This window comes from Atractosteus spatula, chromosome 11 (assembly GCF_055471065.1).
Source record: "Atractosteus spatula isolate fAtrSpa1 chromosome 11, fAtrSpa1.hap1, whole genome shotgun sequence".
Taxonomy (NCBI): Eukaryota; Metazoa; Chordata; class Actinopteri; order Semionotiformes; family Lepisosteidae; genus Atractosteus; species Atractosteus spatula.
In genome coordinates, this window is record NC_142716.1 from 44787402 (window position 1) to 44913159 (window position 125758).

The following is a 125758-nucleotide window of genomic DNA, read 5'->3' on the forward strand; positions in this document are numbered from 1 at the left end:
ATATACAGCAAATATCAGTCCAGAGGTGGACAATCCTGATGCTGGAGGGCTGGTGAGTCTGCACGTTTTCTAGGACTCCTCCTAGAAGCAGCACCTGAAGAGCTGGGAGAAGCTGTTCAGTTGGTCTCTTTAAGCCAGTGTTGGTTTATGTCATTAAGAGCGGAGCTGGAGTGAAAACACACTGGCCCTCCAGGACCAGGACTGCCTGCCCCTGTCCCAGCTCATGGTCTCTTTAATCACAAGCCCTCCACTCACAGGACAGGCTGCGCTCTTGAAAAATGAAAGCGTCGGTCTCGTGAGCTGTCTTCACCGCCCCGTTTGTTAGGTTTGTGTTCCCTGGGCTGTGACTTTCCCTGACCTGTTTAATTTTCTTAATTGTGCAATTACAGCTTTTTCATCTGGAGCTGCAGTGCAGAAAACTGCCCGTACATAGATGTTTGATCTGCTGAAAAGCAACAAATTACAGCTGGAACAGATCATCGATTGATCCAAAGGGCAAAAAATCTAAATTTGCTCAGCTTTTAGTTAAAAGGCTTGTAGAAATCTTAACCAAATATATCTAATTCTAATACGGTCGTTATGTCAGATTTATTTTTGCCCACGTGAAACATTATGCCAGTTTGGTTGTGTTTGGATGAAAAATTCCTTATACAATTTACTCAAAGTGTCTTAATACATTTTGAAATGCTCCTTTAACATCAGTGTTAAAATTTCTTCTGTCCTGGTTTATCACTTCCACATGTAATTTTCACTGTAGGGTTTTACCTTGTTTCTCAAACACAGAAGGACTGCCTGTATTCTGGGTGTGGAATTATCCTCTTTCAGTTTCATCTGATGAGATCCTGGCTTGAATATCTCTTCCTCACTGGTCACCTCACACACTTGGGGTCACTCTGTCACCTTTCTGTGGGGATGCAGACAATATTCCATTACATCAAATGCTTGGCCACCCAGTCTGTACCAGACTTTTTTTAACTTGTTCTGTGACCTGAAACTTTCAGCTCTAATAAGCTGTGATGTCTCTCTGTGAGGGTAATGAAAATTGAATTCTTTTTCTTTAATATTCCCACGGTTGCTAAAGATAATTATGCTCTCCCATTCTCTGTGCATTGACTTCTCCTACCTACCAGTTTCCCACTGTCCCACCAATACTACTGTAGTCAAAACTAAACTGTTCTTCCTCATATACAGCAGCTCATGCCCTTGTGATACAGCAGAACAGCACCGCTGTGCTGAAGATTTCCGGACAGTATGACTCTGGCATTAGCTGTATGTCTCTCTCACTGTCTCTCCAGCTGTGTGCCAGGCACTCACTGCTCACCTCTGTTGCAGAGATGATGTCCTTGACTGTTCACTCTGCTAGACCTCTAGCGATGCAGTTCTCTCTGTCTCACTCACAGAAACGCACAGAGGCACACAAGCCCATACATGCATGCACACACTTGTACCCGCACATGAAGGCACAAATGCATGCACATGCTTGCACCCACACAAAGGTCCAAATCTGTGTGCATGCTTACAGCCACGCATGAACGCTCACATGTATGCACATGCTTGCACCCACACATGAAGGCACAAATCCTTGTACACGCTTGCACCCATGTGTGAACACTCTGATGTATGTGCATGCTTACAGCCACGCATGAGCGCTCGCATGTATGCACACGCTTGCGTTCATGCAGAAGCTTGCACTCACACATGAACGCTCACATGCATGCACATGCTTGCACCAATGCATGAATGCGCACACACGTGCAAGTATGTATGCACACACTCCGGCAGTAACAGAGAGAGAAACCTGCTCTAACTGCAGTGGAGAGCCAGGAGAGCTTGGTATCACACCTACTGGTACAGAAGAACGAGAGAGAAAGGAAGGGAAGGGAGGGCAGCTGGATGGACGACAGCTCCCTGCTGGGCTGCAGTGGGAGGAGAGAAACAGTGGACCCCCCCAGCCTGCTGAGGGCGCCATATCAGCTAGCCATAAGGGCAGAGGCTAATATCAAACTAGTGTTTGGAACCTGTAGTGTGGTGGAGAGCCAGACAAGGAAGAATCCAGCTGTATGTTGTATCAGAGCAGAGACTAAGGCAGAAAACGTGCGAGGCAGGGGGACAGAGGCCATATAGTTGCTGGAGATGGAGTGAGACCGAGAGAACAGCCTTATTTACACCTGAGTCTGAACAGGAGGTTCAGGCTGATGAGGGGGAGTGAGAGAGGAGAGCTTTGGGATTTTTATGTCCAACAGTGTGTCCGTGCAGAGATGCTGAGAGAACGTGAGGGGGAGATGATATAACAGGTTGTGAGACGCAATGTTGATGATACACGACTGGGCCTGAGAATGAGCACTGTCTTAACTCATAGACAGTATTGTCCAGTTGCGTTGTCCCCACTGCAGTTGGGATCGATTGAACTCCTGTTGAAAAATAATATCTAGCCTCATCTTAATGCACAAAATAACCTTTTATATCATTGCAAAGAGATACTTTTTTGCTAGGCATTGGTGTGTGTGCTTAATTTCTACAAGTCTTATAAATGACCTGTCAACTGTATATTGAAATTCACTGAATAAAGGCTGTGGAATGGCCTGCTATAATCTATTATTATTATTGCTGAATGAAAATTTGGAGGCTGTAAGTTTCAATTATCCTTGCTCCAAAGTAAGGAAAGCTCAGAGCAAGGCAAGAGGGCTGGGGAGATGTTACAAAGAACCATGCTTTACATCTGGGTGCAGGCACTGTGCTGCACAGTGGCAAATTAAACTTCATGAAAGGGGAAAAACACATAACACCAGCCCCCCCAACACACAACTACAGTACATGCCCTTTCCTTCTGAAAAAAAATATTAAAAAGCGACTTATTTCAGCGAGATTGTTTGCAGTTCCCAAAGTCTGATTTCATCTGTATACGGTGCTCAGTTTTAATTTAGTTGAAAAAGACAATGTGCCCCACCAAGGCACCTGGTCCCCATACTTCCTAATATGCCTTTGCTGAAGGATGTGAGCAATGAAATACAGTTAAATCAGAGCACAGAAAGCCATTAATCAGCTTTTTTATTTCTCTTTTTTTTTCCAAAGGCTGCTGAAGCCCAGAAGGAATAGTTTTATAAATTTCTAATTTATTCTGAACTGCATCCCACAGTGGCTGTGTTTAATCCCACTACAAATGTTTTGACAGCAATAAAATCATTTAAAAAAGATCAGCGCCCAGGAATCCGGGGAGACTCTGAGCCTCTTAGCTCCCTGCTTTCTTATCCCGTTTAGTCACAGAAATACTATTAAAGTCCCAACGTTCGCTTTTGTCAGGAGGCACCGGTCGCCTTTTAAAAGGCGAGAAGCACAGAAGAAGAAACTGACATTCCTGTGACGCTTTCAACAACAGAATCTCTCGTCTATTCTGAACAAGGTGCGCTGTATGCTTATTTATGGTTTTTGCTTTTGTTTTTTTCATGGGGGGGGGGGGCAGTTTCTTCCTCTTTCCAGACCCCCTGTCTCCTTTCTGACCACATGTTTATTTTCTATCGGTTTATTCAACAGGGGGAGGAGGGGGAGCTGTTGAGTTGCAGTGAGTGAAAGGGGAATTATTTAACAGCCGTTGAAGATTGCAGCAACGTTTTCAAGACAGTGACCCCTGGAAATGCGCAGAGCCTTTGTAGCCTGGTAGAGAAAGCAAGGTTTCTTCATGGAGGGAGGTGGAGGACTGCTCTTTTTTAAACAGGGAAGCTGCGTTTTTGTTGTAGCCTGAGAGAAGTGTGATATCCTGTCCTGCTCACTCCTTCTTGGGAAAAGGATCCTCTTCACAGACAGGCCCTTCTGCTCACTGCTAGTAGGGCTATCTGGATTTTGTACTGCTTACTTACAGCAGTAGTGCTGCAGTGGCCTCCTACAGAATATTGCACCCCCTGGCCACTGACTGTCTGCTGCATTTGCCCGACCTCCCTGTCCAGGTAGATGGGGTTGCCTCTGGCTTTCCACTTGGTGCGTGTCGCAGTTGCGCAAGGCGCTCCACAAACACCCGCTCTAATCCTCCAGACCACGTGCGCGCTGCTGCCGCAAGCCCAGCTTCTCTGCCCTTTGAAAATCCAGACAAGCCACACCTGACGGCGCCCGCCGAGCTCCTCTGTGCTCCTGCGGAAATAAAGAAGGGATTTTCCTGAAGGAGGGGGGAGGAGACGTACGAGGAGGAGGAGGGGGCAGTGGCGGGGGTGGTGTTGGGGGTGGTGGCGGTTTAATCAGCCCGTATTTAATTGCCTCCCGGCCTCCTGGAGTTTGAGCATTTCCATGAAATAGGCTGAGACCCTCTAACACCACCTTTTCTAATTAAAATCATTATAAATTCCCAGCGTTGCATTGCACCGCATTAAGTGAGCCTCTTTAAGAAACAAATCCCGCAAACCTAGAATTTAACCCCTGCGGGCCTGGCCTTGGCGCATCTGTACGTTTGATCCCTTTTCTCAGTTAAATTCCTTGAACTACATGGGCCTGTGTGACAGTGAGGGTGTGTGTGTGTGTTGGAAAGGGGGGGGGGGGAGAGACCTTAAAGAACTGAAGACAAAGAACCCAGTCAAACAATAACCGGGTGCTCAATTAATACACCATTAAAGCTTGACCCACTGGGTTTGGAAACTGTGGTCTTCAAAGTGCGGCCCAGTGAGAAGGAGCAGAGTACAGCCTGGGGAGCAGATCTGTTGTGCTGCTGTATTCAGAGCGCTTGTCGTGGGGGTGGAGAGGTGTGTGTGTGAGGGGGTGGGTAAGGGCTCAGTCACCCTTTCACCCATTTAGATTGCTTTGCAAAATTATATTTTTGTAATGTTACTGGTGTTAAAAGACAAAATAAAACAGTCCACTGAAGTTGGAAATACTTTTTTTTTCAGTTTTTAGCTTTTATTTGACCTGCGATCATTATTAGGGGGTTTCACAGGCTTTGTATGGTCTTCAAAGAAATACCAACGGGGACTCAGTTTGGCATGTGGACCACCTTATGAATTGAGTTTTTCTTGACCCTTTAAACTGCTGTCTGGACATCTCTTCCAACACTGAAGCCTATATGTCAAATACCCAATTAAATACCCCCATTAGATCCAGAGATATGTTAAATATTCATTTAATAACCATTTAACAACATCATCACTGACTCAGAGAACAAACATTGATCTTCCCACCTGTACAGTTGTAACATTTTTGGCAACTCTCAGTAATTAAGAGTTCTCCATTAGGGAAGATAGAGAGGATTATAAATGAGAGACTGTCTAGTTTTCTCGCACGGCTTCAGGCCCTCTTGGAGAAAAGAGCTCACTAAAGACCCACCACATGAGCACCAGCAATCACAGAACCCGGAATCCCTGGCTGAGGGCTGCTGGGACAGAGGGGAAGTGAGAGGATGAGGGAGGTGGGCTATGGTTTAGAGAGAGAGGAAGGGCGAGGACAAAGGGACCCCTAGCTGTTGTTTCTGGCTTGGAATCCCACATGCATCACTCTCACGCCTGGGGTGTGCAGTGCTGCCACTAATGGAGATAGTAGAGAGGGTGACAAAGAGGATTAATGAGCTGGAGATTGGGGGGTGGGCATGGGCGGGGGCCAAGGTGGTCAAACCAGATGTTGAGAGGGGGTCTTGAGAAGGTCAGGGCGATGTCTAACCACAGCTGCTGGCCTCCTGCCCTCTTTGCTCTTTCAATGTTTAACTGCCCCCCCTCAGCAGGGTGTGAGTGTGAGTGTAAGGATCAGCCTCTGATGCTGCTGGATCAGTACAGACAGAGATATATAAATAGACCGGGTTGGGCTAGCAGGGGTGGGCTTGGAAAGATGCTTAACGGAAAAGCAAACATAGGGGTTGTCAAAAACAACAATGTGGTTTGGGGCTGGAATGTGAGATTGGGGTATTCTGCTGTTTTTTTTCCCCCCTTCTAATTCTGCGTGTGTTGAAGCGGCTCTGGATCAGCTCATCTCCTTGTGCTTTGACCACTTGGCAGTACCGTTGCCTTCCGCTGCGGCCTTCTGGGAAATGAGCCGGGATCAAAACAGCCGAAATCAAAACTGCTGCAGGCCTGCCCAGGGCACCGGATACCTCTGCGGAAGAGCCTGCCGGCCCATGCATCTCTCCTGACTCCTGTCGCGGTGTCATCTCTCTGGCTCAAGATTCTCATTCCAGCAGAACAAATGGTCTTTATGGGCAGTGTGGAGTCGCTGCCAGGGTTGGCCGTGCTGGAACTACACTTCCCAGTGCCCTCACCTCCTGCCACCACTCTTTGTGTCTGCTCTCACATCCAGGAGCCAGAGAGCTGCCAGCATCTCAAATCCGAAATGCCAGTGCTCAGGAATGATCCAGAATGCAGGCCATGCCTACACAGAACTGCCGACACTCAGTGTAAGATATGATAATCAAGAGTGCTGGAGTAGCCCCATAAATCCATTCAATAATTTGAGAACATCGGAAAGTTATCACTGTGGGCTGTTTTTTTATTCCAGTTTGCAGCCTGTGCAGATTTACCTAAGGTTTCTACTGGACTGGAGAACTTTTATTTAAGATCAGATATCAACCAGTCATCCAACAACACAAATGTGTTTCAACTTGCTTTAATGTGCAAAAATTACATAACTAAATGTAACATTGAAAATATTTTAAAAACAGTAATGGCAATGGATGTTCTACATACCTAATATTTCAGACCTACTTTCATTTGGAATATTTTAAATGCATGACTTTCCTTCTGCTATACTGAACAATAATGATTAGGTCACTTGTGATCATAGAGTGCTGTTTAGGAAAACAACAGAATTCTGTTTTCTATTGTTTTCCTTACCCAGTCTAAAACTGTAAAAATATCGGAAAATATTCAAATCTGAATCTAATTAATCCTCAAAGAAAAGTCTTAAAACTTGTAAATGTTTGAGGCAAAGGGAAACTGTTTTCCTTTCCAATAAATTCTTTTGAAAAGCAATGCTGGTCCTTGTTATCTAATCTTTTTTGGGGTGGGTAAACACGAACATACAGTAACACAAATTAAATACCGACAGCTTAATTAAACCGCAATTATGTTTTTCAATAGTGTCGACCAGATCGGAAACAATGCGCACACCTCCCCCTACCGGCGTTCCGAGGAATAACGAGCAGTACATCTGACAGGAAGAGCCTTGGAAGTCGGATAAGCCTTGCAAAAAATTCCTAGTTCCTCTGGTAAAATATTATTCAATATTACAATATCTTTATCTTCACGAGGAAAACAGAATATCATTTTCCCTCCTTTTTTCATTATAGTTGACACATCCCTGACTGTTTTGCAGCCTTTCATTGCTGCGTGATTTAAAATGACAACCAACAATTATTTAAAACGATTGACAGTGAATAATGGAAGAGGGAAAAGTAAGAGATATGACACTGTCGCTTCACAGTTATGTGGAGTTGTTTTACTTTGGATGCTGGGATGGCTTTGTCAACGACTTTGAAGACCTACAATAAAGTCTCACCAAACAAGCATGCTTAAAATGTCTAGAAATACAATTTTGCTTAAATGAAAAGTTCTTCAGAAGAATGGAAATGTGCAAAGGGCTGTGGTACTCGGCTTCACCCGCCTGGTTTACATGAAGGTTTGGCAATGTCCTCGATGGCGAGAGTGCTACCCTGCTGCCCAGTGGACTGAGGAGGAAGTGTGCTTATTGTAAGCTGTAGCCTAAATACTGAGCCAATCTGTTCTATTGTTGAGAGAAGGGGTCTGGACACGTAGTTGCTTTAAAAACATCAAACTGTGTTTGGCTATATTTAGCATAGCTCTGCCCTTGGTAAATAAACACCATTTGAGCTGCAGTACAGGGGCCAGGCCTAATTAATCATACAAGGCGCTAGGAGGTATAATTGTGTAGTGGGCGACCCTCAGGGGCCTTTGGGTTCTCGTTTGGTCTGGGTTCGTAAGCAGTTGCTGACTCTGCAGAAACCTCAGAGGAAAGGCTGTGTGTGTGTGTATGTGTTCACCCAGAAGGCTGAGCCGATCCTTCCTCTTTCTTCTGCTCCCTCTGCCCCTCGCACCCTCCTCAGAGCACAGCACTGCCAGTAACACGAGGAAAAGAAAAGCAGCAGCATGAGCCTCTTCCATAGTGCTCACAGGGTGGGGTTCTGCTGAGTGCTTGCAGACCAGAAGAGTGTGGGCCCAGGGTTACTGACGCAGAACATTGCTTTAACTCTCTGGTCTCGGGAGAGCTCTCTCTCTCTCTCATAGATGAGCACAACAAACTGCAGTTGGGAAAAGGATTGCCTGGTGGCTGGTACCACTTCTGTTTTGCAACCCTTTAGTGAAAAACAGACAGGTTTTTAGTTAGGCACTTCTTTACACAAAGGGTGGTGAGTGTATGGAACAAGCTACCCAATCATGTTGTTGAAGCCTATACCTTGGCTTCTATTAAGGCACAGCTGGGTGAGATCCTCAGATAACTGTCAAACGGGCTGGATCTGCTGAATAGCCGTCTCTCATTTATAACCTTTCTGATGTTATTATAACAGATTTCACCACTATACATACAGACAGAGTGCAAACTGGGCTTCCTTGCCTTGCCTTCTGCATTGTCACTAATACTCGGTCATCAGCACTTATACCAGTTATACCAACGCACTCCTGCATGTGGCATAATTCCTGGTGCACTTGCAGTGAACTTGCTAGCTTAGTAACTGACCCCTTCAGCACTGGCAGGGATGTTGGGAAGGATACTGCATCACAAAGTATCTCTCAGCAGCATTTCCTGTGCATTTCTTTGTGTTGTATTGTTTGTGCCAGTACCCTGTGTTAGGACTGTGCTCTAGAATCAGTTGCCTCTTCCCTCACACTTAGAACCAGCTTGGAGCTCCATGTCCCTCAGATCATTGTTAGTAATTATTTCAAGAATTACAGACACTTCATCTCGAAATACCATGGCAGGTACATCTGTGTGTTTTTGTTATTTTTGCTTAGAAAGTCATTTTAGTTTAGCTTGGTTTGCCAGATTTAAATATTTTGACAGTACGCATATTAAGTTGAATCAACTTGTTTACGTTCGCACCCTTGCCAACAAAAACACACAGAAGAGACTTTTCAAGGGGGCTGCATGTGTTTCCTATCAGGACGTCTCAGACAGGCCTGCCAACAGCTCCCAGACGCTACCAATTACGGGCTGGAGTGTCCTGGCCTGCCGGCGCCCTCTCTGAGCCACGCTGGGAACTGCAGCACGCGAGATCAAAACCGACAGCCCAGCGAGCTTCACTGGAGAAGCTACCTCTTGTCTTGACAGCAGCGCAAAGGTCTGCTACTGAGGTGTAGTAGGAACTATGGAGCAGAGGATGTCACATTTGATGGGCAGGTTAGTGCAGAAAGGCAGGAAGTCTCTATGCTGTATATAATATCTACAAGGAAGTTTGTAGTTGGGTGGAGTAGTGGTTAGGGGCTTTGGAGACGTAATGGGAAGAGTGTGGGTTAAACTCCCAGGTGTATCAATGGCACTGTACCCTTGATCAAGGTGCTTCACTCAGATTGTGCCAGTTAAATGCCCCACCGTAATCAGTAATCATTGGGTACAAATGGAAGCTGCTTGAGATGCAAGCGGCAGTCAAATACATTGCTTTTATTTTACCATTCTGCTTTACTCTGGTTAGTGTGTCTTTCCTAAGCCCTGTTACCCTTTACCACCCTGTGTAATTACTGTATGTCGTTGTGGTTTACAGCACCATTTCTCCTTCTACGGCGGAGGTGTGCACTGCAGGGCTCCAGCCTGCTGTTTGACTCACAGAATATCATCATCCCAGAAAAGCATTAACAAGTCAAAAGTGACATCTTCATTGGATTACTTCGTTATTAAGCACAGCCGACATTAGTATCCAAACTATAATGAAGTAAGCCTTTAGAAAAGAGCTTTCCAAACAAGTATTGCCTACATCCAGAATATTATCAATGTACCGTACAGCAGTGCTGCCCACTGCAGGGTTTGCCAGACCAGCTACACAGGGCAGCAGCTGCAAACCGCACTCATGCTGATGATTGGTGTTACATCACTGCACTGGATTCAAGTCACTGAACTGAGGGAAGACATGGTTAGGCATCGGTGCTGTTCGGCACTGTAACAATACGCACCCAACTTTTCTAGGCAGCTCCTGATAAAGAAAATGTGTTACTTTCACAAAGGTGCTGTAATGACTGTGCACAGTCACGCCCTTTGAAGGTCAGACATAAAAAACAAGTACTCATCCACGTACCAGAAGGAGAGGTTCAGAGGTCAGAGGTTAAGGAAGGCCAATGTCGCGATCGTAATTCCTCCTCTTAAGGGCGCTCTGGCTCTTTCACATTTTAGTTGATTATGTGCACCTGCCCTCAATCCTGCCCCTCCTTATTTAAGCCCGGCGCTCTCGCTACTCCTGGCTCTGCATTGGAAGATGGACGCCCGGAGGCCTGCCTACCACCAAGTAGCCCTACACCCGCGGCTTGAGGGCATAGGTCTCCTATCGGCGTCCTGACCATCTGAGTCCGGGGCTTGGAGCACCTGGCCTCGTCATCCTGTTTTTATTCCCTGTCCCTGGACCAGATCCCGTTCCGGTTTTTAACTGTGTCTTGTTTTCGTCACGGATGGATCTACCGGATTTGGACCTTGGACTTCGCCCCTGATTTCTCCCCTGGACTCCCTTGTTAGCCATGGTCACGCCCCCCGACCCCCAGTTCACTGTCGTCACGCCCCCCTGTTCATCAACCTGCCCCGATCCCCTCGCCGTTGTCCTTTTCCACTTACTTCCACATTATACCGTCTGCATAGGGTCCTGAACTACGCACCATAACAGCCAAGGAGTTCCCGCAGGGCACACAGGATGGAGATACACTCAAAGATCCCAATTCCATGCTGGGTTTTATAGAGTCTGCTTTTATCTCATTCATTCTGAAGCCCTATAGAAACACTATGGACGAGACCAATCAGTGCACAAGATGAAAACTGCACAAAGGAGATTCTAAATGAGCTGCAATCACAGACATTTCTTTCTAATCCAATCTATGTTTTTACTTCCCAATATGTTGAGAATCCCAGAGCACAATGTTTGAGTCAGCACCGCTCTTCTATCAGTAACCCATTGTTACCACCTTTATGCCAACCAAATATCCCCAGCCCTGGCCAGCCAGCTAGTGGTTTTGTTGGAGAATGATGGCAGTACATCACTTTGAAAATCCCTTGATTAGAAAGAGCAGGTGGCTCAGCGAGGTGGGTCTCTCCGAGTCAAGAAACAGAAACATTCCCTTGAGCCCCGTGCAAAGCGCACCGTATTCCTGTCGTAAGCGCTTCTCCGCGATTTTGGAAGTGCTTTCCAAGTGTGGAAACATGCTTTGGAGAAAGCAAGCGCGGATCATATTTGTTTAAACTAATTTAGGGCTGGAAACGATACGTTCTTTTTATAATGAGAACAAAATCCCACACAAGCGCTCCAGGTTCCACGTGTGCGCGTCTCTGTCCTGCGCGGGGGTGTAAGGCTAATTTGACGCCGGTTTCCTAGCGCACAGGTGCGCAAGACGGTCGCTGCTTGAAAAGACGCCTGCTTCTTCCTCTCTTTCTGCCTCCCTCGTTCCTCTCCAGACCGCGTGGCTCTCGTTACTCAGTAGCATATTAGTTGCAGGTGGAGGGGGGCGCCATGTGCTTTCGATTTGAGCAGGACTTAAACGGCTGCAATTAAAACCAAATGCGCAAGCTGCGGCCAGCTAAGCCATTTGGCCTGCCGAAGCAGCAGTTCCTATTTCAAAAAAACATTTCAGATTTATTGGTTGGAAACGAAATAATTGCCTGGGCGGCAAATTGCTCGAATAGGCGGCTGAGTTCTTCCAAGGACAGATGAAAGAAGACGTTGATTTTTTTTTTCCTCCTTAAAAATAGGGTAGACAAACACGAGGATGAGTACTGTGCTGGTAAATAGAGTGATAGATGAAGAGAGGTGGGGGGAAAAGGCTACCGTGTAAACAAAGTCAATAAGTAGGGACACGTACTCTTTTATTAGAACAGGAGGCGCGCAAATTTCAGAGCGAGCGGAAGGATGTAAAAACGCGATTTTGACGTTTTCTGTTTTCTACCGCACCTCAGCAACAGAAGGTTTTCAGGGACACACACAGCGCTGCCTTGTTACCCTGCACGCCTCTCGGAGCCGACCCCCGAAAACCAAAGCACAAGAAACTCGAGAAAAAGCGGGTTCGCGAGTCAGCCGGCAGGCGCGACGCGGGGTGAGAACGCAGGCGGCACGGGGCCCTTCAGACGGGCGGCGTGCTCGGCAAAGGCGCCAACTCCAACTAGCTACGAGGAAATGAGTCAAAGGACGAGATATAAGAATGACGTTTTATTTTATTCTTTTTGAGCGAGCGAGCCCTGCGTCTGTCCCTATGCGAGTGAAAGACGATTTTGGAAATCCATTTGGACATCTCGGAGTCCAGAGGGGAGTATGAAGTAAAATGGAAACCACACTTCGTGTGTCACCTGAAACTGTTCTGCACGTGTGGCGTGAAGATTGAGCACCCCGTGTTTAGGGCAGGGAGCGGCCAGGCGATTTGGCTCAACTAACCGGAAGGCGGCGGGTTCAAATTCGGATTGTTTCATTAAAGTTCCCAAAAGTGTAAGTGGATCCGAATGCAAGCTGCTTGGACAAAAGCAGCAGCCAAATAAAAGTGTAATAATCGCAATCGTTCTGCAGTTTCTCTACAGAGCGTGTTACTCCAGGCCCTGCGCTACTGTAAGGGTTAAGCCCTCCTGTGTGAAAACCCTGTCCTCCAGGCCTCAGTGAAGAGGCTATTTGAGCTGACTAGCTCGTCAAAGGACACGACTTAAAATAATAGATTTTCTAGCCACTAACCCGAGGGGCAATGGCTCCCCTGTTTTGATAGGCCAGGGCAATCCCCGAGGTCTATAATTAATTTCTGAATGCCTAATTACCTAGTAATAGGTTGTAGATTTAGGAAACGGTGGCGATGGGGTGGGGCTGTGCAGCACTGGGTCTTCTGGGCCCTGTTGGCGATACTCTTTTGTAGGCATTAGCTCACAGTTGACTGCAAACTGCAGCTCCTAAATGTTAGCAAATGCTCTGGATTTCCCTGCTGTGAGTCCGAGCACAACAGGCAACACGCTCGACAAGACTTTGGCAAAACCTGCAGTGTCGGACGCGTCACCCGTTATAAATATAGCAGATTTCATTTCTTTGTCACTTCGAAAGAGGGGAAAGATCATCACAAAAGGATGTCCCCCCCCCCTTCCAGGATTTTGCCCCGCGATGATGTTTTCGGAATGTGAGGAAATGGAGAAATCGAGCCCCCTTTATTTTGTCCTCGGAGAAAAAAAAAAACGAGTCATAAATTGGGGAGGAAAAAAAGAAAAATAACCTTTTGAAACCACATCCAGGCATGATAGAAAAACCCACAAAGAGTCTCCTTGATCAGCCCCGGAGAGGAACAAAGAGTAGACTGTGCACAGCCTCCACTTTCAAGTCAATATATACTTTCTATGCACACACAAGTACTCACGTGTGTGCTGCGCTGATATCCACATGAATGTGTGCGCCGCAGCAGAAACAAAAGAGTTGTTGAAAACGCACACTGGGTAAAGTGTGTTCGCTCGGTTTGCGATCGAGATCAGCAGAGTGCGTTAAAATTATAACGCAGTGGGTAATTAACATGTTTTCGTAGAGGGGAGATGGACTTCAGAAATGTCTCGGTCTCGGAAGTGTTAGGCGGTGCGTTGATTGTTTTTGTTTAGAAGCTGTAGTGTAAAGCGCAGAAAAAGAGGAGTGAAAGGGACTGAACCCCTAACTGAAAGCTGTGCTGCTTTTGTAATCAGCATCAGGAAAGGCCTAGGGTTTTTAACAGCAACATCAGACCCAAGGTCTAGCCTAATATAGCCCGATAGGAATGAATGCAAAATATATTTACAGCGTCATTCTAGAACGCAGCTGATAATACAATTATCTCTTTGTTTTAATTTGCATCTGCTGTGACTTAGCTGGGATTCGAAGGGAGAGGACAGAGAAAAAGACAGGCATGATGTGGAAGCACAGGCACCAGCACTGAGGGGAACCAGAGAGGCTTGCAGAGGAAAGGATAGGGGTGGCAGAGGAAGGGAGAAGATAGATGTTTGTTCTGTGTTCTAACCGCCTTGATAAAGCTTCAGCTGCATTCATGCCAGTGAAACATCTTTGAAGCGTCTTTGATTTGCAGGGAACTGAAGACTGAGTTGGACTGAGCGAGTCGGAGAGAGACCGTGAAAAGACGCGCTTTCCACACCACCAAACCCATTTCTTTTTTAGTTTGAGACTTGGCGCTGCCAGCAGCTCTGTCTGGCTACTAATTAGGTTTTCTGGAATCCTTGTCATCTCTTGCCAGTGGTCTCATTTGTACTCGGATACAGTAAATAAATCATATTAGTTTTCCAGCTTTTATGATATTTTGCATTGCTGTGGAATTCTGGTTTTTAGCAGAAGTGGCCTGTGTCGACCAGAGAGGCCCTAATCACAGCTCCAAGCCCTGCTACTTCATCACGGGCTGGGGGTAGCCCAGCATTAGGACTAACATAAAACATGGCATTGTTATATTATGGATAATGATGTCTGGTTGTGCTTCCAATACAGCTGGCTCGTTGGGGGGGGGGGGGAAGAAGCTAAAAAAAGTTAGTCACAGAATTAGATTAAAAATAGTCATTATTCTACATCTTTACCATCTACAATTCCTAGGAGTGATTCTATTCTGAGCGATTCAAATATAGAAAATATTCTATATTTGGACGATTCTCTTTGGAAAACCAGCCAGAGAAAGCTGAGATACTTAAAACTCAGCTTTTAAGCTAACTTAAAACTTACACCCTACTCACCAAGGCTGTCCTGCATAGGCATTTTTAAAAACTTGTGGTTTTGTATTTTTCGTTACCTACCCCAACCCCATTTGGAATTGCCAGATATTAGTTTACATCTCAGCTTACAGGGGCAACTCCCATACAGTGTGGTGAGCATAAGGAGGAACAGAAATGCCGAGCCTGTGATCTGCCCATCCATTGAGCCATGAGTCCTTTGACACTGGCTTTCCTGGAATCATTCAGCAGGGAATGGCTGTCCTGAGTGTGAGGCAGTGCCATCTGACAGGGGAGAAAGGGCTGACCTTCAATGATTACTGCTTCGTCCCCAACAAATCCCTCCCTGCCCAGAGCTTGAAATTCAAACGCTGCTTTAGTACAGTACATAACCTACCAAGCTGTTAAAGAAACCAGGATGGTTTTGAATAGCTTGAAGACCATAAGGTAGCTTCCACTATAATGGATATTTGCAAATGGATACCTGCTTGGTTTAAAACCATTCTCATTCCACCACGTGCTTCAAAATCTATTCAAATATGTGTGTGTCCAGACTGAAGGGCGCAAGCTAGACTATGTGTAGAGCCCTGTGGTTGAATTCTCCTCTGCAAGTCTTTCTCCTTATATATTTCTACCTTGGCTCATTTTTCTCATAGAAGTCCGTGGGGTGTCTATAGTTAACCGCCCTCTGGGAACACTCGAGAGCAGCGTAGTGTTTAACATAGCTCTTTAAGCCTATGAGTTTTTTAAATTAAAAACTCCCCCTTATGTCTCAATTGAGTTCTTTTGCTAGTTGTGGGGAATGACCACACGAGGAAGAGAACAGAGTGTTCTTGGAAAAAGGCTTGTTTTGACTGTTTTCTAGTGAGATCTTCTGGTTTGGAGAGGTTCTGGTCAGCTAGATGTCAGTGGGTGGGCCAAAATGTATTTTTTTTCTTCGCGGATGACTGTCGGGCCATGTCGTTCTGTTTGGTTAAGGTTAGACGCAGGTTAACGTGTAAGAACCTAGCAATTTAGGGCATGTTTTGGTGAGGTGCCACAGACTATGATGGAGGTGTTCTAATGGGGTAAGTTTGACAATTCGAGACTGTTTATTCAACAGGGCTGGTATAATATAAACATGGCTTGTCTCTGCCTTGTGGTTTCAGCCCTTGAATGGACTCTCTTTGGCCCCTTTGGTTAAAGGTGGTCAGGTTGTGTGAAAGGTGGCCTGTGTTCCTCCCCAAGCTCCTCCTCTAACGAAGAGCAGCAGAGCTTTATTCTTTCTGCAGACTCCTGAGCCGGGAGTCATTCCCAGGAGATGCACTGCATGGAGCAGACTTGGAGAGAGCGCCGTTTTTCAGATTAAGTGGAAAATGTTTGGCATTGTCACTTCGCTGACATGAAGCAGGGGTCCCTGGTAAAGGATTGCGAGGCTAATTGGCCGAACGATCCATGAGGTGGAGCTCTAATCACCATCAGCTGCACAAATTCATTCCACTTTACTCTGTCCATACTTCACTGAGACTGAGATCGAGGGCGTGAGAAGGGGAGAGGAAAATGTGCAGGGCAGGAGGAAAATGTGAGACTGGAGGATTGAAAGACAGAATGGAAGAGAAGAAAAGCAGGAAGAAGCAGAAAAGAGCACTCTGCTAAATGTCGATAATAGATGAAGTGTTAGAATACCAGACCAAGATACGTGCACATCTGTGTGTGAAATACTCTATAAAATATTTAATGTCAATTTGATACCGAGAGGGGAAAGGGTTTTGGGGGAGGTGGGTGCTCAATGGTAGGAAGATTGATATGGAGAAAGAGGGAGGGCCATCAAGATGGGGATGTGGATTCCTGAAGCCCATCTGCTGCCCTCAGTCAAGCGCGGCGATAGAGAGCACAGGTCACACAGAGGCCAGCAGTCAGCCATAAACAGGCATGGAAATCATATGAAAGGGGAAATTAATATAAAAGACTGTAACTGCCTGCTGACATTATCACTGCTCCTCATCCCTTTTATAGCCTCTGACTCACAACAGCTGCATTCTCATTTTCAGCTGTGTGTGTGCGAGCTTTGGGGGGGGGGGGGGAGAGGCTGATTGTCATGTGCCATGTCATGTGTGTTTGTGTGTGAGTGTGCTCCATTGTGCTTGTGTTTGTGTCTGTCAGCCAGTGTAATAGGTTTGTGCGTGCCGTAGTCCCTTGGAATTAAAGCTGGTATTGTTTGATTGGACTCTGCTTACAACTGCCTAATTGAATCCATTAGACCTCCAGTCAGATCTTAAAAGAGTGGCCTGTCGTACCTTTTGAAATGCAGTGAATCCCATGACATGCGTATCAGAGGTAGTGTGCCCCCTGCTGAACCAGAGGGAATATTACCCTCTTGTGTAAAAAATAACCTTCAATTTAATAAGGGTTCTGAAATGTGTTTAGTGCACTATATTGTACACAGTGTTGTTAATGTGGATGAGAGATAGACTAGCGGCTCAACCCAGTTTTATGACATGCTGGATCTGAAGGCTAGTGGATGCCAGATGTGCTGATCCCATTGGTCTCTCTATGAGTTTTACGGCTTCTAAATCCCCAGCTGTTTGGCTTTGTCATGAAACATCTGGAAGGGGGGGGGGGTAGGACTTCAAAGGACAATATAATCTCCCATCCCTTTGACCTGCCTCTCCCCACATTTTCTCCCCCTGTCGCTCCCACAGAGAGTGCACAGTAAAAATCTCAGTGAGTTACAATGGCTTGGCTGTTTATGGGAAAGCTGTGGCTGAGTGGGCAGGCCTGGTGAGCAGTTTGCTGTCCAGGTGCTGAACTCTGGAAACAGACATACAGTATGGACAATTATCTCTTAATTTACTGTCCGAGTGCCCTTCGTCTGAGGGCAGCAACTGAAGTGTTTTTGTGCAAAGATCCATCAACAGGAACAACAAGGAGACCACTGGCTGGAGGAGAGGGAAACCATATCCAAAGTTCAGTCATGTCTGCGCCCGGGGAAAAAAGTCCATTGAACCTTAAACAAAACTGATCGCTAATAAAAACTACCAGCTTTTGCCATAGGCAGGTGTGTGCAGGTATCTACACGCTAGGCTTGTGAGAGTGTGTGGCTGAGTTCTGCACAAGGAATGGCTGGTGTGTTTGTTTGATGTGAGTGTGCTTGTGTCCATTCGAGCCAGAGCAAAGAAAACAGTGGCGGATAATATAGTGAAAGATACTGTAGATGTGTTCCAGTACGCTGTATCTCACGGAAAATCAGCCCTACACAGAAAGTGTGGGAGAGTGTCTGAGCCCAGCATTGTTTAGAGTTAGGCACCTATGAAAGCCCTACAGATCCCCAGGGCTGAATTCACAAGGAAGACTAGGTTTTCAGTCAGAACAGGCTAAGGCATCCTGCTGGAAAATGTTGCAGACTGGGGGTGTCTCAACAAAGAGGCTTATGAGGCATGTTGGAAGGAAAATCAGACATGCAGCAGGGCAGACGCAGATGCATGGTTCAGCCTCTTCTCTGTAACTTCTTCCACTCAGGATCGGGACAGAAACGGCATGGCATGTTCCTCTGCTGTCTGCAGGGTTTAAGAGGCATGTTTCTGCAGTTGGCGCGATAGGAAAAATAAATATTGCTGACACATATTCTCACACAGGTAATTAGACACTGCTTTAGTTCGGTATTGCTTGAAAAACATGTGGTTTTCACTATGCGTTTATTTATTCCCTTGTCAGCTGAGCAAGAGGCCATGCCTGACTTCTGAAACAGCGCTGTCTGAGACCCCGCAGGCAAGCGTGGAAGGGAGTCCTCTGCTGTCTCCGACCAGGGATGCTCCTGGTGGTTCTGGAGATGCACGAGTGTCTCGTTTCAAACTGCCCCTCAGATGTTTTCTGGATGTATTCAAGACACCGGAATATTCTCCAAATGACGTCGCGGGATGTGTGCTTGGAAAAGCAAGAAGAGTGCTTGGAAACCGACCTTGGTAATATTACTGGTATTTTGTTTTCCCTAATTTAGCGACCGTGTCTGCATTTTAGCAATGAATTTGTTCCCATTAAGCTAACTGACAAGCTAAACACTCCCCAACAAGGGACAATAGTTTGTGTTGGATTTTCGCTCTTTTCTCCTGGGTGTTTCCTGTGCATCGAGCACTATTCTCATCACAGTTTTCATGGCTGTTTTAGCATGAGCAGCACCCAGCCCTCTGTGCAGGTTTATTTCAAAGACTCAGCAGGAACTGACACAGGCCTCTTTCTGTTAAGAGCAGAGCGGACAACAGCGTCTGCCGTTGATGAGAGGTACCAGCACGGCTTGTTAATAGGGCAGGCGGCTCGTCGGCTGAATCCTGTCACTCCGCTGTTTTATGAGTCTGGCCTTTTACAATTTATGGTCAGTTTTCTCTGCTATTTCATGGCTATTTTAGTTCCGTTTGTTAAGCGGTTGCAGCATGGTAACCCAATTGCTCCAACCGCTGCCTGACTCTGCGTGACCCCACAGCCAGCGCGGCTTGCAGCCAGGGGCTTGGAGGCAGAGCAGAGAAATAGCAGGCTGTCACTAGGAGTCGTCGGTGGAAGAATCCGGAGGTCCCAATGGAAACGGACAGCTCAGCCATCCCTAGTAGAGAAACAAAAGCAAACGAAGAGAATCGGTTACTTCTGACCGGTCTCTGTATGTGATGAGATGGCGTGTGAAGGAACTGCCCAGAAATGTTTTTTTGTCACTTAGTTAATAGCCCCAGTAGCTATTGCCCCCCCCCCCAAAAAAAAATGTTATTGTAGGTAGCTGCATCAGCATGTGGAGGCTACAGAGGAGCAGGTAAAGGTTTATTCCATGCTGAAAGGAAAAGAAAAGAGACTCTGTTTTGGCCTTGTTCAGGTGATAATCCTGCTATTTTCTAGCATAGTCACCGAAAATAATTCAGCACTTTTTGTTCACATTCATTCATATCATAAGTGTTAAATAGTTGTAAATCCTGAGTCAGAACCAGCACCAGTTCTGACGTTTGCAAGTGGACTGAAATAGCTTTTCTGACTCCTCGACATCCTCCCCAACTTTCTTATCTCATCTTCTGCCTAGGCTCCGAACCCCCTTAGATCCCCCATTTCTCTCCTGTTCTCATTAAGGACCCCAAACTAAACATTTAGAACATAAATGGGACGCACCTGAAGAAGGCTCCACAGCCGAAAAAGTTGCGTTTCTTTTCTTCTCTTGTCAGCATGGAATAAATCTTTACTTGTTCCTTTGCGGCCGCCGCATGCTGGCGCAGCTCCCTACTCGAACTACATCATTTACAGCATCACACTGAAGTCAGTAATTGTCAATGATCAACAATTAAAAAATGAAAGGTTATCTGCAGGTCAGGTCATATCTGCAGCGCAGATCCCCTGTGTCTGTCAGTTCCAGACATTTTACTTACGACTGAAAGCTGCTGGCTGCTCCTGGGCTGTCTGTGCAGCAGGCTTCGGGGGCCCCAGGTAACCCAGGCTGAAAGCCCTTGACATGACTGTGCCCTTCCTCCTTACACTTCCTTCCTCACACTCCCAAAGACGTGCCCTCGCTGGCTAAGCTGAGCTCGTTTCACAACGCTCTGCGGTACAGCACCTCTCCCAGCCCACCGACAGAAATCCGGACTCTCTCTGCCTTTCCAGCGCCTGGGAGCTTTTTGGATGTTGGATGCTGCGGCTTTGTTGACTCTGCACTGCTATCGTGAGCTTGGCAAAGCACGGTCCCACCACAGCATCCAGAATCAGTTAACTGCTTGAGTGAGGCGGGGTGAGAGTTTTGTGGAGCTGGATGTGGAAAGTATGATCCACAGATGTCTGCTTCATAAGAACAGAGGCAAGAAAGCCCCTCAATGAGTTTGTTTGTTCACGCATAATAAAATTCCAATTACTGACACCTACCATCCAACTCTTTTTTCCTTTTCCCTGAGAATTCCCATAAAAATCTGCAGCTGGTGTTCCTGTGTCTGTCCAATTAGGAACCATGTGGGTTCCTGTCCATGCTCTATCAATCTGTGATACTCCTGTACAGATATGCCCTTTTGCTATAGAGCACTGGCGAATTTGTCTCTATAAAGTGACCCTGAGTGCCCAGTTCTTTGTTTGAATTACACAGGATCTGCAATCTGATACACATGAGACCGGTTTAATGGTGGATACAGATGAATGACATCATTTGTAATCATGATCACAAATACCAACTGCTTGACTGTGAAGCCAAAATAACAGTTTTGACTTTGCTATCTCGGTTGTGCTGGAGGGCACTGCACATGGGCCCTCAGTCTAAGTTAATTAACTATTCCTGATAAAAGTTTGACCAGACATGGTCATTTCTGAATCTCTCCTTTAAACATTAAAATTGTGAAAAGGCTGTTTTGTTCAAATAAATTCGTAGCCTCTTCTGTTCTTATGCGTTGTTTTACATAAAGTACTCCAATGACGTAGGAAGAGAACGGATTGTTGTTAACTTTTCAGCTAGGCAGGCTGTTTCTTTTAGACCTACGTAAGATCCCCTTCAATAAGCATAGATTTTTAAAAATACCACTTTGGTTTCATCCACACAAACAAGATGAATCATGCTGGTCAAAATGTTTGCTCTCAGCCTATGTTCCTCCACGTAGAATGTGATCATTTTATCTTACCGGTTGGACAAGCGCTGTGTGCTTCGCTGATTAGTTACATAATTGCACTTAGTTTAGGTCCGTCATTCAGATAACGATAAGGAGAATGAGGTTAAAAAGACTGCAGAGAAGCCTTGCACTGGACAAAGGTAGGTAATGTCTTGCTGGACAAGTGGAGCCTTCTCTTTTCAGAGGCAGACATTCAATAAGGAAGCCATACTGTGGGTTGGATAAAATGTAATTAAATGTGATTACTGAAGCAGCATTTTTTTTTTGAACAGCACACACAATCTAGTCATGCCATGTCCTCCAGAGCCCTCCCCCTGGCCCATTCTCACTGCCTGGCCTGCTCTATTGGCCTTGAGTGAGGGGCTGCTGATGGGAATTTTGTGCATGCCTGCGTTCACAAAGTCCCTTTCAGCTCCCACATGCTTGACCCTTCCCGGTTCACAGTGCTGTTTTGTTCCCTGCTGACCCCTGCACTGACCAAGGGTCGCCTGCAGTTCAAAAGGTCGCCCTGCGCCTGAGTGCAATTTCACCCCAGCCGGAATATCCCTGCTTGTGACGGTTCTTTTCTTCCCGACCGGCTCTGAGATCTGCCCTTTGGTTCCCTCCCCAGTCCCCCGAGCCTCCCCTCCCCCCCCCCCCATCCTCCCCTAGCTCCCGGATTAACCGCAGGGCCCCTCAGGCTAGAGGACATCCTCGCCCTCCCTGCAGTGCCTCTCAGAGAGCTCCTGCACTGGCTGGGCCCCTGCTTCCTCCCTGACATCAACACGCCAGAGCCGCCGTGCTGCTCTCACAGCACCAGATACCCTCCTTTCAGCTGTTTCCAGTGAGGTTCCTTCCCTTCCCTGCCAGAACAGTCTCACCACACCGCTGGGGAGCTCTGTCTCAGAAGAAATTCAGCAAGAACGGGCCTGGAAACACGTTCTGCTTCAGGCTCCCTGGACAGCAGCATCCCCCTGTTACAGCCTGTGCTGCCTGTATAATAACTGTCCGTGTCCAGCTTGGAGACACTGCCTCGCACGTCTTGGCTCGTTTCAAAGAGGACACACACAGGAACACCGGAAACGCTGGACTGATCCTCGCCTTTCCTTCTTCCAGACTGTCATTCACTGTCTGTGCCTGTTGCTTTGGCTCACCGAGCGCCAGTGGTGAAGACTGAGGCAGACGTCGGACGTTTCCGCTCCTGTCTTCATTCAGGATATGCGACATGAAGAAGATTGAACACTTTACCCAAAGCGATAGCTTCCACCTGTAGTTCATCCACCTGCATGCTCTAATTACAAACAGCAATCTTTGTATAGGTGTATGACCTGCGTGTCCACTTATTTATATGAACTGTACACGTGTTGCATCACTCGGACAAGTAAAAAGTGGAAAAACACGATGTTTTGTTTGTGGAGATTTCTTCAGGTGTGTGTGGGGAGTGAGCGGGGATCTGGACAATGGGGTGGATAAGGAGGACATAAGAAAGAGAATGTGAGAATGGGAATGGGAGGTGAGGAAGGCGGTCCAAAGAGCTGGAAACCTGGGAGATGAATCCCAGGGGAAGTGTGAGAGTCAAATGCTGTAAGACAGTGAATGGAGAGATTTAAACAGAACTTAGTCAGACATTGAAGGCTGGGGGAGTGTGTGGGTATAATTTAAGGGTAATCTGGGCTTCTGGTGTCTTTCTGGAATAGGAGTCCTTGAATCTCAGTGAGAGGGAGGACGTGAGTGTAATAATAGCCAGAAGAGACAGATCCTTGATCGCCACTGCTCTGACATCCCCTGAAACGGCCGGGCAGACTTCTTCTTGTGTGAATGTCAGGGCAGGTTCTGCAGGAGAAGCAATACACGAGCCAGGTGGAGAAAAACAGTGGGTGTTCTCTGGGTGATCTTGAGCTGGCCAGCGGGGCCGTGTATCTGTGTGTTTGCTGGGGAAAGCTCAGCTGCAGCAGTAAGGGTCTGGTGTGGGGGAAGGCTGTGTTAAAGAAACTGCGCACAAGGCAGGGCTTAGGTGGCTGTCAGTATGAAATGACTCGTGAGTCTGGAAGACAAGTCCTAGTTAACGAGTCATTGGAATTAGAGAGGTTTAGTGTCATGACCTTGGGAATGCGCGGCCTGTGTGGAGTTTGTGGGTTCTACCTGAGTTTGTGTGGGGTTTTGCTGCTTATCAGACTATCAGACCCATAGTCCAAACACATGCTGGAAGGTTAAGTGACTGGCCCTGGTGTGATGATGTGTGACTGTGTCTGTGTGTGCCCTGCGATGGACAGGCGTCCAGTCCAGCGTGTGTCCTGCCTCATGTCTGTTGCTTGCTGGGATAGGCTCCGGCTCCCCAGCGACCCTGTGCTGGATAAAGCAGTCAGAGAAGGGAAGGGCAGAAGGAATGGGGTTCTTGGTGAGGTAATTTCTCAAGGGGTTATTGTGCTGAGGGCTGCCTTTGACTCAAGTAAGAGCCTTGGCAATGCAGTGTGAATGATACCCCCTGCCAGTGACATACAAATATATAGCATTACATCACACACTTTAAACACATACTTTAAAAGCAAAAGACTTTCACTTCCAATCCAGTTACCAAGAGTCTGGGACCACAAGCCCCAAGACTCATTAAAAACCGAGTAATTGCTCTGATCTCTCTTGTAAAAGCCTATGTACACATTAATTCCTATTAAATTAATCGGGGATGTTAAATTGAATGACTCACAGCTCCCTTTTGTGGCCCCTGTTATATTTTTGTCTTTTTGCACCCACGATAGTAACACGCATGGAGTTTGGATCTGCTGGTAGGATTGCCTTCCCATTTTTCATACTGGTTTTTTTTATATCCCCCTGGAGATCCTCTGCCGGAGGAGAACGCGTGGCCAAAGTCCTGCACCAGATCCAGAAGGTGATCCTGAAAAGAGGTGGATGAAAAGTTTTCATTCTGTCCCTGGTGATGCGTATCCCATGCTGGGGAGGTACTACACAGCTTGCACTTGAACACTGGAGCTGTGCTGTGTGCACACTGTACATACGAAGCAATACGGATCACACACAGCATGGTGGCACAGTGGTTAGCACTGCTGCCTTGCAGTACTGGGGGCTTGGGTTCAATTTCTAGGGTGCTGTCTGTGTGGAGTTTGTATGTTCATGTTCACATGGGCTTCCTCTGGGTGGTCTGGTTCCTCTCACAATCCAAAGACATACTGGTTGGTAATCTGGCTTCTGGGAGAACTGGCCCTGGTGTGAGTGTGTGCCCTGGGGGGGGGGGGGACTGGCATCCTGTGCAGAGCGCATTGTACCTTGTGCCCGTTGCTGGCTGGGATAGACTCCGGCATCCCCCGCGACTCTGAAGTGGAAGATGCGGTTAGAAAATGGGATGGATGGATTACAAATCTCTGCTGGGTACACGATTCACTTTTCGAAATGTATTTTCCAGCTTTCATTCTTGTCTGTTCCAGGCTGGAATGAATCTACTAGTGCCCAGCAGGACTGGCCAAAGTAGCCCAAACAGCAGTGGTGGCACCATTTTTTTTTTTATCTGGCCGGAGCTCAGGCATGTTGCGCAGGCGTGAGGGGATCCGAACTCCTCCGCGCCGCTAGGAGCAGCAGAGAGCGCTCCTGCTTGGCGACTCTATGGCCCTTTCTTGTGCCCACGACGCGTTTCGTTGTTTGCCAGGTACTTCCTGGTAACGCAGGCAGGAAATAAAGAACTAGAAAATTCGGAAGCGAAACAGTCTGTAATAAACAGGGGGGGGGGGAATACAGAAATTATATTTATCTTGCAACTTGATTCCTCCTGGTCGGTGTTGCAACTCTTCGATTAGAGGCTTTTAGCCACTTTTAGACCCGCACCGATGGTGACATAGGCTGGAGTTTTGGGAGGTGGACTGCGTTTCGAGCCAATTTCCGTTTAAAGAAAAAGAGCTGAATATGTTTGTTATTAAAGGAAAAGCTGTTAATACGAGCCCGGGATCGATATTTCCGCGCGGAGTGTTTTTTAGTTTAGCCCAAGGACGTAAACTTCATTGAAATCGTTCTGGGGGGGGGGGAGACATAACAATTTTCCCACAACGCCACGTCACAAACTACAGTGAAACAGACGGAAAACAAGCTCCGGACATTTTGGCCGGTTTTGAATTGCAGGTGGTTGTGGACAAATCTTTACATTTAATTAAGCGACATCACATTTTAATATATTGAAAAGACAACCATGGCCGCTTCCAATTGCGGTCTGATAATGAACGTTGTAAACAGCATCGTGGGAGTCAGTGTGCTGACGATGCCTTTTTGCTTCAAGCAGGTAAGTAAATTTAAAATGACCTGTTCGACGCTGTATAACTGAGTGTTGTGCTTCACAGAGATTCATGTCAAAGGAAAGCAGAGCTTGTAGCGGATGGAAGCGATTTGCATGGCTGTTATTTTGAGCACAAAGTTATAGGGAAATTCAGTCAAATTCAAGTGAAAGTTTGAAATCTCTCCATGTTCGCAGGTGTTATGCGTGTTTAGTGTTGGCTGAAGTTTCACTGCCGTAGAAATAGTTTTTTTTTCCAACAGAACATGAAATAGAACGTCATTGTTTTGAAACCTTAACTTAAAATATGCTTGCTCCGTGTTGTCCACAATGTTACTTTACGTGCGAGGGAATCTGGACTTTTAAAAAGTTTGTCTCTGTGACTGGTTGTATTATGTACGGCCCTGCCTTAAAGGAAATGAGTCCTACCTGTGAAAAGGAGAGGACAGAAATGTCAGCCTTGAGCACTGGGTGAGATTCTGTGGGGGGGGCATTGCTGATCCTCTCTGTTTCTGTTGGTCTTGCTGCAGTGTGGGATTATTTTAGGGACCTTGCTCCTGTTCTTCTGCTCCTGGATGACCCACCAGTCCTGCATGTTCCTGGTTCACTCTGCCAGCAGCACCAAGCGCCGGACCTACGCCGGGCTGGGTAAGGGCCAGCAGGCCCCCCCGTCACTGCCCTCACTCTTCACTGTCTCGTTCTCGGACACACGCGGATCTGTTTAATGTAAATCTCCTAGAACAGGTTGACTCGGAAACAAGTTCACCCAGCTCAACGAATAACCACTTACCAGTCAGCTTTACCAATTGATTTGGTTCATTCTTTCTAATAAATATCTAGTGGTTCAATGGTTCTGTAAATAACTGATTACAACAGGTAAAATAGAAAGGAAGCCTGATGGCTCTTGGGGAAAATAAAAACATTTTTTTAGCTCAGCTGCACCCCTCTGCTGATACTTTGTATTTGGCTTCCAAGATCACATCATTTTTACATGCAGTGAGATGTAAAATACAGGCAGCATAATTAAGCATGATAGAAGTCCGATTGTTGAAGTTGTGCATAATCTTGACCGTATTTCAATTTCATATTTTTGCAGCTTTCCATGCATATGGAAAAGCAGGAAAAGCCTTAGTGGAAACAAGGTGAGGATTTTCCTTCACATCAGTGATCCCTTCATGTTGTGTTTGAAACTAGAGCTCCTGTAGGTTTTAACTAGTCAAGGTTAATGTTATTATTTTAGACTAACCTGAATATTGTATGGAAAACTAATTGTTTTGTCTTTGTCGAGCAGTATGATTGGACTCATGTTGGGGACCTGCATAGCCTTCTATGTCGTCATTGCTGATTTGGGGTCCAATTTCTTTGCCCAGTTGCTGGGTCTCCAGGTGGGTGCTGTTTCATAGGAGTGCACAGCTAGTCTATTTTCGTAAATTTCTGAAATCAAGGGTTAGAACTTTCTTTGTATATTGAATGTAATAGTCATTTTATTTTATTGCTTCCAGGAATAATCCAGTTAGCTTTCATCCTGTCTCCCTGTGTTCAGTGTACATATCTGACTGGGCCAGATTGCTCCAGTAAGGTTCTGACCTTCTGGTTCTCCTGTCTGTGTCATTAGTAAACCCTTAAGGAGCTGTTTGGGTTTTGTTGAATTGGTACACACCAAGAAGACACAGATGTGCACATTGATTTTAATTGTATTCTAATCTGTGGAGTCCATTGATTTTAAGAACGCCCTTTTCCTGACTGCTTTATGATGGTGCCAACTTAAAAAATGTTGAGACGCCACTGTTGTTAAAGTGCATTTTATTACAAAGCTTGGCTGAACTTGCTTTACCTGTGTTATTACTCTTAAAACAATCACACCCACTTCAGACTGACTGGAATATAGGTGGCAGAACCAGTAGGTTATGAAATGAATGTATTGACTGGGTCATGCAACCATGAATGTTTGAGAAGCACTGAGGTGTATTTGATAATGTCAAACAGTGTTTGAATGTTAAAATAAGGAGGAGAGCTGTGTGATGTCTTTCTCATGTTCTGTTTATGCACATTAAAGCCTTTGATGAAAAGTTATCAATGCCAGCCGGGAACTACTTTGTGCCTCAACATGCTCTTTTTTACTTTGGGCCTTTGTTTTGGTTTAATTCAGTTGCATTTTGGACAGCATATAAACAAGTTATATGTATTATTAGGATTATACCTTTAAAGCTTGACTGAGCAGCATGATGAGTAATAATTTGCATTTAATTAACTAATGCTTCATGACAATTTTCCTGTCAGTGCCCAGCGTGTGATCACATTAGACTTCACTGAAAAGGGACCAGAGTTACAGCCTTTTTTAATCCCTCTGCAATTTGTCTGTTGCTAGATGAGACTAATGTTTAGAGTGGGGGAGGGATTGTATATCTGTTTTATTGATGCACAGGTCTATACCATTAACTTTAAAGCAAGTAAGTCATTGCCTTAAACTTGCATGCCACCTGCTAGCATGTCTCTGAAGTAAATGTCAGTCTGTTGCGCAAGACTAAGATCTTTGAATGTCAACTATCTAACCTGCCCTGTGCGTGTCCTGTGGCATAAGGAGAAGGCTGTGGGCTGTTGTGGTGTCTGTAGCTGACTGGGGTGTAGGGGGTTAGGGCTGTGCAGGGATGGGTGTGGTGTCTGTAGCTGACTGGGGTGTAGGGGGTTAGGGCTGTGCAGGGATGGGTGTGGTGTCTGTAGCTGACTGGGGTGTAGGGGGTTAGGGCTGTGCAGGGATGGGTGTGGTGTCTGTAGCTGACTGGGGTGTAGGGGGTTGGGGCTGTGCAGGGTTGGGTGTATAGGTGATGGTTCTGTAAGATGGAGTGGGGTTTATTGATGCCCAGTGCTAATCAATTGCTGTGTGTTTCAGGTGACAGGGAGTTTCCGTGTGTTTCTGCTAATCGTCGTCTCCATCTTCATCGTGCTGCCACTCAGCCTTCAGAGGAACATGATGTCTTCCATTCAGTCCTTTTCTGCCATGGCTCTCATATTCTATACCCTTTTCATGTTTGTGGTGAGTATTGCTTTCCTGAAATACACAGCTGGTTCCCGGGCTTTACAGCTCTAGAGTAAAATTGCACTAGTCCACTTATATCCCCCAGACAGCTTTTAGTCTTTAAAGGGGAACTGAAATGTTATTAAACTTATCAGTAAGCATAAGACATCACTGGTGGCCACCAGGACTTTTCCTAGAATAGAATTACAATGTCATATATTGGGCATGTAAAGTTGTCAAAAGCTAATCTACCTCAGTACTGCATTGTTCTGTAAACATAATTACCGATTATGATCTTCTATAACAAACAAGGTTTAATTATTAATAATTTATTGGATTTGTGTAGCACTTTTATCCCAAAGGATCTTAAATTGTTTTACGTATGGGATGGGACCCACATCTACCACTGAAGTGAAGCACCCTCCTTAAAGATGTATTGCAACCATTTTGTGCCTCTAGTCCCACAACACAGCAGTTCAGGTGCAGGAGCGAGAAATTCTTTACCATTTGAACTAAGGGGAAGCTTTAGAAAGGCTAGACTGCAAGCCCAAAGTGCAATTTGGTCAGGACAGAAGGGTTAATGTCCTTATCCCATGGCACTGCACCAGGTAGCTAAGTAAGTTGGTTGACTTGGTTTAACTTAAAGGATGGTATGTCCTACAGCCCAGTGCCCTGTCACTGTACTGAATCATGGGTTTGGAAATTCTGACCCAGATGGATGGGCGACATCTACTCGTGCTCCAGCTGGTTTGATGTCAACCCCACCCCTGTACAGTACTGACCAGGCCCAGCCTTTCTTAACATCTGATGCCTGACAAGTCGGTAATGCTGCTGTCAATTACAGTAACAGTCATAGCTTTAAGACCAGAAAATGGCAGCAAAGTGAATATTAGCTTACAACAATTGCAAAAGTTTCTCAAGGCTTGTTGTCATAGACATTTTCTGCTCGGAACATTCATCCTTGTGGTCACAAAAGAAGTGCTTGATATGTGCACATAGAGAAAAGTAGAAAGGCCTAAGGAAAAAAAGACGCATAAAAGTAACACTCAGGCATACAATCTGTACAGGGAAGAAAAATAAGGAGAGAATTACTGTATATATATATTTGTTGCATTATAGTCTTCCACATAATGAAAATGAGCCGACTTAGTTCATCTGTATTGTTCATAACTGAGTTGGCAAGCATGTGGGAACACTATCTCCCACCCACTGACATCACGGGACTTATGGAAGGATCAGTGGTGGTGCACATGAGCATTAAGAAAGAATTGGTAAAGATACCAAACCGCTTCTGAAAGTCATTTATGGACCCAGTTTGAATGCCATATCCACCTGGAAAAATGTTTCAGTTCCCCTTCAAGAGGCTGCTTGTTTAAGCTTTGATTAAATTTAGATGCCTTCGCTCTTTGGACAGTAGTTTTAAGCTCATTTAGAAAAGGCTTAAGCCTTAAATTTGGATAAAGAAAGCCCATCATTTGAAAAGTTATCAGCTGAATCCTGTTCACAGGAGTGATAAAAAATTGATCATTTTAAAAAATTCAGAATTTCCCTTTAACAGTAGGCAGCATTCGTTGTCATTCAGTCTTTCTCACAGACTGAATTTTCTTCATGCGAGAGAATGAGAAAATGTGCTCTTAGGCATCAACATCTAAATTGAAAGTACATGAATAGGAACTAAAGGTTAATGTGAAACCACTTTTGAGAATTTACTACTGGTTCTAGATCAGATGTTAATGAGTCTGAATGGGAGAGAAAAAGCAACTCTCTTCACTAAGTAGCTCAGGCCCATAGTGGATTAAAATGCAGGTCACAGTCCCCACACATTTCCTCTGGACTGGTTCATCCTGGCAGAGTGACAGTGACAGGGACACAGACTGACATTGGAGCAGTAAGCTAGTACAGGTGGCATTGGAGGCCTCTGTCTGTGCATGTTCCCTGGAGGGGAGAGTACAGCTTTCCATTTGCCACAGATTGATGTCTGAGACCTTGACAGTTCAGGCCAAGCAAGGAGGGGGATTTGCTCATGTGTCTCCTCCACAGTCCTGGAGTGTATGTGAGAGCATTTCACTAAAAACTAATACTGCTAAATTGCAGTATGCAGTCCATAAATGTTATAGAACAAATGCATAAGATTTATAGAGATATAGAATTTGCTTCATGTTTTCTTGTGTGCAAAACCTATGATTAGTCTGCTGCTTGCATTTTGTACCAGCCATGTTTTTTGGCCTCACTCTGCTAAGAAATGTGAACTGCTCTAGTTTATTAATCGCACTGTATTAGTTTATAGCTTGCGGTCACTGGGGTGCAGTTTGTAGCAGTTGAAGACATTACCGGTCGCAAACTGGAGTAAAGTGGAACATTGCCTGGGCAGCACCATTGCCTGTGTCGAGGGGTCTTTGATCAGCTGTTCCAATGTTGCTGATGACAGAAAGTATCAGTGAGTTGGGTCCCAAGCTTAACTTTGCCCTTAGGCACGCTGGCAAGCAGAAGTGGACTTCTGCTACTATGAACAGGCGGTTCATGGGCTCCTGGGCGTGCAGACTTCAGTACCAGAGATAATGGCAAATCTGCTGCTCTCATAGCTGTCCAGAGTAAAATCCTAAAATAGCCATGAGCAGCATCCATACGTAGTTTATGGACATTGAATGGGAGGATTTCAGTTTCAATTCTCTTAGCAAGGATTGGAAAGCTGTTTTTCAGATGGTGGCAAAAAAGCTGAACAACCTGATGCTAAATAGAAGAGAGAGAGGAACAACCAGTCCCAGTCTTTCAGACCCTCATACTGAAGTCTGCTCCCGATACCAACTGCCACACATTTAACACCGTGTCACTCTGTTTGAAGTTAGAGAGCAAACAAAACACAGAATTGAGCAAACGAAAAGCCACCTAAACAAAGCCTAGAAATAAGGAAATGTCGCCTGTTAACAAAATGTTGGCGACAAGGTGTGGCTAAATCGCTTGTCAGCTGGGCCACGTCACACCTGCGGATCTGACTTCGCCACTAACGCTGTCCATGATGTGTTTCCCCTTTGCTCCCTTCTTACGCTGCTTCTAGATAGTGTTGTCTTCACTGCGTTACGGGATTATCAGTGGGTCATGGGTGGAGAAAGTGCACCTGTGGCGTGTCTCAGGGGTCGTTCAATGCCTGCCAATTATTGCGACTACCTTCTGCTGCCATCCGTAAGTAAATTGCGAAACAAAAAAAAATCACATCCTGTTGATTAATCTTCATGGGGGGTGGCTCAGAACATGGCATGGCATTCTCCCTCCTCCGCCCCCCTGCCCCCCCACCATTCACCTTCCACCCCATGTTCCTGGAGACTGTACCTGATTTCTGGGCATGTGGAGCTGGGGGGTGGGGGAGAGTGGGGTTGTGTGTTTTGGGGAGGTGGTACCTACAGCAAATGCCATGTTAATTGCAAAATTGGTGACTGGATTTTGATTTAAAAAAATGTTTTTTAAATGATCTGACTTTCTCAAAAAAAAAACGATCTCTAATCTAAATTGCATTGCTTCCTGTCAAACTTTCTTTAGCCCTCTGGATGTGTTGCACTCTGACACTTGTATTTCACTGCCACTTTCAGGCTTCACGTACTTGCGGAGTGTTGATGTGTAGGGGGTCCAAACTGATTTCTTAAGAATCAACAAAAATTTTCTGATAATTTCTGTCATAAAATGATCAGTAGATGGAGAAAAATGTGCCCAGTCAGCTAAGAGGTCTTTTTCTCTAGAGTGAACTATTGTTGCATTGAGAAGAAATTAGTTTCAGTGCAACATGCCTTTTAAATTTAAAAAGGGTGAAAACCATTGGTGCGTTAAAGTCATGGGTGGGCACACCAGTTTTATTTTAGCATGGCATTTCCTGGTCTTTCCTTTCTCCTCTGCCCCCGACTCCTTGGCGAGAGAGGCGCCTGGTTGATTGATCTGGACGACCTGTAATCTTCCTTGCTCTCCCTCAAACGCAGATGGTGCTGTCCTCCTTCAAACATGGCCTCTTCAGTGGGCAATGGCTGAAGCTGGTCAGTTACGTGCGCTGGGACGGCGTCTTTCGCTGCATCCCTATCTGTGGCATGGCTTTCGCCTGTCAGTCGTAAGTACTCCCTCGTCTCTCCTTCCTCTGTGGACTTGGGATGGGGAAGCTAGCTGTACTCCGCCATGGAAAAGCCGGTTCTTCACCCCTTTAAATCCCTCTGCTTTCCGGGCACGTTTTTCAGTGCCGGCTGCTCCAACCAGTGCGCTCGAATGCCACTCCTGACTCAATTGTTGTGATCAGGATGTAAAGGCTTATCAGGAGAAGGAGTCTTATAGTCTTATAGTTGTTCTGGGGGCTGAAAGTTTTATTTATGGTGAATGAAAACTAACGGTGACCAGTGGCTTTGAGGCACAATCTTCCTGCAAGGTTCTGCACTCTGGTTCCCATGAATGTGTAGCACTTTTTGGATTGGAAGCAAAAAGTTATTTGCAACCACTTCTGGTGTGTACGTTATACCGTATATAATGTTTTTTTTTCCTTCCTAATCTGACCGCGAAATCTCCCTCTGTCATCCATGTGCTTTTTGTTTTTTGGCTCACTTTGAAAAGCTGAGTTACACAGTTTTTCGTCAAGCCAGAAATCGCGTCCAAATCTGACTAAGCCAGAACTGTCATATGCCACGATTTTCTTAATCCCCTGTCTCTTTGTAGGCCTTCCAGGTCTATTAGTCTTTTCCTATCTAGAGATGGAGACTAGTAACATTGACTAAAATAGTTTCTTTTTTCCAGTTTACATTAGTAACAGTTTGTGTTTTAAAGGAATGGCGTGTTTCACATGAGTAGTTCTTAGCTGAGGGAGGAACACTGGTCTCCCTAAGGGACTGATGCCAAGGGAATAAGTAGCTTTTAGTGAAGTCTGTCAGTACGTGGACTGAAGGCTTTTTAACTTCACCTTTTTTTCTGTCCCTTCCCATACCTTTATCATGCTGTACATTCAGTGGGGATGCTACGTTTGTCGAGATGGATATAAGGATTGACCTGCTGGTTTTAAAGGAAATGATCGCTTGTGTCCTTTCATCCATGGTTTTGCTGTGGGATGCCAGTCACTCAAATGGGTGAATGAAAAATGAATGCATGAAAACATATCAAGGGAGCATGTGCATGAATACATCTAGCCAGTAGAATCTCATCTGCATGTGCGTCAAGAAACCCATCCAAAGGTACCTGTGCATAGTCTTCAAAAAAGAAAATGGCTTTGGAATAATAAACCCTCTTGCTTGTAAATCTGCGAAGAGGGTTGAGCTAGTACTGAAGAACTGCATGCCAATGGTGTCTGAAATAAGGAAAGCGGATCTTAGGGCGTTCTTGGGCAGGGGTGTCTTAATTCTTTCTGAAGGGCCACATGTAAGGTGCCTTGCAGGGTTTTCATCAATAGGGCACAATACGGAAGTTATCTAAAGTCACGTAGGAACTGACTTGGAATGTAAATGGGATGATCTTGAAGTCGTTGAGGATTGGAGCTGGCTGAATCTCTTCCAGGGGAAGGCAGCGGGTGAAGGCGAGCCGGGGATTAAGGGATTGGAAGGGTGGAGATCACAGCGTGGCACTGGCTCTGCAGGCCAATGGGAAGGGGCCAGTGAGACCAGTTTCATTACAGTTTGGGGAAAAAACTCATCTTTTCTGGAGACCTGCAGCAGTGATCCCTTTTGGTCCTGGAGGAGAGATTTTCACTAAAAATTTAGAGAGCCATGGTGTCTTTTTTTCATTTGAATGCCTCATGATTTATTTGAATCAACTGACTGAACTGCCTTCGATTACCACAGTCCAGGGTTTTCCAATTCTGGTCCTTGTGTCCCAGAATCGATTGGTTATCATTCCAGCAGGACTCTTGTTTCTTTGATTGAACCAATATTATGATTGATTACGCATTCTTAATTGCTTTCTGATCCTCTACATTTTAATTTTTGAGTTTTTTCATACACCTCATCAGCCTGCAGGGGTTTGGTTCTGCAGGACTCGGGATCGCTGGTCTAGGGTTAGCTGGTTCGGCCTCTGCTCAAACTCATTTAAATGAAACTGTGAAAATGATAAGATCTGATTAAACTTGTCTTCCAGTGGTTTTGTAATGAATTTAAAATACAAATTCAATTTTCTTGAAAATCCTTAAACACCCCTCTCTCACTTCTGTTGATTCTCTTACATATGGGGGGGGGGAGGTGGTGCACAGCTCCAGTCCCTGAGGGCCAGAAGGCTTCTAGTTTTCCTTCCTCCTGAGCCCTTAATTACCTAATTGAACTCATTCTTTCCTTGATTGGACACATTTAAGCTTTCCTGGGTCTTGAGAAATTGGAGAGTGAAAGAGACCTATAAAACCTGCAGGACAACATCCCTTGAGGACCAGAGTTGGCCCCCACTGCCTCACAGCCAGTCCAGGGAGGAAAGTGTCTGCCATTTCTGACTGATCTTTTTTTTTGTCAGCATGCCTAGCCCTTAGTAGAAGCTTTTAAACGGGGGGAAAAAGGAATTCATGCTCTCGCATCCTCGAATCATCTCATAAGATATCCATTATTCTGTGTCTGCATGTGTTTATTGTTAAATCTTATCTGCTGTCATCATCATTGGCGCCCTAGCTTGTGAAAAGTTGTCTTGGAGAGATGTCTTCCATTAATGCAATAAAGGAGAAAAGGCATTATGCAATATGATTTATGCTGAGTGAGTCCAAATCCTGACAGAAACCATCGGTTTCACACTGGCACAGACTGTTAAACCTGGGTTTTGCAGTGCCCTTTAAGGGACTGTCTCAGCTCTTTGGCCTGCACAGTGCAGATGACTTTTGCAAACTCATATTAGAATTGGGTTTCCTGGTCCATGAATATGAAGAGAAAAACATTATCTTGTAGTGAGTAATGGCTTATGCCATAATTTAATGTTTATTTTTCGTTCTTGTCCCCAAGCAATCAAATAATCATTATGTAGGGCCTGATCCTAGCTGATTTTATTTAAAACTGTAGAGTTTACACCATGGACAACTGGATACTGATTCATAGAAACAAGCTGAGATAAACAAGCTGCCAGGTGGCATCTTGTGTACCTTAGTTGCATGCTTTTTTTCATGCAAACCTTAATGTGAAATTTCAGACAAAATGTACATCCCTTGCTCTTCTGAGCTGTACTGGATCAAAAACCCTTGTGCCTACTAGTGCAGGTTTCAGCAGTATCAAGTAGTGATGTCCTTTGCTGAACTGTGCTGCCTTAAACTGAACTGTTTGACTTGTTGGATGCATTGGAGTCATAGCAAACAAAACCATAAGGGAAAACAGAGCTAAAAAACTAAGCTGGTCAATTAAGAAATTGTACTGGTTAAACACTGAGGCTCCAGACTGCTATAGAATTGATTGATATGGGAATCTGTGTTATTTGCTCAGTCTTTGCTTGCTGTTCTAGTGCTGAAAGAAGCAATGACCAAACATCTCCAAACAGAATTAACATTTAGAGACAAGATACTGGAGAAAAACAAGTATGACCCCTTTTTTCAAACCTAATACCGCCAAGAAACTTTATAAGGTTCTAAAACTTGACTCGCACTCTGCTTTAATATATTGCAGCTGTAAATTCCCCTTTTAATGTGCGTTGGCTAGCACTTTTATAGTGTGCTGTGATGACAGTGATTTTTGTCGCTTTTTGTTTCCAAAAGATAAGTTGGACTGTGTTGCTAAAAGGCTTTATTCTCTCTGTTCATTAGGAGTTTTATTATTTCTTTCAAATCTTTGTTTCCTGTTTCATTTCTTTTTTGGATCATACATTTAACCTGATGCTGTTCGATGCCGCCTTCAATGTCTGTCTATTTGGGTGGTTTTATTTGTACGTCCAGTAGCTGGTTCGGGCTCCACTTTTCTTGAGATTCAACTTTTTGATGTTCTAACGAACCCATGTCATGGCTTGTTTAACACCTTGCTGAGACTGCAGTTCTCTTCCTTGCTTTCCAGGCAAGTCCTGCCCACCTACGACAGCCTGGATGAGCCCTCTGTGAAAAGAATGAGCACCATATTCACATCTTCTCTCAATGTGGTCACTACTTTCTACATCACGGTGAGTGTGTAAAGACATTCCTTAATCTGTGGCTTATCAAAACCACAGATTTGGTGATTTCCGTTGAGTTTCAAGCGTGGCATTCTTTCTAATTCTTTTTTAGGAGTGACAGCAATCACCCTTCCTTAAAATTGCTTCAGACCAGTTTGAATTAATTTAGAGAATTTTGAATTCAATTTGATTTCCTATTTCAGCAGATGTGAAAAAGCAGAAGTTCAAAGTACTAAGCAGCACCAAATGCGTGTGTATCCTGATACACGCTGCATGAAATAAACGTCTTTGGTATGCATGACAGAATGGAAGTCTTCTAGGATGTACATGCCATACCACACCTTAAAGAAATGGTTTGTATGGCTTGCTGCAAAGATGGCATGTTGGTTTTTATTCATGCCGTGCCTCTTTGTGCTTGTATGATTCAATCCTGGAGCTTGACGTTGACGTTTTTTTCCCTGATTTTGGTTCATTGACATTCTCTGCTCAGGGGGCTGGGGACACTGCTGTTCAGAATTATTAGTCTAGTTGGCGCTCATGGAGCCTATCAGGGATTTGACTTATAATAATAAGCTTTAACTTCTAGGCCACAGAGCCTCCCCATCCAAATGCTAGGATGGTTAATTATAGGCTACAGGGACAATCATTTAAACTGCCTTCTGGGTTTAAAAAAAATCAATTAGCCTTGTAGTTTCTAATGAACTTCTAATGTCTCTAGTCAGATCTAAAAATATGCTTACATGCATACACACAGAAAAATATACTTTTTGTTAAAATATACAGGAGAACTGTGGTCTCTTGTGTGTCTTTATATGGGTCATTTCTGTAATGAGATCATCCAAGGGTTTTTTGCTGTTTAGGAAAGACATTTCTGGAGCTGTCCGCAATTCCATAACACACATTGAATTTATCATGTAGTGTATGATCCATACACCACGTTAAGTATATTTACTGAAGGACACTGCATCAGGGCTGTGAGAACATAAGAGTTTTACTCTTTATTCAATCTACCTGAATAGCAGCTTGCCTTGGAATCACATGGTTGTCATTCACTTCAGTCACAATAGGTATTCTGCATAGTTGGGTATGTATTCACGGCATTTCCATCTGAAGGTCATTTCCTTGTGAAATTTACTTTTTTCCCTCACAGATTTTTTTTTTTTTACCATTGCAGAAATACATGTGATTGATTAAATCTAATTGTGAAAATTAAATCCTGTTCTTAATCATGGTCATTCCATTGCCACTAAGTGAGTAGCAATGGAATTTCTGTCAACCCCCTTGGAGGTCCGTATTCTTACTTATGGACAATACGGTGGTTTAGTGGACTATCTTGATACCTTTAGTTACATGTGATCATCTCTTTGCTCACTACTGTGTATGTGATAAGCACCAGGAAGGCATCAGTTTGGCGTCATATGAGGCAGCTGAGATATGTGCAGTCTCAAGTTCTGGGGTTTAAGCCTCAGCAGTTCTTCAAAATCTAGTTGGTTGCTGTTAATAAAAATCAGATTTCTGTAAAGAGCATTGGATTTAAGCTCAGCTTTGATGAGTGCTCATATGTTTTGTCACCTCTCCCACGGCTGCAGCATTTCCTCTTTTGTATGCAGCTCTCCTTTCTTCCTTTATTAGCACTGTTGTAGGAGCTGGAGAACGAAGAGCTTTGTTGAACACTCAAGGTCTTCTACCTTGTGATGATCTCGGCACATTTTCCACGAAACATCAAGGATAGCTCTGCTTTTCTCTTGTTTTGCCTTTACAGCCCGGGCCAAGATATGAGGGATGATAAATGAATCCTCTCTAAAAAGTTCAGAGCGGTGTATCTGGTGGAACTGTTTTAGCAGGGTTTTTTTTGTTTTAATTGCTGGTTAAGGGTAATGCAGTTGAGCAAAAGAAGGTTTTGACAAAGAAAAGGATGAACAGAATTGTAATGCATTTTTGACTTTGGGTTAGAGGTTTTCTTTTCATGGGAGTTCGCACCAGTTCTGTCTTGGCTTTAAGGACAGCTGAAAATGTTTGTTATATATTTATATAACATAATATCTTTGTGTATGTATTGCAGGATCTGCAGTGACCTAAACAAAATATTTTGTGAACACTTTGCTTTTTCTTGTGACTGCAGATAGGATGTATAATTGAGAAATTATCAAAATAAAAGCTAAGAGTATGAGTCTCAGGCTGTTTAAAATCGAGCAGCATTAGGAACATATAAAATGGAGATATCAATGGCATTTGTGGTGTCAGGGAACATGTGACTTTCTGATCAGTCTTCATTTTGACAAGTTAGGTAGAATGTGAGTAACTTGTTGACATCTGATAGAGACAAACTTATAATGCTGTCATTATGGCCATTTGGCTATGAGCAATTTCATATGACAGCAGCATTCTGAAAAGATCACAGTGTGCCTAGCGCTCTTCCAGTTTCTTTTACAACTTCTTTTAAAAATGCTACTGCAGGTAGTAAAGATGATGTGCTGTGCCAAACCTCAGAACCAAAATGCCTGATTTTCTTTGCATCTTTTGCATCCTTTCTCCTTCAGCATTATTGGATGGGAGTGTGTCCTTTAAATTCAGAGCTTTAGTGCTATCGTACTGCTATCAGCTTCATTGAAATGAATGATGTTGGGTGACTTGGCTCTGTCAGCTCCCGAGAAATGTGGAGATGAAAGGATAACAGCTAGGTTGTGTACAGCATGATTTAAATTGGACCCCTATTTCTGTTCTCTTTTACTAAAAAATAATACTCCTGTTAATCCTGTATTGCAAACTGGAGAGCAGACAGGAACACTCTCTGTGTTTTTGCTTTTCTGCCAGAGGGGTAACATGAGGGCTAGGTTGTTTTAGAACATTTCACAGTCTGAAGTGAAAGTACTGTATGTTGATTGTTGCTGTGTGTTTAATGTTGAAAGCATCCTGTTCTGTGATGATTTACAGCCTTGAGAGCAATAGAAGATCTGTAAGCATGCAATGCTGGTATATTCCTCAGGTTGGTTTCTTTGGCTATGTGAGCTTCACGGAAGACATTGAAGGAAATGTGCTGATGAACTTCCCCTCCAACCTGGTGACAGAGATGATCCGTGTGGGCTTCATGATGTCGGTGGCAGTAGGCTTTCCTATGATGATTCTGCCCTGCCGACAGGCCATCAACACCATGCTCTTTGAGCAGCAGGTAAGAGGAGTGGGCAACACGTCATGCATACAGTGACAAAACCTGAACTTTCAATTTAGTGTGATACTACATATAGTTCAGCGTAGCTTCTTGGATTTGTCTTCTGTGACTGAATCTTTGTTTTTTAAGAGAAGATTCCTTGTCGAAGAACAGTTTTTCTGGGACTGTAGACACACATCGCAGAGGTTTCGTCCCCTTTCCTGCCCAGAGAGCTCATCTGACAGAGCGAGGTTAGAATTGTAATGGCGAACCACACTCACCAGGGCATCTCCTATTTCTCAGCAGAAAGACGGCACCTTTGCAGCAGGGGGGTACATGCCACCTCTCCGGTTTAAAGGCATCACGCTTTGCATCGTCTTCGGTACCATGCTGGGTGGGATCCTCATCCCCAACGGTAAGTCTTAAATATCGCAGTTATTACTTTTATTACTTGTAAATATTTTTCAAAGGGCAACATTTTTTTCTGTTTATAGGAAGGTAAAAATGGAAACCCATATGCTGTGCCCTAAAGCTGGTACATTGCTTTTCATAAAATTAATCAAAATGGCAGGAATCTGTTTTCAGGTTTTATGCATTTTTTTTTCTAGGATACACCCAAGTCTTTCAACTTGCAGCCCCTAATTAGTGCTATCTCCACTGGCTCTGCATACAGGGACCGCTCTTTTGGATCCTGTTGTACACGTGCTCACTGCTCCTTTCAGGCTCTTTTGATGCTGCCTGCTTAGATCTTTTAGCAAATATATTTGGCCTATTTTAACTTTTTTTTTGTTCCCAGAGCCTTTAATGCTGCTTTATGGGGTTACCCTTTGGGAAGATACAGTTGTAATGGATGCTGTATTCAATAAATAATGTTCTCGCTATTGCAAAGTGATTTCCAGTTCCATTTGTTCATTTGCATTACAGTGAGCATCTTAGTTTTTAAATCCAGTTATGTTGGTGTGTTGAATTCACATCACACAAAGTAACATGTTGCCTATACTGTACAAGTTGAAAGCATGCAGATGTTCTCCTTCACATTTTATTTGCTGTATTTGAGTTAAAGTGTGCTTTTAAAGTAATTTTGTTTGGTCTTGTGCCTTTTAAAAACCAAGCAAGTCTTTATTGCTATGGAATACTCTGCCTGAGTGTGTTTGTGACCGATAACTGCAAACCGCAATAAAGGTATGTGTTTCAGGCATCACTTTTTCATTCAGCATTGGGTTAAATTATTACTAACACAAGAGACGTCCGGGGCTTAATTAGGCTAATGGGGGGGGGGAAAGGATTAAGAGCTGCAGTTTATTTAATTAAGTGTATCTGTTCCTGGCAGCTATGTCCTGTGCCAGCGTTCATGTTCCACAGAAGTTCTGCTTCAGTCAGGCAATCCAGAGGATAAATTTAAATGATATCCCTTGTGATAAAAAGTAATGATTCAGCTGCTTACCCTGAATGAACTAAAGGAATTGCCTGGCTGTACATCTGCTTTTTCAGTTGAGACGATTCTGGGTCTAACTGGAGCCACCATGGGGAGTCTGATCTGTTTTGTCTGTCCTGCCCTCATCTACAAAAAGATCCAGAAGAACGGGCTGTCTGCTCAGGTATGGGACGCTTGGCATGCACCCTGCCACATGGACACGGGCCCTGATCCAGGTGTATATAGCACCTTCGGCTACATATGTAGGCATCCTGAAGTGGAGAAAGGAGACTAAAATGTCTTCAGCATGCACCACTGCAAGGATCTTGGATATCCTTGAAGTAGTCGGGAGTTACAATACATGTTACAAGCATCAACAACATATTTAAAGCCTCCAGCAGTGTTGTCTGCTTGTTGGAACAACTTTGATTGTAAAGAAACCAATCTTATTTAGTATTCCTTACATTGTATTGGAATCTTCACATAGGTGACCATAACAACCCAAGGTAAACTATGCATGAGATACTAATATAAGTGTTATAGAAGCTAATTCATTACATTTGCCAATCAAATATACCAAAATATCCAATGCCTAGTTGACTTATCAAGTTCAAGTTCACGTTTATTGTCATTACACTCATATACATGGTATATGGTATAACGAAATGCTATTTAGCTAGCTCTCGGACATAAGTAGTACAAAGAGAAAAAAAAACAACAACAACAATACAATTGTGTAGCAAAAGAAAGACAGAGACAACAGGCAGTGTGCAAAAGAACAACAACAGGCAATGTGCAAAAAACAACAGGCAATGTGCAAAAAACAACAACAGGCAATGTGCAAAACAACAAAAAGGTAATAGGTTATGTGCAAAAATATGCATCAACAGAATAAAATAAAGGGATAGAAATTATGGGGAGTGAGCGTTTGACATGTATGGTAGAGGTAGATTTTCAATGTGTGTTTGGGTTTTTGGTAAGAAAGAAAGGAAGAAGGCACTGTGAGGTTCAGATCATAGGTGAGAGGTGAGAGTGAGAGAGGTTGGGAATTTAACAGTTTGATAGTGCGGGAGTAAAAACTGTCTCTGAGTCTGGTAGTCCAGGCCCGAATGCTCCGGTACAGTTTTCCAGATGGTAGCAGATCATAAAGTCTGTAGCTGGGGTGTGTGGGGTCTTTGATTATGCTTAGAGCTTTCCTCAAGCACCGTCTGTCATAAATGTCCTGTATAGATGGGAGGGTAACCCCAGTGATGGACTGGGCAGTTTTCACCACCCACTGTAGGGCTTTGCGGTCAGCAGCACTGCAGTTGCCATACCACACTGTGATGTGACTTATCAAGTGTGCCTTGTCATAAACTTACAAAGATTAGAAGTTACTTATTTTGCTATAAAATCCAGAGATATAATGATTGTTACCTTGAAACACAGTAGGTAAAATTTCAGTCTAGCATTGATATTGAATTGTTTTTGCATAAAGAAGGAAAAACATTGAGTGAAAATAATAGAACAATGCAGAATGTCAAACTTTAGCACAAGTCTAAGTCAGCTAATTCTTTGACGTTTTATTACAGCAGTTCTATATACATTTGATTCGATGACAAAAAAATCCAATAAACTAAACCTTTTGAACAGTTATTTAATACATATCCCATGTAAAAGAAGAAATAAACCAAGTACCCAATAGAGGTATTTGCTCCTAGAATTTGGACCTTTTAATTTTTTCCCAAGAATGCATATTCTATACAGTAATATAGTCTTATGAGCTTTGTTAATGTTGGAGACCTGGTAGGGTCTTAATGTATAATAAATTATTGAGAAAGTTCATTTACAATGCTGGGCATTATTTGGTAAGTGTTATTAGGTATAGACGTTGTCCAGCTGGTCTGAAGGATTCCTCTCTAGAGCGATCCCAGACAAATACAATGAATGAAGAGCTCAGTGCACAGGGTCTGAATTCTAAGAAATTCATCTTAGGAAGGCATGCGCCAGGAATCTCAGAGCTCTTAAAGACAAGTGCAAAAAGAACAGCACAGAGAACCACACTTTCCCTGAATAACAATTGACATTATATTTGGGATACTCTTGTATGCAATCATAGTTGGACCTCCTTTGACTGTGTGATAAAAGGAGGTATAATGTTCTTTTTCAAAATAGTTTATATTGTTCAGTCCAGTGTTTTAGAGGGTGGTATTAATTGATTAACGGGGAGCCATTATTATAACTTGCTGCATGTGTACAGTATGTATTTTCTTGCAATACCATTTGACACTGCAGGCTGCTAAAAGCAGGCAAAAACCAGAGTATTACGCCACACTGTTATGATATTTCCGATATTATTATTATGATATTTGAATGTGAAAGCTACCAGTTGTCTCTCACCAGAAAAAATAATATTCAAGATTCTTTTTAAGGTTTGCTTAAAATAGTGAAGTAATAATGATAGACATGATGGAACTAATAATAAAAATGCCATGCCAGATGTAAAGCTTGGCTCTCAGATTTCCTCAGCCGGCTGTCTGTCTGGCTATCCCGCCTTGCGGGGAGAGAGCTTGCTCGAGTCCGGGAGGAGGCATCCTGTCAGTCAGCACCACAGCAGAAATAATGGAAAGAAGTTTGTTGTGAAAGGAAAGAGTGAGGGATATAATTACAGGAAAGGCCTTCGGTTCCCTGACACTGCTGTCTCTGGCAGCTTGCCTGCTCCTGCCTTGCCAAGGGCTTCCGTTATCTTGCTTGGGGGTCTCGGGTGCCGTGCCAGACTCTTTTCCTGTCCTTCTTCACCCAGAAAAGCTTCTTAAATTCATAATTTTTATTTATTTAAGTGCCTTCTGAAAGGGCTTCATTAGCGTTTATTATTACTTCTTGATAGGATCAGTGTCGGAAAGCGGATAGTTTTACTAGAATGGAGAGCACATGGTTTACAGCGTGCTGCAGTTCTGGCAGAGAGAGCCCATCCATAATGGCTGTTCAGCAGCAGCCAAAGGAAACTTTTAAAACAAGAGAGCATTGAAAAGACAGGAGAACTGCAAGTGGCATTGCACCTTCAAACTAGGGTTGCACCACTTAAGACTTTATTGCCCCATGCAGATATTGGTGTTTAGAACTGTAGTAGACTAAAAATTAACGTGTAGATTTATTTAAGTTGTTGCTTTTGTAACCGAAACCGAATGTGTTTTGTAGTAGTTATGTGGTGCAGTTAGTTCAGAACACAAAAAATAGTCTTAAAGCTAAAAACTACTTTGTTAGCGCTTGTAGAAATGACAAGAATATAATGAATTTGTGCTGTGACTTTAGTTTATAGTAGAAAGTGTATGCATGTAATCTGGTCAGATTTCCCCCTGGCCTTTAACAATCATGGCCTCCTAATAATCCCCACCTATGGTTTGGTTTCTTCTCTCTGTTCTCCTCCCTACTGAGAGCTGGTGTGTGGTGAGCGTTCTGGCGCACTATGACTGGCATTGCATCATCCAGGTGTGGCTGCACACTGGTAGTGGTGGAGGGGAGTCCCCATTACCTGTAAAGTGGGGACTCCCATTTGAGTGGAGTGTCCAGAAAAACGCTATACAAGTGTAGGGAATTATTATTAATCTGGTCAACTGTAGCAAAATGTAGCCTTGCACAACTGAAAACTGTGCTTAAAGAAGCTTGTCTTTAAACTACACCGTAAATACATTTGGTAGCAGGGAACCAGAAGGTGGGGTAAAGGTTTGTGGTGTTTTGTAGTAGTAGACATGATAGCTCATGGGTTTATAGCATTGCCTTTTATACATTGTTATTCTCTGTGCAGTTAATCTCTGCACTGACACATCAGAGCTCTAGACATCAGTCATATAAACAGAGAGTCTTTAATATGGCGTGTCTTAAATCAGAGCATTATATAGCTCGTGCGGTGTCGGACAAAAATTGTCTGGTAGTGTGTAAGAAGGGTCCCCCAGACAAAAACTGCTCATCATCCAGAGCTGTTCCATTACATGTCCAGTAACTTTTTTTGCCTTAAGATCAAAATTCTTACCAGCAATTTAGTGCTTGCAGCAATGATAGCTGCTTGAGCATGGACCTTTTTTTCTCTAGTGCTACATATAAAGCTGTATCAAGCAGGGTGATATACTTTGAGGCATGGTATTGAATTTGTTTTGAAATCTTTACCCGTCTGTCTTCCAAGCAGAATTTGTGCAGCACTCAGTTTGTTTGCAGTCGGCTGTCCTGTAATTGTCAGACGCTTACTTTCGGACAATTCCAAACTGTTTTTTTTTTTAGATTTGCAGCAGATGGCGATTGCACACTGCATGGTACAGCAAACTCATGCTTGTCTCACTGTTTGTATACAACCTATTCAGCAGCAAGCAACGATGTCAATGAATGGCACTGGCTGCGACAACAGAAAAGGACATTAGCCAGTTATCTGTTTTTTCCCCCCTGTATTGATGCACATAATTCAAACAGAATATGGAGAAAATAAGGAAGAATGAAATAAGTGTTTGGCATTAGGTAGGGGGTGAGGTTTTTTTTTTTAAAAAGTCCACCATGGAATGAGTGGTCATCGCTGTAAAACCTAACTGCTGCTATAGGGAAAGTCTCAGAAGCATTTGAATGAGATCACAGAAAGGCCCAGGAAAACAAACCTGTCAAGCACCTTTCTCTCTTTGATGCTGCCATGCATGCTGTCCTGTGGCCCTGCTGTGTAACGGTGTGTCCGTCTCCCTGACCTCTGTGCCTTGGGATACGCGAGGAGCCCTGTCTCGCAGTTGCCACAGGACAATGGGCAGCCAGCAGTGTTTGCTCAGTGGGTCAGGTTTTAATTCTGGGGGCGGGCAGGAGGCTGGAATTGTTTTTCGTGAGTGGAGCAGATGTTAGTGTTGGCTAGAAAAGGACTGAGTTCCTGCCAACCGAGGGCCTGATCACACCAGACAGCTGTTCCCTCAGTCAACACTGCCCAGAACACAGGGCCCCAGTGCCAGCATGGTGGCACCGAACCCTCACCTTCCTGGTCTCCAAGCAGGGCACTTATTTTTATTCCTTATTCTCTGCCCTTCTGTATGAATTGAAGAGCTGTCTACTAAGGTGGGGCTTAGGTGACACTTCTCATCTCACTCTGTTGTATTGTTTCAGATCCTTTTCCCAAGCGCTTCTTAATTATTTCTGTAACACTTAGCAAAGACATCAGTGAAGGCCAAACTATGGAGTTAAAGCTTGTGTTGTAACAAAGATTTGTAATAACATGAGCTGCAGGAACCAAAGTTGTATCCCATTTTCCTAGAGGAGCTTTAAACATAGAAGGCATTGTGGTCTACACCTGTAATACTGTTTTTATTTAAAGATCTTGCCCTGATGTTTGCCAAATGGCATTCTCTCATTAGTAACCTTTCTTATGTCCTCATGAATCCCTGAGTCACAGCATTCCTAATCTTCAGTAAAGGGAGAGATGGTGTGTAATCTTGTGTTTTTCACCCATGTGTCTTGTATGTGTTTCTGTAGCTAGTGCTGTTGGTTGGCCTGGGGATCCTGCTCATCAGCACCTTCACCACTCTTTCTATGTTCGGGAGCCAACCTGTGAAGGTGGAGCCCCCCGTTAACCTGGATGACCAACATGTACTTGACCAATTAGTGGAGAAACCAGATCCAGCCAAGATCTCTGGTATGTATGGACTCTTTTTGTTAGTTTTGATTTCAAAGTATGATGTGATATATTCCGCCAATGTCAAATCCCCATATTGAACATCAACTCTCAATACCGTGTAATTGTAAGTAAGGATGAGTGAAGGTGGATGAGATCCCTCACTGTGTGGCTAGATCACTTAATCTGATGAACTGAGTCAGTATTATATATTCCAAGCAGATGTAGTTCATTGTAATTGTGGGGTAGTGAGGCAATTCTACTGTTTAGAAATTCCCTCCCCAGTTCATCCTACATTTTCAAAACCAGCCATGGGCAGGGAGAGCAGTATGTGTTTGGTCTGGGCATTCGAGCAATTATTCTTGCTCCATCCTGAACCTCCGTCCATGACTGACATGATCCCATTTATCACTAGAGGACGCCCACTTCCACACCTGTTTCCTGTTTACGCCATCATGGTGAGAGGGCAGCTGTGCGGAAGTGTGTGTGAGTGTGTGAGTGTGTGAGTGTGTCTGTGAGGGCCGGGGGAGAGACAGGTCTGTAACCGTGGAGGTGAAGCTTTTCTTTCTCTCTTGCTTCTGAAAACCCGCTCATAACTGAACAGCACGATTATTTCCCCATGATGTGCGCAGCCTTGACAGCCAGACGTTATCTCGGGCTTGTGCGATGCCGAATATACCGTCTAGCATTTCGTTCTGCTGCTATAATGAAATACAACTGAACGTTCAGTCCTCCTGCAGCAGCTGAGAAAAAAAAAAAGTTACCTTTCTGGGAAAAACCCAAATTAAATTGTCTTTCAATTGGGCAACAATTGAAGAAACACAAGCTCACATTAGGTAAGCTGTATTAATGTGTGCTGTTCAGAGTGATAGCACATGACAACATTTCTGACTAAATTAGATAAAATTCCATGTTTTTTATTTGTTCGTAGACGCGCTCATCATATTATTAGCTGTAATAATAAAAAACAATTGCTCACATGTTTTCGTTTTTGAACAATCCTGCAGCTGTTCGACTTCGGTGCGGAGGAATGTTGCGGACGCTGTGTAACCCATAATCAAACAAGCATGGTCTTAGTTTTGTTGGTTTGACCTGTACATGCTGACGCCTATTATTCTGTAAGCAAGGGCTTGTCTTAAGACATCTGCAGTCAGCTTACTATCTCTCCTCACTTTCAAATGGGGGAAAATGGGGTAGTGAATAAACCTGCTTAAAAAAGAACCCCGAAAAAGCTGCCTCATTGCTCATTGTGATAAACGTCACCATTCCTAACCTCGCAGACAAAAACGCACACGAGCACGCCACATCAGAATCACAGGATTGTGGTTCCTTGTCTTTCCTTCTGTGTGGAAGGCTAAATCCTCAGCATTGTAAGCAGGAATGAAGTCTTTTAGCTATCTGCTGTCTCCCTGACACTGCACACAAAGCTCCCATCTCGGAAGAGCTGCTCTTCTTTTTTTTTTCTGTGTGCTCGGCTGACGAGCTCTGCAAAGCGTTGGAATAAATGAGGTGAATCGTTTTTACTGCTACCCTGAATGACCCTGAGATTGCAGGCGATTATTTTGCATCCCCAGTGAAATTGTTTAATATCAGCCAAAAGCAGCCCCCTCACTGTGTCGTAAAGAGTGAGCGCGGCTGTTAATGCCTGTCCCTACAATGATTTTAATTTCGCTCCCTGCTGAGCAGATAGCTGCTCTGAGACAGGGGGAGACAGGCGCCCAACTGTGGGGCAGAGTTTATACACGTTTTAAACAGCGTTTTTTCACTGGGCACCATGGTGCGCTGTGTACTTGTTTAATCAAACTGGCTGTGCGAATTCAGATTATGAGCACTCGTCTATGCGGCGGTTTTTGTGTTTCGGATCTACTTCTGTGCTTGTCCGGTTTTTATTTTCGCTCTTCTTGTTTATGTGAATGCCTTAGCATGTGAATTGAATACTCAAGCAGGTTTAGTAGGTGCTGTCCCCGTCCTCTTAGTTTTGCACAGTGCTATTACTGGAAACGTCTGTCAGTCTTTGTGTGTTGTTGTGTAAGCCTTCTTTCAAGGCCATTCCAGTTCTTCTTTTATTCTCTCTTCGTTTATTGTATTGGGAAGGGAAGAAGGGTGGAAAACTGATCAAAGTTCTCTTTGGACAGGCCAGCATTTGCAGGAAATGAAATGCACTTGTTTAGGTACATTTAGAACAATACGTTGTGCCTTTTCAACAGCGGACACATTTCAGCATCAGCTGGGATTGAGCACATTATATGGAGAAACATTCAGAGCAGCATCTGGTAATGTTAAATGGTTTCAAACACGGTGTGCTCTTTTGTGAGCACATTTCTGGTGACTAACGGGAAGGTTGTATTTAACGGTGGAGGCTGCAGTCTTCTCTTACAGTTGTGTGTTCGTTGTTGTGACTCCTGTGTTTATGCTTCCATCTAGTGGCAGCTTTTAAGGCATGCATCTTTACTGTTCTCCCTAAGTTTGAGTTGTTCTTCTAAAGCGCTCAGACTCTGGAAGGGGCTTGACCTGTTTCTTGTGTGGGTGTTGTCCCAGGTGGGCTGTCCATGTATTCTCTATACCCAATCACATATTTAGACCTAGAAGAGAGAAAAGTGAAAAGGTTTGCTTTGGTTTATTGTAGCCTATATAAATTAAACATAGAGAAACTACTGAATCTATCTTGTGGTGTTTTGCACACCTTATGATGAAGAGTTTGAAGGGAGAACTCAGTTTGCTTTTGATAAAGTCATTCTTCGTGGCTTGTTTGATGTTTAACCTTTAAAAAAAGACATTAAATATTATATAAATTAGAACGCTAACCATGGCACAGGTACTGTACGCAGCTGCCTTGAGTCTGCTCTTTTCTCAGCTCTGAGCTTGCTGCAGTGCACTCTAGTGGTTTTCCCAGTATGTTAGGAACACAGTTCCTTCTGCCCCTGCAGTGGAAAACCCGATAGTGCATGAGCCAGTGGACAAGGAGGAGAAACCAAACCCCCCCAGGGAGGCAGAGTTACCAGGCCAGAGGGAACCAGCAGAACCCCCCCAGATTAAAGGTCCGGTGGAGATCCCAGAGAGGAAGAAGGAGGAGGAGGTTCAGCTGGATCGACCCGATGCAGGTGACCCTACACTGATGGGCCGGGCCTTACCACCATCACTGAGTGATAGTTCATTCTGTTGATTGCCTTTTGCAGTTAACATTAAGGGAGACATTGGCATCCACAGGTACATAGGCATTACTAGCCAACAGTGGCCATCTTGGTTGCTAATAATGATGAAAGATGCTACTGTAGATCAAGATATATATATATATTTTGTTTGCTTTGTATGACATTTGAAAAACATAATCCCTCCACAGACTGGGTTTATTCATAAGTGCAAGGGACTAATCAGTATAGAAATACAATGGACCCATGATTTCTGATAGAAACCATCACTGTGCAAGAGATTAAGCTGTCAATTAAAGTGTTACCCAGTTCTAGCTCACTTTTTTCTTTTATTCACATTTTTTTTTAGAAAACTAAACACTCATTGTATTAACTGGGCAGAAATCAAAGCACGCCTTTTATCTGCATCCTCTTGTACGGATGAGTTAACTGATTTATTTTACCATTGTATCTTTAATCTTATACCACTGCCTATATTTTATTCATAGGCTGTGTATTCTGACGTGTTGGAGCCTAATAGCTGTGAAAGTAGATTGATGAAAGGAAGGGGGGATAAAAGGCGCTTTGTAACCCTCTCCTAACTTTGCAGGTGTGGCAGTGCCCGTTGGGGAAGCCCACCGTCATGAGCCGCCCATCCCTCACGACGAGGTGCTTGTGGATGAGAGGAAAGACAAGGAGGAGCTGGAGAAGAATGAGCCTGCCCAGGAGGCCGGTCAGGGTGTGGCGCAGGGGCATGCAGAGGAGGAAGAAGAGCAGAAGGGAGCACCGGATAGAGAGGGGGCCCAGGGCCTCGAGAGCCACAAGAAGGAAGACCATCCAAAGGCAGGGGAGCGTGTCCAGGCGAACGCGGTCGAGTCAAAGCAGGAAGGGAAGGACATCAAGGACGGACAGGAAGGACAAGGGATGAAGCCAGCTTATAAGGACCTGGAGGGTGTTGCGCATGAACAGCAGGCTCCTGAAAAAGAGGTGCACCCTGGAAATGCAGGGGAGAACATGGCAGTGAACCCCAAAGAAGCAGACAAGGCCCCCAAGAAATCAGTAGGAAAAGGTGATTTTTTAAAAACAAATTCAGTTTCTTCTTCTGTGTTCTCTCCCTCATTTTTCAAAGGCTGCTATACGCAGCTGAACGTTATAGGGCTTTCAGTGATCCAAAGACTAAGCAAAAGTACCACATGGTCTACTTACAGGTGGCCAGCCGCCCGAGGGGCCCGAACCAGAGGATCATGGGCTGGGAGAGGACAGAGCTGAGAGGAACTTGGAGGTAAAGGAAACGGGAGCAGAGGACAAAGTGGATGGTGAGTGTAACCTTTCTGGAGCTGCTGATACATTTGCAAAATTAATATTTCTCAGACACACTTTCTTTTCTGTACCTGAAAGGTGATCAGTGTTTCTGCTTTTAAATACTTTGAAGAAGATACCATACCTCAATGACCGATGTCTTCCTAAATATTTTTTTTTTCCATACAGAAAGTAAAAAAAAGTTCAAACCAAACATTTGTTTTAGGCTAGTTGTACTTAAAAAGGTAGTGCTAATCTAAAAATAATTTGAAAAGTCCTTTAAGGTACTGTGAGTTTGTGGCTGACTGTGTTATTGAGTGTGCTTATGCAGTCACTTAAAGCGGAGACGATGTCTAGTCTGAAGGTTGAGGAGAAGCACAGCATGAAGTGTGTAGCTGTAGGTCCAGGTAGATGAAGATGTATTTAGAGAGAGTAAATGAGCTGTGAAAGCAGGTTCTCCTTCCTCCAGTAGAAATGACCTTCAAGGAGCTGACGAGACATGATATTTTCTGATGCAAGTAGCTTGAGCTAGGCCTGAACAAGCATTGTCTTCGTGTAGCTTTTTTTTCTAGCTGAAACATTTGTCACCCATGTAAAATAGGACAAAAAGACAGCTCGATTTCTGGCACACTTCTGACCTGTTTTCACGGCTTGTGTTACATCAGGGACTGCTCTTCTGTAACTCCCGAAGCTGTTAGTGGGCTGCAGCACTTCAGTGTAGCGTGGCTGCGCTGTGTTCATATGGCTCCTGCCTGTTGCCCCATTCTCCGAATTGGGCTGGATCGGAAGTGCAGGGGAGAAAAGAGCTATACTTTCTTTGCTCCAGAGAACTCCATCACTAACTGGGAGCCTTATTTCTGCTCTGATTTGGAAATCCGATTTGAAATGGCATCTCGCTAAACGGGCTTTCCTAAATTGATTTTCGTGTCATTCAGCCAGTTTGTTGCGTGAAGATTTCATTTCTGTTAGAAGGCCCCTTCAGGGCATTCTTTGGCAACTGTTCATAAATTATACTGTTTTATTTCCTGAGATTGAGATTTATTGAGTACTTTTTCCTATTTCAATAATAGCCCTATGTAATTTAGACTTGGTTTTTAGTTTGGATTCTGGACTGTGGTGTCTTCTGTGATAAATTTGCTTGTTCTCCCTGCGTTTGTGTGGGTATTTCCAAATGCATGCCGGGCTAATTTGTGTCTCAGAGGTGTCTCTGTGTTCTTGTATGGGTGTGTATGGACAAGTATTCAACTCAAGAAGCGGTCTTATCTTTTACCCTGTGCTTCTAGGATAGGCTCGTGGATGCCACACCCTTACCAGGCTGAATATGAGTATTCAGATAACTTAGATATTTCAGTCTTAGAGCTGCTGTGTTCTGCCTCAAGGCATCATTATGTAGTGTTTGTGCCTGATATTAGGAGCAAAGCATTTAGACTTTTCAGTCAGCCTTGGGATGCACTGGTTGGGCTATCCATTTCACAGTATTGAATTTACTCATTTCCTAACAGGAAGGAGGAGGCAATACGTTTGGGGTAAATCATGTGATGCGTGTAGTGTAAATGCTGTTGTTTCTAATTGAGTTGTTAGGGATTTTCGTAGCTTACTCTTTTATAATGGTTTAGGTGTTGTTAAAAATATATTTTGTGACCATTTGTAAAATGTTGGAAGTCCCTTGCATTGTTGCCTAGTATTTAGTGTTTGATAAAAGGTCGAGCCGTCAGTGTATAAACTGAATTGATGGTCTTTTTTTTACAGAATGTACCAAAGTCCGACATAGATAATTTCACTCTTAAGTCTTGTGCAAGGTCTAGAGTAGTTATTACAGACTGTCCTCTAATCCTTGTCTTTTCTCCTGCTGTCAATGGATCTCTGCTGCAGAAATTAAAAGGCTGGTAGCAGGTATGGATTTCCCTTCACCTTTCTCCCTTTGGTCTCTTACATTAAAGCAAGCATTGCTGTTCGCTGGCAGCATTCTCACATTCGTTAACTGGTAGCATCTTCGTATAGCTAGACAGGTCAAAGTGTCATTTGGGTTTAGAGGGAGCAGAGATTTGATCCTTCTCCGCAGGCCGTTAGTATAATTTGTGTGACCATTTCACAGCACTTTGACCTCTCGCTCTCTGTCTTGTTCTCATGTAAGGCACTGAACTGTTCCTGTCTCCTCATGCTCTTTCCCTGCAATTTAGAGCATTTCACAGACCTATGTCCTTATCCCCACCGTCATGAGAACACCCCCCTCACAGCTTCTTATACATCTTTTCTCCATGACGGTAGACTCTGGTGCTCATGCCCGGTCCCCGCTCTCCCCCCTCTCCCCCGCAGAGGTGCAGCAGGAGGGGAAGCTGGACCAAGCCAAGCTGCTGGAGGTGCTGAAGGAGCAGCAGGAGCAGCAGAAGAGGCTGTTGGACCAGCATGAGAAGCTCTTGGCTGTCATCCAGGAGCAGCACAAGGAGATTCACCAGCAGAAACAGGACGGAGAGGAGGAAAGGCCCCCAGGTAACACACTGCCTGCAAGCAGAGAGAGCGCATAGAGCTTGCGATTCTTTAAGAGCTCCCCAGCACGTTCCAGGCAGTGCACTTTTTAAGTGATTAAAAGAGAGCACATTGCCTTCCTGATATTTCCTCTTTTTATAAATGAATTCCTTGCATTTATCCCAAAGGTTCTCAAAGTGTTCTACATAGATACCAACCACTGAAGTGCAGCCCCCACCTGGGTAGTCATTACACACCAGCAACCCCTCTACACAGCACTACAGCTGGAGAAGTGGAGAAATTTGACCTGCAAAATCATGCATTTAGGATTTTATTCCCTTATGACCTAAGTGGCTGTCAGACATTACTGACTTCCTCATAAACAGAATTCAGGAAATTATTTTTTGGGTGTTTATTCTCTTTGAGAAGTGTTAAGAATAATTACACAGTCATTCCTTGTATTACTTTGCAACATCCTGCCAAAACATGCTAATCATCTGGGTTTTCAGAAGTGATGTAAATGAACTTTCCTTTCAACAGAACAGCGATTTAGTTTCATTTACTCACATACTTTTATAACCGACTACAACGCTTTAGTTTCTAAAGCAGCTATTTCTCATTCCACATTTTTTAAGCTACTGGGCACATGCCTGTGTCTTTAATTTAATTTACTGTATTTAATTAGAAATGCCTGAGCCATAATGAATTGCAGTTCTTGTTTATCGTCATTATGTTTAGATGGAGGATGAAATATACCCTCTGGCATTCATGGTTTTTTTAATGAGGTTAAAATGGCTCTTCACCACAGAGACACCCCACACTCCATGTTTGTATAAATGTGTTTTGTATATCCTGTTGAGTAATAATGTAGCAATGTTTGAAGACTTAAATATGAATAGTTTTCCATAGTTATTTTTAATGTTTCTGTTGCAGTATGAGGTGCCATGTATAGTATGCTCTTTAGCTAGCAATGAAAAACTACAATCTCGTGACACTACTGAAATACCTTTGTTGGTTCAGGTGGCTGAAATATCATGTTGGTTTAGTAACAGTGAATTGTAATTGTGCAGAGCTGTGGAAAAAATACCTTTAGAAATTCTAAACATTTAGGATCGTATGTAGGAGTTTAATATTGTTGCAGTAAACTGTATAACCTGCTCTGTCTCTCCAGAGGGGCACCCAGAGGCCCATGCACCACCAGGAGAGCAGCTGGCTGAGAAGCCCGAACCCGAGGGTCAAAACCCTCAGGGCCTGGCAGTAGATGGCCCAGTGGGGGCAGGAAGGGGCGCAGCGCTGGACACTGACCAGCGTGAAGGGGGTTCTGACAACAGGGAGCATGCGGGTGGCGTGGCGTCCCACCACAAGCCGGCCCAAGAGGATGCCCCTCATCACCCAGGACGGAACGCGGAGGAGGGGGACCACAGCGGCCCTAAAGATGGGACGAACAAGGAAGAGCAGCGCAAGGAGGTGCTTCCGGATGCTGCAGCCAAGCCGCTGAAACCAAACTGGGGGCAGGAGAACCAGCCTGTGAAGGCTCACCAGCAGCAGCCAAGGGAGGGAGAAGCTGGGCACCGATTTGATGAGGCAAAGCCTGACGTGAAGGTTGGGGTGGCAGTGGTTGTGCAGAAGGAAGTTGGAGCCAGAGGAGTACCCCTGGGTCAGAAGAAGCCTCCAGCAGTAGAGCAGGCTCAGCCCAAACCCCACCATGAACAGCTGGCTGGAGAAGGAGAGAAGCAGTCAGAGAAGAGAGCAGAGCAGGCAGAGGTGGCAGTGAAACGCAGAGAGGCCAATGAAGGGGACAAGGAGAAGGAGATGGAGAAGGAGGAAGACAAGGAAGGAGAGATGCAGCGTGCCAGAGATGCCCAACAGGCCGTAGAGGAGGTGAAGGCCAGAGCAGCGGCCGAGCAGGAATCTCTGAAGAAGGGTGGAAGGGACCTAAAGCAAGACACACTGCAGAGGCCAGAGGTACGGCAGCTGACTGCAGAGGAAGAGGAAGAAGGGGCAGCGGCAATGGAGGAAGAGCAGCCGCTCGGCAAAGACAAGATCTTGGAGCAGAAGCAGCCACGGGACACGGAGCCCAAGGGGAATCCGCCCAGAGACCCGGGGGGAATGGATCTCAAGAGGAGGAGGCGGGAGCTGGGCGGGGGCGGGGTCCCGGGGCTGGAGCCCCTGCTGGAGCTGGGGGGGTCGGACCTGCACGCCGCTCTCGAGGGCCAGCTGCTCGGGGGGTCGCTGGTTCACTCCCGCCAGATCAAACAGGAACCCCAGTCCCAACAGGAGAAATAACACATTCAGCGCCCGTCCCAGAACTAGGCCCCTGCCTCCCTCCTCACCCCCCTGCGCACAACGTGGAGGCGGCTCTGCCCATTCAGAACCCATGACTTGAAGGACTGAGAGCCCAAGCTTTTCATCGCCCTGAAGCTCCAAGGGCTTGAGCTTGAGCTGCAGCTGGCTGTGTTCTGCTTTTCTTTTGTATTGGCTGCTGCCTTCTTAACATCTGAAGCTCATGTCCACAGCTAAAATGTTGTACAAAGATCAAGACAAGCTTTGAACCTTAGAGTGTTCAGCATGGTTTGCTGTGGGAGGATGCATTGCCAAATTGAAACCGTTTTAGACCATTTAACTGGCTAAACCCAGACAGAAGAGACAGGAACTCCCATCCCATCCCTCCCTTATTTTTGTTCACGGTATGGATTATTTGAATGTACAGCAGTAAGACATTCCACGTCGCGGACAAGTCTGCAGTTTGGGATGACAGGGGTGTTCGGGTTAAAATGCGGGGTTCCATGAGACAACAGGAACGTTTCCCTAGCAAAACAAAGCTCAGCACAATCTTAAAGATTAAAAACTGACTTGGAACTTAAAAAGATCAAGACTTGTACACTGAACACATTGCAGTGGAGTCTCGGTTGTTACTTCGATGCCTGTCATCAGTTTCTGTGCCACTGTGATGACAGCTGTCAGATGACAGTGTAAGAAGACTGCCAGCAGGCTCCTGTATGGAGCCTTTTGCTACAGTTAAAAATGTACTGTCTAGACAATTTTCCCCAAAATACAGTAAAGTGGGGAGAAAATTTCAGCAAATGTTACATTTACTACCAGATTTATTTTCCTTGGAGAAAATGGAGAAAAAGTGATGATGTCTTGGGAATGTGCTAATGTGGAGCACAGTGGGTGCGGCTTTTTGTTTTTCTTTTGTGAAACCATAAATGTTGCAAACCATTAACTACGAACTTTCTCCCAGTTGAGAGACTAAAATAACATTCCAAATGGCTTTGTGACATTTCCCTCCCCCCCCCACTTACAAAGCATGTTTCAAACTGCTCGTCAGTGCTGGGTCTGTGAAATCCGCCCTGTTCCAAGCAAATCCTACAAAACCTCAGTGGAGCTGACTTGAATCCACTGCCATCAGCAGCAGTGGACTGTTTTCATAAAATACCTTTTAACCTGAGAAAGCCAGGCGTTGACTCATGTCTAAATTATTTGGAGTTCTTTGAAGTCAGCAGGCGTCTTGTGTCCATTAGTCAGAAAAGGTGCTAATGACAGTTCAGTGAAAGTGAATTGCCAACAGTGTTCTCTGCAAGAGCCCTTATTGTATAGTCACCAAGACATTCAGTCAGAGCCCCGCTTGGGGAAACAACCTCTGGCTCAGTTCAACGCCACATCGCCGGGTACCACACCTTCAGTAGGCAGGGTTACTGGGCATCTTATTTTTCCAAAAAAGCTGTCAATCTTAGAAACGATATCTTCCGTCCTGAATTAACTGTGAATGCAAGGAAGGGAAATGTGTACAAAATAAACGATAAAACCAAAGTGGCCATATATTAATTGGAGGTTCCTCGGCCGCACTAGATCAGTCCATATTATCAAATCAGCCTGAAAGGGCTTTTAAAATCTCTTCATCTCCAAAGGCCTTTCTTGAAATGTGTGGGTATGTATGTTTGAGCATGGCTTTTAATAGAGAAGTAGAATATACGTAGAGGATAGGATCATCCATATGAAATCTGTAACTTTACATTCCATTTTCTTTTACCGTGACCAATACAAAGGCAAAAAGGTAGATATGCATGGCAATGTACTTATCGGTTAACCTAAGCGAATCAAGTTTTTATTTTTCCAGTTTAATTTGGATGTCTTGTTGTTTATCCAAGGGGGAAAGCTAGGTCGATTGTACTTGATTATACCGGTTCCTTTAGAACAAGGGTCTCCAACCCTTGTCCTGGAGACCACCAGTCCCCAACCAGGTCTTAGAGTTCACCCAGAATCACCCGTTTTTAAAGATTGGCTCAAGATGTAAGTTATGAATCAAATCAATCAAACAAGTAATATGCTCAAATAAAGGAAATCTGGTCTGGTAAATTTCCAATTTAACAAATTGCTTGTCATTGCTCACAAAGGAATTATTTTGAGTCTTTAGAAACTGATGATTTGTTGGTTATCTATAAAAACTGCTGGACTCTCTCTGCGGGAATGGAGATAAAGATGCCTGTATTACAGGCTAAAAACTGCTTGTTTGGGAATAGAAGTTTGTTTAGCCTTGGATCTGATTGTTGACGCTCTTAATGTCCATTTCATGCCTCTTTTTCCATAGGCTTGACTTCTTGGGAAGTGTTTGTGCGTTTGCATTTGTTTTGATGGAATTTTATGGATTGTAGTCCCATTCAGTGCAATCTTAATGAAAATCCCAAAACTCATTCAAATGCATGCATTTGTGTAAGGTATTCTGCTTGCATCTAGATTGAAGTTTTGTCAGTGAACATTTGAAGAAGGTACAGTTTGCTTGACTGTGAAGTATACTTTTTTTTTTGCTCCTCTGAAGTATTGGTCTGATTTTGAGTTGGTGGCAAAAACAGTCAAGTTCATATTGCTTTTGTGCAAAAGTAAGCAGGTGTGTGTTAGCTCCTGAATTTGCTGCCTAAATACACCACTTTTTCTTTCCCCTTTTCTGATCTGGGTTTGAAAAAACAGCACAGAAACTGTTCTACTCTTTGTAACCAGACAGTTTTTGCTGTTTTTCACAGGCCTGGAATGAGCAGACATTTTGTGCTGCCACGAAGATGAGACCTGAGATCAGTGCAGTTCATCAACGTACACTGTTCACACTCTTACATAACATTCCAGACCCTTGTCCTGAATGTTGTTGATCTTTAGTGCCTTATTGTCGTTACAATGTACTGCAGAATTGTGTTTAATGTAGTGTATGTTGTGTTCCATCCATGTTTGAAGAGTTATCAATGAACCTGTCACAGGTGTACTTACTGTTTTGTGCCTCTGTCACAAAACAGCAGTAAATTTGTCTACCAGCAATTTGGTATACAGGCTTGAAATACAATGTGCAGAATGTTGTTTGGTGTTGTATGGCTAGAACTTTAAAGCCAAGTGTTAAAGTTAGCATTTTTTCAGGGATCTTTCTGAACTGATTTTTGTTCCAAAAAAACTTCTAGTTTTTCCATCTGTAAAATCAGTCATGTGGTTGTCTCATTTTGAAAAATTCTGGGATTGTGCTGTGACACTGCTAAACTCCAAGCCAAACTCTTCCAACTGTTTATTGGTGCAAAAAACAAAATAGTTGCGCTACTTCCACAGATTTATATTTTTAAAATCTGAATAGTGCATCACAAGGACAGTACTAAATTATTAAGTTATTATTAAGTTGCCTAAGGTTCAAGTATAACAAGGCAATCCTTTAATATACATAAAACTATTTACTAGGGCTCTGCCTGCTTTGGAGAAGATGAGATTCCTGTGGACCATCAACTGTCTTGAGATGCGATTTCACATCTAAACTACCAATGAAAGACGGGACTAGAAGTAATTGGATTTCAAGTGTTCAGCATTGTTCCTAATGCATACCAAAGTCACCAGATTAACAGTAAACTAAACATAACAGTGGCAAATATTTTATTTGTATTTTGTGAACATAAGTATTCACGACCACTTTGGTGTTGACATGACAGCTGACATGCTCCTCCACACCGTGTTCATTAGAGCCACTTGTCTTTTGGCACGGTGCAAGCACCACGGTGCCTTACAGGAGAGAGAGAGCTAGTGCCGATGGGAGGAGCGGCCTGTCCCAGGAGCTACATTTCTGCCAGTTGTGTGCTGGGGACTCCCAGTCACAGATGGCAGTAACAGTGTGTAATAATGTAAGGGGTATAACTTATGTTTGCTTTAACTTTTACCTAGATGAAACTCAAGCTCACTACCTCTGTACCCATGTTGACTTGCTAAATGCTCCAATATCTTGTATAATATAATGTAAATCTTGTATTTCCGATACCACAGTGCATTATGTTTTTATGTAAAAGGCTTAGGTTGGTACATATGAAATTCCCTGGACTGAACAGCCCTGCTCTCAAACCCTCTGATTTGGGTTTTTGACTGTCACCCTCCAGGCACCATGCAAAATAGAAAATAAGTAGTGCAAAAAAAGGCAAAAGCAGTCCTTTCTTGCAACACATGCAATAGAGATTACTTTGTGAAGCTTGCAAATGCTTTTTTTGATAAGTAGCTGGGGTGAAAAATTAATAAGGTTTGCATGCTAAATTGATAAAACCAACTGCGCAAGAAAAGTTACAGTAAAACTCAAAATATCTGGGCTTTTTAAAATGTTGGAAGATTAGATGTACTGTTTGTACTGAATTTCTAAACCAATTCATTGATTGTCATAAGGCTTCTGTTTTTTTGTTGCAAAAAAGCCTTTCAAAAACTGATTTAATTTACAATAAATATTTTGAAAATCACTTTCAATATGGTCTCTCTCTTGGATGTCCTGAAGTTTTTTCCACTTTGTTACAAAATCAGGTTATCAATTAAATTACAACACATTTTGATTTGAAGTTCAGTATTTCAACAGGACCACATTACAACCTTGTCTGAGGCAAGTTCATTTTAAATCACAAGAACCAAACCAGCAGTACCTGTTTTAATAAACACCCTTAATGACTCTGCAGCTGTATAGACAGTTTTTTTCAGAAAACCTATGGCCTGTAGAGAGAACTTAATTTTGGTCTGGGCCACAATTCTATATCATGTCCATTTGAAGATTTATGCCAGCACTGGTGTTTAGACTATTGGAACATTTCACAGAACACCAAAAGCTACCCTTTGTTACTATGTGCAACTTGTACAAGTAAGGTTTTGGAAAAGAAAACATGACTTGGAAAATTGTAATGAGAACTCTGGGCTGAAAACCCAGACTTGTAAGAGAGAACCAAGATACTGCCAAGGTGCAGCATTTCAAAAGCAAACCTTTTGGTCTCGCAGAAAATTCCTGCATTAACAACCTGCTTCTAATTGCCAACCTGCTTGAGTAGCACAGTGAAGCTGAATCATTAGTGGCAGGTTTTACTGCCTTTTAGCTATTTACATCTTGCTAATGAGGAGTGCATTTGTTTTAAATGCAGGATCCAGGGACCTCATAATGAGGACACGGGGTTTATGGCAGGTTCAGCCATGTGTGATCTATTAACGTGCTTAAATTCTTTAATTTTAGTGGCAGGACAGGGTCATCTTTTACACTAATGAACTTAACTTTCATCTCTTATTTCACAAGCAGTTTGTATCTCATTTTGCATTCTTTAGAATTTCTGCATTTTGTCACCAAATCATTTTCTTACATACTGGATAGCATTACAGATCTAAAGGACCCATTTGTCAAATTGTTTTTAAAAAATCTGCTCCAACAACCAGATGAGACATTTTTCTACAATTCCTATATGTCCTGCTTCCACAGGTATGCCAATAAAATGAACAGTATAAAGGTTATAGAATCCTTAATTTAAGGATTTTAAATTCATAAACCCAAAACTAGCTTTACTCAACTTTATTCCACATGCTGCAGTTCAATGTAAAATAAGTAGCTTGCTTGTACAAGTAACTGATGATGTTCAGATAAACTTGGATTAACTTAGAGTTCAGGGTATTTCTGTCAGTGGTATAATCTAGGCTGTTTGGCACTGTGTGATGAAGCCTGATGTCTAATGCGTTTGACTCGAGGATCGAGACCAATTTGGCTTTGCTTCAGTTGAAGAAAACAAGTTCTTCCTCCATGTCTTCACACGTCACAGTGGGAGGACTGTCCTATTTTACATTTCTCTTGGCCTGCAAGGAAAGGAGAGAGAGGCAGAATTCATTTCAATTTATGGAGATTTATTCACACAACCTATAAATTACAATGTTGCCAAAGCAGGAACCATGCCAAATCATGCACAAGCTTTTACACCAATAACTATTTGAGGTGGCTTTCTCTGTTCTGCAGGCTATGACTAGTTTCCACTCCCTTCCTGCAGTAAAACTGACAACTGCTGATACGGCACTATAAAGACACGAATCTGCGACATCCTGGCGGACGTCTTTCCTCTGCAACAGACTTTCCTTCAGCTGTTCTTCACCTGTATGGGAGGACTTGTCTGGCAGCACGACTGGAAATCAACAGGTTGTTACAAATGTATACTTCTCAGCCCCTGCTGTAGCTGGAAAAAATGTACACCTCGCAGTTTAAGCAACGAATAAGCATCATTAATAACACACAGTTGTAACTACCATGAGCTCTCCCACATCAGGAAGGACGACAGCCTGTATACCCAACTGCTTTACTAGCATGAAGGCAGACCAGGCTGTAAGTGACCTGGTCATAGTTCTAGCTCCAGCTTTGTCTTTGTTACTCCTTGTATCTCAGTTCAAAGATGCTCTAAGAGTAACTAAGCACAGAATTGCTTTTCCCAAAAATAAATCCACTGTGGACAAAAGGACCCCTTACTTTTGCCTTACTGTTAGAAAACATTGTGTGTGAGCATGCACTGCGGAAAAGCGATAAAAGCTCATGTCAAGGGATGTGATGAAGCCCGTTAAAACCAGCCGTGAGTCTGTATTAATTTGGGGCGGAGCGGTGGCTCTGTGGCTAAGCATCTGCACCTGTGGCTGGAAGTTTTCCGGTCCAAAGGCAGAGGAATCCTAATCTGTTGGGCCCCAGAGCAAGGCCCTTAACCCCAACTGTTCCGGGGGCGCCGTAAAAATGGACCCTGCACTCTGACCCCAGGCTTCTCTCTCCCTGTCTGTGTCTCTCATGGAGAGCAAGCTGGGGTATGCAAAAAGACAAATTCCTAATGCAAGAAATTGTATAGGGCTAATAAAGTGATCTTATCTTATATTCACTGCAGCTCTGGTCGGTAGAGACGGGCAGCGAGCCGGCCGACTTACTGCAGCCACACAACACCTCTTCAGCGCTTCAAACTCCCTACCGCAGTGACCCTTCCTCAAGTCCTGTTTGCCAAGCGTCGCGGCAGACACACATCTCCCATAAGCTGCTGCCTGCAAGAATACAAAATACATTCTATTTTTTTACGAATAATTACAGACATTTACGCTTGGTTTTCCCAAGCCACTGAGTCTCCAGAATAGTCCCCAATGGTCTCTACAGATGGAGAATAACCACTAACCTCCGAGGAACACTGAGCCAGCAGTTCCGGGAACCGTCTCATCCTGTCCCGGCTGCGAGTCCAAACGTTTTTTGCCGACATGCTAACTGGGATATAACTGACTGGAGCTGGAGTAACACTGAAGGGTTAATATCAAAACCCTTAAGGAAAGACCAGGCTGTTATAATGTAATTTTCTAACTAAGTAATATAAATATTTTACAAAATAATTTTAATTACACACTTATCTGTACAAAATAACGTCTTTTAAAACATCTGTTATGTCCTATATTCTCTGTGTTCTCTGAACACAGCCATCTTGCTTACCCTTGACCTCAATACCCTGAGTTTGTTCCAATTGACCAATGATGTCTGCTTGAGGTTTTTGGTTGGTGGAAACCCATGTCAATCAAATTAGCACCCGGAAGTTCTTAGCCGTCCCTTCATTGGAAGGAACACGCAGCCAAGTCTAAGAAGGAACCAATAAGAGCAAAGGAGGTGTCGGTCTTCACGTTGCGGTTGGCTACAGCCCGACACTGGCCCCGCCTCTCACTGTTATGGAGGATCAGCTGGAACTTTGACAGTGCGGAATCATGGCAACCTTTATGGAGAGACTCGCTTTCCTTCCGAAAGTAGGTGCAGTCACTGAAACGTAGTGTTTTTAAGATAAAATTATTTATCCGACCATGATTCTTTTATGATTAGAAAGTATACTTTGTCATTCTAACTCCGGGTTCGAAAGAAAAAACACAGCCGCACCTGGCAGGATGCGCTGTCGACGCAGGGGTAGACTGCAATTTTGTGTGCTTTTTACTTCTCCGAATTGAAACTACAGTTTAAGATCGGGGGTTGTTCCAACTTCCAAGTAAATAACTCCTTCTAGTCGTAACCGACTTAAATTAGTACGACAAAGGCTTTAACAGGTGTCTAACAGTATGCTTGGAGGATTCATATATTCCACTTGTTAATGACTTTCTGTTTGAAGCAGGGCTTGGCACCGAGAGCTGGCGAGGTGGTGCTCGCACTGCGTTTACATATTTTAATCTATGTATATGATTACTACATATACTCTTAGCAAAACTTGAGTGCTTAAATAGAACTATGGCATCATAGAAACGTTTTCTTTATTAACGATGGCTAAGTGTTGCCGTTTCAGCTAAAATCCTAAGAACTAGGCGAGTGGCTGTATTTGTGCCGATGTGTATGTTTAAAAGGTATCTTTTAATTTTGGGGGATTACTTAGAAGGCAAACAATGAGGTGATTCAACTGCAGGACTGTGTAGGTAAAGTTGGTTACCTTTGCTGAAGGAATAAAGACATTTTTCATTTTGAGTATTTTTGCAAGTGTCAGCACCTCTAGATTAAATCCTGGACTGCAGTTGTAAATTCCAAGTGGAAAGATTTTCAATCATCTTCAATTTTTCCTCCCTTAGGTGCCCACGCTGATGAAAGCCACTGCAGATGATGAAACTCCATGTCCTGGCTATCTTTTTGAGGAGATTGGAAGTATCCTTTGTCCACTGCCTCCATAATCTTTAAGGACTCTATTTATATGCCATCAATAAGTGCCTTTTTAAAAAAATCAGTATTTTTGTGGTAGTCATCACGTCACCAGTTATGTCTAACAATTAACTCATGAAAGATTTAGTATTATTTTCTTGTGATGCACAACTAACCTTTTACTTCTCTGAAAACCCACAGAAGGAACCTCCACTGTTACCACATAGAACTGTATTGTAGTCCTTGGCAGGAGGTGCTCAGTGTGAACTAAGTGAACCAGTCAACAGGAGAGTTGTATCTTTTAACTTGAATGGAACCCCAGATTTTTCCCGTGAGTCTGTGGGCTGCAGCCAGTGTCTGCTGGAGTACCTGCTGGAACGGCTGCAGGTGGACTCCTGTCATGTTAAACTGAAGGTGAGAGGGGCTCCGAAGGAGGGCAGACAGGGGGTCAGGGCTGCTCCCGTGCTCTGATGTCATGAAAGCAGGGCACCTGTCAACCGATGTGTTGTCTCTTCTATTCTTTTATCCGATTTATGTAGGCCAAACACCAGATAGCCTTAGGTTACAACAATTTACAATGTAGTTGTTTTCCTGACAGTGCTTAAGTGGAGTTTAAGAACATAGAAGAACACAGAGGAATGTTCTTCCTCTATGGTGCAGTTTTGTGACTCGCATTGTGACTTGGAGAAGGAAACGAGTGTGCTGGATGCAGGGTTGTTGCTGTGGCTGTCGAATGTGGCAGCTCGGAGAGCTCTGGAGCGCTCAAGAATGGTTACAGAAACGAAAGGCAAGAAACAAAAATGCAAGAGAGGTGGCAAGATCCATAGCAGGATACTGCTGGGCTCTGTGTTGAAACCCTTCTCCTCTCCCAGGTCCTCAAGATCCTTCTTCACCTCTGCAGCAATGCCTCACCTCACCTGGTCACAGAGCTCCGCCGGAACATCACCTTTGTCCAGGAAGCGACTGGTAAGCCTCAGCTCGTCTGATGTTCAGCAGAACCCCTCATACCAATGCAAATTATCTGGAGTCTGGAGGGTAATCTGCTTTCACTGCAGCTCTCTTTATGGGCTTGCCAACTAAGATCATACTGTCCTTTATTATCAAATTATGAGATCTTGTATACAGGGATATGACATGTTATTTACAGTACACCAGAAGTCTTAAACTAAACCCCGAAGGGCCTAGTGTCTTCTTATTTTTGTTTCAGTCTGGCCAGTCACTTAAACGACATCATTGTTAACATCATTGTACTGTACCTGTAAAAAACCTCAGAACCTGGTTGGCAGTATTACAATTATGCAGTGAATTACTAATTATATTAACTACAGTGTGCAGTAAGTGGGAATCGAGTGGGACAAACAGCAGAAGATGCATGACTGGGAGCTGATTTTGAGAGCCCTGCTGCAGCCTGTATTTGTTGCTCTCTGCGCTGTGTGTACTGCCGGCTCAGTGTTGTGTGTCTGTCAGTTTTCAGCGGTCCCCCAGATCCCATCCATGGCAATGTTTTTTACCAGAGGGTGCGGATGGCAGCGCAGGTGAGTGCTTGCGTGTGTGTCCTCCTCCGCTATTAAAGATGTTTCAGCTGCGGCATTTAACAGAATTTATTTATGAGCTAAAGGATTGTCCTGGTGGCGTCACATTCAAAATAAACCGCACAACAGGAGCAGAAGCGCTTAAAGCAGTTTCATAGCATCCACATCTAGTGCCATTTGGATCTTCTGATTCTCTCACACAGTTAATCTGTCTTGCCGTATCTCATCCCGTCTGTCCATTTTCAGGAGTTGGCCAGTGTCTTGTTCGCTGATACAGTCTCTCCCCAACCCACCTTATCCCCCTGCAAAGCTGCTACACCTAGTTTGGGTGAGTAGATGTCTGCATGTAGGTTTCTGCAGTATTCAGGCATATATGTCTGCCACTTACCTTAAAACCTGCAACACAGCTTTTCAGTGGGACAGAATTCAATCCTAAATAAGAGTTTGATTCAGATGGTCTTACTGCTGAAAAATGGGCAATTCACAGTGTTCTAGACAAGAGCTATGTGGGAACATCCTGAAAAATAGGCAGAGAGGCCTTGTCATCATTAGTGCCAATGCAAAATGTTCCCTCCTTTACACACTCTCCATACACCACTGCTCCTTAGTGTGTTTCACGATGAGTCATAATGGTTGCATGTAGTGGGACTGCAGTATTGGGACTATTGCAATATCGGGACTTCAGTCTCAATTTCTTAGATTGATTGTTAAATCTCAGAAACAAAATAAATTAATTGAGGTTATAGAAAAATTTAACAAATTTTGAATTAAATCATTAAAATCATGAACTTTGTGAAAGTACTGTAAGTCGCCATGTCGTGTCAAACTCGTAATGGAGTTCCCTTGAATCGCAATGTGAAGCGGTCCTTCCTGCTCACTAGTCCTTGTACTGACTAATGCACTGAGATGTGAAGCGGTCCTTCCTGCTCACTAGTCACTGCACTGACTAATGTAATGTGATGTACGAGTGAATAAATACAGGTTGTGCAGCAGACATTTCACCGCAATTCAATTTATTTTTATAAAGCGCCTTTCACAACAAGGTTGCCCCAAGGCGCTTAACAAAGCAAGTGACCATACATGTTGTGAATACAGAACAGAAAAGACCAGCAGACAATGGAGGAGAGGAACGAAAAACTCCTTAGGAAGGAGAAAAGAAACCTCTAGGGGTCCAAGGTCAACTGGCTGCCCAACCCCTCTGGGCAAACTAACATCGTACAATTTAATAAAAGGAAAAAAGGAATAAAGGGTCACATGTGATGTGTTCCAATGTGATCTGCATGCAGAGTTAGCAGAGTTAACAAGTAGTATTTGTTGAAAAAACTCTCGAAATCAAGAGCAATATTTCTATTGGATTGAAAGAGATGTATGCACAAGGCTGCTTCTTTACAATGTAATAAGACCACATCACATCATTGGGAGTTTTGCTGCCTTGTTCTGAGTCTCAGAACATGGCGCTGGACATACCTGGAAATGTAGTCTATTTTGGGATGTAATTGGAGGTTTTACAAGTTAATGTGTATATTTTACATTTATTGTGGTTTAAAATGCACTCATCAGTGCAGATTCTTTCTAACCCTGAAATATAAAAAGAGTGTTGCAGTTCCCCTTTAATAAAAATGCTCTGCAGATGTGGGAGTTAATACTTAAAACAAGCTTTTATTACAAACATAGAATGTTGAGTGTCCACCTGGGTTGTAATATAATAGCTTCTTTCCTTTCCAGGAATGGGCTCAGACTCGGGGCTGAGGTCTGGGGTGCAGGGCTTCGGGTACAGTCCTGGGAGGCATGGCTCCAGTAAGTATGCCCGGTGTTGTCGGCCCGTCTCCTTGCAGCCATATCACCCTGCAGCTCACAGCGCGCAGCCCACTGAAGCTCGGCAGTTGTGAGCCTGGTCACTACCTGGATGGGAGACCTCCTGGGAAAAACTTAAGGTTTCAGCTGGAAGAGCTGTTAGTGGGGCCAGCAGGGAGTCTGTGTGGGTCCTAATGCCCCAGTATAGTGACGGGGACACTATACTGTAAAAAGGTGCTGTCCTTCCGATGAGATGTAAAACATAGGTCATGACTCTCTGTGGTCATTAAAAATCCCAGGGTGTTTCTCGAAAAGAGGAGTGGTGTTACCCCGGCATCCTGGCCAAATTTCATATTGGCTTTTACCAATCATGGCCTCCTAATAATTCCCATCTCTGAACCTGCTTCATCACCCTGTTCTCCTCCCCACTGAGAGCTGGTGTGTGGTGAGCGGACCGGCGCACTATGGCTGCCGTCACATCATCCAGGTGGGACTGCACACTGGTGGTGGTGGAGAGGGGAGTCCCCTTTACCTGTAAAGCGTTTTGAGTGGAGTGTCCAGGAAAGCGTTATATAAGTGTAAGGAATTATTAAATTATTATGTGAGTGTACCAGAGTGCCTGTGTGCCCTTGACAGGTGGAACTCTGCTGGACAGAATACAGAAGGCAGCGGAGGTGGTGGTCAGCGCCGTCCTGCCACCAACAGAACACAATGGCATCCGTCTCCATGAGAACAACTACCAGCCAGTGGTGGCGCCCTCTGCAGTAGTGGAGGTGGCAGTGCCAGCGTGTCCCTGCAGTGTGCCTGTCCGTGGGGTTAGAGGTGAGGGGGCAGCCAGCCTGTCAGAATCTGTGTTTCCTGTTATTGGAAAGCAAAAAGTAAACTGAGGCAAAGCCATTTGCTTTACAAAAACAGCTGTTCAGGGACTGTCACTAAAGGACTTAGCTGTACAACAATACGAATTTGTAAACCAGCCCAAAGCCAGTGGTTTAATTCTTAATATAAATATCTAAAAATATTCTGACATCTTATTTGGAATATATAATTAGTATTTTTATGCTTTATGGTAATAAAGGGGATGTGTTTCAATTCAGAAAATTAATTAACTTGTAAATTCAACATTCTGCTTTGCTGAAATTAAAATCCGTGCCCAATTCCCATGCACGGTAAATGTGTATCACACATCAGCTGTTCACTATAAAACCAGACCCACAATGACACTTGCAGACAAATCAGCAGCAATTTTCAGCTGCTCACAAGGTCTGATCATTGGTAGGATTAGTGAATGGCTGATCACTACTACAGGATTATTTCCCGCACACTGGCATTAATAATAATTTTTGTATTTCAGAAGAGGCATAATATTGAGTTTGCAAATTATTTTTTCCAGTTTAAGGACAGTTCTAAAATTCAACTTGTTAAAACGTGCCCTAGGAACCCAAAGGGTCACCCTAGCTATAAGATGGAACAGGTCTCTGGGATATCTTCTGAGCATGCTCAAACCATATTCTTACAGACGATGGGATATGAATGCCAGATGATTGGTTTTATGAACTATTAGCCCCCCTCTCCTTCTGCATATCAGCACAGCGGTGTCCGGGCCAGCCTGGCGGGGGCTGGGAGGAGAGCGACAGTGGGCACAGTTCCCAGAATTCCTCTCAGGAGAAAGGAGATCGCAGCAGAGCCTCTCAGGGCAGCAGCAGCAAGTCTGGGACTGATAGCCAATCAGGAGCCAGCAGGGAGAGCGGGGATCTGTCAGAACGGTATCTTTCATTGCAGTCAGACGCATGCCTTCAGATTGCCTTTGGGTGCATTCGGCACATCAGAAATTCATACTTGTTTTTGCACATGTTTGTAAGATCTGGAATATAGAATAGAGCCTCTATAAGACATGTAAGAGATACGATCTCTTTATTTTATAGACATTAAAGCACACGCATCTCATGATAGTATTGACTTATCACTGACCTGGGCTTAAGTAGCCTAGTGTATATTTAGCGCATATTTGTTTAGGATCTGTTGAAAGTTGATTTAGAATGATGTGTTTTAAAGTGGATGATCTGTTGTCATGGCTGAGGCTGTTACGACACTGTGATGGGTGTCTTTTCAGGGTGGAGGTGATGCATTTGGGAGACTGTGCCCAGGAAATGATCCTTATCAACAGATTGACTGAGGGGTCAAAGGTCTTCCTATCCAGAGAGGAAACGCAGCACTTTCTTAAAGAGTATGGTCCTCGCTGCGCTCTCTCAATTTTGTTGCGTCTCTTGTTTTTGTTGTTTTGCTTTCGGTTACTACTGTTCCCTTGTTTGGTAATCCTGCTGCAGGTGTGCCACGCTGAACTGTGAAGCGGTGGTGGAGCTGCTCTGTGGAAAGCTGCAGGGCTGTACACAGACTGTCCAAATGGTACGTTGTTGTTTCTGGCCCATGACTTTCCTGCTCATTTGTTTCAGGTGTCCTCAAGACACCCGTAATTTGTCGCAGTGCACAAGCTCTATGCACTAGTTAAAGCTGCACAGATCATAAAGTGTCCAGACATTGTTCTGGTCAGTCTTTGTCTCCTATGCTATGTGTTTCCAGTCCTCATCCCAATCTTAAAAAAAAAAACATAGTTAGAATTGTAAAGCTTCTACCAGAGGTTTCTACTTTGGTTCAACACTGAATGATAATAAGATACCCAGCCATGTTGTTGAAGCCAATACCCTGACTTCATTTGAGCTGGAAGAGATCTCTGGATCAGTAAGCTACAAACTTCTAAAAGACTTCCTCTCATTTGTAAATGCTCTTATGTTATTTCAGATATATGTGATGAAACTTGTGACTTTGAAGAACTGTGAAAGGCTGTATGTATATGAAGGGTGTAAAGAGGGGTGCAGTATGTCTGCCAACCGCCATTGGCCTATTTGCTTCACTCCAGTCCAGTTACAAAAGCTAGTAGTACGTGAACGTAAAAATTGAATCACTTCGAAGGATAAATGAGAATTTTTTGTTGTTGTGAATCATTCTCTCTGTGTCCTTCCAGAGGGCTCTGTGTGCAGTGGCGTGTCTGATGTCATCTGACCTACTTTCACTGGACCACGTATTTGGGGTTACCCAGAAGCACTTGGTGCAGCTGAGCAATGGACCACCAGGGGCTGTGGCCAATAAGGCCACCAAGGTGAGCACTGGTTGGGCTAAGAGGTAAAGAAGCAGATCTAAAACCTCCCCTGTAACCCATAGTTTCAGATTTTCTAAGAGTTCCTGTATTTGAAGAGTACCACAAGTGACTGCTGTTCTGTGCACTTGCAGCTCCTCAGGCAGTTTGAGGCGCTGATGCATGGCCAGCAGGGGGCATCAAGGTGTGACGGCAGTGCCTTCCCAGCAGTCACAGGCCCTGCAGCCCTGCAGGACTCCTCCAAACTAATGGACACCCTATTTTTGCCAACATCACGTGGGGAAACCAACATAGAAAGGGCACCAGGGAGTCCAGATGTTACCCTCCAAGGTGAAATATCACCCTCCGGATACCAAAACAGCATCTCCTCAGTTCCTGACTCGGAATGGGACAGCCATTGCACGCAGACAGAGGTACAACGATGTGGATCAGAACTTTTCCAACCCACTGTCAATATTGCCAAGAATGTTCCACCAGGTAGAGACCCAGAGCATTGCCAAGACAGCCACTTGGGTGCATGTGCCTCTTCAGACACCGGTGTGTTTGGGCAGGGAACGCCGGCAGGGGACAGTGTTTCTGAGGCTGCATCAGCTGTGGTGGAGGATCTTGATGATCTTCCCTCCGGTAAGCTGTCTCTTTTTTCAGACATGGAGCTTGTAATAAGAGGCAAGCCTTCATGCTTCCCTGACTCTTCCAGGACAGAAGCCACTCCTCCTGCTCTGTGCACAGGGCAGGATACCGACACTCACGGGACTGCAGAGCCTACGGCCTGCTTCACGGACAATACCATCACAGCCTCGCCGCCATCCGACTCCGAGCACAGCCAGCACCTCTCCGCTTTCTCCTTTCTCAATGTGTAAAGACCAGGCCTGATGTCTGCAAAGCAGAAGTAATAATGACAATAATAAGAACAGTGATTATTCATCCAGGTGGGGCTGCACAGTGAAGGGGAGTCTGTTACCTGTAAAGCGCTTTGAGTGGTGTGTCCAGAAAAGCACTATATAAGTGTAAGCAATTAGTATTATTATACATGATTATAGAAATGCAGTATAGGTTTTTGGAGATGCCTATGAGAGGAGCAAGCATTCGTCATGTGGGATTGGACCAAGAGTGGTCAGTGAGAGATTCCTGTTCATCATGTGTTGCTAAAATGAAAAGGAAATGAATTAGAGTGGGTCACCAATGCTTGGCTTTTTTCAGCTGATGGGTACTACTAAATAAAGCCAGGACTTCAGTGTTAACTGTCCTAAATCATTTACCTTAATACGTGCCAGCTAAGAGCAGTAGATAAGAATACCATGAATCTGCACTTGTTGGAGGAAGCCTCCAAAGCCTTTAACATGCAAAACACTTTCAGTCAAGTACTCACTGACTTGGTTGCCTTTCTATTTCAACTGCTATTTTAAAAGGGGAATAAAAATAATATGCCCCTTTTATTTTCTTTTCCTGTATTATGCATTCTGTGTGGAATGACACCCTCTTTCCTGTTGTTACTTTACAAAGTTATTAATGTGCCAAAATCCAGTTGGCTAAAATAAGTTGCACCATGTGGGTGTCATGAGAAGGCTTTCCCTCATTCATGATTGAATATTGAAATATTGACAACGCTATTTTCTTCTCATTTCTGATGATTTTTTTGCAAAAAAATTAAAAAAATTATTACTGTAGTCAGAACATGTTGTATGAAGAAAAGTTTAACAGTTCTGTGAAGATCGGTTAACGTGAGTTTCAGCTAATGAAAACCAATTTGGTCAGAAAAGCCTCTAGTGTTTTTTAAGATATACCGTATATAGCGGTTTATACCGATAAACCTATTAAGCATGAACGAGGGAATTGTTATGTACCGTTATTCAGGGCTGTGTAGACTGGTTTCTGCATCCTGATAAGTGCCTTTGCTGCAAGGCAGAACATCATTTTACTTCCAATAGAACTGCTGCAGCAGCAAAGGATTCTTATTCTAACACCTTATGTCACAGATGTTTTTTTTTTTAAGTCTGCACATGTAACATCCCATCTGAAAGGTGGTGCTATTCATGCAAATACAGTTTACCAATGCATGCACACTGAAAAAAGCATGGTATCTCACCGTACCACAGACTTGCAGGACTCTTTTGCAACCTTGAGACTAGTAGTTTAGGTCCAACTTATTAGGAAGTTATCAAGTGAAGCATTTGCAATGCAGCGATGAACACTGAAAGCATCGCAGTAAACCAGCTAATGCACAATGTTAGCCTGTTCTGAATGCTAAATGATAATGATGTGCCCCATTTTTTTATTCTACTATAGACACAAAAACAGTGGAATCATCTGGATTATCAGAACTGCTTCTCTACCGCAGTCTCTGTAACACTGCTGTGTAAAAGTGATCACATCACATACAATGAACTGAGCAGAGGTTTCTTTGTGCTGAGTGTGAAGGTCTATGGTTATTTAATGTTTGCTCCTCCTGGATCACAGGAATACCTTGGGCTGTAATGCAAAACTGTGAAGGTGCTTATTAAATTGCTAAAGCCATCAAATGCAGAACAGTTAGCAAGTGTGAAACTGGCTTACTGTGTACTCCAGCATGGTGTGCATGACCAGCTCTGAACATCACACCACTGCTATGCATGTTTCTACACACTGATCCCTGCGAAATCTACAGCAAAGTTTAACTGAAAAGTGGGGATGTTCTCACCAACAAAGTTAAATGAAAAAGTTCTGATATTTTCACCAACTATAGACTGCATGCTCAAAGGCTAGCAGAGGACATTGTGCCCAACACACAAGCCCACTCAAATGGCACTTGAAATGGTTTGGGCTACAGGACTCAGCCTGCACTCTGAACAGTTTCAAATTTAAATTAAATATACACCAACCATCTATTAAAAAATGAATAAATAACATGAACTCTTGCTTTGTGTACTACCTACAAGAAAAGCAAGACAAGATTAAAAACAAAAAAACTGTTTATTTCAAATGTAAGAGATGGATTAAAAAAAAACTATCCAGAACTCAAATGTAGGCTAAAAGTTATTGTACATTTCTAAATACAAAACATTATAATCAAATGTTTTTCCATCTTCGCCATACAAAGAACAAAATTTGTGGGTAATATTGTATGGGAACAGTTCAAAAGGTAGCTGGCTTCCTCCTGTCACACTGCACATAAAATGGGAGCCAGGCAAGATGTTAATAATAAAGGGACAAGTGACTCAGTGGTCAGCCAGGTGGGGACTGAGCTCAATTAAGCCCCTGAAGTGTCCAACTCATTTGTTCACTCACCAGCTCTTCCAACCCATCATCCTTTCACAATGGCTATGGAGGAAGCCCTTGGGATATTCACCCACCTTCCTCCTCCAATACCTTGTAGGCTTTCCCCTCAAACACCAGGTCAAAAGGTTATAGGTAAAACCTTCCTCACTGGGAATGTGGAAAACAGGACAGGATAGCCAGTGGGCTCTGTAATGGCGGCACACACGGAGACAAGCCGGTGTTTTTAAACTCGCCCCTTGGCTACACAGTACATCATTACAGACTGAATGAATTCAGCCAAGTGCTAACCTGACTAGTGCAGGGTTAAAAACAAGAACCTTTCTTGAGTGGTTTGATTTATAAAACTCTCTTTCCAATGCAGGCAAGTAGGTTTCTGCCAGGCAAAGGATTCATGGTCATTTAACCATTTAAGTAAACCTGCTACTTGTGGTTTATTGGCAAACTGAGAAACCCAACAAAGTATTGCAGTATCATAAGCGGTGGTCACTACAAATTAATTTGCTTTAACCCAGATACTATATTTCCTACCTAAATTCTGCTACACCAGAACTTAACTGCTAAATTATTTTCTGTCACCCAAGCCCACTTTGTACTACTAATACTGGAGACCATAGTTAGACAAATATTAAATTAGGTGCACAACTCTTATCAGGTCAGCTTAATATGTGTGCCCTTGAAGAGGGTGCTGATGGGCTTGTCTTGCTGGGGGGAGGGGGGGGTCACTTACAGGACTTTGGTTTAACTTTAAAATCCCTTCAGAATGAGTCTGTCGAAGAAGGTGCTCTATATCTTAAATGGAATCCACACAATGCGTCATGAATTTTGAATCAATATCTTAATTTATTGCTTCAGATGATTTATATTCTCCACCCTACGTTAAAGTGCAAACAATGGAGAGAAAATGTGAAATGGCGCTATAAGCAGATTTTTCACAGAGTCAGGGGTCCACATTTCTGCTAGTTTTTACATGGCAAAGAACACGAGTCTCACGTACTGCTTTCAATTCAGTGATTAAACCAATCCTATAGAATTATGTGAACATTTCAGTACTCATTCTTTCACCAATACAACATAAATATTGTTAAAACAAAGTCACCAATAAGTGCCATCAAACCCCTTTAACTCACTGAGAGGGCCTGGCTTTAATGCAAATAAAAATGTAGATTCTAAATACACTAATACAAAGGACCAACTTGAGACATCCTTCGAAACACACTCCCTGACTCAAATCTCTTCTGCGTTATGAAAAAGACTCTTAGTTTGCAAATTCCAAGCAACTGTACAAGAAACATGAAAATAACCTCTTCCTACTGTGACCCGACAGCCAACCAGCTGGTAATAACAGAGGACAGATGTCCAGAACCAGATGATCTGAATATGCCACTCAAACCTGGCAAGATACTTCACAGGCCCAGGGTCAGTTTCTCTTCTTTTCACTGCCTTTCTCCATTCCTCCTATCAGTTTACTCACAACAGGAAAAATAAAGCTTAAATCAAAATATTCACTAAGCTAGGCTTTGTAAACAGCATGTAAACCAGCTTGGCCAACACAGGAGGAGGAAACATGTTTAATCATCAATGCAACCAATGCTATAGTTTTTGGAATATCCTCCATATCAAGAGATGGGCTACACAATGACAACCTGCCCATGGATGAGAGAAGAAAATAAATGTGTTGAAACATGATAAAGCAAGGTCCTTAACAAAAGGACAGGATCTTGTGCAAAGGCTGAATGCTCCATGTCCAGCGCCCCCTCCCTGGTGGCCAGGGGAGAAGTGTGAAGTTGCACGGTCTCCCCTCTCGGGAGGGGGTAGGCGTGGGGGGGCGAGGAGGGCGGCAGTCACGTGGCCCCCGGCTGCCCGCGGCTCTGCAGGCTGTGGAAGTGGGCGTCGCGGAGGATGCGGTTGATGCGCTGGTAGGAGCATTGGCTCAGGGACGCGGACTCCTCGGTGAGCTGCGCCGCGCTGGGGGGGCTGCAGGCGCCAGGGTGGTACCCTCCTGTCTCCGCAGACTGGCTGCTGCTCCCCGCCGCTCGCTCCGGGCTGCTGATGGCGCTGCTGTCGCTGCTGGAGGACTGCGGAAAGAGGCGAACTGCTTATCCACCGGGCCAGCAGCGCTTACTGATCTCAGGCCTACCTTTCCTTCGCTTTTGCTGACGCAGAGCAGAAATCCAAGCTACTGATGTCTCGCTGTCATTGTTTCACTGTCAGGTGTCATTTACAATGGTTTTTCAGAACCGCCACTTACTTAGATGTGCACTGGTGTACAACCCTGGAACTGACTGCACCCAACTAGAGTTTAACAAAGATTAGAGAGAAATAAACACAAAAATCTAGACACTAGACATCTTAAATGTGATTTCTTACCATCTTCCACTTGCTCTCCACTTTCTGCCCCTGCTCTCTTTCAAGTTACTCCAGTACTCAGACATACGTTATGACAGTGTGCAGCACATCTTTATAGGGGAAGCTGCACTTCAGTGCACAACAGCAGAGTCAGTTCAGGCTTAACTTAATAGCTCTTGGAGATCCTGCTTGTGATAGTAGCTGCCATGTAGTGGATTTACAATCAGTGGAAACCCCAGTACCAAATAACGTGTTGGGCCTCTGCAAGCAGCAGGAACAGTTTGAGGAGGAAATGACATGCAATTCCACAATGTTCTGCAGTATCTGCAGCCCTAACCCACCCCCTGCTTGAGGCAGGATCACCTGCCGTTACGACTGTGGCAGGGATCATCCGAATTTTCCATGCTTTTCCTCCACAGCAGTTAATCTGAGGATCTTTTCAACCAGGGAGCACGTTGTCTCATGTCCCTCAAATCAACCATGCACTGCCTGCCTCTGGGTCTGCTCAGGTGTTAGGGGAGCAGGTGTCCTCTCCTCTTACCTCCGAGTCCCAGGCATCCCGACCCAGCTCAGGGAACAGGGGGTGGCCCGTGCCCCCCCTCTTGGCCTGGGGTAAAAGCTGGCTGTCATCATGGTCACAGCTCCGCCGCCGTTTCCTGTGGGGAACATGACCATTTCAGAGAGGCACCGCGGTTATCGCCAGTCTGTCACACTTACCGATTACTGACCGAGAGCACATACCACCAACCGAAACCCCTTCCCCCCCCCCAACTCAGTTTTGTAAAACAATTTGGGCCAGTTCTACCAAAATTATGGGTGGCAGTCGAGCCCTCAACCATCAACTTGATCATCTTGATCTGTCAGTTTACCTTCTTTGTTTCCATCTGCATAGCAGAAGGCATAACAATCAGAATGACACTGCAGTTTGGGCACTGTTTTGCAAGTCATGCAAACAGAATTTCTCAGTGACCAAGCATACGGGAGAGTTACCAACCATTTTCTTCACATAGGTTCACTTGGGAACATCAAAAACTGCATCCTGCTATGTTGCCATGCTATTCCTTCTTTCAGACCCCTCCACTAAAAATAGAAAACTTATTAAATTTTAAAGAAACTAATTTCAAAAGAGGAACCCATATTTAATTCTTTAGCCAGAGAAGTCAACTGAGAATAAATCTTGTTTCACCATCCTGGCCAAGAGCCTTATACTGCTGCAGCATAGAAAACAAGACAACGAAGAAAAGAATCAATTTGAAATGTAAATAAGACATGACCACGTTAAGTGCAAGTACAAAGCCTGAATGATTTTAACATACAACTCAAAATACCTCATACAAAATGCCAGAATACCAGAATCTAATTGGCCAGATTTACTCTGAAAATTGATCCAGTCATTAGCTGTGGCAAACAGATGACTCGTGCCTAAAAACAGCACTTGCTCTTGGAAGGTTCAGTATGATACAATTATAACTGGGGTCAGAGATATCTGCAAGTAGTTACAGTATATGGATAGGAAGGACTGTTCTAAAAATGAACAAGCCATTTTCCAAGGCATTTGTGTAGATGCGCAGAAAGCCAATCAAAGAGTAAAGATTACAATGGAAACTCAATATACTCCTCAAGTAATCATTCTAATTGTTAATTTTAAGAATGTAAAGATCTCAGGCATCAACGTAAAGTCCGGGCAGTAACAACATAACCAGTCCGTAAATAACCAATTGTATACCTCGTTAACACTATCCTACCACCCTGCAATGAAAACTATTTACTTTAATGCAAAAGCAGGGAATTCTGCAAGATACAAGTGGCTCATATAGCACCATAAATGCATAAAGTACATTTATGTACTTAGATTAACTATAATATTATTAATACTCTCATCTATACTCAACATCCAGGATTCCAATACAAAGTATTTAGCTGCACCACAGTTCACACTCCATGACCTGTTTGATTCTAAGCAACTGAAAGTGATGAAAATAATCTCACGCACGTAGTTCAGTGAAAATCCTGTAACAACTGAACAATGATATGCTTGCCTCCACGTAAACCCAGCACCTCATTTAAAACTATTCTGTTGTAAAAGCTATATCGTGCACATTAAATGAACAAAGTATCGGTAACATCCCGAAGCGGGATTTCTTCCAGTAATAACCAAAAACAGAAATCGACAGTAAAACAAACTTCACTCACCTGTTTTCCGATAACATCTAAAACGCCACGGGACCAAGAGCTACTGTGAAAACACCTCCTCTCCGCGTCGCCTCTCTCTCAAAACCAGGGCTTGTCGGGGGACTTTATTTTTGGTTGGACTCTTTCGCCTTCTTAATTCGGTAAACGGACATAACTCACAAATATTCTCAGCTCTCCAACTACATGCAAATATAACAACGGTCTCTCTTCGGAACTGCAACCTGCTTGCGGCAGTGCCCGAAGTCTTGAACGACGAGTATTCAAGTACTGTATCTGTATATTAAGTAACACAGTGCATCGGCCGAGAGGTTAAATCTAGTTTTACAGGCCCACTTATGCACGAACCACGGCTTTTTGGTTTCTCTTTCAGGAGAGGGAAACAAGAAGCAATTTTCTGCTAAAAGACAGTGGCATGAAGACTGAACGGAAGAACCCCCCCCCCTCGTATTACAAGCCAGCCAGCCTGAGTTGTTTAAGTCTTAACTACGGGCTACAGCAAGTCCTCTAAACTCACGTCGTACATTTCTTAGATGGTAAAAATCTTAAAGATCAATATTAAGAAAAAAAATCCCTCCGTCTCAGGTCTATCTACCCCCCTACAAACACAACGACGATTCCTCACAGTATCTACCCCTGTCGCCCCCGGCTTCAATCTAATTCTCCCCCACCCGGCGCTATCTCATCGATTCTTTTAACATAAAATCAAGATTAAGCTACGTCAAAACATTTTTTTAGCTTAGACACTTCATATCGTTAACGTAAATGATCTCTTATCGTGAGAATCGCACCGGTTCCACCACCCAGCTCTCCCTCTCCAGCCTCAGTAGGTAGAGCTCCCCAGCTGTTTACATGACATTGCGCCTGCGCAATAAAGCCGGGCAGGTCACTGCAAACCGCTCAGGCAAGAGAAGGCCACCTATATCCTGGATCTCAAATGTCGGTAGGGCTCCCCCAAAACTTCGTCAGCAGCGACATAAATGTGTTTACTTTAAGCTTCAAAACAGAATTGGCATTAAGCCCATTACTCTTGGTTCAATACTGTGGCGCAGTATAATTCATTTTCCGAAACACAGGCATTTGCGTAAGCTACCTATATTAAGGGCCTTTGCTTGCTACTTGTGTTTTTTGTCAGATACTTTTGTACAGTACGTGTAAGGATGAAACATACTAAGCGCCTAACAGAGTTTAAATATTGCGTGGCTATTTATTGACTGTTATTTATTTAGCGACCGAAAGCTACAATGATTATCGTGGTACTGTATGGTAACGTTTCTGAAAAAGTATCAAATTACAAAACGTAATTTTTCCGTTAATAAGTAACGCACAAAATATTTAACATCAAGTCTCACCGCAGTTTCATGCTCTCGGAGTACAAACAGCTGGAAATTCAGGCGACGTCAACCACTCCACCAATGGCCTATGCGCGATATTTTCTAAGCGTCTCTTCTGATTGGCTAGGTCACAAAGTCCGACGACGATTTAAGGAGACATGAGCTCGGGTGAGTTTTTTTTTAATCTTGAGTAACTTGGCGTTAACTTTTTACGCTACATTGACATCACAGCTATTTTTGAATTTTCCGAACCAATCAACGTTCTATCACAATGCATGTACCCCTTATTCCAAACATTGACGCCCCCTGTATGAGAGTTTGTCTGGGGTGGGTGTCTCTGTCTCCGCTAGTTTTTGTTCCAGCTGACCTGTTAACTGATCTGCTTCTTGTTTAGACTTTTGTTTTTCTGTTTCTGCAATTGGTACGCCTTTAACTCCATTAGTACCGCTTCCCCATAGCTCTCTGTTTGTCCCGGCCATTATTTTTCTTCTCCCAATACACCTGTATAAAAGCAGAATTTGTCTGTCTGTGATGTGCAAATAGAACAACCTGGAGCACACTCAGCACAGACTGGGGTTTTGCACTCTGCTACTGTTTGTGCAGAAAGCAAGAGGAATTTTCCAAGCTCGCAGTTAATGAGAGTGTGGCTTGATATGTACTAGTTCAGGTGGGGAGCTGCGTCAGCGTGCGTAGGCTGCAAAGGAACAAGTAACAGGTTTATTCCATGCTGAAAAGAGAAGAAAGAAAACACAACGTTTTGGCCGTGGAGCCCTCTTCAGGTGCTCACCGAAACGTTGTGTTCTCTTTCTTCTCTTTTCAGCATGGAATAAACCTATTACTTGTTCCTTTGAAATGTACTATATGTTTACTGTATGGCCAACGCCATTTGTAATCGTTCTGCCAGTTCTCTTTGTGTTCAGTGATTTGCTGTGATCTCACCTGGTCTGGATTCATGGAAGAGATAAGATCACTTTATTGGCCATATGTAATTTCATGTATTAGGAATTTGTCTTTTCGCATACCCCAACTTGCACTTCATGAGACACAGAGGCACACAGGCGGGGAGAGAGAAGCTTGGGGTCAGAGCGCAGGGTCAGCCATTTATACGGCGCCCCTGGAGCAGTTGGGGTTAAGGGCCTTGCTCAGGGGCCCAACGGAGTAGGATTCCTCTGCCGGCCGCGGGATACAAACCAGCAACCTTCCAACCACAGGTGCAGATCCTGAGCCACAGAGCCCCCACACAATGTACCACACAATGTACTACGCAGTTCTGTCATATTCAATTCAGCACTGCACTGGCCAGGTAAAACATTGAAATAGAGATAAATAAGTCTACGTAAAGGTAGTACAGCCTCTTTCTGTGGTCTTTATTTCAATGTGCAGTTGACCTGGATTTACTTGCTCCTGAAACAATGAAGTAAAAGAATGAGACAGAAAAGTAAAACATGGACATGTCTTTTAAAATGGTTTTGAAAGTTTTTTTTCTTTATCAGACAACAGATCGGGTTTGGGTTCTCCTGGGATGGAGGAATGTCCATTTTGTGGCAGGCCTTTCAAGAGGCTAAAATCGCACCTTCCTCACTGCAAAATGGCTCCTGTTACCAGTGGAACGAAAAGCCCCAAAGCATTATTATTCCTCAAGACCAGTGTACCTCCGGAGAAACAGACTACAGCAGCCAAGACAAAGAAGAAGAAGAAGGTCACCATGGATACAGAGACTTCAAAAAAAGGCCCTACAAATAAAAATGACATATCTCAAGACGTGAGTGAAAACAAAGTGGATCTGCAGTGGAAGAGATCCAGTGTTGAGCACCAGGCTGTGAAGAAGCAGGTTTTGTTCCCTTCAAAAAACAGAGTAAAGAATAGTATTTCTGTGTCTCAGCATCAGTCCAGACCTGCAGAGCCAGGAAGCAGTTCAGTTTCCATTCAGAAGGATGCTGGCACATGTAGTGTAGGAGTCCCCGAGGCACAGAGGCAGGGTACTCCCAAAGACAACTGCCCCAGGACAAAGCAGGACCACAGCTTGTCTTTGAAATCTCCTGTCGATACTCCTGCGCGGCAGGAGACATCTCAAGGCCAGTGTACGGCATCTGTCAGTGCAAGCAAGAGTGGGACAGAAGCGACGCCGACTGATGGAAGAAATTACAGGAAAACTGATGTTTGGGAGCACATCCAATACAGCTTGGTGAGCGAGAAAGGTTCAGTCGCATGTTACCAAAGCAATATGAGAACAAAGGTATATAGTGGCGCATTGGGCGGTGTGGAAGAAAACCACCACTTGACCAAGATAATGGAGAATTTCAGCGTCAAGACCTTTAAACCTGCATGCACTAATGGAGCCAGTGAAAGAGCTCTCACAGAGGGGAATCATGGCAGTAGAGTAGCGAGCGCATCGTGGCTAGATGGGCCAATGCCTGCAGGCTGCACCGCTGGCAGGGCTGCACTCGAGAGTGGAGATCTCCGGGGAGCCCCTCGGCCTGCGCCTCGTGCTCCAGGGGCCGTGGCCATGAAGCCCGTCACCGTCGCGGCTCCTGGCCGGCCCGCCGCACCGAGAGGCTTGGAGTGGTTCGCAGAGCTGGGCCCAGGGTATCGGGCCATCAGGTTCTCCATGCTCCCTCTGCAGCCCCTCCCTGAGCTCGCGGACAACAGGACAGGCCAGCGCCCAGGGCCAGTGGGAGCAGGTACAGAACTATCGACACGGCTGAGATGAGTAATCTCTGCATGAGTACTTGTTATTTCTGGATATTATCCATCTATCAGTATTGGATTGGAAGCGTATGGACTCACAGGAACACTTAAAACCATACCAGAAAGAATCTCTGTAAAACATATGTCAGCGCAGCCATCCTACACTTTGAGATTAATTCTCCATGTTAACTTTTAACCTTACTGAAAAGCTTTAAACCAGAGTATAACATAAGTTGAAGGGATTGCTTCACCTCTGTTTGCTTTGCAGAAGCAGCCTGATAGAATTAGAATGTCTGATGCAAAAAGTCCCATTGTAAAAAGGAGTAGAGAAGAACACTATGTAACTAGAAGACAATTTGACAGAACCTGGATAATGCAAAGTCCTGTGCCTGTGATCTGAAGCCAAAGGGTATTACAAGCCTGAAGGATCCAAACCCAAGCTTAGATTCAGAGTGAGGCTAATTGGAATCGTGAAATTTAAGTGTTTGCTTGAACTAGGACGGTTATTAAACCCCCAGTTTGTGTCAGCAGGTCTTGCTGCTCTGCTGAGTGGGATAGTGGTTCTGTTCCAGGCTAGGTCAGCAATGGCCACATCATTGTCCCAGTGGCATTGTTTTGGCTGTGCATGTGGTCCCCAGTCTGGGTCACTGAGGTGGTGGTGGTGCTACAGTGCTCGGATCAGTGCCTGCTGTGTGCAGCGCAGGGCAGGCTGCTGACGGGCAGTGTTTGTGTGTGTGTGTGCAGGTCCCCCGACCCAGTTTCCCGTAGCTCTGGCGCAGCGCAGACTGATGGAGGTGCAGCTGGGGGAGCTGCCTGCCTGGCTGGCCATGGGCACAATGACACCCTGGGTGGGGATGGCAGCTCTGCGCCGAGGTCAGCACAATCCATTGTTGTCTTACCTGGTCTCAACTCCAGCAGGTTCCAGGTCTTTATCCGTTGAAGAGTGTAGGCTCCCTGTCGAGACCTGCATGGCTGTGGCTCTCCAGGAGCGGGAGTGATCGGAGAGAGTGCACCGATCCAGCAGGCTCAAGTGAAAGAACAGAGCAGGTATTGGCAGGGAGCAATGGGCTGATAAGAAAAAAGGGATGTGAAAAACACTGGGGTCACTCAAGCTTTTTCTACTTGTAGAGTTCCTGCAGGTCCTTTTGAGGTTTTAGTGAAAATTTAATTAGCTTCTCAGTCCTGGTCCTGAAAGAGCCCTGTGTTAGCCTGTTTTTTTTATTTTCAAGCTGACTCCTAATTACCAAAACTAATTGATCCCTTTAAATGAACCACTTGCTTCAGCAGACCTTTTTAACCTCATTCTGTACCCCGTCCTTGATTTAAAAAAAAATGCTCAGCTGCAGGCAAGTATTTTTCAAGAGATTTAGTGAGCACGAACCTGTTATTTTAGTTTTTGATAATAATAATAATTGCTTACACTTATAGAACGCTTTTCTGGACACTCCACACAAAGTGCTTTACAGCTAATGGGGATCCCCTCCACCACCACTAGTGTGCACGCCCACCTGGATGTGCTTATTATGTTGCTGCTCCTTTATTTCTGTAGCTCTTGATAAGTGATCAGTTATCTTACAATGCTTTCATTTAAAAAGGGAGATCTGTTAACATTGAAAATGGTACTGTGAAAACGCTGATGACAAACCCAATCCATATTTATGAGCTGTGAAACTCCTAAGTTCAATGTCTTGACAATTGGAGGTCAGTTGTCCTCCAAGATCAAGACCTGAAAACCAGATGACAGGGGAATCAGGACCAGGACCAGGGCTGGCTCTGCATCTTGGATTCTTTTGCAAGATGGCATCATAATCGTTTAAAAGTTTAAATGAGGAAGATCCCAGGGGAAAATTGCATTTTCCAGGAAGATCCTGGGAATAAAGAAGGCTCCAACAGTGAGATTTGGGAGGATCACCTGCTGAGATTGCCATCTTCTGTGTGCGCATATTTCCAGTGTCACCGGTTCAGTGCTTGGCATTGTGTATTGTTGTTCTTGCAGGCTGGCAGAGGTACTACAGCAAGTATATTGATGTGAGGAAAGGTGGAGCTGGGGGCTTGACCATGCTGCTGGCTGCCTACTGTGTCCTTAGCTACAGCTGGAATTACCCACACCTCAGTGAGTAGAGCTCCCTTCTGTGAATGGCATCAGCTGCCTCATGTACATCACACACTGGCACATTCATGATTTACTACTGCTGAGAACTTCAAAACTTATTACCCAGGGGTCCACCATCTTTTTTATTGAAGTATTTAAATAGTTCAGCCCAAACCCTAACTGAGATGAAGGAGAGGCATGGTTTGGATTAGTTGCTTTGTTGGCTGAACCCGCCTGGCTGTTGTTGTTTTTTTGTGCCTCCCTGTCATCATGTCATTTCAGAGCAGCAGCGCTGGAGGAAGTATCACTGAAGACCAGGACACTCCGGTTCCTGCAGCAGGTCACATGGCAGCCCTGACTGGAGCGACACACTGCACATGCAGGCACACGGCCTGTCTAACTGCTTCGTGTTCCATGTGAGCACCGGACTCAGACTTGGATACTGGACTGAACTGGACCAGATTCACCTTGTTTTCTAGGTTGAAATAGCTGGCAAAATCAAATACTGCTCAGGCCCCCTCCAGAATCAGGAGTACTTCACCTGCTGAATGCAGAAGCTGGAAGCTTATATACGCTAGATGTCTTTACATTGAGAAGGCCTTACTTTTTTAACATAGGGTAGGCTCGCGCTTTCTTTACCTGTGAATTATATTCACTAAGTGTGAGATTTTGCAAGGTTTCCTGCTGAATTTTTGCATGAGCTAGAAGTGTGAGAAATTACACTTTTTAACACGTGCTAATCATGTATTTATAATACTGATCTATTTATCTGCTGTAGAGTATATTTATTACAGTCATGCCCCGTTGAATGTGGGTCCGTTTCTCTGCTCAGGTCTGAAGTGTGTGCTTCCCGTCCTTTTGGATTTAAAAAGCAAGCGTTATTTTCCAAGTGGGCACCAGAGGGCGGTCTAGTAACTTGCATCACTCATCCAATTGAAAAGTATTTTACAATCTGCTTAAGTACATTCTGATACACTGAATGTGCTAACACACAAACTTTATTTTATAAAAGCAATAAAACCTTTCAATTAAATGTTATGATTTTATGAAATAATTATGTAAAATAGTAGTTGAAGCAATTCCATCTGTCCTCTTTAGGAAGATATACATTGACATTTTGTTAGTAAGTTTCAAGTCTCCTTGCAGTCTTCTCTGTTCAAGATTAAAAAGGTATTGCAAATTGCCCAGAAGACCTTGTATGAGTATTCAAAATCCTGAGAACACTAACAAAGTCAAACTAGCCACCTTCTTCAGAATTACAGAGAATAGCATTCTACTGAGAATAAAGACAACACATTGAACAATCTCAAGGAGACAGATGTTTAAACTTCACTCAAGTAATATGAATAGCTAAACAGAGACACTGCAAATACAGGACTGCTACTCAAAAGTAAAACCAAAAAGGGTGATCTGTAATGATTCCAAAGTCATCTGTAGCTCTTTTTTGGATTTATATGTACATCCGTTTCCACTTCCCTATAATGTACATATTATGTAGCTGGATAAAAATAATCTAGTGCTCTAGAAGCGTGAAAACCAACTCACTATCCAGATCCGGTATTAGGGCAGTTTTAAAAACTAACACTAGAAAGTATGTAGACAGTGTTACTTGTAGCATTTGCGTGCTCACATTGGCATGAGAAAGTTGTGATACAATTTGGATTTTACTCAAATCCATTAGGGCTATTCAAACATTTGGAAACTTAACATATAATGAAAGAGTAGCAGCTCCTTACAGTCCAAATCAGAAGTACGGAAATAATGATTTTTTTGCATCCCATACCTATTACAGTCTATGTTCAAAATTAATCATCTTCCTATTTCCTTTTAAATTGGGCTCTGCTAAACTATAAGAGTCTATTAAATACTGATAAAATCCAATCAGTGATACATAAATAATATCATGGGCTTTGTGAACCAACCCTACATTATAGTAATGAATGTGATTTATATAACATCTTTTATCCAAACTGATCTGAAACGGATTCACACATAGTAGGGACCCACTTCATCTCCCCACTGAAGTGCACCCCTTACCTGTGGGGGGGAGATGCCTGGCCTTCACCTGACAGGTGAACAAGTGAAGTGAGAAATTGATTCACTGATTGAATTAAGTGGGGACTTCAGGTACGACCGTGCTCAGATCATTACTGGATTCTGACAAAGTCACTTAGTCTGTTCCAGCAATCAGGAAGTAAGACACACACACCCCTGAAACGTAGGAACGGGCTACAGGCATGTGGAACCCAAGTGAGAGGTTAGACAGAGGAAAAAAAAGAGACCCTCACAAGAAAACAGCCTCTCATCCCACCTCAGGGTGATGTGGATAGGACTGACACAGAGTTGTAGGGGGACAGTGACCCTTTTGTAGTAATTTGTGCATTGTAAAAAAAAATACTGCTGTTTAAATCTGAACCCATTATTATTAGTAGTGGGAGAATGTATTGCCTGTCAGATGAACAGGCAAGACAGCTCAGTACCTTTCAGGAGAGCAAAGTTAAAAAAAATCTTAAAAACAGGACCTTCTCTGCTCTTCACTGCAAATTGGCAAGACGGTGTTGGAACTGCAGGGCTGAAAAACAAACGAAGTGTGTATCCATCCTAATGGAGCATGACAGTATTGGGTGCCTTGTCAAAAAGTTAAAGGATGATGTAGCTGCGATGGAAGTCTTTCTCCTCCGCAGGCCTGGGCGCACATCCAGCTGGGTCAGCAGCAAATGCAATCTGGCAGTGCTGTGAGCTAAGACACCATTAGGAATAAGTCTGCACCGCACAAGGTATTAAAGAGCTCGGTTGCACTGGACAGTTGATACAGAAGCAATGGAACACATTCTAAGAAGTGCTTGAATATATTAAAAAGCTTTTGGGTGCAACAGTGTTTCAACATGTTTTTTTCTTATAGACAAGCTATAACGCACAGACATGCCTTTTCCATTTCCCAATGAGGCCCTCGGCTCTGAGTCATTTACTCGAAGTTAATTAGGTCCCGTAATTTCGTCAAGTGCTTCCTGCTCTTTTCCTGCCTCTGACAGATGGAACAGAACTTGTTTTTTTTCCTTTTCCTCTACTCACTTTCAGGGTTACTGGTTGCTGCTAGCCCTGCCTATTTAAGCAGCTTTAAAGAAAGGACAATGAATCGAAAGATGCTTTTCGTCTATTTTAAAAGAATGACGTAACTTGGCACACATCTTGGATACAGAGGTCTGACTTGGTCCTGAGCTCTTACATTTAACCCCTCCTGTACTAAGAGGACTGTTAGCACCCCCCCATTCTAAACTACACCCCAACATTATGCATAATGGCAAACACAAAGAGGAGTTATTGTTCTCGCTATTACAGGAAAATAGCGTTATTACAGGAAAAGGTTACCTTGAGACGGGCATCCCTGTACTGTGTGTTCTGCTGCAATATCAGCATATTTTCTCTCTAGACAATATGGGACAAATTAAATCACCCAGAAGACAGGGTAGGCAGAAAAGGACAATTCACACAAGGCAGAACAGTGCTCCCTTGATCACGCAGGACCTCTAAAATGAATATAATGCTATAATTAACAAATAGCCTTTATAGTGCACATGTACATACTTTTAATTTCTTCCTTAAACATCGGACGATGCCTTGTAAATACACTCCACTGATATGGAGCTCGTCTGCATTAGCTTGCGCGGAGAAACGCTACTTCAGCAGTAGCCTTCCGGCGTCATGTTGCACTTCTGCAAAATCCCGCAGGGGAGCGCTAGTGCACAACCAGCGTAGCTACTGCTTTCCTCTTCCCTCCCCATCACGCCCTTCAGCACCGGCAGGAACTCGGGAAAGGGCGAGGTCTCGAACGCCAATTAAACTGTTTCGTTCCTCAGTGCAAGAAAACCGACGGGTTTTGTGTCGAATCAACGAAAGCGCTGAATTACCCGCATCCGAGCGGGACAATGTCTAACTCCCCCCCAACAGGTTTACTGAAGTTATCTATACAGCCGCAAGAGGGCACTGTCGCCTACAAAGTAGTAGCCTGCTTCAGAATTTAAAACGAAACTTCGATTAATGAAATATAATTGATTTAATACCTCACTTTATCTTGAACTTCTTATGAATGGCAATAACAAACGACGAAGTGCACGGCTGTAAGTACCCACGCCGATGGTTCATAAAATAGCCACCTCGTTTTTTTTTGTCGTTTTTCGCTATTAACGGCAAGGATTCGAAAACGCGAAGGAGGCAGTACATTTTACTTCACCAACTTTATAGAGTTCAGCCGCCCAGCCCTAAGATCAAGCAGACCGGGTTTACAACTCCCTCAAGCTACCGTGTTGTCAAGGTCAAACAACGAGAAAGGAATAAAAGGGAAGGCGCTCGGTTGTCTTCCCACAGCGAGAAACTTTTAATTTCACTAACAGCTTCTGGCCGGTTCTCCCTCTTTCTCCTTCCACCAGTAATTCATCTTCTCGGCGTACAGGTACCTTTTCATCAACAGCACCGCGCAGTAGAAGACGACACGGTGTTGGCTGGTGCTGTATGGAACACGCCAGTGACAGCCGGTGTCAATGTTGACGATGTAATTTGCACACATTTTACCACAGTCCCCTCCCTCCGCCTCCCAAACCAGTCACATGTAGACGGTGGAGGGTGGTGCCGATAGCGCAGCTGTTTCACCTCAAGCGCCGTGCGTCTGTCCGCCTGCGGATTCGGGGTCTAGAAGCTCCAGCTCCGGGACGTGCGGTCGGGGGGCTCCTTGTTGTGCAAGATGAGGAGAGTCAGCATCTGGCGCGCAGCTGTGGGTCACGCTCCACCGACTCCCATTACAAACCAGGAAAGGTCTCTGCGTCTTCCAGCGGGGCTACAGCAGGAATTCTTAAACGAACAGGGCTTGGTTCTTCGAAGCTGAGCAAGAGCACCAATATGAACAAGAAGTTAGGGCTCACATAGACACTCGCATAGACTCTCACAATAGTGTACAGACAGCAGAGTCCTTGGTCCTATTTTTTTTTGCTGCTTGGTAGTGAATTCTAACACAGGGCGGATATCTTGGGATCAGATAACTGCCCTAAAATGATGGACAAAACGGATCATCAGCAGCGAAGAAAGCCTTTTGACGTTACTGCACCACTTCCAGACCCGGCCAGCCACTGCAGCTGCTTGCCGTTGCCAAGAACAGTGTCGTTCCGGGCAGGATGGAGAGGAGTGCCGTTTCAGTCCACGCTCGTTGTCAACAGCTGCTCCTGTTTGCCCAGGAAGGACAATGAGCTGCACCCTGGGCCCGGCCGACACCATTGTGCCCCGGCCCTGCCTCGTGAGCGCGCCGCACACGATTCACATTCATTCGCTCCTGCCGGACAATAGTCCTCTCACGTCCCGGCCGCGCCCACCTCCCTGCCTCTAACCCCGGCCCCCCCAGCTCCCGCACGGTCTCAGCCTCCAGCCGGTTAGCTGTCGCCATTATCAGAAAAATCCCCACAAGGCCTTTAAATTGCCTGGGAAAAATGTGAAACATAACGCACAAGAGATAGATGTGAAAGGCACATGGCTAGCAAAGAGTGCAGAAAGTTTCAAGCATATTTCGAGAACAAAAATGGTACGAATACCAGACGACCAGGAGATCTGCTTCTGGGTCACAGCTCTGGCAGTGTTGGGCTCTGCACATGAGCTGGCAGAGTGGCACAAGGGGGCTGCAGCAGGAACAGAACCTTCTGCTTGTAACCCCCTCCCTACACCTCTATTACACACCGCAGTCAACTGCACCTCTTCTTCCACACACCTCCTCATTCCTTCTCGTCACAAAACATATCGTCTTACACCACAAATAGTTTCTGAGCCTTTACTGTGCTAGCACAAAGCAGGCATTGTATTGGCCTTCACTGGAAAAACAGGGCAGCTCGTCTTACCCCAGTGAGCGTGGCATCAGACTGCCAGGCCAACAGGCTGGGCAGAGTGAACTGAGGCATTCACCAGGCTGGAGGAACTGAACCCTGCACAAGGGCACCTTGATTTGAGTTTTCAAAATCCACACGAGCGTCAACCCAGCAGACTTCAGCAGCATGGAACGAAACGCTAAGCACAGAACTCGAGCAGAACTCCTTTTAAAACTGATAACAGAAGGAGCATCTTCACACAAAGGGTTGTGGGAGTATGGAACTGTAACAAGATACCCAGCCAACACCAGTTTCTTTGAAGAAATGGCTGGATGAGATCAAACAGGTCACCTGAATGAGCTCCAACATGCCAAATGGGATCCTCTTGTCTGTAACCTTTCTTCCAACAATAGACTAAACAGGGAAAAGTAAACATGGAAGATCAGGGAATCCATCACAGCTCTGTTCTTTTCCAAGAGGATGAGATAGTTCTTGGAAAGACAAGGGAGAGAGACCCTTTCGTCAACATCTATGTAGTATATTGTTAAAGACTTGTCTCTCATTGCACTTTTTTTCTTCTCTTTATGGCACATTCTTGTTTTTGGTAACCCATCTCCTATCGTAATTCCTACTTTATCAATTTTCTCATTAGATGTAAACTGATTACAGAATAACAACTTAATCTAATTGATGTGCTTCCACAGAATCTCACCCACTTGCTCCAGTACTGCTTTAGGTAGACCTTCCCTGGTAGAGACAAATCAGTCTGCCAACCACGTAGTAATATAATAATAATAATAATAATAATGATAATAATAATATCCTTGCATCTAGAGCACTTTTCTGGACTCTCCACTCAAGTTATGCGTGCTCCCCTCCTCCACCACCACCACCAATGTGTAGCACCCATCTGTATGACGCGACACCAGCCACAGTGTGCCAATATGCTCAATCAGGGTGAACACCCCTGCTCTTTACAAGAAAGCCCTGGGGTTTTGAATGAGCAGAGATCCAGGACCTTGGTTTTACATCTCATCCAAAGGATGGCCTCTTTTTACAGTGTCTGTGACTATACTGGGGTATTAGGACCCACACAGACCGCAGGGTGAGCGCCCCCTGCTGGCCCCACTAACACCACTTCCAGCAGCAACCTGAGCTTTCCCAGGAGTCTCTCCTCCAGGTACTGGGAAGACATGCAAAGTTAGAAATGAGAAAAAACACATATTAGAACATTCAGCTATCAAATAATGAATCCAAATGACATTATCTTAAAAACATTAACCTTTTGTGGAACAACTATGACTACTGACATCTAGATTTAGTTTATTTCAACATCTCATGAGGCAATGAGCAGTTACTCCCTAGAAAGACCGGTATAGTCCTAGAAAGAAAAAGTACAGCACTGTTCACCAAGGAAAGATTACCAGGTTTTCTTTTATTGAAAAATATACTTGTTATTTGGAAGGAGAAACAGGAAGTAAATACATATGTATAGTGAGAGAGGAGCAAAGGACTGGGAAATGAAAAAAATTTCAGCTACTGAAAAATAATTTTAAATGGAACACTTTCAGAAAAATGCATGTTCTTCACAAATATATTTAATTTTTCTTCAATGTCGATGCAGAGTGGGTATTCCAACGGGCTGTTACAACAGAGGAATTTCTATTCTACACAGAATCACACACAGCAGGACGAGCTCCTGACCTTCCGCCCTGCACTGAAGCTCCTCTGTTGCAGTGCTGTGCCACTCAAGGGGAAAGGCAAGGGGCCACAGCTAAGACATCTCTTCTGAATCACCGTTGGCACTTTTAAAAACTGTCCCCTAGACCGAGGCAAGCTCTACATCTTGATCATTCATTTTATTTAGCGAAACAAAAACGAGCACTTGTCTGGGAGGTCTACAGGTCTATCTGGTCTCTGCTTTCTTAATATACAGCCCCTACGTTCTGTACAGCGTGACAGCCTGAAATGGAAAGAGGTGTAGCTCCATTCGCTCAGTTCAACGTACAGAGATTACAGCCCAGTCTCTGGCTAATTTCCAAGACTATCAATTTGACTTTGGAATTTACTCCAGAACTAGGTCTTAGAATCAAAGCATTGTATAACCGATTCATATCATTAAATGAAGATTAGGTAGTTTGTCTCTACACGAATTATAAAACAAAAAAACCCATGGAAAACAGGTCTTCTTTGGCACCTTATGCTCTAAAACAATTTTGTCCAACAATAGGTCACAAATTTATTATGGCATTCCGCAATATTAAAAGTAGCTTACTGCGGTAGCACAAATATGGCCATTTTGTTATTGGGCTTAGCAGTCATAGAAAACAAAAGTCCTTTCTGGAAAGGTTTAAATGAACTCTTTTAAAACAAAATGCTGACACCTTCCTTCTCCACCTTCCAGAGAACATCAGACACTTATACACGACATGCTACTTAATCAGTATCTGGTTTTACTAAAATAGCTAGATGTGGACTTGATCTTAGTACAACGTGGGTCCAGCTGTCTTGTCTTTCCCATAATTATAAGCACATGACATGACCTGTTTCTTCCATGAGCAAGCAGCCTCTTTCTGTAAAGCCTGGCCACGCTTTGAGCCTTGAAATCATGTAACCTGCACAGCACTGTTCTGATGGAGATTCTTCCAGCCACAGAGGAGAAGTTTAGTTTGCACCTTCAGGCACCCATCAGAGCAGCAAGGCAGCTCCATGGCCACTTCAGAATCCCGAATGTCAAACGTGGGCTGTGCAAGTCCTACGGGACTCTCAAGTCAAACGATGCCTGCACTAGACCCAAACCCGTATTCTCACAACTGTAGCGTGCAGTTTGTTGTAGCCTTCTTGTTTGTCCAATAAGGTAGCAATCACGTATAAAAAAACCCTGCTTTCTGCTTTGAATGTTTTTGCAGCAGAGCCACTCTGTTGTTTTAAGTATGGGTACACATACAGCTCTCGGGAGTATGAAAATGTTTGAGACTGTGTGAAGATAAGGTTAGAGGAATCTACAAGAAGGGGAAGGGGAATCAGTCACTGATCCATCCTCCAACACAATGTCTGAATGCAAACTCTTGGCCTGAAGAGCTCACAAGTGCCTCTTTCCAACAGAGAAGGTGGGGCATGTGTTTGAGTGTACAGCTGTGGGAATTCAAGGCCAGTCTATCTGTGGAGCCTACACATCTGGGCAGACGTGGACACACAGGGCACTGCTGCCTGCCATACAGCTCACAGATGATTTCAGCACAATGAAAAGGAAGTCTGTTTCAATCAATGGTTTGTGGAGGATACTGCAAAGTGTTTTGACCACATCTCTGAACTCCTTAAAACAATTTCTCTGCAGAGAAACAGATTTTAAACAAAGCCGACAAGTTTCTTTCTCAGGACAATGACCCAGAAAGCTGCACAGCACATGACTGTTCCTCCTCCAGAGTTGAACCGACCAGATTCCTTCTGTAAACCTCCAGCAAAAATACTCAATACCCTGATTTGCAAAGAATTTGTGTAAAGAATTGTAGGACAACTTTGTTCTGAAACAGAGGTGGTAAAACCGCACTATTTTGCATGACGATTCCAGGAAAAGGCCACTTCAGATAAATACAATGTTTGATTTTTTTTCTGCATTTCCTTTCTTTTGCAGCTGAAATACAAAATACACATTAAATGAACATTTCTAAAGTCTTTACATCTGTAGAAAAGTTAGTGTTTTACATTTCCCAAACTGAAGATGTTTAGGTAAAGAAACAGAACGTCCCATCACAGTTCGCAGAGGGAGGCCTGGCGTGAGTCCACTGTGAAGGGTCTGCATCATTTAACTATTGCTTTTTTACTTATAGACCTAACTACTGCCTACAAATCTTTGTCCCCACTGGCCTCTCCAACTCAAATGCCAGCTACATGGAAAATGAGGCGAGAGATAATTGCTTGAGTACCTTTGAGGGAAAAAAAATACAACCTAAAAAAATAGCCTCCACTCCCAGAATGCACTGTGAATTTTAAAGCAGGGTGGGGGTAACTCTCAAAAGACTTCCAGAACAATCCATTTTTTTTAGCAATCCCAGGTTTGGGGTGTCTTTTTATCTCCATTCGTAGCCAGTGTCTCATGCCCGATACTGAAATGCTCTCTTCCATGGACTGCCATTCCCAGAATGCACTGCACACTGGAACTCTCTTCCTGTGCACACAGGAAATTGCGCGCCAGCAGCGTAGCTCTATGCCTCCCGTCAGGTGTCTGGAGGAAGCGGGCAGACGATAAAAGAAATAAACCAAAGTTCGGCCTAGATTAATACTTTTATAGGTCCTATGTTTATAAAAAGGGTACAACAATGAAAATAAAAACAATATTATAAAGAAAACCACCCCATTACTGTATTCATCTCAGAGAGTTTTAATTATGATAAAATAGCTACCATGAATCACTTAATAAACCTGCATTTTAGAGAGCTGAGAAGGCTTTCTGGCCCTGACTTCCCACTGACAACTTTCTTCAACTGCGGCTGCCTCCCAGAAACCACAGCCAGCGGGGGATGAATGCACTGTCCCTCCCCTCCCCTTTCCTCTCCCAGCTCCTCCAGACTGCAGGAAAACACAGTTCAGTCCGTGTAGGCTTGACCCTCAGGCTCATTCCAATCGGCTTTCTAAGGGGGGGGGATGTTCTTTAGGCAAAAGGCTAGAAGATTGCAGTGGCCTTGGCTCGTCTGTGATCCGACTCTGCTGTGACGGCTGGAAAGCTTTATCATTGCTGCTGATACTCCTACACTGCAGTCGTCCATGTTCACTTCAACAGCACTGACTATAGCCTCAGCCATGCTGCTCAGTGTTTAGGGGCCCCAATACTGACTGTACTGTTTTAAGAACAGCTGTCAGTATATCCCCTTGTGGTTAAGCAAAGAAATCCCGTTTCCTGTTTAAAAGCATTTGGCGCCACCTGCATTCGATCACGATAAGGAACCGCCTTTCTTCCGTTGGACTGGATAATGTAATCTCTAAATGCAGCGCCGCTTAAAAACTGAACTGCAGCGATAACCTCACATTACATAATGCCGTTTGTTCACAAAGCACTCGAGTGAGTGAAGGACAGCGCGCAGGTAAATGTTTAGAAACTTCATCAGGAGGAACATGGCCCGGAAAGCATGAGGGTTCTGGTTCTGACAGCAGTGTGCGAGCAGCAGCAGTGGTGGAATAGTGTTCTCTTTTACAGCATTCGACTGCACAACGGCACATGGCTGAGTGCGTGTAAGAACTTGGCTGTCATTTAAGAAAAACAAACAGGTTAAAACAGTCATGATAATATTTCAAGAATTCAGAGGTCGTTTTCTTAATTCCTGGTCCTTGCTGGACCATTTAAGGATTTCAGCATAATAGTCCACACAGTCTCCTGCTGCTTCAGAAGCAAGGGCATCTGCAGAGTGCAGGAACAGTCACAGCAGTACAGGACGAGGTTTAATACTGTGATTCCAACTCAAATATTAATTTGCTTTCCCTTATGCTAATGATGGACTGAACTGCAGCTTCCTGTAGACTGGTAGAGCCAAACACCCCAGCTAGTGCCTTCTCTAAAAGCCCAGGTCCTAGATGCCATTATGGATTCGACTGCGATCGTACTTGTCTTTCCTCTTTATACTCTAATTTCGTCGTCGTCCTCGTCCATGAAGGAGAAGTCCTTCTCGTCCTCCCCCTGCGGCGAGCTGGACTTGGCGCTTTCCGCGTCGCCCTGCGCTGGGCTCCCCTCCAGGGCCGCCGATCCCGCGCTGGAGATGGACGAGGTGTCCAGCTGCTGGCGCCGGGGCTGGGGCTCTGGGGTCAGGGGGCCGGCGCGGTGAGCCTGGCATTCTGAAGCTTTGGGCGGGCGGGGCTCCTCCTCCCCCTGGCCCATAAGAGGTGGCGAGCCCCTGCCTTCGCTGCTTCTCCCCTCCTCGAACCCCAGATCGTCCTCCTCCCAGGCGCTTTTATCCATGACGCTCAGGATATCTCCCAGCATGGAGGGACCCAGGTCGATGTGGAAGGACATGACGGACTCGGCGTGTTTCAGCCCTCCCCCGACTCTAGGGGGCGACGACGGGGGGAGGTCTGTCAGCTCGCCGAAGTTCTTCTCATCCAGCTCGGGGTCGTAGGGCCTGTTTATGCTGGAGGGGGAGGCGACAGCGGCGGCCGCCGCACCGTTGACAGGCTTCTCGGAGTCCGGCGCCTTCTTCAGGGGGCTGGAGGAGAGGCTCTTGGGGACGCGGCCACCCCTTTTCTCCCCGTCCTCGTCGTTGAGGTGCGGCAGGGACACGGCGTTCTTCACGAAGGTGGGGGAGCCCCTGGGCGGCGCCAGAGTGGACTCCCGCTTGTCGGCCCGCGTGACGGACTGGGACCGCCGGCTGTGCCGGAACGTGCGGGAGAAGAGCCCCGGCTTGGGGCTCGGGGAGTGCGCCGGGCTGTCCCCCTCGCGGGGGGGCTCCCCGGAGCGGGTGCTGAGGAAGGATGTATCCCCGAAAGCGTCCCCGCCCCGGCCCACGTGCATGGTGTGGCGGAAGTCCCCCAGGGGGGCGCTGATCATCTCCACCGTGAGATCGGCCCGCGAGCGGCGCTTGGACTGGGACGAGTTCGAAACCAGCTGCTTGAGGATCGGCATTCTGACACAGCTCCCGAGAAACGAGGGGAAGAGGATTCGGGATGGGAGATTCCCTAGGCAAGTCCTAAATAAGCTCGAGTCCTTCTGCTCACTGGAGGCGGGCTATGTGGAGACGTCAGGGTACGAGAATTTCCAGATATCTCCAGGTCACAGCCATTGCAGTCCCCCCACCATTGGTCTTGACACCCCAAAATCCTCTCGATCAACCCTGAAAAACAAAAGCAAGAGAAACCATATGGATGAGATGTACAGCCGACGTCTACCAAGTCTTCTAGTTTCAGATCTGACGAGCACGGCAGACAAACTGGTATTCTATAGTTTCATTCTTTAAAAGGAAAGACAGCGGACGGTAAGAATCAATAAAACAGAACTATGTTTGCGAGCCAACTAACTATAGACAATACAATTCACAGCACAGAGTTGCAAAATACTAGTAAATCTTTCAGCTTTTCACGAAAACGCAAATTTCAAAAGGTCTTGACAGCAGCAGTAACTGGAATATTCAAAGTAAAGGGAGATCTGTAGTACTCCAAGACACAGAGGTGGAAGAAACCAACATAAAAAGGATCCAATTTTAAAGATGGGCTGCAACATGCGTGAAAACTTTATTATAATTTTCAACTACAATATTGATCTCGCCAAGAAAACTATTATGTGATGCATCGTCAGCTTGCTCTCGGCAAATGGCATTAGAGGACCAGGACTCTTGAGCATCCGCAGTCACAGAGAGAGGCAGAGCAGCCTGCTCTCCATCAGCACCTCAGAGCCGCCCCCTCACAATCATTTCTGTTTGTTCAATTCCCTGCCAGCTTGCAAGTAAACAATCTTTTCCATGTCAAACATGGTTTCCAGGTGACTACGTTCAAATGGTTGTTAATGCACTGAATTCATTAGAACGGAAACAAAAAGAAACCCAGAAGCATGGTAGATCTGTTCAATGCACCTGCAAGAAAAGCAAGTATTGAATAGCAGAACTATAACTAACCAGGTGTGACCCACAACAATAAGATACACATTGAAGTGGCCTCATAACTGCAACTCTATCAGTCACAAACCCCCAGCACCTGTCCGTCTTAAGACGCATTTAAATGTATGCAGGTAGAACACACCACCAGGGGGCAGTGTTCATGGCCTGCCCCACGCAGTGGGGTGCACACAGGACTCTCACAGGGAAAACAGAACAGAACCATAAGGTCCAAATCACTGTAAATGGGTAAGGAAAAGAGAAAAGTGCAAGACTGGTGGCTAAGTCAAGCCGGAGAATCTGAGAATGGAGGTACTCAACTCTCAGCTCACGTTTGCCTTATTCTACACTGACATCTCCATCATCTGTAGACCTAGTGTTGACAAGAGCCCCAAGGAGCTCTAACGCAGTGTGTTGCACTGGCACATTGATCTGGGCAATGACACCCAGCTTATTGAAACAGTCTTTATCGCAGTGACGCTGCCAAGGAGTTACATCCTTTTAGAATAAAAGCTAAAGGAATGCAGACTTTCCAAAATCACAGCTACACTGCCAGAAATGCTTAAGAATGAATTACTGCCATGCTGTACTCCATTATATATTAAATAACCTGTCGTCCTTCACCCTAACTGCAGAGGTTTGCACTCAAAGCAATTTTTTCTGAAAGGCATGTTCGTCCCATCAAGCATGTTTTTCAGGACTCTTCCTTCTCTCCTAACCACATGTGTGGAACAACAGGAATTCTCATCAGCGTGCTCCGGATTCCCAAGCAGACCCCAGGGAGCCCCTGCGCCTTCCATATGATTTCCAGTCCCGACTTCACAAGTTGAAATTTACACGTAAAACCAAGCCTCTGAAGATTCGACCCTTCTAACAATCTTCGATGGCGCTTCTTGATCTCCTGTTCTGGTTTTTACGTCATCAAGGGATCAGGTTGCTCTCGTCTGGCATTTTTCTCATTTTCTAGCTGCTTCTGATTCTAAAGGGTCATTTACAGCTTTAGGCGAAGAAAATCAAAATCTGGTTTTACGCCACACACAAAACTTGTGTTATTGCTTCCCCTAAAATGAACTTAAGGTTTCTGAAAGCTTTCTTCTTTCTCTTCAGTACTTGATTAGATTATTAGCTGGTGTGCGGTGAAAGTTCTGGCGCACTATGGCTGCCGTCGCATCATCCAGGTGGAGCTGCACACAGGTGGTGGTGGAGGGGAGTCCCCATTACCTGTAAAGCGCTTTGAGTGGAGTGTCCAGAAAAGTGCTATATAAGTGTAAGCAATTATTATTATTATTATTCAGGGAGGCCTGTTTGCAGGCACTTATAAATGTTGACAAACAGAAGTAGCGTCTGTCCCAGTACAGCTGCTCGTGTGTCTTAGTCCGCCAGCGCTAACACCCAGCACTCTTGGCTTGACAGTAATCACAGAGATAAAAAAATAGTCGGCACACTACTGCACGTTCACTTGCAGCCCATTTCCTCCCCCCCTTGAAACAAATGAGGCAATTTTGAGCTACAGCCCTCGGGGCTCGGCCGAGCGTCTCGCTGATGGGAGTCACCTAAAAAAACAAGAAACCGTCCTTCCAGCCAGCCGAGTCGCTGACAGGGGAGGATGTGTCGTCACTGAAACCTCAGGTTTCATATGCTGTACGAGTTACCCTCAACGCAGGCTACAGGTCAGGCCACGCCGCCCCGGAACCTGAGGAGTGGAGGTTTTGCTTATTTTGAATGCAAAAAAGTGTTGATGAACCTTTAAATTCCTGTTTGGCTTTTAGTCACAGAATGATGGATTTCAGGCCAGAGTCAGCAAACTTGTCAAGATCCAACGAGCTGCTGCTAGAGAAGGCTCTGCTTCAGCAGCAGGATGTCGCTCTACCCATGTCTCATGTGCAGCAGCACGCCTGGCGGGACCTCCTCCTCTAGTCTCAGTGCTACACCATGACCTCATGCAAGGCTGCGTAATTATGGTCTGCAGCGTTCAGATTTTTCCTCAAGCTTGTTCCTGAACCACTGGCTGGTGCCAACCTCAGGATCTGGCGCGAGCACGCAGCCAGAGGGCACTGTCCCATTGCCTGCCCCACATTACCACTCCCAAGCCCAAAGCACATGGTGACCTGGGGAAATCAGAAATGGATGACAGAGCAGAGCAAAAGGCTTGAAACCATCTCTTGAAAGCACATCCTAGGGTCCGCTGGCTTTTTTGTTCCAACTGCTTTAGCAAACCAAATCTGAAAAGGTGACAAGGAATTTGCTAATCAGACCATTCTGACATCAGTTTTGACCCATCCGATTTCACATCTGCCCATCCAAATCCATGGAAAACAAGCAACCCGCAAAATTTTCAGGAGCGGAAAACAGAGCATCCAGCCCCAACGAAAACCAGTAGGCTATGAGAAGCAGGACTGGGAAGACCTGTTCAGAGAATCCTTTCCTGAAATCAAGTGAGTTTCATTTCAAGGAAAATCTTAGCCTTGAAGCACACAAACATTCCCCAAGTCTACAAGCCCAATTCCATTAAGCAACCGTCTGCGAAGCTGAGCAGATGCGAGAGTGAAAAACAACAAGATGGGCGGAGTGCTGAAGGACAGCTGGATTCAGTTGTCTTGCCTGTAACAACACTCAACAGTTAACCTCGTTATTGGAAAAACTTTTAACGACCCCTCAAGCCTTTCCAAGTTTCCATTCAGTCTGGAGAATTCGTCCACCCACAGACAAAATAATCCCGATGTAAAAATAGAAAGCAAATAATGAGAAAAGCCACATCCCGCTGCACTTCGAAAATCGGCATAGAGCTCCTTAAGGTTTCAGTATTTCCAGCCTGCACAGAGAAACACTAAGCACTGCCTACAACACGGTCAACCATTTAAATGGCACTGAAAAGGAAGAGTGCAACAATGCTAAAATGGAATGTTTTTTTTAGCAGTGTAGGTCTCATGTTAATCAGCATGTTTTCTAAGCAGATGAGAGAAAAACAACTTGCAGCAAGAAGCCAGTCTGTAATTAGCTGGTTGGGCGTTTCAAGCTACTGTTCTGTCAACACGATGCGCTTGCTGTGCTGGATTCAGCAGTTTCACAGCTTGACAACATGTTGCATCTCGGGGGATCTGTGCTCTGTGTAGGCAAGAGGCAATACTGTTAGCACTCGGCTTCAGTTTGTGAGGCTCCTGCATGTGTCTGCAAGTGTCGGCTGAGCTCAACAGCCCAGACACTGCTACATCGAGCCCGAGCCACATGACACGACGGCCCGGACTGTCCTGGTGGGGCTAGGGTTAGTTGGCGCTCTTGGCTTTCTGACCACCAGCTACGCCACCCATTCAGTGTGCCCTTATAGGCTTGCAGTGATGCCAACAAGAAGCACAGCAGACTCCTCCTTTGTCAGGCTACAGGTAAAGAGAGGCCCTGCTGACCAACTCTGGATCAACTCTCGCCCAGGAACAGGTACAGGAGCAGTTGCCAGACAGCCCAGGCCCGAAACATTCGGCAACTCCGAAGGGGCTGACATTGAAGAAAAATAATCGATTCCAACGTAAAAATAACAATGCCCTTATTGGGATCTGCTACATTAGGGCTTCAATAATCTTTCAATTATTTGAATCGATCCCAGAATCCTCTACTCCAGGGTGCACTTTCTCCCTGTACAACTCGCACTACAGTCATCACAATTTAAAACAAAAGGGCACCCCCTCCCTCCTCACCCTCTCAGTTCAGGTTTCCTGCCTCAAGCTTACAAGTCATGCTACACCATTACTCATTACGGCCTTTCTCGTTAAAATGCCCTTGAAATATGATACACCCGCCCCCCTCCCACCAATGCCAACACCACACTCACCTGCCAAGGCTCTGACTGACTACTGGAGGGAAAAACTCCCCACAGACAAGAGAGCAGCTCCTGCAGCGCGAGGTGTGGTGCACAGACACTGCAAGCACAACACGACCCGCGGTTCTTTCCCAGAGCAACACTGGCAAGAAACAATCAAGTGATTGGACGAAAAGAAAACTTGCTCTTACAGAGGGGGGAAAAAAATTAATAGAGAACATATGGAATAGAGAACAGTTTCCATAATCCCTCCACATCCGGAGTTGATTTTCGGCCTGGGACTCTGTGTTCTTCCTGGTCCTGAGCGATGGGGGTCCTGTCAGCTGCCGCGCCGGCTCCCAGGAAGCTCCTGCCTCTCTCACTCTGGCCAGGCCTGCACTGAGCCGGGAGGATCAGGCCGTTCCCGGAGCACAGCGTACCGCTACTCTCCCGCTCTCACAGGAAGCAGCAGTTTGGAACACACGGCCTGGCAGCCCCCATGAGCTCCTTCATGGGTACGACTGTCATTCAAAGTGAATGCGCTGCCCATGTTGGTGCACAGAGCCGTTGCCACCAGCAATGCCAAACTACATCTTACAATCGGAGGCGCAAAAAAAAATAACCCAGACAATTAAGCAAATTCAAGAAGGCAGGAAATACCACAGACAGATGATCAATATCTAACTACCACTGTCGATACTTTTCAAGAATGTGTGTGGCTTCTCACTGAAAAGCATTTAGCTGTACCCTGGCAATGACCTTTCAAAACCAAACAACTAATCATAATTTCCCTAAAAGGGAACTGCATTTCAATTTCCCACTACATCTGACAGTTTTCACTTTCCATCGTTCAACAACAATCACAATATCTGAAATCAGGAGCTTCGCAAGGAGCTTCGCAACACTGGATTTCTTCACTGAAAAGACTCATGGTGTTCAAACAGGACGTTTTTATGCATGGATGGTAAACCTGACCCAGACCAACAATATTGTTTCAGGCATGAAGTCTTCATCCGATCCGATTAAGAGGAAGAGTTTGTTTTCCCAATCCTTTTACTTCACCTCAATCTCTTCCTACCTTCCCTTAAGAGAAAAAGATCTAGTGGAGGAAAGGGTCTAGGTCCGGATGTCTTGAATTTGTACGTCTACAGATACTTGGCATTTCAGCCGGAAGATCAAATTATTAAAACAAAAAGTAAGTTATGTTTTCGATACTGAAATGTTAAAACTTTATAATGCACTAGTGAGGCCTTGTTTAGAATTATGTACAATTGTGATCACCACATCACAGAAAAGATAACTGTTGCTTTGGATGCCTTCCAGAATAGAGGAACCAGACACATTCTGGGGGTTAAGGAATGTCCTGAACTGGCAGGCTGAAGGAACTGTACATTATTAGTCTTGGAAAAAGAAGCTAATGAGGGGAAGTACTGGAAAAACCTCAAAAGGAATCGACAGTCATCCCAGCAGATTTCCTTAGAATGAACGAACCAGAGGACACAAGCGAAAATGACGTATAAGTGCACAGGAAAACTTCTTTAGACAAGAGTCTGGACAGGCCACCCAGCCATGCTGTTGATGCCTATAACCTGACTTCTTTTATAAGATGTCTGGCTGAGAACCTTGGGATCAACCTACCAAAGAGGGCAAATGGCCATCTCTCCTGGTTTAAGCAGAAGTCAAGGCAATGTCAAGTGAACCCTGAGAGGGAGAGGAAGTAGGAGAATTACCCTTCCTGGGGTTCATGCTCCATGCAATTGTTCTCATTAACAATCTAATATTTGCTCTACATCGCTTTTTACATCTCTTAGCAAACTGGTAAAATAATACTACATTGAAAAAGTTATTCCACTCCACTGACAAACCCAGATGAAGATGTTTCTAGCAGACAGGGCTATTGGCTAAACATTGGTTATTCTTTTTAACCTCAATAACCTCCTTCTCACAACAGAAACATTTACACCTTTAGTGGGAACTTATTCTAAACCTTTACCTCCAGGCCTTTTACTTGAAAGCATGCCCATTTATGTTTACAAAAGGCTTCACTAAAACTTCACAAGATTATGTTCTGGGTACTACTGCTTTATTACATTCCCCTTCACTGCACACGTCTGGACACTGGGTCACATGCTGTCCTCCGGAGCACGTCTCAGGCGAGCCGCTGGCCTTGTACTGCGTGCTCACCAATCACCATTTAATTTTCAACTGCTTATGTGAATAACAAGCTCTCATACCTACCTTGGTTGAAGCTGCTTTTAACAACCCAAGCTCTGCTTTGCTTCAAAGTGACAGCAATTAAACACTCTTGGCTGTAAGGAGTCCAGGTATTCAAGCTGCTGCCATCTTGCATACGAAGAGGTCCAAAATGGTCACAGCTCAGCATCAACACAGCCCGAAGAACAGCTTTCCTTTTAAGTCAAGCAATGATTCGCTTTCCACAAGAGCCCTGGCCTCTGTCGGAATGGCACAAGATGCCTGCCCTCGGCTTTATACACAGAGCACTCCCAGCCACACCACATTGAACTGCCCCTGCTGCAGGTCACAGCCATTCGCATGCAAATGATCAAGAAAGGAGCTCAGACTAGCCGCCAGCGGAGCCTCGTCTGTCCCATTAATTAACCCGCGGCAGTCATCGGCAGCACCCCCTCACAAATGCATGCCCTGCTTTTTAATGCTAATCCCGTTATGGAGGCAAAGGTAACTATCCCATCAGCAGTTCATCTGAATAAAGTCTGGCCACATTACACCCCAAAAGCCATATCTGATGTGATATCATAAAAGATTAAAGCAGCACATAGAAACGACATTTGTCAGGCGATCAGTAAAGACAGACAAAATTAAATCGTATAGTTCCTAGATAAAGCACTCCAATCAAATACTGGATAATGCTTTGAAGCGATATCCTATTAATCTAATATTCTTAAAAAAATAAACATGCTCTCAACATATTTAGAACACTTAATGGCTGAGGAAGTGTAAAATCTGTCTGGACCAGTAACGTCTTCAGATACACCTTATCTAAGTTTGATGGTGCTACCAAAATGATACACTCAACCTCACTTTCAATGATAAAAAAAAGATTTTCATCAGGCTAGAAAGACTACATCAACTGATTTAAGGAGTTGCCAAACCTTGTAATTGACAGCCCATTCTCTGTCATGAAAATGCAAAAACAAATGTTGACCTTTCCCTCCTAATTTAAATGATCACAGTAACCAGCATTGTATGCAGCATTCATTCAAGAAACAGCTGGATAAGATCCGTGGACTCATTACTAACAAGGCAGATGGGCTGTATGCCCGCCACTTATTTTTAACCATTGTTATGAGTAACTGGACAACTAACAGTGGGTCAGTACTAGCTGAGGCTGAGCTCTGCAGTCATGTCTAGAGAGGACACTGACAGGGGCTGAGTTGGAACTCCAGAGGAACTAGGGTGTCAATTTGTGTTCGAGTTTCCCTAAACTGTTTTTTTTACTTTCCCAAAACCCACCTGTTAAAGGACACCCGCTTTCCACCACACGCACCCCGTTTTAGTTATGACTTGTCCCGTTTCCTGCACAGCAAGTCCCCACAGCCAGGACCTTATCTGGTGCTTTTCCAACGTCTTTAACCATTGTCAGGAAACTGCTGCCGATCGTGAGGCCTGCCCCAGTATGGTGAGCGAAACACATAAGGAAAAACAACAATTCAGTATGGAAACTGGGGAACAATTAAAAAGGGATGATGCCAACTTTAAAAGCCTGTACTGAAAGGCTCAGAAAACAAGAAGAGATCAAGAGATGAATGGTAATTACACAAGATGCTGTCCCCACAAGTCACAGAAAGGGCAGCTGTATGCAGTATGTCACCTGTTAGGTCCAACGCCTCTTTAAATTACATACCATATACTTCTAAAATCTGGCCGACAGCTACCACACCTCCGGAACAGAGCAAATCATGGAACCTTTAGTCAAAAGCACACTAATTCAGGGGAAGTTCCAGAAAACAATACAGTCAAGCTACTTATCTGCAAGTGCTCTGGGGGCATTTCTGATTGGTACTAGCAATTTTCAGTGATGAAGGAGATGAGAAACTATGGTTTGTCAGGACAAATAAAACTTCAAATTCTAGTCAATGTTAAATAATAGACAAAAAAGACTTTCCCAATGCCCCATGTTTATTAGGAAACGTTAATGAACATATCCTGATACACATGCATAGCACAGACGGCGCAGGCAGATTCAGGCATAGCTGCCACACACAGGCTAGCTGCTGCAGGATCAAGTCACGCGTTTTGGTACCACACCCCTAACGTGACCTCTCTCCTCTCACCTGCAACTGACTGAAGAGAGTTACCTCTCCACTGAAACAGACCTTAATACTGCTTATCCTGTTTTCTCCCTCATTTTCAAACCTGTCCTATCGGTCAGCTTCCCGATCACATCGTGTTTCATGCGGTCTTTGGGTATGCAGCCACAGAGCTGAAATGGTACAACTTTATTTCTAAGCACCAGTAACTCATTAGAGATCTGGATTAAGAGTACAGCATCATTTATACTGTGACAATCTCTACACACTCAATCTTGTTAATGACAGGGATGACGGGTGTATGGCAGATGTTAAATCATGTGGATGTGCATGTCACACTGGTGCATAAGTAAAATAAAAATGTCTTATGCTGAAAGGGAAAAAAGGAGGGTTATAAATGTCAGCCCTTGTTTTATTCCTCAAGGTTTCATCTGTCAAGGTGACAGACAACAGCACAGGCTGGCATGCTGAAATGTCTCTTTCTTGGTACCCCAGTGATGGGGGCCACTGGCTTTCCTTCTGTGGGCTGATTGGTCAGCCTGGAGCCCAGCCTGAGCAGAGCGCGCCTCCCTGACATTTACAGAGCAGAAAGGAAGCTCAGAATGGGCACGACCAGGGTGCAGAGTTGGCAGGGCTCTTCAGGAGAGCTGTGCTCTTATTGCACTAAACGTATTACCTAAACCTCTTGGAATGTGCCCAGACCTCATTAGTCTGCCGAATGAGAAGAGCAGAGGAAAGCGAGACAGAGGACGATTGTGTCCGTCTCCAATTTTTCACTCCAACTGAGTTGTCTTTTATTTTATCTTTATCCTTGTCTGGCTGCTGCTTTTTTTTTTTTAAATGTGCTGATCGCCAACGGTTTTATGGGATGGGGCTTTTGTTTTAAAAGGATTTTTCCCCATAAAGGATGGAGCTGGAGGGCTGGGGGTGGGGGGAGGGGGAAAATTGGAAGAGTCTGCACAGGAGAATTAAAAAAAAAAGTGATTCTGAAATGACAAAAACCTCATTCTGAAGACACAATCTTACCCCCTGGCAAAGAGTGGGGCTGAAAAACCTTTTCTGGAGAGGAATCGGAAAGCAAAATAACTGAAATCAGAGTGCCACTTCAGAAACCTACTGCAACAATGGAGGAAAAAGAAAAGTTTAGAAAAAGAGCTCCCCCTTTCACTATTACTCGCTTTTCCGTACAGACAAACGGGTCATTTCACCAGTATGATAAGCGTCTGATAACAGTGCTGCAGAAACTAAGCCTCTGTTCAGCAAACGCAGCAATTACCGTCTCACAGAAAGACGTACACAAGGTCAGCCTGCCAGAAAGTGGATGGGAAAGGCAAAGCACCATGGGACTGTGGAGGACCGAGAGCAGGAGGTCTGTGGTATTGACATTGTGGGTCATGCTGTCAGGAAGGGAGGGCGGAGGGCACTTTCCCTCCAACGGTGACTGCCCTGCGGAAATAAAGCACGCCGCCTCTTCCTGTTCTCTCACATGCAGGACACCTGTGAGCCACAGGCGCCTGAGCCTGCAGGCGCAGCACTCATGTAAATTCTCCAGGAACCCTCGCGTGCAAATAAAAAACCGCATAACGCGCGTCCCCTGGTCTCCTCAGGCACTCCCTCAACAGGACGCTCCAGCCTCCTCCTTTCCAACGGCCCTCTCGCTTGAGGGCACAACTGCACCAACCGGCCTAAACACAGGAAAGAAATGTCTTCTCTCGGCGCACAGGTCTCGCCAGGGAACAGTAAAAGTGCTGTTTTAAGAGAAAACCCTCAGCATGGGCTCTGTCCTTAATGATTTAACCAGAGGTGGATATAAAACCGTTGCTTGTAAAAACTATATTAATCCCACTGGTCTGCCTGCTTGGCATGAAAAGAATGGGTTCCCACAATGACTGTTTGTTTGCTTTTCATACTTTATAAGTGATAGCTGGCAGCAAGTGCTTTAAGCAGAAAAGCCCGTTTCAGTGTGGATGGATCTAAGGCGGAGCTCCATCACTACGCATGTTTAAAGCGAAGAGCCTTTCTTAATTGGGGCCACTTCCCTAATCTGCCCCCGTGAAGAGCCAGTTAAATTATCGGGAGTCAAAACGTGGCAGTTTTGGTCTCCTGCTTATTTCATTAGCACCCCAGCCGAGAGTTTTAATGTCTATTCCTATTTCCTGCCAAAGGACAGAGACATCGGCAGCCTGCTCAGGGCAGGCGTCTTCACGATCCTTCTGACAGTGGCCGAATAGAGCCGCAACAGCGGTAGTACGTGGAAGCTGAGAAACCGTGGATCACAAACTGGAGGAAATTCATTTGGGCAAGTAAAGAAACACGGCATCTGTCAAATATCCAGTCAACTCAAAACGCAGCGCAGTATTGAGCAGTGTGTGGTTTCAGCGTGTGGTCATCCCCCCTGTATAACACAGCATAGCAGGGCGCACCTCTGACTCATGTCGTGTGGCCGAAAGCTCAGTGCACAACACACAGCAACTGTCCCACTCAAACAGCTCAAACCTAACACTTTCCAACCCGACGCAATGAAAGGCCGGCACCACACAGCTTTGCTCGCACAAGCAGTGACAACTGCATTGACCTGCTCAAGACGGACGCTCTTTGCTCTGGAGGGGATTGAGATTCTCCTGACAGTGGCCAAACAGAGCAGAGGACTCGCAGACACAGACTCCGCGCGACCTCTGTGGAATAACAGCAGCACGGACGCGTCAAAACCTGATTATCGCAAGCCGATTTCAAACGCGATGCGGAGGAAACACAACAATTACAACACACTTGAGAGAGGCCGAGTTTTAGAACGCGAGCGACACCCACTAAAAACAAGATCTTAAAGGGCCACACAGTGAGTGAGTCATGTTAAATAGGTGTGTTTTTCTGCCTGAGCGGGGCTGTTAGGAGTCTCGGTGCCCAGAGCAGCAGAACAAGCAGCTCCTTGACACGGAGCACAGGTTTCCCCCGAGTCTGGGAGTCACCGAAGGAAAAGGCTCTGGCTCTTCCGGAAAATGAGGGGGGGGGGTATCACTACTGCTCTTGCAAAAGCCTCTTCTCATCACAGGACAGGACGCCTCAGTGCCCAGGTAAGTCCACTGGCAGGCACAGAATCACCACAGCCCAGCCACTGGGGTCACCTGCAGGTCAGCGCCTCTCGGGCTCCGGATGAGCACACCCTTGCAAACAAATGAGCAGAACTCGGAGTGCAATACCCAAAAAAAATGAATCAGTCTCTCTGAGTGTATTACAGGAGGTATCAATAACAAGCACAGACATCACTTAATAGATTAGATGTTAATCAGAATATTAGCTGACTTGCAGAGGAGTCTTGCTCTAGACAAAAAAAAGCAGGACCAAAAATCCTTACAAATTTCCCCCAGTGCATCCCCTGAATCTTCCACACTTTATGTTCACTATTTGTATTTGGCCAGTATCCAGGCTCTACTAAAAAGAGCTGATGGAAAGAGTCTATCAGATGAGACAGTTCAGCAGTGCTGAGCTGGCACGCTTGTGATCACATGTAGCTGCCCAGGTGGAATAAGAGCTGAACAGAGGCAACGAACTATGAAGACTCTCTGGACTGTGAAGGGGCTTGTAGCACAGACGGGAGGTGCTATTTTTCTCAAACTGCTGGCCACACAAATTCAAATTCAAGGAATTCTATTGCCTTGAACAATGCAGAAGCATTTAACTGTATTTACAGACACTGGCATTATAAACATTACTGGAAACACACATTACGTAAAACCTTGTGAGACACTGTCTGCTCCTCAGGCTGTGATAGGATATCAATTCAATTCAATTCAAGGTGCTTTATTAGCATGACCAATGGGTACAATCAGTGTTGCCAAAGCAAATGAAAGTAATGATATTTACATTAAACAAAACAAAAAATAAAAGTAAAATAAAATCTACAGACATATTACAGACATTTACAACAAAGACATATTATAAAATATTGACATATACTGTAGGCAGCTGGAGCATTATTGGGAGACAGACTCACTGTTCCTCAGGCTGTGACAGGAGATCACATATTGGGCTGCCAGTAACTCATATCTCTCACAGATAAGAAGGGCCTTAACACTGAAGAATTCAGCGAGTTAATGGTTAATCACTGTCAAGGGGGCAAATGCTCCTGGAAAAGAATGACTCCCACAAAGAGCTGGACCTGACTGAGTGCCACAGTCCAGATGATTGAAACCAGATGGGACGTCTCTGGAGACCTCACATCCTAACTTGTCAAGGTTCGGAGCCCCATTCAAATCTGCCACAGTTTTTCTCACGAGTTAGTACAAGGTCTTTTTTCCCCCCAAGGTGGGGAAATTCTTTTGAAAGGCTAGCTCCGGAGTCGGCCTGCTTCGGTACATGCGACCCAGACCTCAACAACGCGAGACAACAATGAAACGCAAGAGGTAACATTTTCCCCATGTTCACATAAGTGGAGAAAGGTTTTTATCTTCCGACGGACTGCATGAGCGCCGAGTTACAAGTTAAGCCTGGAAGGGGCTCCGCAGAGGCACTCTGAAAGCAATTAACTGTACCACATCTTTGGAATGAACAAATTGTTGTGACAAAATAACAGGGAGAAGAAAGAAGGAACACTTTTAAGTGTGTCAGTGTCTTCTGCTCAGCTTTGAAAACATACACAGAACAGGTCTCACTTCTTTGCACTACTTATTTATTCCTGTGCAGCTGGAAACCAGCAAAGCTGTAATTATCCTTGTGGAATCCCCACACACACACGCCAGCTCCTACAGAGGGTTTGCCACTCTGCTCCAAGTACTATTCACAACGTGCTCTCCAGCATTTATCAGCAAATTATCAATGCAGAAGCTGAAAGAAAAGCCCTGTTTGAAAGGAGAAGAGGCTAAGAATCTTACAAGGCTTACCACACCGCACTGAAGCCATTTTGGGAGACAAATATTTTAAACCAAAGGCCACTTCTTTAGCGAGATCTCTTACAAAGCAACGACTGCGATATCCGTGAGCAGGTTTGTTCCTGTTCCTCTGACACGGACAGAAGCCAGCAATTGAAGTCTGAGAACCCTTTGGACTCTGAACCACAGACCAGAATGTGTCGTACCAGGGCCTGGTTTCAGCAGATAAAGCAGCTGAGAAAAGACAAAACCAGGCAATGCTGTAATGGAGCCTCCCCAAAACTGAAACACTGAACATTGCCTGGGGCGAGGGTATTGAAGTGGATCTAGATACAGATCAGTAAGAATGAATCATTTCACTTTTTAAATACACTCACCCCAAAAGTACACTAAGCAGCCCCTACTCTTCTACCTCGTCACCATCCACGTAGGTCAGCCCATCTCCTATTACAGAAGCCGAACGGGAGAAGGGGGGCTCCACAGGAATATTATTCCTTGATAAAGAAGGAAATGGCACATACTTGAAGTGTATCTGCTTCCTGGCAGTTCTCCTTTTAATGACACTGGAAAAGAGGCTTGGTATGCACCCAGTTCAAAAGGATCCATTTCTGTTCCCGAAAACTATATCCTGCTATTGTTTTTTTATGTAATAAGATGTGGCTCCTCCGAGAGCGTGGGAATTACCTGCCACACCCCCCTGGACAATACAGCCGGACAGAAGCCCTATCGGACACAACCCGGATAGGCAACCTGTTTGCACACCACGCTGTTTCACTGCATGTGAGGAGCCGTGTCCGAGCGGTTTGGCCACAAGGAACTTTTCCACCTGAACTCCACTCACAAGTATGTCTTCAGGAAAGCAAAAGGCAAGACCTCCTTCAGGTGCATAACAGCGGAAACACTATTTCTTCTTTCTGGTGTTCAGCGTGGAAGTAAGAAGTAACCTCTCTTTGTTCCTTTTTTGTTTCCATGCCTAACTGGAAAAAAAACTAATCTTTAACAACTATAATGGGGAAGAATCGTTTGGTTAACTGTGAATACAACAGGGGCTCTCATACATTGTACAAAATATTCACAAAGCAGTTTGATGCTTACAAATAATTACTGCAGAATCCAACGGAAAAATAGCAGAGTAAACTGCAGTAATGCCAGTCAATTCATGAGAAACTACGAAACCTGAGGTAATCAAGCTGTGGTAAGTCAGGATGAGGGTAACACTCACCTTAATATGATGTGTTGGTCTAACAGATACAAGCAGTGAACACTCATGCACACATAAGCACAGGCCTAGAAACAAAATCAGGCACACCTGTTCACCTCAATGAAATCTCTGAAACAGATCTAACAGATACTAGCAACACCTGCCTTCTGTGGGGCATAACAGACAAAGTACAACACTTAGTGCAGGCAACTGTTTCTCCTGCCTGTGATCTCAGTCAGGGGTTATACAGCTGTCAACATAATGGGCAAGTATGGTGATGAACAGTGTAATGAAGTATTGTATGGAGCACAAAGTATTTTAAATGCCAACTGAGTTCAAGAACTCACATTATGAAACACAAGGAAGTTAAATGAAGAATATTACAGAAATAAATGGATTTGCTTACAACCAGGTTCACCATTGACCCAAGGCAGGGTATAGCAGAGGTTAACTTCACGTTTTTGAATGTTTGTCTCAAACGTTGCGTGCTTCCTGCTTTTGGCATGGAATTAACCTGGAGTTTGCAGCCTGCAAGCTGAAGCAGCTCCACCTCTCCAACCTAAGACCGGACATGCACCAAATATGCACCATCAATTCTTATGCAAACAGCTTCAATAGGAAGGGGGTCAAAGAAGACAGGAGCTTTCACTTTACCTCACAGAGGATTAACACAGCTTAATGCGTGAGCATTCCTTCCTGTACTTCAGTACATGTTTGGCCACCAAACAACCTGACCGGCGCATTCCTACCCAGCCTCTATCCCACAAAAATGTATGCTGCTTTGCACACATACACAGCCCTCTCCAGCAATGTACGAGCCTTTGGTCACTGTCTGCAGCAACTAGCCGTCAAGCCAAATTCCAGAAAAAACAAACAGTTTACATTGGAATTTCCTGGAATGCAGAGGAGGAGGAGCGGACAGCAGCACTGCCTACATACATACATTGCCACACACGGATCACAGCAATCATGCAAGCACAGCACGAGGATGCCAAATGTAGAGCTAATGCAGAACCGTGCATTTGACGAACACAGAGGGCACTCTTCTGCAACACGAAACGGACTAGCAATGTGAAAACTGCAAATAGCCAGCCTTTCCAATTGTTTCTCTCTTTAGCTTTTCCACATGAACTTTTATTCTGCAAAAGCCTTCGGTGTTGTTTCAAAGTAGGCTGCTATTTTACGCATCACACCAGCTCGCTACACCAAGAAGCATTAGCCATGTAACTAATGAGCATTTTTGCGGTCTTGTTGCCTTTCTGTATATTTGCACAGCTCCACAGTGGCTGAGGCAGGAGATTAAAGCAACATGAAGCAGCATGCAGTGCAATGGCGACTTTCAATAAGCTAATTCTTACCCCTCCTATTCAGTCACATCCCCTATACAAGTCAGAAGTCTTTCTCAGAAGCCATGTTTGAAAATGTCAGTCAGTTATTACAGCAAACAAAGCAACAAGAAAGGGTGATTCAACAGGCCAGCATACAAAGGGCATGCACAGGGGGTGAGGCACACCCTGCTCTTCTCCAGGCTGCGCAGATGCTCTAGACCTCCTCATCTCGTTCAGAATCGTGGATACAAACAGGCCGCCTGTCCGAGGTCTCAAGTTCTCTAGTTCTCTTCCCTCCAGCTGCACTTCACTTCAGACTGAAGGAAAATGCACACACATCACTTTCTCCTGGGAGGAAAGCCAATTCTATACAGCACCAGAAACTGGCCTTGCAAAGACTTTCACAGAAGGAGGACAAGAGGAGAAGACAATCTCCTTCAGATGCGCCATAGATCTAGAACGGGCCCTGGCAGCTGCACTCTTTTACTTTAAGAAGCCATGCTGGTTGTAGAGCTGGTCTGTCTAATATGCGTCTGTATTAAAAATGCACATTGTCAGCTCTCTGGCAAGAGCAGCAAGAGCACAGCAGGCCAGGAGAGGAGTCCGTCCAGCTGCTGGCCGAGGTCTGGCCCCAGGCTCAACGAGTATAAACACTTCTGCCTTGGAAGAGGTCCATTCGTTTTCAAGATGCAACAATATTTACTTTAACATTCAACTCAAACAAAAAGGAGCGCTTGGCAAAGCAGGAGTTTGAAATATGTTACGTACAGCAACCATCTTCTGCATCTTCTGAAAATGGTCTACTGCACACCTCTTCAATTAAACGCAAAGAAGTGCAAACTGTAGCATGAACACATGAGACAGGCAATGGGAGACTACTTACCCACTGTATGGCCCATGAATCTCTGTGAGTTTTGTGCCTGCTTGGGCTTCTAAGAACGGCAAAAACTGGACAGAAATCTTTTTGCAAAAAGGGGTTTGCCACCCTGGTCTAGTTAGTCCAAGCAATTTGATCAATTATGGAATGATGGGTTCTCGTGGGCTGGAGGGTATTCATAGTTTTGTTCCAAAAGCTCAACATTATTTATTTAAATATCACTTAGCTAATTGTTCAAATTAAATTATTCCAAGTCATTAGAAACTGATGATTCAACGGTTCCCTACAAAAACCAGCTGCACCAAAGCTTCTCCGTTTTTGTACAGTATTTCAATCCGGAGTTTTACTGTGTCATCAGAGGAAAAGGTCAGCCTGATCGACACTTAACAGGCTCTGGCCCCAGCAGGACAGGGCTGTGGGACCTGGAGGTAGTGTCTCCATGGGGGGGACAGTCAGTCAGAGGGGGGGCAAAGAGCTGCTTGCAATGTCCTTCAGTGGTCAGCATCCCCCCCAGCCTGTATCATTTTAATGCAAGTCAGATGTCTGGCAACTGCTCCACACTTCTTCCAGCACAAAGCAAACCAAGCCATGACAATGGAGCGAACTGCCCAATCGTGTGCCCTTTCCGTCTCGGTATTTACACAAAGGTCGGTCAAACAAGTGGTCTTTCAGCAACACAATGGGCAATCGTAACATTCAGGTCAGGCAAAAAAGATAAACAGTTCTTTATGGTGCGACCACTAGCACATTGACCATCAAAAAGTATGACTGCGGAGCGGGCTGCTCCAATAACACTGGATACAAGCCACAAATCATTTTATGTGCCCAAAAGTCTATGATGATTTCTGTCTAGACAACTGATTACTGTTAGAAAAGCAGTACAGACCAGCAAAAGTCACAAGTGAGAGAAGTTCTCAAAGCCTGTAGTGTTTCTCATTTACTGACCAACAGAAGGAATTCATGACAGTATTATCTTTCCTACGCCTTGTTAAATGAATACAGATTTACTTTTGGAGTAATTGTACAAAGAGCCAAAAAAAGCACGACTCAGTCGTTTGACCGAGTAGATGACAGAACTGCTGTCAAACACAGAAACTGCAGGCAGCATCGAGGAGGAGCAGTCAGGGCTCTAGATTCCGATCCCAGATTCCTGGAGGGTTGCGGGTTCGAGCTCCAGGTTCTTCACTGAGTGGTTCTCCACTGCTGTTCTGACCCTGAGCAAGGTTTTTCGCTCACACACGTCTGGCTGTGCAAATGGGTCTCCAGGTCATCACTGTAACTAAGCATTTGTTCCCAACTGACGTAGCTGGCAAAACAACATGATAAAAATAATCTCTCAAAGAGCAGCAAGCTGCAATCCTTACACAAGCACTAACGGATGACCGAATGTTATTTTTTAGAACCGTCCTTAGTGGTGGAGCAGGACAGGTAAGACAAGGATGGGAGGTGATTTTCATTGCTTTGGAGTTGCTGCCCAATTCCAGCTGTCGACCACTGTGAATACCCAAGCCCCCCCTCCCACACGCACAGCCCCACCTCTCTGGCTCTTCCTATGTACCACGCAACGCTGTTATGCGAAATAAAAATAGATTTTATTCATAAAGAAAGTTGCACAACTTGTGTCTGCGAGTGCTTCTATAGTTATACATGCACTGGTTTCAGTCTCCATTTTTAACACTGCGCTTCCTCAGGGCAAGCTATTTTCATAGGCGTGTACACATGAGGTATATAAAGCATTGATTGCACAGGGAAGGCGTGTCTGATGTAGCACCGATTTAGAAAAATACCTATCACAATCCTAATTGTGCTGTTCCACGTCCCTAACTTTATTGAGCTCGGAAACGAGAACTCTTGGAATCTAACCTTTCGTTTCTGTACCAGCAGGACTCACTCTTACGCAGTCACCAAAGTTGTGCATGAGAATGTCAAGAGGCCAACGAAATGAGGGCAAAATCCTCATGCTGAACCAGTCTGCACCTGGCCTTGCTCAAAGGGCAGACAAAGGCTTCGTTAAAACTGATGGGCTACTCGAATGAAGTCATTGGCCCACCAATGGAATGACACAATCACCCCAGCAGTCAGATACAATTCCCTTTCCCACTGAACACGCCCCCAAACCATCCCTTCATGCCCTAGCTTACTGTATCTAGACAGACCGCAGTATAATCCCCCCCATTTTTCAAACAGCACTTGCCACCATCCAACACATTTACTGGGCTGTGCTTAATGGGTCATTTGCAGGAGTGCTGAAGCTAACAGGGGGCCTATTAACTTTACAGCCTCTTCGTTTTTTAAAGACATCAACTGCTTTTCGCCCCGCAGGCTTTCAGCTCCGACTTTACTCTTTATCATCATCAGAGCTGATGGATGGCAGGCGTATATCGGTGTGGAGGCTCCACACGCCAGAGATATTTCTTCCCCTATTAGAAATGACTCGGGCTGCCTCAGGATGAACGACATCTTTCAAGCGCGCCCTCCCTGCCTTGCAGGTCTGTTCCTCTTGACACCAGGCCTGACGGGGCAGTCCAGTCAACTGGATCTGGGTCCTGGATTTACACGAGGTGACAGAAGAATGACAAAGCAATCTACAGAGAGGGCATCTCTGATGGGGAGAGTCTAAAAACAGCGCCTCTGTTGGCTTCCAGTAAGCTGGGTTAAAACTCATTTTGAGGCTTCGATAGTCAATGTGAGAAACTCGGAACAACCTTTTCAGCCATACAGTCGCTAGAGTAGCAGCGCCTCGTCGTTTTAATCAAATCAGGAGAAGTAAAAACACCGTAAGGCTGCGGATATTCTCTCATGTGCAAGGACGTTAACTCAGTACAAAGTACACGCTGGAGGCGGTTAACCATTCAGCTTTGCGGGCTGGGACGAGGCATTGCAAATCCTGTTATGGGCCAAAAAACAGCTTCGGGAATTTTCCGAGCCGGGACACAGCCATGTCATCCCGCCAAACAAAAATAAAAGCTATCGCAGTCACCCTTTGTTGTGAAGCGGAATCAAAAGCAGTCTGGCGTTAAGACAACAAAGGGACTAGTCGTTGCTGAAGTAAAGCACCAGGAGAAAGGGTTTAAATTAAGTGATGCAGCCTCACAAGGAGACGCGTCTTAGGCAAGAACGAGACGGCTTTTGTACCTCAAGTAAAACAGGCGAGCTCACTCAGACACTCCCTTATCCGAGACTGTGCCACGGCAAGGCAAATGCGAGTTGCAGTACTGTGCATGCACCTATCTGAGGGACAGAAAATCCTTTGTGTTAAATACAAATTAACACAGGAACAAAGATCAGGAGTCCGCTCACGTATCGCTCTTTTCATTGGCTCTGCACGTATTACAAGCTTTAAATACAATTAAAACCTACTCAGGTATTGAAACAGTCTATTTACCATGCTATTTCTGTATTACAGAAATCCTGTAAATTCTCCAATCCACGATACATTATAAGAATTATATTGTAACTACAGTTTACGCAACATCGCTATGCAGCGAAGTTTAGTTTCCACCTACAACTACAATGGTTAACTTACCGTCATGCGATTCTTTTTATCTCCACAAAATCCACACCGTTTAATTATTCTGTAAGGATCCCCAGTTCGCTGATCGCGGGTTGCGACTGTGGTTATTTTAGTACACTAGCCTGTGTATTTTATTGTTTGTTTTTTATTTGATCCGACAAGCGCAAAAAAAGACCCAAGTTTGTTCAGGCGCTTGGTAAAACATCTGCTCACTTCTTTTTTTTTTTATCCTTCACTGACTCGTGGATAACTTCTCAGGTTTACCACGATCTGAAGAAGGCGTTTGAGAGGCACATGATTTTCGTTACAATGTTTAAGGCGTTATTTTTGTCGGTGCGTCTGCTGCTGAATCAACTACTACAGCACCTCAACTCGAGATCCTTCCCGGTCTGTCTCGCACTGCAGCTGCGTGATGGCGCTATCCGCGAACTGTTCCTCCTCCTCTCTCCTCTCAGAGCAATCACCACCCTCTTTACACGTTTAAAGCGACAGGACGCTATTAAGATCACAGGATAAGACAACCGGGTGGCAATTTATAGTTTCGGACACAGTCACGGACAATACTGGGTGGTTTATTTTAATGGAGTGGGCCTTGGTGTTTTTACCCTATTTATTTACTGGTATGTTGGCGACAAGAAAAAGAGAAGTCCGAATAGTTTAATGAAGAAATGCAACCATTTCGACGCGTTTTTAGGTGTAACTTTGTTTTAGACTTTGCTCTTTGGAGCCGCTCCTGCATTATTTTCAAGTGTAGAAACACGGACGGTCGCAGTTACTGTTGTGACTGTGAAACAACCTTGAACCAAGAACCCCTCTTGTGCTGTAAAAAAAAAACAGGAGAAACAGTTTTCTGCTTTTACAGGCCTGTTTAAAATTCCACACTATTTCCCAACGCATTCTTTCAAAAGTTCAAATTATTTAGCGTTTTTTAAAAGAAAACATGCAACGAAGCAAAATGTGCTCTCGAGACTCGTGAACCCTATAATTACATCAATAATATAATTACAGCTCCCTCTGAAGAATTTGCGCATAATGGTATTAAAGCCCGTGTTTAAAGTCGAACCGCGGATTATTTCCTGTCCTGCCTCGGCTCTGAGATCCCTCCCCCGCCGTCTTTCGGTCCAAATAATTAGAGTGACCCCTTTATCCCGAAAAAGGGACATCTTTAACCCTGTAGTCCCACGCCTAGGTTGTCCTCCCCAATGAAATCAAGCATGCGCCGTAAAAAAAAAAATTCGAAATATCACACGGGCTCGACTGCGTGATAACTTTTCAAGTAGGCACGGGAATCCCAAACTCGCCTAACCCGTTCTACCTTATTCCAGCCACATTCTGCAAGTTTATTTTTATACACATATCAAATGATCAAAACACAGAATGCATGACGCCAATACACCACAGGTACTGTAGGCGCGGCAGCACACGAGAGTACCTGGTGGTTTACCTGGTGTAATCTCTAACGTGACGCTTTTTGTGTTGTGAACGTCATTTTCAATACCAAGGCAATACCCCCAGTTTCTTGCTTGACTTCGTTTAATTAACAACGTTTCTAATCCATTACATCGTCTTCTAACCAGCGCTGCTTGCTGTCGTCAGTCTCCCGTTTCACGGAGAAGTCCGGCCTTCCCCCATGACCCCAGAACGCCGTAATTCCACATTTTAATTCCTAATCTCTCCCTGGCTAGCAAAACTAATCTAAAGCAGAAATCATTCAAAACCGCTCCACACCTGAAGCCCGAAACCGCATCAAGATAATGAAACAACCTGCAAACCTTCAGTTTGGTCAGATAATTCTGACCACAACATATTTTATCCTCAGTCGTCCTCGGGATAACAGCCGAGGCCATTCGCTTCAGTGTGTGATATTAAATGCGCGATCACACTTCATTCTATAACTTTGTCAGAAAAAACGATGCCATAAGTGCACGTTAATTCTGTTTAAAACAATGTTTACGGGTTATTATTTTTCAGCGTTTTATACACAGCATTCAATATATGAGCATTCTCTCATGAAGTGGAAAAAGACTGCCTTGTTTTGTTCCTAGTTTAATTTGAAAAGGTTGAATCATTCTAGTAGGTTTCAATATATGATGTAATACCACGAAAATAAAACAATGACAAACCAATAAAAGAAAAATAGCAATAACAGGACCTTAAGCATACCTCAGAAAGAGCATGATTTCATGTTTTCTCCTAATCCTTAAAATAACATTATCTAACAGCTAGCCACTCAGCACACGTTAATTAAAACCCTAGTTTTGATGCGTATTAACACTTCCCAAGGAACGGGCAGATTAGGTTCCCTTAAAATACGCATGCACCCTAATCTGTCGCGCTACGAGCAGTGAAATAATTGAGCGTTAGACTGGGAGGTCTGCTGGGATTCAGTGAACTGGACTGGTGTAAAATGGGGAGCTTTATTATATTATAATTTGGAAAGGGAAAGTGAAACACCTGTGAATTCCTGTTTCTGAAATCACTACCACACATTTTCTACTGTCATGCGTGTTCACTTCCTGCAATCGTATTGCGTTTTCTTCAGTAACCTAGACAGTGATGAACGATATCCGCCTTCTCTAATGGAATATCACCTTTACACATGCATAATAATTTCTCTTTCTTTATCACGATCTAACTTTGCACTAACAGCAAACAGCTTTCCAACACTTCACAGTCTGTACGCCACATGGTATAAACAGCAACAATAAATAAACAATTTCACTTTTAACTTCGAACACCTCACCACAAAAACCATAGGAGACTCTAGGACAAGACTTGTTACTATTGAGTCCTAACCAGGAAAGTCGGTGACGTGGTGATGGAGGCGCGCGCTCATCCAGCAAAGCAAACTTTTATTTTCATGAACCGCTGTCATGACACGTTGTCATTTTTGCGACATGCTATCGTCGTGACATGCTGGCCTTGTCGCAACTATACTTGACGCACGTCTGGAGACAGAGGCGCACTGTTGCTATATGGGCCCGCCGCTGTCACTTTCACTATCCGATTTACTGCTCTCCTTCTCTCTCTCTGCAGCCCTTACTGGGAGATGGGTGAAGAGTGAGAGTTTCCAGTAATCACACCGTGAATAATGCATTGATCGCCGATCCAAGTCGTCACGCTGTGCCGTGTTTGTGAACACCAGGGAATGAAAGACTTTTTTTTTTCTGATTTCGGAGAGGTTTCTGTCTTTAATGAAAATTATTCCCTCTACTCCTCTACTGGCCTGATGGATCTTTAGAGAGCTCTCTGTCTCAAGAGTGCATCACTCTTAGTCACTGTTCCTGAATCAAGCTACATAGCTGATATGCAAGCCCTGTGCTCTGTAAATCATGGCGTGGAAATAATTGAGCATCAGACTGGGAGATCAGCTGGGATTCAGTGAACCGAACAGAGAGGTCAAAGGCAAAAAACATTAGGTTGATCGTAACTTGGGACAGTCTGTAGCAGTTATCGTAGCACCGGCCAGATGGTCACTGGCATACCCATTACTGGGTACAACAGATCACTCTTTCACCCAGACGTGCACCAAGGTTTATGAGTTTTTAGGGACATGCAGACCAGGTCTTATGTGACGCATATGAGAGGTCTTTATTGTATGTATGCAGGCGTCTATTTGAAAATGATGTTGAGTTAGGACAGTGATTAGGCTTAACAGTCCAAATTCATATTTGAGCGTGTTCTGAACTGCCATGGTTTTTCAGGCTCAGATTACACGATTTTACAAAAGGAGGCAATAAACACCATGGCACACACTCAGATATACATTTTTTTCTTTATTAAAAAAGTTTATTTCATAGTCAGTTCATCTTCAAATCCTTCTTCTATCTGCAATTCCGTTCAGAGCAGCAGGGCACGTCAGAGTTCCAAAGCACCTCCAAGAGATTTGTAATATAATAAAGAATATATTTGATCACACATAGTACATCCTTGGCACTAAACACTCAATATGTTACAATACTTGTGGAAGGAGCCTCAAACTCACAATATCCAAGCTCCCAAGTTCAGCATTGGTATCTTTCAGCAGCTTGATTTGGCTGTCAACACCCCACAAAGTGATAAAAATCAAACTGAGCAAAATCAAGCCACCACTGTTGAATTTTACAAAGGTCACATTTTCAATTGTGACGTGGATTCTTAAATCATCCTACCACTCAGAAATTTTGAGAGGCAACTACTGAATCAGTCAAATGTAATTCAAAATACTATGTAGGTATTAAATTCGTCTCTGTGACCAAACTCTACTGCAGAATTTGAAATGAAAAGTGGAATACAATCAACAGTGTTTTCCGAGGCTCCTACAAAGTCGGTGCTTGGGTATTCTGAATATTTCAAAATGAAAAATCAGTCCCAGATGACAGAGATAATTGAATTAATTCCACACAGCACAATTTTAAGGAACTATTTTTACAACTGAGAGAAGGTAGGCTATTAGATAACAACTTTTAATTTTTTTATTATCTTAAATCTTTAATAAAAATATAGATTTGTTCCCTTCATTTACTTTTAAATACTTTTTTGTCCATCGACTAACTTTGGATTCACAATCAAGCGCATGTTAAAGGAATGGAGTGATGTACTTCATTTACATTGGTCAAGCATGATGAACGAGGACTTCCAGAAGGAAGAATAGTCTATGAAAAGCCGGACACATGTGTGGCCACACTTGGCCTCTTTTGGAAATAAAAACATGAAAAAATGCCTCTCACACGGGTTTGCACACGACTATAAAAAACACTCCTTGAGATTTATTATTAAAGAGGCAAGGAGCACCTCAGAAAGAAGTCTCCAAGGGAAAAACAACAAAATAATATCAAACCACAAATGCAAACAAAATAAAAATCCTTACACGTGTGATTTTAATGAGCTTCAAACAGCCGAGAAAAATGTTTTTGCTTGCAAGCATCATTACAATCACATTGTCCTTTGCTGGATTTTCCATGTTGTCTTTGAATACTCTGACCTGTGGACTTTCTCACCTGCATTCCACCTTTCAGCAGGGCTTATGGGAACAGTGACTGAAGTCGAGATTAGGCTCAAACTCTCCTAATTTCAACATCCCTTTCTCAGGAAGAAAGAGTGTTTCCCAACCAAGCCCTGCTTGTTTTTAATGGACTGCAAGGAAATCACGAACACAAGGTCAGAACACGGGGGCAAATGTCTGGCAATTGCCCCTGGGCTTCCGGTACACCCCTTCACTTGTGGTGAAAGAGGAAGTACAACCAATGTGCTAATGGCTTTACAGTGGGTTAACAAATTAACCCCTTGAAGAGCACAGCAGGACGATAAACTGGAAGCATAATTCCTTTCAGTCGCTGATATCCCACAGCTTGCCTTCACAATCCTTTCCTAGCACGATGAACCCTGACAACGTAAAACCAGACAGACACAGCCCGGAGACCGAGCTCCGAGGACAGGACTGGGCTGCAATGCCGACAGAAAGACGGACACATTAACGTACAGATTCTGCATTTAGATCAGTGCCTGTGGAGGCTTTCTGCAGTACAGAGAAGCGGGTAGATATACTAACTATGTGGGCCACAAAGGAATGGGACAGCACTGTTTGTGATGTGCCTGTGATTGAACTCAAGGTCATGTGTGCATCACGTCATTGTATTCTTTGTGATTTATATCAAAGCTATTAACACTGATTTATTTCTCTGTTCGGCGGTAAGCATAATACTTAATCAAATGTTGCCCTGTATTAAAGCTTTGATGGTATGATGACTATTTGAATAGACAAAACTAGCTCTCTGCGCCAGTGGAAGCTGACATCAGCCACTTTGGGGTTTGGACAAGTCACAGTCAGGAGGGCTCTTTTCTGTGCAAGCCATATTGTGTCTGTATTAGTCTGGGATATGTCACTGTAGATCTAACATGCAAGATGAAAAAAGAAACAAATCAGTCCTTTAAATTAGAACCACAATGCTGGGCCTAAAACACATGCATTGTGTGATGCAGAAAGAAAATTAAATATTTATTAAAAAGTGGCTAGAAAGACATTGATTTAATACTGAATTACACAACGCCTTGTTTGACATCGATATTGCTACACCAGTTCTGATAAGCATGTGAACAGAACTGCAGTATCACTGCTGTATACTGAGCTATTAATAAAAACCTCCTGTGTATCATCAAAGGAGAATATGTTTCAGCTCCACAAAAGTGCAGGAAACCGCTTTTTTAAAGTTGAAAAATTTGAATCAAATCATACGTCAGACACTACAGCTTTTAGAGATATATGAAAGGTCTGAGGACACTGTGTGGGTAACTGAGCCAGTTTGCCACAGTACCAGGCACACACAGTGAAAGGTAAGATGTGTAACCCATCGCACATCCCTCTTCATTTGACAAGTTAACATCTTGACACAATAGAAGAGTGTTCACCTGCATCTACCGTACATTAATCATTCACGTTTCAAAACAATTTCCAGCTTTTGGCAACTCTCCCAGCATTCTTTAGCTTTTCCTTCCCTGCAAGAAATTCCCTTTGTGAGATGTTAACACCCTCTGGCTCGCTAATGGTTGACCACATTTGTAACGTCTGGCTTTGTCTAGCCCAGATGAAATGGCTATCTGTTGCTGTTCATGTTTCTCTTTCCCTGGGTTGCAACCCCCTCCCCCTCTAATCCTGGCCCCAGTTCTCCCCTCCATCCCCCACCCAGGAAGATCAGTTTTCCCGGCCTGGAATAAAGGGATTAAATCCAGGCAGACAGCGTTCCCCTCTGTGTTGGAGCCAATCACTGCTCTTTAGCGTGCTGCATGGTCTGTAGGCAATCAAGATGACGGTTATTCAGGCCTGCATTTGAATTTGTTTCAATTGCATCTGCCACCCTTGGCAAACAAGGTTAATTGTGATTGAAACAAAATAGGTTTTCATTGTCATCGTTACTGTAATTAAACTCTGCCCTGGAGTGCTGTCTAGAGTATACCAGAGAGTTTAAAGAATGAAGTCACCTTCATCTCCACTGAGTGCCCTGTTTTCTTTACTAAGGAAGACCTTCAGATGCATAAACAGCCCAACATGATGATCTTTTTCAAAGCTTCTACTAGCTACTTATTTTTCGGTCTTTCTTTTCTACTTTTTTCTTTTTCCCCTGAACACCTCTTTGACTAGGTGGTATGCACAGAGAAAGCAAGGCAAGACTGAAGCAGTCCTTTCCACACCACACAACACTAAAAGCAAAATGGCTTTCTAACGGGGACAGATTACGACTATTTATCTTTGATCTTAGAATCATTTCCTGAAGGATACCAGAGAAGAAGCCAGATGTGGTTAGCTCTGTGACTCACTTTAAAAAAATCAGTGGTCTGTGAGACAGTGGTCAGCAAAGGACAGCTGTAACTGCATAACAGGATTTCACAAGGACTACAGATCCGATTTATCTGAGATCACAGTGCT

The 125758-nt window shown here is 44.4% G+C and overlaps 6 protein-coding genes across 14 annotated transcripts; 3 read left to right on the forward strand and 3 right to left on the reverse strand.

Annotated features, from left to right (window-relative positions):
• Nucleotides 1–25024: 25024 nt before the first annotated feature.
• Nucleotides 25025–60518, forward strand: slc38a10 (solute carrier family 38 member 10). Of its 4 annotated transcripts, none has more exons than XM_088926841.1 (17): nt 25025–25650; nt 26172–26289; nt 26738–26783; nt 26933–27026; nt 28532–28675; nt 31713–31837; nt 36616–36718; nt 39696–39878; nt 40161–40272; nt 41349–41455; nt 46744–46903; nt 49810–49983; nt 50621–51079; nt 51219–51326; nt 53182–53202; nt 53626–53799; nt 54947–60518. In XM_088926841.1, the coding sequence occupies exons 1-17, from the start codon at nt 25561–25563 to the stop codon at nt 56059–56061; spliced, it is 3333 nt and encodes a 1110-aa protein (XP_088782967.1). In that variant the 5' UTR covers nt 25025–25560; the 3' UTR covers nt 56062–60518. The 4 variants fall into 4 exon arrangements, with proteins under 4 accessions (XP_088782967.1, XP_088782966.1, XP_088782968.1 ...); XM_088926840.1 differs by lacking the exon at nt 31713–31837 and adding an exon at nt 32623–32747; XM_088926842.1 differs by lacking the exons at nt 31713–31837; nt 53182–53202 and adding an exon at nt 32623–32747.
• Nucleotides 59662–63533, reverse strand: ndufaf8 (NADH:ubiquinone oxidoreductase complex assembly factor 8). Of its 2 annotated transcripts, XM_088926844.1 has the most exons (4): nt 63216–63533; nt 62977–63087; nt 62692–62854; nt 61587–61878 (listed from the first exon to the last, which is right to left on the reverse strand). In XM_088926844.1, exons 1-4 carry the CDS (start codon nt 63294–63296, stop codon nt 61832–61834), a joined length of 402 nt encoding a protein of 133 aa, XP_088782970.1. In that variant the 5' UTR covers nt 63297–63533; the 3' UTR covers nt 61587–61831. The 2 variants fall into 2 exon arrangements, with proteins under 2 accessions (XP_088782971.1, XP_088782970.1); XM_088926845.1 differs by lacking the exon at nt 62692–62854 and having other exon boundaries at nt 59662–61878.
• Nucleotides 63534–63735: 202 nt separating this feature from the next.
• tepsin (TEPSIN adaptor related protein complex 4 accessory protein) lies at nt 63736–72411 on the forward strand. Of its 2 annotated transcripts, XM_088927231.1 has the most exons (13): nt 63736–63825; nt 64627–64699; nt 65016–65107; nt 65566–65659; nt 66161–66228; nt 66472–66553; nt 67951–68022; nt 68656–68841; nt 69605–69782; nt 70130–70243; nt 70344–70422; nt 71039–71173; nt 71305–72411. In XM_088927231.1, exons 1-13 carry the CDS (start codon nt 63787–63789, stop codon nt 72028–72030), a joined length of 1938 nt encoding a protein of 645 aa, XP_088783357.1. In that variant the 5' UTR covers nt 63736–63786; the 3' UTR covers nt 72031–72411. The 2 variants fall into 2 exon arrangements, with proteins under 2 accessions (XP_088783357.1, XP_088783358.1); XM_088927232.1 differs by lacking the exons at nt 63736–63825; nt 64627–64699; nt 66161–66228.
• A 1689-nt stretch (nt 72412–74100) lies between these two features.
• Nucleotides 74101–80404, reverse strand: LOC148824152 (protein VCF1). Of its 2 annotated transcripts, none has more exons than XM_088927235.1 (3): nt 80314–80404; nt 77313–77427; nt 74101–76500 (listed from the first exon to the last, which is right to left on the reverse strand). In XM_088927235.1, the coding sequence occupies exons 1-3, from the start codon at nt 80322–80324 to the stop codon at nt 76267–76269; spliced, it is 360 nt and encodes a 119-aa protein (XP_088783361.1). In that variant the 5' UTR covers nt 80325–80404; the 3' UTR covers nt 74101–76266. The 2 variants fall into 2 exon arrangements, with proteins under 2 accessions (XP_088783361.1, XP_088783360.1); XM_088927234.1 differs by lacking the exon at nt 80314–80404 and adding an exon at nt 78965–79814.
• On the forward strand, nt 79850–86108 carry LOC148824153 (uncharacterized). Its single transcript, XM_088927233.1, has 5 exons — nt 79850–80463; nt 81789–82976; nt 83728–83856; nt 84980–85096; nt 85358–86108. Exons 1-5 carry the CDS (start codon nt 80454–80456, stop codon nt 85384–85386), a joined length of 1473 nt encoding a protein of 490 aa, XP_088783359.1. The 5' UTR covers nt 79850–80453; the 3' UTR covers nt 85387–86108.
• A 6224-nt stretch (nt 86109–92332) lies between these two features.
• On the reverse strand, nt 92333–118757 carry cdc42ep4b (CDC42 effector protein 4b). 3 transcript variants are annotated; one of them, XM_088928012.1, is made up of 3 exons: nt 118369–118757; nt 96517–97736; nt 92333–95143 (listed from the first exon to the last, which is right to left on the reverse strand). In XM_088928012.1, exon 2 carries the CDS (start codon nt 97526–97528, stop codon nt 96530–96532), a length of 999 nt encoding a protein of 332 aa, XP_088784138.1. In that variant the 5' UTR covers nt 97529–97736; nt 118369–118757; the 3' UTR covers nt 92333–95143; nt 96517–96529. The 3 variants fall into 3 exon arrangements, with proteins under 3 accessions (XP_088784138.1, XP_088784139.1, XP_088784137.1); XM_088928013.1 differs by lacking the exon at nt 92333–95143 and adding an exon at nt 117978–118073 and having other exon boundaries at nt 95184–97736; nt 118369–118754; XM_088928011.1 differs by lacking the exon at nt 92333–95143 and having other exon boundaries at nt 95184–97736.
• Between the last annotated feature and the right edge of the window lie 7001 nt (nt 118758–125758).

What these genes read in the sequence shown, in the direction of transcription:
- slc38a10 (XM_088926841.1), top strand. Translation starts at nt 25,561, where the DNA reads ATGGCCGCTTCCAATTGCGGTCTGATAATGAACGTTGTAAACAGCATC. An exon ending in ACTACCTTCTGCTGCCATCC is followed by an intron (nt 31,838 to 36,615) that starts GTAAGTAAATTG and finishes CTTGCTTTCCAG; the next exon opens with GCAAGTCCTGCCCACCTACG. An exon ending in TCACTACTTTCTACATCACG is followed by an intron (nt 36,719 to 39,695) that starts GTGAGTGTGTAA and finishes TATATTCCTCAG; the next exon opens with GTTGGTTTCTTTGGCTATGT.
- ndufaf8 (XM_088926844.1), bottom strand. Translation starts at nt 63,296, where the DNA reads ATGTCGGCAAAAAACGTTTGGACTCGCAGCCGGGACAGGATGAGACGG. An exon ending in TGGCTCAGTGTTCCTCGGAG is followed by an intron (nt 63,088 to 63,215) that starts GTTAGTGGTTAT and finishes GTATTCTTGCAG; the next exon opens with GCAGCAGCTTATGGGAGATG. An exon ending in AGAGGTGTTGTGTGGCTGCA is followed by an intron (nt 62,855 to 62,976) that starts GTAAGTCGGCCG and finishes TGCATACCCCAG; the next exon opens with CTTGCTCTCCATGAGAGACA.
- tepsin (XM_088927231.1), top strand. Translation starts at nt 63,787, where the DNA reads ATGGCAACCTTTATGGAGAGACTCGCTTTCCTTCCGAAA. An exon ending in GACTCGCTTTCCTTCCGAAA is followed by an intron (nt 63,826 to 64,626) that starts GTAGGTGCAGTC and finishes TTCCTCCCTTAG; the next exon opens with GTGCCCACGCTGATGAAAGC. An exon ending in TCTTTTTGAGGAGATTGGAA is followed by an intron (nt 64,700 to 65,015) that starts GTATCCTTTGTC and finishes ATGGAACCCCAG; the next exon opens with ATTTTTCCCGTGAGTCTGTG.
- LOC148824152 (XM_088927234.1), bottom strand. An exon ending in GGGATGCCTGGGACTCGGAG is followed by an intron (nt 76,501 to 77,312) that starts GTAAGAGGAGAG and finishes CTCTTTCCGCAG; the next exon opens with TCCTCCAGCAGCGACAGCAG.
- LOC148824153 (XM_088927233.1), top strand. An exon ending in CCCAGGGCCAGTGGGAGCAG is followed by an intron (nt 82,977 to 83,727) that starts GTACAGAACTAT and finishes GTGTGTGTGCAG; the next exon opens with GTCCCCCGACCCAGTTTCCC. An exon ending in CTGGAATTACCCACACCTCA is followed by an intron (nt 85,097 to 85,357) that starts GTGAGTAGAGCT and finishes ATGTCATTTCAG; the next exon opens with AGCAGCAGCGCTGGAGGAAG.
- cdc42ep4b (XM_088928012.1), bottom strand. Translation starts at nt 97,528, where the DNA reads ATGCCGATCCTCAAGCAGCTGGTTTCGAACTCGTCCCAGTCCAAGCGC.